The sequence below is a fragment of the Protomyctophum parallelum genome, assembly GCF_964188405.1.
Source record: "Protomyctophum parallelum genome assembly, chromosome: 10".
Lineage (NCBI taxonomy): Eukaryota > Metazoa > Chordata > Actinopteri > Myctophiformes > Myctophidae > Protomyctophum > Protomyctophum parallelum.
Window position 1 is genome coordinate 7,125,703 of NC_139704.1, and position 144,179 is coordinate 7,269,881.

At 43.1% G+C, this 144,179-nt stretch overlaps 1 protein-coding gene across 1 annotated transcript; it reads right to left on the reverse strand.

Moving 5' to 3' along the window:
- Positions 1–4,918: 4,918 nt before the first annotated feature.
- Positions 4,919–100,970, reverse strand: cfap46 (cilia and flagella associated protein 46; the record flags this gene model as incomplete). The annotated part of the gene is made up of 57 exons (XM_083774304.1): positions 4,919–4,923; positions 8,087–8,223; positions 9,305–9,383; positions 12,205–12,317; positions 13,178–13,268; positions 14,238–14,267; positions 15,253–15,313; positions 15,639–15,718; positions 19,936–20,109; positions 20,486–20,574; positions 21,504–21,610; positions 22,651–22,760; positions 24,618–24,694; positions 26,377–26,474; positions 27,101–27,286; positions 28,422–28,610; positions 28,799–28,906; positions 34,743–34,931; positions 40,592–40,789; positions 44,092–44,242; positions 45,532–45,717; positions 46,209–46,315; positions 47,185–47,394; positions 48,182–48,334; positions 52,630–52,690; positions 52,779–52,877; positions 53,620–53,768; positions 55,524–55,706; positions 56,040–56,177; positions 56,678–56,892; positions 57,903–58,059; positions 59,376–59,562; positions 60,012–60,147; positions 60,496–60,568; positions 61,948–62,113; positions 62,878–63,009; positions 63,932–64,092; positions 66,601–66,714; positions 68,287–68,436; positions 72,796–73,003; positions 74,408–74,620; positions 77,155–77,261; positions 77,930–78,084; positions 80,232–80,356; positions 82,907–83,036; positions 84,198–84,315; positions 85,738–85,978; positions 86,526–86,716; positions 87,134–87,232; positions 90,132–90,234; positions 91,163–91,291; positions 93,314–93,415; positions 94,095–94,259; positions 96,246–96,310; positions 97,671–97,805; positions 100,638–100,774; positions 100,922–100,970. 57 exons carry the CDS (start codon positions 100,968–100,970, stop codon positions 4,919–4,921), a joined length of 7,521 nt encoding a protein of 2,506 aa, XP_083630430.1.
- Positions 100,971–144,179: the final 43,209 nt, after the last annotated feature.

The window sequence follows — 144,179 nt, forward strand, 5'->3', positions numbered from 1 at the left end:
TGGCAAAGCCTGAGTAAACATCCATGAAGCAATAATAGCAACAGACAGTAGTCATGATGGGAGTGCAAAGATTCAAGACTGAATTTAGCACATCCCTTTTGTCATTCATAAACTTCTATAGTGCACAGGCGTATATGTTATGGCACGCCTGTTACAGGTATATGCCCAGTTTTGAGATTTGGTGCCTTGTGTTTTCTGTGTACGTTTGTTGACTTATTTTCTGATAAATCTTTACTCCTTCAGAGTCCTTCTATTAAGATGTTCTGTAGCTCTATACTCCATTCTTGTCAACAAACCTCAACCTAGGGAGGTGGTTCTCAACCCTCTCTGGATTCAGAGCGCAGTTGTGTTCACAGCTCACCCATCTGATCACTTACAGATGGTAAATAATAATAATTAAAACAATTAATTCATTACAATAACGAGGGCATGTATTTAAGATTATAGCGATGGTACTTTCCAAGAATGAAGTTTGACCTACCCCAATTCCTTAGCTTTAAATTAGACACTACGTCAGGGAGAATAATATACCACAATTTGATATATGACCAGAGTAACGCTTTCAATATGTTCATGCATCATCAAGCACGGGTTTCTGAACTAGGAATGGAGACGAGTGATGAAGTCTGGAAGGAGGGTTTGCATGTTCCATCAATGCCAGGTACCAACTAAGACAGTATAAAGTTATGTACAGAATGCACTATTCCAACACAAATTACATGGAATCTATCCTACAGTACATCATCTTTGATGTGTGATAGATGAAAAACTATAAGAGGGTACTTCTGTTTGGTGGGGCTCTGTCCCATTTTACATGATTTCTGGACAAAGATATTTTAATGGTGTTCCAGAGCAGTGGTCAAACTGGGGGTCCTTGAAATTATACTGGTTGAGAATCACTGCTAGAGCCGTAAAAATCTTCTCTTATGAGGGTCCCTGGCATATCTTTTCAAATGGGGGTCCGCGGGCTAAGTAGTGTCAATTTGGGGGTCCTTGACATGAAAAAGTTTGGGAACCACTGTTCTAGAGTCTATAAAAAAAAATATATATAATTATTGACCCTCAAATTGCTTTATTTGGATGTTCGGAGAATACCATAATATGAAGAACAACAACAAATGCTTGGAATGGTTAACTTATTGCAGCCAAGACAACCATTCTACTGGACTGGATGTCACCCTCTCGCACTTGTTTTAAGAAATGGCTTAGAATAATCGACTTGTCACATCAAGTAAAAAGTGGGTGAAATTAGTTCCCATCATGAAAAAAGATAAGAGGGTATAAGGGGGGGGGGGGGGTGACAACGGGGGCAAGGAGATAAAGTACAAATAAGATGACATGCCCAAAATTGCAGAACTTTCCAGAATCAAAATCGGACAATTGGATAAAGCCAAGGTCAACACTCTTATTTCATTTTGTTGTCATGTTAGAGTCCACGGTTTTAAACGAGGGAATATTCAATATCTAAATGTATCACTGAATAAGAAAATAGATACTGTGAGCAGGCATAAAATAAACAGGTTTTGGTGTTTCCTTTATGTTTTTGAAATACTGTATAGTATATGCTTTCAAAGTATATATATATATAGGTTTTATCCACACATGGCAATGTCATCTTGTCTGGCTCACAGACTATAGGAGTTGCCAGTGCAGCATCAAAGAACCCAATCCCTGACATCTTTCCATCAACAAACACGGCCCAATTATATTAATTGGGAGCACCTGGCCGTGCCGGAGGCACCACGTAGGAATCTAACAGCCTCTACAGGGGTGCATGGAGTGCCTACCTACCCCTAGTCCCCTACGGCTATGCCACGGCACCCATATGCCCAGACTTTTTGTTTGGCAAATAATTTACTTTGTTGTGTTGAGTCTCCATAATCTATCTATAAATGTGCCACGCAGTGACGTAGAGTCTGTGGGGGCCGGAATTGGACCGCGTTGCCTGTCCCTTGTACACATGCAGATCAGGCATTGAAATGCTAATCTGGGTGCTTCTTTTCACCTGCCAGGTATGGGTATGCATGCATACAGTACTGTACTTCGATTTAGGCTACTTGTTCACAATATAAACCACTACCAGTAAGAACACCCTGGCTGGCAACAGCGATGCCAGCCTGCCGTTGAAACCTTCCGCCATCCCAGCGACAGAACACAGCACTGCTGTAGCCCTATGATCCAAGGTTCAATTTATGTAACTTAGATAGCATTTTATTTAGACATAGCACTAGATAGTATACATGCATAGTTTCATTATATAGATATTCCATTTATGTTCTTAGTTTACATATGATTCATGACAACTAGTTTTTATGTATGTATCGACATATTTTTGTTCTGGCTTAATGCAAGGACTAGTGTCTGCTAAATGCCTAAATTATAATCCACATAACTCAAGAACCATTATCCCACCGACTTCAAATTTGACACGCACGTTCCACACCACCACAGGGAGTGCAGTGTCTGGTGTAGAGTCCATCGGACCCACAGTTGTCCAGAACCATCACAAAAGCCTCTGCCCCGGCTCTGGACCTGATCACCTCTCCCAGTTCATTGCCTCCACCAGGCCGAAGGCATGGGGACAGAGTATGTTTTGCTGTCCGTCCGTCCGTTATCAGCTAATCTCTGGCACTCACACAATTGCATGCATCGAAGCCTTAAATTCACACCTCAACACAGTTTACAAAGGCTGCAGAGTGAATTAGCATAGGAATGAGCCTAGACACATGTCAATTGTTCATTGTGTGACCTGTAGTGTATAAGTGAGGTGCGCGCGTGACGTCTTTGAAGTAGCGTCCCACCAGAGATAGATTCACCAATGCAACACTAGATAATCCACTCATGCACACACACATTTCCTGATTCCTGATTTGTTTAGTTATTTTGGATTATTTAATAAATACTAATTTAATAAACTAGTAGCGTCCCGACGTCTAGTCGCCTCCCTAGTCAGCACACACGTCTCTCTCTCTCTCTCTCTCTCTCGCTCGCGCACGCACACAGACGCACGCGCACATTGAGAGAAAATGTAAAGATAGATACTGATTACTTTGTAAATCGCGTCTTCCCTGTTTGCTATGTTCCTTGGCACCTCTAGGCCAGGGTTACAACAATCACATAATATACATGGGAAATGCATTTCCATACCTTCCATTGTTATTTTGAGCAACGTGCCTGTTGTGACCAAAATCTTAAAGGGAAACTTCACCCTTTTTGCAAAAAAAATATATGTTAATGAAGATTTAGAACATTTTCCTGGCCGTCTTTGTGTAATATGTGGTTTTAGATATTTTAGATTTCAGCAGTGAGCCCAGTGTCTCTGATGTCATGGACACTGGGCTCACTTACTTCCTGGACTACATCAAGGAAGCTCTGAGAAGGAAGTGAAGTGGTCACGTGACTGGGCTGCGCCATGACACTTTCATGGACACTTTCATGGGAGCCAAACTACCCGGAAGTTTGGCAGAATGCATTGGAGTCAATGAGAGCTCAGTGACCAGCTCATGAACAAACATTATTTATGAACAATTGAGACCTTTTGTAAAGTAATCACTTCTGGAAAATAACAGAAGACATGTAACACATTATTGTCTGCTGTGTTGTTATTCAATGTGTACACTGTAATTTTTATAGAGGTATGGTATCTCTATAAAAATAGAGATAGAAAAATAGATAAAGTACAAAGTACATTTCTGAACGCACCAAGTATCGCGAGACTTCCCACCGTTTCCTGTCTGGCAGCCAAATATCGCGATACTTCGGAGCCAGAAACGATACCTGCTGCTGTTTAGATCCTCAGATAAAATTATATACTGTGCACTCTATGCACATCGAAAAGTAAGTGATTAGAAAACAACCTGTGATATGTCTTCTGTTATTTTCCAGAAGTGATTACTTTACAAAAGGTCTCAATTGTTCATGAATAATGTTTGTTATGAGCTGGTCCAGCCGGCTCCATTCACTGCCATGTATTCATTGCACTTCCTGTGTGAGTTTGGCTCCCATGAAAGTGTCATGGCGCAGCCCAGTCACGTGACCACTTCACTTCCTTCTCAGAGCTTCCTTGGACTACATGTTGTCTTAAGACAGCCCTCCCCCATCCACAAGGAGGAGCAGTGCACCAAGGCATTATGGGAATAGTAGTCCAGGGAGGAAGTGAGCCCAGTGTCCATGACATCAGAGTTCAGAGACACTGGGCTCACTGCTAAAATCTAAAATATCTAAAACCACATATTACACACATTTGTAATTTATCCTGATTTATAATGTTGTTTGATGTATTTTATTTTTTTACTGTATTTTGTGTATTGTAACCTCGGCTACATTGACAATGAGGGCTTGCCCTCAACTGTATTTCCCAGTATAAATAAAGGTGATGATGATGATGATAAAGACCCCCAGGAAAGTGTTCTAAATCTTCTAAACGTCATTAACATATATTTTTGAAGTGTCCATGTCCCTTTAACCAACGACAACTAAATATTTTACGTTTTGAGTAAAGGCTAAATGTCATCAAAGGGCGGTCCGTTGCTCAAATGCACAATAATGGACCTTGATAGACCACTGCTGTTGGAAGTGCATGAGGTTTCCCTCAATGGGCTCCAAGATGAAAGGCTTGAAATGAATTACTAACAGTCAGACTAACCCAATCTGTGGCATACAGTAACAAGGCCTTCTTCCATGACACAGCAAGCCCTAGTTCTACACAATTAGACTACGGTAAGCACGGTATGCTGCAAATCAATTTAACCCGGGCAATCAAATGAATCATATTGTAACTAAGTTAGGAAGACCATAAAGAATGCAGTTGAATGGCGACAGTGAAATTGCAACTTTGTGGATCTCATTACTCCTGGAGTCAGACTGGGACGCATCATCTGCGGAGGAAAGGACAGGGGGGAGAAACATGGTAAGACTCTTACACTGTAGGAGAGAAAGGCATGACACAGCAAGAGAAAAAGAGAAATTGAGATGAAACTGACATTAGAGATAGACAAAAGGCAATGAGGATAAAGATAGATGAGGAGAGATGTCGGAGTGATAGAAAATTTGTAAAATACACAGAAATACGAGAACGATGAGTGTACAGTCATCCAGTGAGTGCCTGCACAAAACATAGTTACCGTATACAATAATAGGAGACGTCACCGAGAGGAAGCATTTAAACGATGGTATTGGTATTACAGCTTCGAGCAGCACTATATGTGAACGAACATGCGCTATGCTCCATACATTAACGCTATGCTCCATACCTGAACGCTATGTTCCATATGTGAACACGCACTATGCTATGAACGGCCCAGCGCGTTCACGTATGGCCCAATACAATCCCAGAATGCACTTTGTTGGATATATAACTCTGTGGTACAAAAACACCATGGGCTCCATTTTCGTCACCGCTAAACCCCTTATCCCTAAATTTCTTTGCCTTTTTTTTTTAATCGTTCAACTAGCCAATCTACATTGATACGTTGTGAGCTTGTAGACTGGCCATGTTAACTATTCAAAAATGTTTCGCAAAATATTAAAAAAAAGGCAAAGAAGTTTAGGGATAAGGGGTTTAGCGGTGACGAAAATGGAGCCCCATATTCCTAATACACGCAATTCATAATACAGTAAGGGGTTTACCGTTTAATGCTGTGTGCTTGTGATCTCTGTCCGCGACATCCACATCTACTTTCCTCAAGGCATGAACACTTTGTCCAGAGGTCATTCCTGCTAGGAGAAGTCCTGCAACGCAACGTGTGTCAGTCACTGTAGTGTGTACACTGTACAGTATAGCTAACACTCTTCCAGTGACTGGCATAATCATATCTTAACCCATTCAGGACGGGAACCCCTTTTTCGGTGTTTTTTAAGCATTACGTTATATACTTTAGCTGTTGAAAAATAGCAGATCTACAAGCTCATAGCGTTGCACAGAGTACCACGCTACGAGCTTGTAGATCTGCCATTTTAGAAAAATCGTGAAAATGTGGCGCAAATCTTTGAATATATATATTCTTTCAGAGGAAACGTTTTTGGAACAACATTCTGAATATTCTTTTCTCGCCTGATATCATTGAGGATGCGCTAGGACGTGTACACACGTCCTATGCATCCGTCGATTGGATTCCCTATGACATGTGGACACGTCTGATGGATGGAACCTGTTAAGGTGAAACACATCTTGATGACATCATGAGTTTCACCATGTTAATGATTTAAAAAAATAACCATTTTACAGCCATTCATTTGCACAGAAAATGTATAATAATAATAATACAATAAAATAATTTGGGGACCCAAATTATTTTTGTGACTCACAGGTTGAGAACCCCTGCTGTAGTATACTGTAGTTTTGGCTCAGACACAGATGATGATTCCAGCGGACTGTCTGCAGACCAGTCATATGTACTGAAAGCACCCCTATTGCATATCTCTCCACCAAAAGGGTGAACAAAATATCAAACGCACACAGGCATCAATGATAAAAGCTCGGGAGGAGACATTCTCAAGTCTCTCTAAATTATATTCTTTGCAAGCGAGCAGCCAAAATGTCACAGCAAAGCCTTTGTGTAACTTTGCATTGAGAGACCCCAGGTAAGATAAACGCATCATTTACTGTCCATATTCCTCTATAAATGGCCCGTTTTCACTGTTTCTATTAACTCTTTATACTTTTGTATAGTATGTGCAATTTCAATTGTTAACTAGCTGCAGATTAGGCAAAATGTTTAGTGCTCTTTTCATGCACAAGGCAGGCAGCAGGTGGAATCAATCTATTAACGAGCAATTCTCTGACGTTCTGATTATGCCACAATGCCACAATATGGGAAAGATCGGTATCGGTATGTCTCAAAATCGGAATCGGATCGGGAGCAAAAAACGTGATCGGAACATGCTCGAGCCGTCCCCGCATGTCTGACTAATGCTCCGTCGGAATTAGGAGTGGATCTCCTGTGTACCAAGCCCTCGACCATGTTGAGTGGCAATTGTCCCGCCCCATTTGTTAGTAGTACAGTATATACCTTGATTAGTGCATGGCGTGTATATCTATTCTACGTCTGAGCATAGACATGGTAACGCCCCACCTGCCTCTGATTGGCCTACCGACACTACAGAATACAGCTGGTTTCACCAGACTGTCCTCCGTCTGAGGTCGGAAATAATACAAGAGAATGACAGCTTGGCACGTGCGACAGTAACTTTTATGTTTTGTAGAAGAGGCAAACTAATATATTATTTATGCGGTTTATTTGCACGGCCATCTGCATGGCCATCTGCATACTTCTACGGCCTGGCTTCGGGGTTCGCTCGTTAGGATTGGCACTCAAATCTTAATTAGCACTAGCACGTAGGAGCGGTCTTTCTGACCGATTTTGAGATTTTGGGCTTGAACCATTCGTTTTTTTTTTTTTTTTTTTTACCCGGAAATATATCTCTGCGAGAATGCGATATGCATAATAAGAGTACTATGTTCATGTTGTGTATACATGTTACATGTTTAGATGTGTCAGGGGGGCACACAACCGGTGCACCAGTGCACATACATCGTCAAAAAATGGCTGAGACAGTTATGTAGAGAAATCTAACAGGCATTCAAAAGGAACTCAAATGTGATGTTAACGTCCTATAAGTAGACTTAGAAATAAAACTAGTGTTGACTAATCAATCATTACACGTGGCTCTTGTTTTGAAGAGGAAGTTAGTGCACAGGAAGTCAGTTTCAGTTGTAAACAAGCTACTATGACACTTTCCCCAAAGTTACGTCCTCCTCTCATAGTGGTAGTCGCTAAACCACGCGACCATAATTATTTACAATATGAAAACCATGCATCTTTAACAACACTGGGATTACTTATGGAACCTGCAGCAGTAGGTGAGTAATTACTTTTATCTATGTTGGATGTTTGTTTTGTTTTGGTTGAGCTGCAAACGTCCTACTGCTGCTTAACGACTAGCCTACACGAATACACTGTCTGTGAGCAATGCATCTTTATCTTGTGTGTGGGAAGCATAACCCCAAAACAGGGCTAGGGTACAGCCAGTGTATGTGTGTGTGTGTGTGTGTGTGTGTGCGTGCGTGCGTGCAACAGCCACTCACTGTCCAAGACTGAATCCATATGGTGTGCGTTCATCTGAACACTACTGTGCCACTGGTTGAGGACGATACAGCGAACTCCTGCCAGGCTCAGAAGGATTGCCGTCTCCAAGGGTCTGTCCAGAGCAAGAAGACCAGCACTGGAGACAAACGGATATAGAGAGAGATGGTTCAATGAGCTCTGCACAGCAGCCATATTGGAAAGAAATTAACTCTTGCTTGCTTCAATGATAATGATTAAGACTCTGTTCCATTCTGGTCAAACAGAGTCAGCAGGGAATCAGAATCTACTGCGGCGGATAACCAAACCAATTGTGCATTTTATGATGATTTTATGAAAGCATGAAACTTTCAGCATATCATCTACACGGATGGATGGAACCAGAAAATGGCCACCACTGCTATACCCTATAGCACCTTTGAATATACTGTAACGATATTGGATATGAAAACCAAACAAACTCATCAATCAAGTCTTTCTGTAATTTTGTCTTCCCTAACTTTAATTAAAACAAAAAAACAATACAATAATGTTAAAATAACGACAACTATCTCTTCTGTGGTTCTTGTCATTATTTACTCTTCGCTGCCACAAGCTCCTGTGCAGCTTTCTTGGCTTTGACCATCTCCACCAATTCCTTATACCTCTTCATACAGTCATTTTTGTAGCTGTGTGAAGAGCTGCATCTTTATTTTATTGCGCTAGCACTGTAGAAAGTGGCATGCTTTAGTCGTAAAATGCACAATACCTTCCATATATGAGCTTAACCTCTCTCCTAGATGTTTTTAATGTTATAACCTTTATATCATAAAAGTTGACATGATTCACCATTTCTGTAGACTATTGGGGTTTATGTTGTCATTCATTAGAACAAAACTTCCATTTAACAAACATAATACATTATTATAGTGGAAAATAATGGAGCAAAACGTGTAAAAAATGCAATTCTGAGGTCAATGACCCCTCAAGGTCACCAGAGGTCAGTCAGAAAGTGTTTCCACGTCTGAAATCAAACCTTGGGGTGTGTAGATGATATCCTGAAAGTTTCATGCTTTAGTCATAAAATGCACAATACCTTCCATATGAGCTTAACCGCCACACTAATCATCTTTATTGTCACATCACAGTTTTAAAAGTAAAAAGGTGTGTGCAATTAGTTTTTGTGCATAGTTCCCATCGTGGGGTGGGTGCAAGATTCACTGAGCAAAGTATTGTGTTACCTCTTATTTATGTGGATGTTTGACTGGATACTAGTAGCACTGTTCTGCATCAGGTCAAAGAGCAGAGCCATACGGCACTCTGGGGAGACAAAGGTAACTCTTACTACAATATAATGACACTGGTTCTCAACCTTTTCAGGCCGTGACCCCCCCCCCGCCCCCAAAAACAATAATCATAATTTATACTGGGGACCGGATCCCCCTCCCACCACCACCCTGACAAGCACTTGGAATTGTAGGATCTCGGTTGCATTTTCACACTTTTCCCCTCTTTCTTACATTATTTAACAATTTGGCCAATGTTTGACCAGTTTTTATAGTATAGTTTGTTGATTGCTGTCGGTAATGGTCTCTCTTTTATTATTTTTTTAGGTATTAAAAATGTCTTAAACGTGCTTCAATTGTCACTTTATTTTGACCCCCCAACGTCATGTGCCCCCCCCCCCCCCCCCACGACGCACAGGGGTTGGTTGAGAGAACCACTGCCATGGCTGCAGTGTAAAAATAATAATATATAAAACATCAAATGCAGTAAAAAATAAACTAAATCAATCAGAAATCAATTTATCAATCGATGAAATTGCATATAGAATAATTACATTAATTTTTAGAACAGAGGTAAAGTATTATGACCGCACCACAGTACTAGCCACACACACACACACACACACACACACACACACACACACGAGAAATGAACACTGGTGACAAAAACAAAGCTTAACAGTGACCTAAAACAACCTAGACAAGTGAACCAAGACAAAATAACAAGAATGCATAATAATATTGAGTTAAATAAGATGCGAGGAAATACACTTCCATTGTCTGCAATAATGATGCTGCTCCTGCCGCGGGCCCGTACAACAAGGAAGTGTGGAGCTGTGTTGAGGCAACAGCTGGACTTCAGGTCATGGTGTCAGTCGCACTATAGTTAGCATCCCTAATGCCAGGCTAGCAGGTGTCAGTCTCACTATAGTTAGCAGCCCTAATGCCAGGCTAGCAGGTGGCGCATGTGTGTGGCCTAAGGGTGGATCCCAGCGGGATGGATCTCTGTCAATCACATCAAATTAAAGCCAGGCCCTGTGGTACATTTGTTTGCCTATGACTGACGGGAATAAATAAATATTATAAGGAAATAAATAAATTATCCAACACCTGTGTTGTGTGAGACATTTGTGAAAGGTGTGAAGGCCCAAAAGGAAGTTTTGGGACGGGCAATGTATTTAGGTAACACTGGGGGAGTAAACAATACAGTCTGCACAGCGATCAAGGGTGCACAGTGTCATTGTCCTAAACTTCTTGAGTTGACATAACCCAATATACTGTTAATAAGTAAGTAGAGACAAGATCATTCCAGGTCAATAAGTCATTATGTCTGCAGTCACAAGATGAGGCAGAATAAAACGGCTGCCCGTTGATCGCTATTTTGACGCGTCTCCTGTGGTGCAGATTCAACCAGATAGATTTAACCAGATCTATCTGGTGCCTGCAGCCTATCTCGTATAGCAGTCGCATCTCTTATAGCTGGACGGCACACATTGCTCCACTGCAAGAGTTCTAGCCCTCCTTCTCCCACCACGTCTTGGTTAAAAGACCCGTCATCATTTCTTCACTTAAGAGAGAAATTTTTATTTGCAGTTAAGAGATTTTCTTAACCTGAGACTAGTGATGCACCGAATATTCGGCCGCAGAAATTATTCGGCAGAAAATGGCTAAATAATGGAATAGGGCTCTGGGCAGGTGTTATAGGCATAATGCAGGGCTCTGGGCAGGTGTTATAGGCATAATGCAGGGCTCTGGGCTGGTGTTATAGGAATAATGCAGGGCTCTGGGCAGGTGTTATAGGCATAATGCAGGGCTCTGGGCTGGTGTTATAGGCATAATGCAGGGCTCTGGGCTGGTGTTATAGGCATAATGCAGGGCTCTGGGCAGGTGTTATAGGCATAATGCAGGGCTCTGGGCTGGTGTTATAGGCATAATGCAGGGCTCTGGGCAGGTGTTATAGGAATAATGCAGGGCTCTGGGCTGGTGTTATAGGAATAATGCAGGGCTCTGGGCTGGTGTTATAGGCATAATGCAGGGCTCTGGGCAGGTGTTATAGGCATAATGCAGGGCTCTGGGCTGGTGTTATAGGCATAATGCAGGGCTCTGGGCTGGTGTTATAGGAATAATGCAGGGCTCTGGGCAGGTGTTATAGGCATAATGCAGGGCTCTGGGCAGGTGTTATAGGCATAATGCAGGGCTCTGGGCTGGTGTTATAGGCATAATGCAGGGCTCTGGGCTGGTGTTATAGGCATAATGCAGGGCTCTGGGCTGGTGTTATAGGCATACTGCAGGGCTCTGGGCTGGTGTTATAGGCATAATGCAGGGCTCTGGGCAGGTGTTATAGGCATAATGCAGGGCTCTGGGCTGGTGTTATAGGCATAATGCAGGGCTCTGGGCTGGTGTTATAGGCATAATGCAGGGCTCCACATGTGTTATGTCAAATTCCCTCTATAACAACAGGACTTCTTAATGCATTTCAAAAGGAAAAACATGGTAAAGTTCATCGGGGGAAAAAAAATCTCATTTGACGTTCTCCTAGTAATTTCTCCTTGGAGCTGTGAAAATGTTACAGCAGACGCTGTAATAAGATCTCATTGATTTAACAAATCACACACACACACACACACACACACACACACACACACACACACACACACACACACACACACACACACACACACACACCTAATTCCAAGCTGGGTTTAAAATGACCCAAGGAAATAAATATATAGATGATTCAATTCAGTCAATATTCCAGCATATTAAGCCAATGGGAAAAATACATTATTGTATAAATGCAACGCTATAGTTCTATATTTACTGTGTTAGCAAAAATTAACAATCAGATACTCTACCGGAAAGGTTTAGTGCTGCCAGCTTGCCGGGCGGGATGATGGCCGTGAAGCGCTCCCTTCCCAAGTAAACGAAGGCGCAGCATTTGCACAGCAGCTGTTCGACCTCAGAGGGGCTGGATAGACATGGAGCGGGGTTAGCGGAGGGGAACACGGACACAGTTTGTGAGTGTTTTTCAACCCTTTTCATATCAAGGCACATTATTTATTCGTATGGGCATTTGAGCCACGGGACCACCATTTGATGACATTTAGCCTCTCTGACCCAAAGCTAAAGAATATTTGATGCCGTAGAACTACTTCGTTACAAGTAAAAGTCTGGTAATCAAAAATGTAAGAAAAATAACTAAAGTATTCGTATCAAAATGTACTAAAAGTAGAAAGTACTAGGTATGCAGGATGTCAACTTTTCAAATGTATACAAAATATTCGATAATAGTAGATCTAGAGAGAGAGAGAGAGCACGCTGAAGTGGTTAATGTAAGTAACTAGTAGTAGTAAGTAAAGTTGTCAAAAAATTGCAGTGGAGAAAAAGCACAACATTTGCCTATGGGATGTAGCGAAATAGAAGTAAAAGTATTGGAAATTGGAAATACGAGTTGGAAATACCTCAAAATTGTACTTAAGTACCGTACATAATTAAATGCACAGAGTTACTTTCCACCACTGGTATTGTCCCAGTAATCTGCATCATGTGACATGAACACGGACCGCAACACTCAAAACGACGCGTATATATATCTTCGCCATGTCGTGTGACGTTTATCATAGTCTGCGGTGAGTCACAGGGGGCCGCCCGCAGCAGCTTAGTGAAACGTGCTGTGCAGCAGTCAGCAGCGCGCTGTGCCGCAGTCAGCAGTGCGCTGTGCCGCAGTCAGCAGCGTGCTCCCATGTGGAACCGCTATGTTGACAGTGATCTATGGATTATGTGAGGCTTTGTAAAGTGCCGCTGAACGGCTTGACCTTTGACCTGTACCTGGGTGTTTGTTTGGTGCCCTCCCACCCGGCCAAATGTTGACCGAGGTTGTCCAGGGTCATCTGCATCCTCTGCGTCAGACTGGTCCCATCTGAGACACACACGCACACAGTTCATTCTCTAACCCCAAAATAGAATTGGCAAAACTGTCTGTGCATTCCTAAACTGTCTGTCCTTGCGGACCCCCGATCCATATACCCGCCACACGAGGAACACACACACACACACACACACACACACACACACACACACACACACACACACACACACACACACACACACACACACACACACACACACACACACACACACACACACACACACACACACACACACACACACACACACACCCTTCTTGACATCCTAAAATACAAAAAACTAAATCTGAATTGCAAGTGGATTTATAATGAGGCAGAGAAGTTGGAGGTTGGCGACACGAAGGCCACTCCAGCGGTGTGGAGGACACCGGAGAGACAGAACATGTGGCCTGACCCCGTCCCGTATGCGTCAGCAACAGTTTGGGGCCAGCGCTGCGGGACATTAATCACTGCACACCGTTCTCCTTGCAGAGTGTCAGGAAGAACCCCCCCCCCCCCCCGACCCTGCCCGAGGGACAATTCAATATTTTGGGGCCGAACCGGTCTTCGGTTTCCAGATGGACCCGTGCTGCCCTCTAGTCCATTTGGCTACCGACCCTCCATCATTTAGCTGGGGACCACATCACCATCAAGGACCACTGGTGGTCCCCGTACCACTGGTTGGAAACCACTGCATTAGATAATTGACACTGGGTGAAACAAATGGGTTGCACAATCGTGGGATTTTTTTTTTTAGAAAAAGCACACATAATTGTAGAGGAGTAAAAAATACAATATTTGCCTCCGAGATGTGCTGTAGTAGAAAATCTGAATCTATAGCCACCGTTTAAAAATAAATAATGGTTGAACTGATCCTGATAGAAAACAAAGACTAATCTTCACATGCAGCATTCACATAACATCTGGAAGTGATTCATGTCCACAGATCCGCTCGCATCGGACGGTCACATCCATCCACTTACCAAGAGTGTCTTCGTAAAGATCCACAATATCTTGGGTAGTCCATCAAGAATAACTTCATGCGAAAAAGTTCACCATACAGTACATAATAGCATTGGACGTTTGAAATTGCATTGGTAATCAATACTATTGGGGGGGGGGGGGGGGGGGGGGGGGGTTTAACTGAGCCATGTTACAGTGGTGAAATATTGAGCACTTGAAGGACAATATACTGTACAGAACCACATAACTATGACAAATCAATACTGAGCTTGTTTCAACGACCACTTCACCAATTTTCAACCTATCTTCATATAATTGGTCCTCACTAATGTTCATGATAAAATACCACAATCTTTTCCTACTCGGTCTGTGTCTCATAGGAGGGCTGTGGGCAGTTTACAAACCCGTCCACCAGTGACATATCGATGGGGAATCCATGCTAATAAAAACGGCAGGCTTTCTATTCCTGGAGAGTTGCATTGTTCTCACGATAATACAATCTAAATATATATGAAAAAAATCTTGTTTAAAAAAAAAAATCTGATTACCGATGATGTCACTGGTGGACGGGTTTCTGAAATGCCCACAACCCTCCTATGAGACACAGACAGAGTAGAACAAATTTGTGGTATGATATCATGAACCATTAGTGAGGACCAATTGGTTCTCACTAATGTTAAGATACCGGCAGGTTGAAAAGTGGTGAAGTGGTCCTTTAACCTTGGATCATTTAACCATGCATCATACAATTGGTCTATGTTTGTTAAGACATGTCGGTCAGAAACCAACTCCAAAATGTAGAGTTTTCAGGACATGAAAACATCCAGCTCAAGTGTAGTTAGCTCATTAATACTTTTCATTGGTTCAATATTTTGTTAACCAGAACACAAACGTAAAGGGTGTTCAATAGTACTAAAAAATGAAATAAAAATAAAACTTGGCTTAGCTGGTTCCTGAGTTCTAAAGGGCAGCAATACAGGAGCAATATGCAACCGAGGTCAAATATATATTTTCACATAAAGACAAAAAAGATACATTTGAAGTGACGTGCGTCTACGGGGACAGCATTCGCAGGCAAGACACGGTTCACTGGCACCTGCATGGAGGAAATGATATCCACTAAGTCATTTCAGTTTAGACTTACTTTCTCTTACGATTGCAAATGCCAGCAGCAGTCGACAATGAGAAGGTTTTGAACCGAGTCAGGGAGGAGGGGGAAGGAGAGCAACAGTGTGAGACATGATAAATGCTCGACAGACCTGGCTGAAATAGGATCTTTACAAAAACACATTATGTAATTGATTGAAAAGCCACACTTAAAAGAGCGGCAGAGGCAAATAATTGGCAGTGCTGACTGCTGGTAAGAGTAAAACTGCCGTACGGCTGTATCTGGCAGGCCCAGATTAATTGACTGAACTCACCACTTTGATGGTTCTGCTTTGATCTCCTTTCCCCTTGGTTGCCTTGCCACCTTTGGTCTCCTTCTTGTTGTCGCTTTCAACTGTCATAAACATGATGCAGAATTAATACGCGAGCGCTCGTCTGAGGGGATAAATTAAGCAGCATTTTGACTGGTCGTCAATACTTTTTTTTCTCTTTCTTATTCGAACTCCTTAACCTCCACAAACTTCACTTCCAAGGATATTTGCATGGCCCATAATATTTTTATGTAATTGGCTAGTTGTTTGAGCTGCCGGTAGAATATACCCTATGTTGCACTGAACATTAAAAAAAAAATAATAGTGGACTACAGTAACTGACTGTATGAGTGATACTTTGGTTCTAAAAGTTTAAAATGAAAACTAATCTGAACCCTAACATACCCCAAATTTATCAGACATGGACTTTGCTAGAAGCGTGACTTGCTAAAAGTGCAGGCTGCCACATTCTTGTAATTTTACACACAGACAAATAAATAAATATATCAATGGCATGCTTTATTAATACTTTATTATTTATTACTATATATGTTTTTTATTAGCGCCGGCACTCTAAACATTTTGAGCTGAGGCCGATTCTAAAAACGCCTTCTAAAATCCTTCTGAAAAACGTATTTCAGAAGGAATATGTATTCAAAAAAATTACAAGAAACTTGTGCGCTAGACTGTGCAACAGTGACACTTGGTGGTGAGAAAAGGTACTTCCGTGCTTAGACATACATACAGTGACAGAGACACACATTGCTGCGTGTAGGAGTGGTTAGCACCACTCAAAAACACAAAAGGAGGTTCCCGTCGTAATCGTTGATGCCATCCTAATGACTGTTTTTAAAGCAGATCTACAAGCTCACATGGCTTAGTTTTCATTTTGTTTTCATGTCGTTTTTGTCAGTGAAAAAAGGTAGTCGACAAACTTCGTCATAGTATTAGTCGACGGGAAAAAAAACTGCCACACACAATGGCCCACTGATTTTAGTGACCCGATGACCTTTCCTCTAGTTCCTCCATTAGGCCACAATATCCACTGAAACTATACACACAATAGATATCTAAAAAGAAATGTAGTGGGCAGATTGCCATGAAACTAGCCCAGCGGGTTCATGCTCCCTGGAAGATGAATCTGGCACCTTCTACACTAGCCACTACCCGGCCAAATTAAGATAGACCAATTCCAGCTAGGATGAAACATTTTGGTGACACTACAGCATTTTCCTCCATCATCATCCTTTGGAAAATTGGATGTAAGGAGCAGCACTTATTCTCAGGGCTCCATCTTAAAACCTTTGCAGCTTGCTTGCTGCATGACCAAAATCAGACCTGTCTGAACTGAGTGGTGCTTTACTGTACTGTACTGCAGGGATTCTCAACCTTTTTGGCCGGGGACCCCCGGAAATGCTTTGGCCATGTCTCGCGACCATCGCCCCACCCCCCCTCCCCACCGCCAATCTAACCTGACTGCAAAAATAACCTTAATAATAGAGAAAATATATCATAAATGAATACTGAAACCAGATAGAATCACTAAGGAAAGTGTATGCATGTACTGTATGTGTACTATCTAATCGCTTCATTTCCGTTTTCCATTTTCAATTGCAAATAAATAAATAATAAAATGTGAAAATAATTTGGGGACCCCCCCCAAAATAATTTGGCGACCCCCCGAGGGGTCGTGACCCACTGGGTGGATGCTGTACTGTACTGTACAAGCTCTCCTCCTTGGCCTGTGTGTGTGCGCGCGCGCGCGTGCACACATTGCCGTCTATAGGAGTGGCTAGCACAACTCAAAAAGTCCAATTCTAAACTAACATACTTACTTGGTAAAATTATCGTGTAGTGAGAACAGACACACTAAATAAGCGTTTCCCACCCAAAGGCAGCCTTTTTTTTTAATAGTAATCTTTAATTTATCCTGTGTATGCATCATGCAGAGTACCATGTAGATTGTAGAATAACAAATAGCCCTTTCAAAAGGGGTTTCAGACAATATATATCTTCCTGACATAATGGTAAACTAGAGATGTCAAAAGTATGGTAATGCTGCTTGTAGGTGAGAGACGAATATCTCCCTTTTTGTCCCCACATTTATCCATGTGTCTGATTCGTTTTTTGGATACGTTTCATGTTTTGATGTGTGAAAAAAAGTTTACTTTCTCTTTGTGCATCTGTAAGGAACAACACATACAAACCCACAGACACACACTAACTATAATATCCTTTGAACACTGACCAGGGTTATGCACACGTTTACATTTTTAAAAGGGTAGGACTGTTTGCAACATCAAATACACTCCAGGGCAACATTAGCGACTTCCTCCTGGGGGATCCCGAGACATTCCAAGGCCAGTGAGTCGATGGCTTTTGACACCGTGAACCACTCCATACTGGTTAAAGGTACGCTAAAATCTATTGGATTTGATAGCACATCAGTGAGCTGGATGCAATCCTACCTGGAGGGGAGAGAACAGATGGTAGAGGTGAACGGAACACTGTCCCCCCTCCCAGTGAGTTGTGGTGTTCCACAAGGAAGCATAGCATACTAGGGCCTTTACTGTTCCTAATAATAAGTGTGCTTTACATTGCTAGCTTACATTGCTATCGTTTTAATTTATAGGATATATAATCCAAAAAGCGTTCATATTTTGCGGGAGAGTCTAAAGACAGAGTCCCTATGACGTTTCCAGACGTCCTACGGACGGAATGTGTTAAAAGGTCTTTAAATAAATACTTTTTGAAATGTCTATGGGGAAAACACATTGAGAATTATTTCCTGGGCCTGGCGTCGTCATGAAAGGGGGCGGGAATGCAACGCTCTATATGGCTGAGGCTGCAGATAGACATGTGTTGACATCAGTATGGCTGTTTAAGCAAAATAAAATAAAAAGTTTAAAACATAATAGTTGCCACAGTAAGCACAAAGAGGGGAGGAAAATGACTGAGTGGATAACATTTTACACAATATTAAAACCGGGAAAGCATCTGTGTCACTTCAGATGTTTTGCGTTGGCTATGCAGAAATAGCTCGCAGCACGGCACAAACACAAGCATGTGTCTTAATGCGTTACAGAGGTAATGAGCCATTGGTATTCCCAATATTTTTAGAGAATAATAATAATCATGTTAAAACATGTTTGCTTAATATGTGGGACACACGCGGAGGCGAAGGAAGCAGCAGCTCACTGACGGTTGGGCTTAGACCTTCCTGTAACAACATCTCATCATGCTTAGACCTTCCTGTAACAACATCTCATCATGCTTAGACCTTCCTGTAACAACATCTCATCATGCTTAGACCTTCCTGTAACAACATCTCATCATGGCCACCCGACAAGCCAGTTGCCATTCTCAGTTGTACTTTTCCAATTAACGATTGAGGAATATAGCCGCACAGTCACTCAGGCCTTTTGTTTTCACCGCTATCTAGTATGGACACAGCGTGTGAACGCTGCTGCTCTGTTGTGTGAGTACTTGTGTTCATGGATGGTGTACAAAGTTGATGGCCCTGCGCAGCAGAATCCCGAGTGTTAACTGAACCCTGAAAGTGTTCTTTCGGTGTTGAATTAAGTAATATTACATGAGAGGGGGTGGTTTAACGTCATTAATGCACGCCTGCGATGCTGCAGGAACGAGCCTGCAGGGCGAGTTCCGAAAGCAACGCAGAAGATCATAGTTTCTCATTTTGAGGAGAAAAAATACTATTAAGCATGTGCGCGTCCGTGTCAGATCTGGATGAAGGTGTTTTTACCATGTGAGTACAACCACCCCCCAAGCGCGTGCACGCACACACACACACACACACACACACACACACACACACACACACACACACACACACTTAACGCTGGCTTAATGCTTATTAATCAAATCTCGTAATCTCGTGATCGGCACCGTTGGATACAATAGCTATTCTGAAGATTATCTTGTAATGGCACAGAAAAAGTTAAGGCACGCAGAATAGAGACAGAGAGAGAGAGAGAGAGACAGACATACATAATGAGAGAGAGAGAGAGACAGAGACAGAGAGACAGAACGAGAGAGAGACAGACAGTTATGTTTCTGTCTGTTAAATTATTTTCATTGTTACTGTATTGCTTGTTCATTATTGTTGGGATGTTTGTTGTTGTCTCTGCATGTGCAGAGAGTTGTCTCTGTGTGCGCAATGACTTTTGTTTTGTTGTATGTATGCTTTGGCAATGTAGAACATATTTATCATGCCAATAAAGCCTTTTGAAATTGAAATTGAGAGAGAGAGAGAGAGAGAGAGAGAGAGAGAGAGAAGCACCTTTCTCTGTCTCGTCCCTGTGCAGGCGGTTGTGAAGGAACTGCAGGGAGAAGTCTCTGGTCACGGAGCTCAGGCCCTCCTCCCGCAGGATGGACAGAGCCTCTAGTGGCAGCTGCAACAGCCTGCGGTCTGCAAGCACCACCATAGTCTCCCCCGACTCCATGGGAGAGCTCACTGCGAGCACACACACACACACACACACACACACACACACACACACACACACACACACACACACACACACACACACACACACACACACACACACACACACACACACACACACACACACACACACACACACACACACACACACACACACACACACACACACACACACACACACACACACACACACACACACGCACACACAGTCTGAAAGTCAACTTGTGGCACATTGTTGATTTTGACAAAAGTATTGGCATCAATATCTATCTATCTATCTATCTCCCTCAAGGACCCCAATTTGGGAAACACTGCTCTAATGCACCGCCTCGGGAGGGGAGGGATCACATACTGACTATCGGCTCTGGTCGAAGAGAGGACGCACCTGACAGACCTTTATCAGATCCCACCTTCTCGTCCTTTTCTCTGGGTTTGGGGGGCTCGTGGTGGTCGGATACTGATGGAGCGCGGTGCCTGAGAGAGAGAGAGAGAGAGAGAGAGGGAGATAAGGACAGAAGGGTAGTGGAGGAATCGAAGGGCGAACCAGGAGAGAGTGAGATTCCCGCTGCTTTCCCCGCTGTTGGTACGTAAGCAATGTGTTTTGAGACGAACACACACACACACACACACACACAGGACCCGACGCACTAAGGCTATGAGGCAGGCAGACAGACACACGTCACACGGCAATGCTGCCAGTAATGTGGTGATGATATGTTGAAACACGCACTGTATATCCTAGCACTTTTTCTGAATGTAGCCTTTCTTATTTGATTTGATTTGATTCTATACCTGCACTAGATGCTCCCAGACCTCTGTTTATGCTATGGTGTCTCATGTCTGTTGTTGTCCTGTATCGTTTGTATTGTTTGCATGTTTTAAACCACTACTCTTGCTGTAAACCTAATTGCCCTTCTGGGACATTAATAAAGACCTTGAACCTTGAACCTTGTCACAGTCCACACGTCACTTTGTTTGGTCAGCGATTTATTGAAGGGCATTCGTACGTGTGATCAAGCACAAACAAGAATGTGCATGTGCGTGTACAGTACATGTCGCAGGCGCGCATGCGCGAACACACACACACACACACACACAACGTAAATTTTCCCTTCATTGTCAAACATGAAATGCCATTAACAATAAAGAGAATGTAATGTTTGTTTTGTCACCGTTTGATCACCATTACATCACATAATCAACACGAGTTAGACTTTAATATATTAGCGCCCCTCACTTCACACAGGTGTGATTATTTATTTGAAGAATTCTCCATCTTAAATAAGGTTCAAACTAAGTATCACATGTTTACACAGCTGCACCCCTGCAGTCAGGAAAGCAACATCATCCACATCTCTGTTGGAGACTAAATGGGGAGATTTGCTGAATTATATGCAGCTCACCTGAAGCAAGAGAAGTCCAACTGGGAGAGAATTGGATACAGATAGTCCTCCATACCGCGCACAATGTCTCTGAAGGCAGTTTCAAGTGTTTCATCTGCCGTGGTTTTCTGAACATGCACAAGTTGGAAATAGACAACATTTGTTAGTCAGGCTCAGAAAATTGATTGATTGATTGAATTTTGTATTAAAGGACCACTTCACCACTTTTCAACCTATCTTCATATACTACTGTAGGTCCTCACCAATAATCATGATAAAATGGCACCATTGTTTTCCTACTCTGTCTGTTTTCATTAGGAGGGCTGTGGGCAGTTCAGAAACCCGTCCACCAGTGACATCATCGATTCAAGCCAATAGAAACTGCAGGTTTTCTAGTCCTGAAAAGTTGTGAAAATGGAAGCCATCGTTCTCATGATAATTCAAATCAAAACAAAAAGTTTAAAAATAAATGGGGCATTTAGCAGACACTCTTTTACAGGGGCCAGTTTCGAATTGCAGCCGCCCATAAGTGCTCTTTGAGAGTGGTTTTGAATACCTTAGAGTGCTATGTGCTATGTCTACATACTAATTTATAAATCTAATAAAATGCTACATTATAAATCTAAATTACACAAATTTAGCCTTTGAATACACTTGTAAGGTCGTCGAAGGCTAGTGCAAGTTATATGGCAGGTGCTACAGGCGTAACGGGCCTAGATGGAATCTGAAGAGGTGGGTTTTCAGACTATACGGCTGTTGGTAGGGCGTTCCACATTTTAGTGGCATGTGAGATGTGAGCCTTGTGTGTGCAGAGGATAATAACCCATTCTGACCGGGCACCCATTTTGGTGTCAGCATCATGTTATGCTTTAGCTATTGAAAAATAGCAGATCTACAAGCTCATATCGCGCCACCGAGTGGCGCGATACGAGCTTGTAGGTCTGCTATTTTTTTTAAATCGAAGACACTTTTAGAATCTGATCTCAGGTCAGAATGGGTTAATAATGAAACTGTCAGCATGTAATAGACATTTTTAGAATCTGATCTCAGGTCAGAATGGGATAATGCCATCAGAGGTCTCTGGCCAGGACCCACAGTCGGGGGGGTCTGCCGTTCCTCCCGGGAGGCTCCGGGCTCCTCGCCCTCTCCGCCGTGCCACTGGGCATACCTTGAGGTTTCTCGTCGTCTCCAGGCCAAAGGTCACGGTGCGATCCCGGAGCATCAGCAGAACCCTGGGGCAGACGGAGACCTTGGCCACCCTGGAGCACCTCAGTGAGCCTGCGTCGATACGGAGTTCACAAACACAGACATGCATAATGGCAGACGGCATACAGTACAGGGCCTTGTAATTGGTCCCCCTGAGCAGCTACTGTATACCGTCTCCTCCGGCCTTGTTCTCCGGTCTCTCCATAATCTCACTTGTGTCTCCCTCCGTCTCTTAAGTTGCTCTTTTGTTTTCTCCATCCCTATCTCTTGGGCCGCATTGGAAAGTAGATTTTTGCATGGCGGGCTTGTCCCAAGAAAGGTCATTTTGAGAGCTATTATGCTAATGATTTCGCTTTCAGGGTAGAATCGGGCTGGTAAAAACGAGTGTTCCCACATCTGGGCAGTTGCAAAGAGGTCAGAGGGAAAAATCCGGGTTGCCTTGCTATTCTTCACTTCACTTTCTCTCTCCCTGCCTTCATTAAATCTTGAACTTTCCATCTGTCTCATGGATAAATGTTACACAGGAATACAAATGACGATTTTTCATTCCATGTAAATACCCTGGTACTCAAAACAATGCTGTATGTCAAATGTTCGCCTGCAGCTAGGGAAACAAATAAACTGTCTATTTTCTTTTTACTTAGACGATCCCACGATTTTGCAACCCATTTCTTCACCCAGTGTCAATTATCTAATGTAATCCTGGGCGCTACACATCCTCTGACAACCTGGGAGGGCAGCGGACTGACCTCATACTTTGTTCTATGCATGAGGAGTCCAGGCTGCTTCTTTTCCCCTGGCAGTTGAGTTTCCCCGGCCAGACGTAGCACGTGGAAGGAATACGTTATTCTGACCAGTTCCTTTCCCTTCGATCAGGCGCCCCGACTGGCCAGGGGGACAGCACTATAGACTGTGCCACCATGCCCCTAAAATATATACCACGTGGTATATATTGTGACTGCATTGTCTCTGTATCAAACAATTTAGAAGAATAACACTTTGGAATGGCGGGGCTTCAGATATTTGGTTTAAGAACCCACCAGTGACAGTGGCCAAAGCATTTCCGGGGTCCCCAGCAAAAAAGGTTGAGACCCCCTGCTCTAATATACTGTAGCCTAACAGACTACTCGCCTACTTCGCTTGCTATCCTGAATCAAAGGAGGTTGCCAAATACCAATGCATGTTAGTGTGTCATTCATTCCACAAGCAAGATGCGTTACATACTTATAAAACACACACAAATAAATTGCATTAAACAGTGCTGTAGGGCGGGTCTTGCCGCACCCTCTGCGATGTTTAGATATAGGCGTCATGAAAGCCTAAATAAATTCACTGACATTGCCTAGTCTCAGAAAGGTTACAGTACACAAAAGAGGCTAAGCGCCTGTGCGATCCGTTAATGTAATTGTTTAGGCATGCATACAAGCCCAATGCATTTGTTTGATGAAATCATCGATCACGAGATTAATAGAGAATGTATTGACTTGTAATCTCCATACATCTAAAATGCCTTCTGAATGTTGTGCTATTGGAGAGCTCTGTGACAGCTGTCCATAAGAGTCTCCAAATAGTGCATGCATGCTTTGTAATTTTATAATATACATATTTCATTATTTCATTTGATGCATTACCATGTTTTTGTTCTTGCTTACTGTAATTCGCTCTGGATCAAGATTGTCTGCTAAATGCCTGAAATTGTAAATTGTTCTTAGGCATATGTAAAATTACTAATAACTGAAAATAGCCTATCTACAAGCTCACAAAACGTGTTGTGAGATTGTAGGTAGGCTATTTTCGGTGGGCAACCTGCTTCACAGAAGACAACATGCATGGGCTTCCATGGAATGCGAATGACTGAAATCGGTCGTGGGCGACTGAGAACTTTAATGCATGTACTATTGGTGAACATGAAAAAAAAAACAGACTCACTTGTAGCTTGCACAGGCCTCCCTTTAGGAGCGTCGGTCGACTTGGACTTTTCATAGAAGGCTCCGTAAAGCTCAGACCTGAAACACACACAACAAACACACGCACATATATTGTGAGAGATTTCACACATTTATAGAAGGTCTATTCACATTTATTGATAGAAATGAGGCCTGACACTTTAAACACCAGCACTGATTATGCACATTGACCAATATTATTCTAATTATTATTAGTTGACTAGGGTTCATTCCATTCACTCTGATCTTGCATTCTGTAAGCCGCTATGGATAGGAGTGTCTGCTAAATGCTTAAATTGTAAATTGTGTAAAGATGATTTCCTTCTGTATTCCATCCATAACAACCGATTACTTATAACAGTAATGTCCACTATACCATACATACTGTAGGCCACATGCGGCCCCCACCTTCATTTAATGCGTCCCACAGGTTAACATCTTAATACTAATAATAGTATTGATTTCAGCTGTTACAATTCCAAACATGCAAACATGACCTGCGTCTATGTTAGTAGCTTAATGACTAGTATAAAAATGTTTTTTTCATGTCCAATTTATTTGTATTTAAGTCCATAAAGTTAATATACGTATAACGAAATGCATTTGAAATGAAATAAAAATTATACTTTTGAGGATGAAAATTTCAGGATTTCAATTCAAATATAGCAAAAACAGCAGATATACAAGCTCAAAACGCATCGCAGGGCGATGCGTTTTGAACTTGTAGATCTGCTATTTTTGCCACGACCTATATGCAATGTGGCCCCTCTGGAGTGAGTGTGGAAATGTAGTGGCTCATGGTCAAAGTTGCCCACCACCTGGCCTGTACTACGACACACATTACCCCTCTAGCGGCCTGTCTGCCACACTGCAGGCCATTCTGCTCCAGATAATGTCTGCGACCTAAACCTAATGTGACATGTGACCTGCGGTCATACACAGTGAGAGGGTGGAAGGAGGAGGCAGATGGGGCCACACATCAAAGAGAGCGAGAGAGTAGAGTGAGAGCCAACAGTAAGAAAGCAAGGTTATTGAAGTTTGTCATTTTGTATTTTTTGAGTGGTGCAACCACTCCAAGGAACAGCAATGTCCGTGTTCACCTATGTGTTGTTCACCTATGTATGTGACGTTAATGAGCACCAGTATATGACTATGAATACCAGTAGGGGCGCTGTTGTGCCAGAAACAGAGAGAGAGAGCGAGAGGTGGGGGAGGGAGTTGCACCACTCAGTTCACACAGGTGTGATTTTTTATTACATAGCGGATGTATAAAAAAATACAGCCACTCTACAAGCTCACGAGTCGTGCTGTGTTACGCTGTGAGCATGTAGATAAATCATAACAGACTAAAAACTAACTTGTAAACACAACACAGTTTCTAACTGTCTATTCTTTTTTACTACTAAATATCATAAGATTTTAGTCGAGTAAATCTACAGTTGATTTAGTCTACTAAAATGTATTTTGGCGGGCCTCGATGCCGTTGTAATGATCGGATATTTTCAGCATGCAATCAAGTGTAAAATGACTTGTGTCTTTTACTTATAGTGGATCTCTTGTCCACTAGTTCCCTTCCTAACATTTTAGTCTAGTTTTTATTTGTTGACAAAATTGTCTATACATTTAGTCTATATCATAGCTTAGTTCATTTAGTTTCCCTTTTAGTTTCCGTCAGTGAAAAAAAAAGGTAGTCGACATTTTTTGTCATAGTATTAGTGGATGAAATCAACAATGGACTGTACCCATCCTCGGTGTGCTGAAGGAGCAGAATCCGCAGGTTGGATGGCAGCTCTCCAAGGATACTCAGGTGGTTGGGATTAATAGTGATATGGCCATAAGCCTGCACAACAGAAAGTCAATACGGAATATGAAGGATATGCCTGTGAGTGTATAAGCACATGTTATTGCAAGCAAGTTAATTTAATCTTGGTCTATGTAGTTCTGTATAGTGTGAAAAGGGGAGAAAAATGGCATTGAATAAATGTGACCTTGCAAGCTTCAAACAGAAGCCTGGGTAACAAGGTATATATTGTATATACAGTATATCACGCTGATGAAGGTCAGACACGGGGAAGGTCTGATTTACGTGTGAACAAGAAGTCTGTCCACAATTTAATTACATATATATTTTTAACCATTCAGAGACACACTTACACAAGACACGAGTATCACCTTGTCTTGAACCAAGACTCTAAAAGTCATTTTCTATTATAGCCTTTTGACACCAGAATCTACTTACTGCACTAATGACACTCAACAAAAGACCACAAAAGGACCAATTCCAGAGGTTACTTTCTAGTGAACTTTGTACAGCCGGTAGCTATACATCATGTGCAGAGAGAGGTGGTAGTGGTGTGCGGGTTTGCGGGCGTGCGTGCACCTTGGTCAGGCTGAGGGCCTCCTCCACTCCCTCCCGCATGGGGTGTGTGTGTGTGTGTGTGTGTGTGTATGTGTGCGTGCGTGCACCTTGCTCAGGCTGCTCAGGGCCTCCTCCACTCCCTCCAGCATGTTGCTGCAGGGACTCTCCTCCTCCTCCTCCTGACAGCGCCTCCTCCTGCGCAGGCTGATCAGAGCAGAGAGCCGGGAGGCGCCGGTGTCTGCGCTGCAGGCACCGCTCAGGACCTCGGCTGCCACCGCGGCACTGCGGCAGCTCTGGAGGTTAACGGGGGAGACCAGAGAGAGAGAGAGGATGAATGGAGGACATTCTTTTTAGGGGTGGGGGGGTGGGGGGCGGTTTTCATGTCAGGGGAATTAGGTGATGATATCTCAAAAGAATAATATTATGACGTGAGCCACGGGGCGGCTGGCAATTTGTAGATGTACGAGAGGGAGCGGTGGGCGTGCACACATGCACGCACGCTCTGCATGACTGCAATACAGGAAGAAAGAGTTTGCAATCTGTAAAGCTAAAATATTTATCCCTGCTATCGCACATTATCAATATAAGCTATTCCTCACTCATGTAATGACCTAATTTCCCCATCAGGAATAAAGCGTATAGCTATATTACGTCATCTTTAACCGATTTAGACCTGAGGACGATTCTACAAATGCCTTCTAAATCAAGACAGTTTTCTGAAAAACCCATGTTTCTATGTCAGTGGTGCTCAACCTATTTCATGTCAAGGACCCCCAGAATTATCTGTATTTGGCCACGGACCCCCATCTGAAAATATGTTGTTCCGGGAACCCCCCTCCCAGAGGCAAAGATTTGAGTTAAAAACGTCCGCTCTGAAAGAATATAATATTCAAACATTTGCACCACATTTTCAAGATTTTCTCAAAAATAGCAGACCTCCAAGCTCGTAGCGTGGCACTCGGTGCCGCGCTATGAGCTTGTAGATCTGAAAGTATAACAATGCTAGCCTGGTTAATAAACCAGACCGAATCAGCCGTTGGCAAAAAAAAAATTGCCTGCCGGCGGATTACGGTCTGGAGAGGCTCAATTGTACGCCCATTTCCTACACCAGAGAAATGGGGCGGCCAATCGGGACACGGTATGCAATATGGGCGGGCTTTGGTACAGTGACTTTCAATGCTTGAGACCTTTGACTGACAGTAGCTCTGACCAATTGCGTCAAAGAGAAAATGTTTCAACCCGCCCCCCTGGAAATGAAATCCAAGCTGAGCCTCCCCAGACTAATATCCCGCGGTCCGTGCGATATTAGTCTGGTTTATTAACCAGGCTATAACAATGCTTAAAACACCAAAAGGGGGTTCCCTCCCCAAAATGGGTTTTAAACAGAAACGGGCAGAGACGACTCCAGACTCGGGGGACTAGTCGTACCTGCAGCAGGGCTAGGTATTGGCCGGCCACCACAGGGCTAAGCTGGCCATGACACTCCAGCATGTCTCGGGAAGCATCAGCCAGGGTGGACAACGAGGGCGGCTTTTGCTGGAGACACAGATTGACGGCCTGGGCCAGCGTCTCACTGGCTTGGGCCAACAACTGCTGGGCTTCGTATCGGCGCCTCCTCTGTGCAATAAAAGGGAAATTTAAACGCACGCACGCACAAACACACAGTAACTGTGTGTACCATATATGAGACCCACAGTATGCCAGTACTTCAAGGGTGACCCTTTGTGGCGGGAGATACGGTATGAAGTGAGCCTCTTTATGAAGACATTTAATTAGGCCCCAGTCAGTTTATATTTATATGGTACCTGCAGCTCTGCATCCTTGTCCTCTGCGCTGCTCGACTCCGTGCCTTTCTGTCTGCCTGAGTCCTCTCTCTCCGAGGGAGCGGCTCTAGCTTCGGACCAGGCTTTCTCCTGCAAAAATGTTCAGGTCCAACATCACAGAATCATGATTAGTTTTGCAATCCCCATCATGATCACAGGCTGTAGAGACCTCCTTGCTTTTACATTCAATAAACTATAGTCATCTCTCTAATCACTAGCACCCACCAACCATTATCGTCTTTCCTTCCAGGTTGCATCCATCCGTGTGTATATTGTATAGCCCATCATGGCCAGACTAATATCACTAGTCTGGGACTTTGGTATGGAGGATTCATTTCCAAGGGGAGGTTACAAACAGATTCCTACACCACAACTAAATAGTCTCACTCTGGGGTGAGCGAAATGTAATTAAAACTGAAGAGTGCCAGACCAATCTCCCCAGGGATGTTTATTTTTTTAACCCTGTGGCAGGGTGTCGTGTCGTGTCTGTCCCAGTCAGAGTGTTATGTTGTGTTGTTTCATACCTGGTTGTGTCTGTCCCAGAGTGTTATGTTGTTTTATACCTGGCTGTGTCATAGGCGGAGCTTGAACTTGACGCCTGGGGGTGCGACTGCTTGGCCAACGACACCCGCGCGCACGCTTTGCTTTCGCGGTTTATTTTGACCTTTATTTTATTATTTTAGCGTTTTTACAATGCCCTAACTGTGGAGATATGCATAGGAACCTATGTGTGCAGGTACGGGGGACACGTTAGGGGACGCACCCAGGTTCAGGTGTTACATTAATAAGAGTTGTCAATAAAGCCACACATAAGGATACACGCCAGTCTCGTCTAGATTATTATACAGAGTTGATACAGCCTGTTACATGGTGTCAGAAGTCTCGAGTCCCGTCACGATGAATGTCGGAGGCAGATAAGAAGAACGTTTGTGGAGAGAAGAAACAGACGTTTGTAGCCTACACTAGTAAGGACCCAGTCAGTTGCTAAGCTAACTACTAGCAGTTAGAAACTGTAGTAGAGAGAGCTACCGAGTTGGGTAGAGACTCAGTGCTATTGAAAACAGCATCGCGTGTGATCCCGCTGGCTTCGCTGGATTAAAGAAGTTTATTTTATTTTTTTTGAAGAAAAAAAAAAGTTTCAAAAAAAAAATCAAGAAAAAAACGGCCCAGAAAGAAGATGATGGATTCCCTGTTCTCCATAAGTCCACCAGAAAACTTTGATTTCTCAGACTTTCCAAGCTGGCCCAATTGGATCCGGAGGTTTGAAAGGTTCAGAGTTGCTGCTGGACTGGACCAAAAAGGTGAAAACTATCAAGTCAATTCATTAGTTTATACCATGGGTGATAAAGCTGATGACATTCTGGCCACACTGAGCTTAAGTGATGGAGACAGACAGAAATACAGTGCTGTGAAAGAGGCTTTTGATAAATATTTCGTTGGCAAACACAATGTGATCTATGAACGATGCAGATTTAACAAAAGAAGCCAAGAGCCAGGTGAATCGGCTGAATCGTTCATTTCTGCAGTTTATAAACTAGCAGAACACTGCCAATATGGTGCAATGCAGGAAGAGTTGATCAGAGACAGGTTGGTGGTCGGCATAAGACACCAGGGCCTGTCAGAGAGTCTGCAGCTGGACAGTGAGTTAACTCTGGCAAAAGCTGTCCTAAAAATAAGACAACATGAAGAAATTAAAAAGCAACAGCCCATTGTGCGTGACACAAATAGCACAGACCATAGAGAAGCTAATGTGGACATGATGAAGTTCAAGAAAAAGTATCAGAGACAAACACAGACAGGGAGAGGTGCCCAAAGCAAGGGTCAAACAGACTATGAAAAAGGGCAGAAGAACTGTGGACGATGTGGCAAAGCGCCGCCGCATTCCCTAAACAACTGTGCTGCAAGGGAAGCAGAGTGCAGGAAATGCCACAAGAAAGGCCACTATGCGGCTCTCTGTAAAACAAAGTCAAGCAGAGTGGATGAACTCCAGGAACAGGAAGTAGAGACTGTTTTCTTGGGACAAGTGTCTGCGGGAGGTCAGTCAAAAACATGGCAGAAGACGCTGATGTTAAATGACCAACAAACCATCTTTAAGCTGGACACAGGAGCGGACGTGACAGCCATTCCGGCTAGAGTCTACTCAAAGAAGCGGCATGGCCCACTCATCACTGCGACAAAGAGACTGCGGGGACCAGGCGACAACGCTTTACGAGTAAGTGGACAATTCAATGGCATAATAAAGTACAAAGACCAGACCACTGAACAGCCAGTGTTTGTCATACGAAAATTAGCCACCCCACTACTTGGTTTGCCAGCAATAGAAGCACTGAAGTTGGCCTACACAGTTGACAGTGTTCAAGGGGAGACAATTGACATTAAAAGGCTGTACCCCAAAGTTTTCACAGGCCTGGGATGCCTGCAGGGCATGTACAAAATTAAGCTGACAGAGGATGCCAAGCCCTATGCATTGTCACTGCCACGCCGGGTGCCTATACCTTTAATTGACAAGGTCAAGGAGGAAATCCAGAGAATGGAGACTCTGGGAGTGATCGCGCCCATTGATGAGCCCACAGAGTGGTGCGCAGGGATTGTTGTGGCGCCAAAGCCCAACGGAAAAATCAGGATCTGCGTGGATCTGACCCACCTGAATCAATATGTCTGCCGTGAAAGGCTCATTCTGCCGGCAGTCGATGAAACCCTCGCCAAGCTGTCAGGAGCGAATGTGTTTACAAAACTCGACGCCACAGCTGGTTTCTGGCAGGTACCACTGCACCCAGAATCAGTCCCCCTGACAACGTTCATCACGCCGTTAGGGAGGTACTGTTTTCACAGGTTGCCTTTTGGGATTTCGTCAGCACCTGAGCACTTTCAGAAGAGGCTCACACAGATGCTGGCAGGACTGGAAGGAACAGTGTGTCATGCAGATGACATCCTCGTCTTTGGATCGTCGCGTGAACAACATGACCACAGGCTGAGCAAAGTGTTGGAGAGACTACAGAAGGAAGGGCTGACACTCAATGATGAAAAATGCCAGTTTGCTGTGGACCGTGTCAAGTTCCTAGGTCACATTGTCAGTGCCCAGGGCCTAGAAGCAGACCCAAGTAAAATTAAGGCGATCACAGACATGCCCACACCCACAGACATTGCAGGTGTAAGGAGATATCTGGGCATGGTGAATTATGTAGGGAAGTTCTCGCCTCGTATTGCTGAGCTCTCACAGCCCATAAGAGAGCTGCTCAAAGCTGAAAACGACTGGGCGTGGGGGAGCATGCAGCAGAAGGCATTCGAGGAGCTGCGCCGGGAGTTGAGCTCAGCCACTGTCTTGGCACAATACTGCCCGAAAAGAGTGACAAAAGTTGCAGCGGACGCTTCCTCATTTGGACTCGGAGGCGTTCTGTCTCAGAAGCAACCGTCAGGCGAATGGCGTCCAGTCGCCTTCATCTCACGTAGCATGCTGGAGGCGGAGCGTCGTTACGCACAAATCGAAAAAGAGGCGTTGGCGCTGACCTGGGCGTGTGAGCGCTTTCAGTCCTATCTCATAGGGATGGACTTTTTGATACAGACAGACCACAAGCCCCTAATTTCCCTGCTGGGGAGCAGAGCCCTTGATGACTTGCCCCCTAGAATCCTGAGATTCAGACTGCGACTGCTTCGCTTCACATACACGATTGAACATGTACCGGGGAAGAACCTGATTACAGCAGACGCGCTGTCCAGGGCCCCAATCCGAGCGCCGCCGACGGCTGAAGAAACGCAGCTGGAGAAGGATGTGGGTGCTTACGTCAACCAAGTGGTGGAGCACCTACCTGCGTCAGAAGGGAGGCTGGCGCAGATCAGAGTCGCACAAGATGCAGACAGTATCTGCAAAAGACTAAAGGACCTGGTGCAAACTGGATGGCCTCCAAACAGGAGGGCTCTCGCACCAGAACTTAAGCAGTATTGGCAGTATCGCCAGGACCTGCTGATTGCAGATGGACTGCTGATGAAAGGCGAACGACTTGTCATCCCTGACTCTATGCAATAGGAGATGCTGAACAAAGTTCACGAAGGTCACCAGGGAATCACAAAGTGTATCGCCAGGGCACAACAGTCCGTTTGGTGGCCAGGTCTGTCAAAGCGGATTAAGCAGAAAGTAGAAAACTGTGTGATATGTGCAAAGGAGGCACACAACTTCCCAGACCCACTGCTGACGACACCGTTGCCAGACAGGCCATGGCAGCGTGTTGGAGCGGATCTGTTCCAGTGGAACACAGCTATGTACCTGGTGGTGGTTGACTACTTCTCACGCTTCATAGAAGTAGCTCACCTCACTTCTACTACCTCAGCTCATGTAAAGGAGAAGTTGAAGTCTATCTTCTCACGTCATGGGGTCCCAGTGGTTCTGGTCACAGATAATGGTCCCCAGTTTGCTGCAGCAGAGTTTGCGGACTTTGCAAGAGAGTACGACTTCAAACATGTGACCAGCAGCCCCCGTTATCCTCAAGGGAATTCGGAGGCTGAAAGGGCTGTGGGAACAGTCAAATCTCTCCTGAAGAAGGGAGAGGATCCATACAAGGCCCTCATGGCTTACAGAGCCACACCTTTGGCACAAGGAGCATCTCCTGCACAACTGCTGATGGGTCGAAATATCAGAACGCCACTGCCCGTCAGTCAGGAGAAGTTGGAGCCGAAGTGGCCTGACCTACAGGCTTTCAAAGAGAAGGATCAGGAAATGAAGGAGAAACAAGCATCCTAGTTCAACAAACGACACCGCACACAGCAGAGACAAGAGCTCAGACCAGGACAAAGAGTCTGGGTAAAGAACACTGAGCAGCCTGGAATCATCACAGGTCCAGCCCAGACACCAAGGTCCTACAACATCGAGTTGCCCTCAGGAAGTCTTCGCAGAAACCGATCCCACATCAGGGTCATTCCAGAGACTACTACTCCTACAGTTACTAGATCAGGGCGCATGATTAAAAGACCAGTCAGAATGGATTTATAATAACTTGTCTTAGATTAGAGCTGTTGATAAACAGGGCAGAATAATCCCTGCACAGCTTCGGGGACTCAGGCAGTCTACCCTGATCCTCTAGATAGGAAAAGTGAATGTATGTTCATTATTATATTTGCATTGGTTAAGAGAAAAGATACACTACAAGTAATTCATTTAAAAGGTTATAATGTGTGTTATGCTTAGTAATTCTTTAATAGTAGATTTCATACTGTACACGCTTGAGTTGAAGTAAAAGAAAATAATTGTAATTACAGTAAAAGAAATTAACAGTTTGTTTAAAAAGAAATGTTGGTAATCGACTAAAAGAGGGAGATGTGGAGATATGCATAGGAACCTATGTGTGCAGGTACGGGGGACACGTTAGGGGACGCACCCAGGTTCAGGTGTTACATTAATAAGAGTTGTCAATAAAGCCACACATAAGGATACACGCCAGTCTCGTCTAGATTATTATACAGAGTTGATACAGCCTGTTACACTAACCCCTAAAAATGAGTTATTTAGGTAGTACAGCAGCTCACACACATACACACATGCACTACAGCCATACAGCGAGTCATCATATCATGATAAGAGAGATGATTACAAACTACAGTCAGAAGCCAGGGGGTGCAGTGCACCCCCTGAACCCCCTCAAGCTCCGCCCATGGGCTGTGTCTGTCCCAGAGTGTTATGTTGTTTCATACCTGGCTGTGTCTGTCCCATAGTGTTATGTTGTGTTTCCTACCTGGTTGTGTCTGTCCCAGAGTGTTATGTTGTGTCTCATACCTGGCTGTGTCTGTCCCAGAGTGTTATGTTGTGTTTCCTACCTGGTTTTGTCTGTCCCAGAGTGTTGTGTTGTGTCTCATACCTGGCTGTGTCTGTCCCAGAGTGTTGTGTTGTTTCCTACCTGGCTGTGTCTGTCCCAGAGTGTTGTGTTGTGTCTCATACCTGGCTGTGTCTGTCCCAGAGTGCAGAGGGGAGGATGGGGTCCTTCAGGGCAGCCTGCAGTCTCTGGCACTTCCCCTTCAGGGCCAGGCAACGCGCTCTGGTCTCCACACTGTCCGGGGATGGAAAGCAAGTCGCAGCCAGCTGGCCCATGGTCACCTGCCCCAAAGTCTTGCCTACACACGCCCATTCCTGGACAAGGACACGTGGGTCAAATGAGGATAATGGATTGAAAACTACAGAGATATCCTACATGTGCCACTGTTTGAGAAACAGACTAGGTTTTCTTTCGAAGGGAAAGCTGCAGCATTCCACATGCAAGCAAGCACGTGGACACACCAATATTGGGAAAAAGCTAAACTATAAACATCTCCGAATTCAAAGGAACACAGATTGATGTTAAGCTCTTGACTAAAGAGAATCTTATTTCAGAATCAGAAGCAAGTTCCCCCTAATGTCAAAACAACATCAACAGATTATGTCGAATTGTATAAGTAGCTGCATTATTAAAGACCTGTAGAGATACAGAAACATGGAATGAGTACTCCAATTTAGTTGTTGCCCTGCCATCTGCACGTTGCAAATGCACCACTGTGAGACCACTGTGAGAGGGATATCTCAGTTAGGGTCACAGATGAAGTATTTGAATGCATACAACATTATTTTAACTAATATGAATGGCTTTCTTACCTTTATTTGTAGTTGGACCAAAGAGGTCCAGGTGTCCTTATTGGCCATTTCCCCTACCATAAGCCCTAAATGAATTGAATAGGAATTGAATAGGGCTATAGGGCTTATTTCCATCGCTCAAAATCATTATATTTTTGTATATATCCTCTCTTCATAATGTAAATAATATCCCAAGCGCCACACTTTACTACTTATTTCGATGGAAATAAGTGAATTAGCACCCCATAGCCCCATTCAATTCATTGAGGGCTTATGGTAGGGGAAATAGCCAATAAGGAGTTTTTGCACAAAAAAACACCTGGACGTCTTTGGTGGGGCTGTAACAACTACAAAGAATGCCTTCTAGCATGGAATTCTCCTTTAACACAATATATGCCCAAGATGTCCTAGGAACTACCTCATCGTCTGTGGACGTCTCTTTTGACATTTCAAAATGTCAGAATGTGGGTCTACAAGTGGGCACCCCATGTGGCTATTTTGAAAGAATGAAAGGGCACATATTGTGTTAATACAATATAATTAGCATATCTCCATGTGCTCTCACTACTCTTCCATTGAGACATTCCGAACCAGGTGTCTGATATATGACACCCAGCAACGCTTTGAAATGTCAAAGTTATTTGAAGTAGAGTGAACCCGTAGTAGCGTAGAGTTCTCATTTTCTGTCAGAACCCGATCCGAGCCTCGGATTTTCCGTGATTGTTTCCATTATTATAAAAATAACAATTATTTTGTTTGTGTAATGTTGTGTATTTATTTATTATGAAGAGGGTTGTGCTGCTGAATCTTGGCGATTCATTTTTACTATTTTTTATTTATTTTTTATGTGAGGAGTGAAGTGCAGTTTGTGTGAGAGAGAGAGTGCCTGCACTTGCACACAGACAGGCGTGTGAGAGAGAGAGTGCCTGCCTGCACAGACAGACAGGCGTGCGTGCATGCTGCCGGACGATGGCCTGGGGCCCTGGGCTGGCAGGCTGAATCATAAGCCCTCTGAAGTTTACAATGCATCACGATCCAACACCTTCGGTTCCTAACAGGGCCATAAATCAGACGGCAGGGTATGCAATGGCCGTGTCAGCCTATAGGTAAACAACAGTCTAAAAAACAAAAGAGTGAAGAAGTACGATAAAGAAGATGGATGTGATCAAAAAGAAAATCGAAACAGGTGAATCCAGTGCGATTGGAAAACCTTCAAATTGGTCTTGGACGCAGAAAGTAACCCGCAGAGTATGTACAGTGTGCTAAATGCAAGGCAGTACTATCATATGATGGCAAGAGAACCGGGACATCGACATTGGGTCGTCATGTTGACAAGGTTTTCCCAGGGGCACCAGCGCCAGGGGCAGCAGTCATCATTGCAGTCATTTGTCGTTAAGAGTGCTGAAACTGTCACTCTGTGAGTCAAGCAGCCAGCAGGCAGTGACAAACTAATTTAACAAAATGTGTTACATTCTGCGCAAAGGACATCAGGCCGTTTTTGATTGTGGAAGGCATTGTCGAATTGGCCCAAGAGTTCATCAACGTCGGGGCTACCCATGGAAAAGTGCCTTGCAAGCTCCGTTATCCCCTCAAGGCCATGGCTGAGGAGAAAAGAGGGGCCTTAATAGCACAATTAAATTAAACCACGTAAAAAAAGTAAAAAATGACGAAATGTGGACTGATGATTTCAGAAAACTACACTACATGGCCATTACATGTCATTATGTGGCGGAAGATTTTAGTTTATAGTCGGGAAGAATCTGGCCACAATGATGTTTCCACTGGAGGACAAGAAAACGGTGGAAAACATCAGGAGAGAGATCGTTAAGATCCTGTTGACGAGATTTGGGTTTGATCCGCTATCGCTGTCCGAGATCGTTTGGGTCACTGACCAGGGCTCGGACATTGTCAAGGCCCTAGAGCCCTACGTCAGACTAGACTGCCAGGTTCATGTTCTGAATACAGTACTCAGGCATGGGCTGGACGTTGATGACGCACTGAAACAGCATGTCTCCGACATAGCGGAAACAATAACTGCAGCGAAAGCCCTTGTGAGGCAAGCTTTGTTTACCCCTGGCCTACACAATACATAACACTTTGCTGGATATGATTATGATACTATCATTACTATTATGATAATATAATTATACTTTGTCATGTCGGTTATAATTATGTGTAACCTATACATCTATAAAAGCATACTGTATATAGTTTGCGTAATGTCCAATTGTCCATGCTCTGGTTTTAATACTTATTATTTTATTATGGACACGAGGTTCAGTTCTGTATATATGTCACTGCGTTCTATCCAGGACATACAGAGTTGCACGAGAAGATGGAGGCTCGTGGAGAGGCTGAGAGAGTGGATAAGGTTGCCCCCGACATGCTGGCCTTTCTTTTGAACTTCCTCGAGCCCTTTCGGGACGCACAGTGCAAGCTGGAGGGGGACAAATACGCCACTCTGTGGTCAACAAAGCTGAAGGCTCATTGTCGGCCAAACCCAGTCGACACGGAACAGCAGGCTTTTGTGCGTCAGCGCCATGTGGAGTGGATGGACAAGAAAATAAAACTGCATCATCTCCACAAGGCTGCAACCTTTCTGTGGCCCAACTACAACCAGCTGCGCATGCTGGACAGGAATGAAAGGGACAATGTGCATGAGTTTGTGAAGTTGCTTTTGGCAGGTTTGCCAGCAGCAGCGGTGTTTGTTGAGGGGCAGGAGTAGGAGGGGGATGCCGCGGGCATTGCGAGTGGTGATGATGATGACACAGCGCCAGCGGCTGCTGCGCCCGCTCCTAAGCGTGCACGTTGTGCATTTGATGCTATATTAGGCAGAGGCCAACTATGAGCGACGAGAAGGATGTGGTCTGCAAGACAGATTCTGTGTGCACCAGCCAGCAGCAGCGAGTGTTCAGTGCAGCAGGCCGCACTATCGAGGAGAGGCGAACACGACTTGCTCCTGAAACGGTCGACGCACTTCTTTATCCATGCACAATAGGCCTATAGGCTTTATAACGACGGTCAAATAAAGATCGGTTTGCTGTGTGTTGTGTGCTTTTCTTGTGTTACATTTTTTTAATCTACATCGTATATATTCCTTTTGTGTTTTTTGCACAAGAAACTCGGTTTCTGCCTAGTCCTTTTATTTATTGCAATTGCAATCACTGTTTCACTTTATTGCTGCCGTTTTAAACAGCCATAAGTGTTATTTAATTTCTTATTCCGTTTAGTTATTGCACTACGAGTTTAAACTTTTTTTTTTCTTGCTGCAGTTTTTTGAGCAAACAGAAACTCTGTTTGTGATTTTCTTTTCTTCAGTTTTTGTGCGTGTTGTTGGTGAATACAGTGTGATTGGAAAACCTTCTAATTGGTCTTGGTAAGGTAAGAAGGTAACCCGCAGAGTATGTACAGTGTGCTAAATGCAAGGCAGTACTATCATATGATAGCAAGAGGACCGGGACATCGACATTGGGTCGTCTTCCCAGGGTCACCAGCGCCAGGGGCAGCTGTCATCATTGCAGTCATTTGTCGTTAAGAGTGCTGAAACTGTCCCTCTGCGAGTCAAGCAGCCAGCAGGCAGTGACAAACAAAATGCGTTACATTCTGCGCAAAGGACATCAGGCCATTTTTTATTGTGGAAGGCCCAAGAGTCGAATTGGCCCAAGAGCTCATCAACGTCGGGGCTACCTACGGAAAAGTGCCTGAAAGCTCCGTTATCCCCTGCCCCAACACCATTCAAAAGCACAGCAAGAGAAAAGGGGGGGATAAGGGGGGCCTTAATAGCACAAGAACAAGAACCACGTAAAAAAAAGTCAAAAATGACAACAGAAATGTGGACTGATGATGTCAGAAAACTACACTACATGGCCATTACATGCCATTATGTGGCAGAAGTTTTTAGTTTAGTCGGGAAGAATCTGGCCACAATGATGTTTCACTGGAGGACAAGAAAACGGGGGAAAACATCAGGAGAGAGATCGATATCGTTTGGGTCACTGACCAGGGCTCGAACATCGTCAAGGCCCTAGAGCCCTACGTCAGACTAGACTGCCAGGATCATGTTCTGAATACAGTACTCAGGCATGGGCTGGACGTTGATGACGCACTGAAACATGCCTCCGACATAGCGGAAACAATAACTGCAGCGAAAGCCCTTGTGAGGCAAGCTTTGTTTACCCCTGGCCTACACAATACATAACACTTTGCTGGATATGATTATGATACTATAATTAGGCTATTATACTTTTTGTCATGTCGGTTATTATTATGTGTAACCTATACATTTATAAAAGCATACGGTATATAGTTTGCGTAATTGTCCATGCTCTGATTTTAATTTTTAATACTTATTTTATTATGGACACGAGGTTCAGTTCTGTATATATGTCACTGCGTTCTATCCAGGACATATATACAGAGTTGCACGAGAAGATGGAGGCTCGTGGAGAGGCTGAGAGAGTCGATAAGGTTGCCCCCGACATGCTGGCCTTTCTTTTGGACTTCCTCAAGCCCTTTCGGGACGCACAGCGCAAGCTGGAGGGGGACAAATACCCCACTCTGTGGTCAACAAAGCTGAAGGCTCATTGTCGGACGAACCCAGTCGACACGGAACAGCAGGCTTCACCTTTCTGTGGCCCAACTACAACCAGCTGTGCATGCTGGACAGGAATGAAAGGGACAATGTGCATGAGTTTGTGAAGTTGCGTTTGGCAGGTTTGCCAGCAGCAGCGGTGGTTGTTGAGGGGGAGGAGTAGGAGGGGGATGCCGCGGGCATTGCGAGTGGTGATGATGATGACACAGCGCCAGCGGCTGCTGCGCCCGCTCCTAAGCGTGCACGTTGTGCATTTGATGTGTGGGAGAATGTTTTCGCAGAGGAAGAGGAAGATGATGAGGTGGAGAGCTATATTAGGCAGAGGCCAACTATGAGCGACGAGAAGGATGTGCTCTGTGCTGGGCTGGTGGAACTCTAACAGCAAAACGTATCCCAAACTCTGGCAAGACAGATTCTGCGTTTTACAATTCTATCAATCGAACAGCTGCGTTTTACTATTCTATCCAAAAAACATGTCCTCACGCTGTCGTTTAAAAACTCCCTCCGGTCCTCACTGTGTTGCAAGTACACACACACACACACACACACACAAAATCTATCGCGGTTAAAATTTCCAGTCAACCGTCTTAACCTGTTCTATGGAGTCGGGGTCAGGTGTGGACCGGGTAAAGTCCTCCAGTGCCATCTCGACAGAGGACTTCCGTTTCCGCGCCAGGGCGTGGCTGGTCTGCTCGGCACACAGCAGCTCCAGCATGGCGAGGCACAGCTCTGCCAGGGACAGACGCAGTCGCTGCAGCTTCCGCCTGGCTGCTAGGGTGAGACCAGGACTCTGGCACACAAACAGAAAACAGTGTAAGGAGCCTGGCTGCCAGGGTGAGACCAGGACTCTGGCACACAAACAGAAAACAGTGTAAGGAGCCTGGCTGCCAGCGTGAGGCCAGGACTCTGGCACACAAACAGAAAACAGTGTAAGGAGCCTGGCTGCCAGTGTGAGACCAGGACTCTGGCACACAAACAGAACACAGTGTAAGATCAATAACATAAAACACATTAAACATGAATACAGCATTCAAATATATCTGTCCCCCTTGAAAATGAGATGCTACATCTTAATGGGCTATCCCTTCAATCAAGCACAGCTCAGACCTGTCTTCACTCAAGCAAGAGTGAAGAGCGGCACAGAGTGTAGATCTGCTATTTTTGAAAAATCTTGAAAAAGTGGCGCAAATCTTTTCCCCTGAACCAACATATTTTCAGATGGGGGTCAGCGACCAAATACAGATAATTCTGGGGGTCCTTGACATGTAAAAGGTCGAGCACCACTGACATAAAAACATGGATTCAGAAGACATTTTTTTAGAATCTGTCTCAAGTTTAAATGGGTTAAACCCTATACTCTTGTATATATATGCTTGTTCTGCTCTGTTTGGCCCTCAAAATCAGACCATTTAAAACAAGCTCACATGGTATCGTGTTGCAATGCGTTGTGAGCTTTGCACATTTCTTATTGCTTTGTCTTATGAACTATAAAAATCTAGACAATCAATACATGATGCTTCCTTACGGAAAGATGCATCCTGCACTCTGAGTTACTAAAAAGATAAATTAACACTGAGGTTTTGATTGTGCGCAACAAGATTCCACATGGATTCACAGCTGGTAGTTTTTCAATCAACTGTGAATTGCTCATGATTAGATTAATGTTACAATCCAAAATGGCCACTAGCACTAGGCGATTTCTGGCACAACAGTTCTTGCATCTACTGTGCAACTTGGTCAATGAGGAAGGATAATCTGGTCATCTCACCCATCTGTTGCTGGCAAGCTAATGCTTCATGGACATTATTAAACCATGGCTTCACGCCTGGGGCTGTCCAAAATATACATGCATGGCACACACACAAACACATACTTATGCACGCAGCCGCAGCCACACACACACACACACACACACACACACACACACACACACACACACACACACACACACGCACACGCACACACGCGGGTTGTCTGCTTCAGCAGTCTTTTTCTTCTGTGTCAAAGTGTGCCTGCCTCCCAACTGTTCTCCAAGGTGCTGCCTCATAGCGCCCACTGCTCCTCACTGTACTTACAGTACAGTGAAAAATACAGACCAAATTACTATTATGTCTCAGGGCCACGCCAACACTGTAGACTTACGAACCAAGGGTGGAAACAGTGGAGACCTGATTCCCAGATGCCCTCAGTATCCACTCAGAAATGGCTGCTCATGTATTGACATGTTCTGAGTCTGACATGTCCTCCAGAAGAAATAAAGCATACTTTAAATTCAACGTAAGTACCGGTATTCGATAATAGGACTTAACTATTATGCTGGCCGCTTTGCATTGAGGGGCTGAGGCATACCGTAAGTTCAAGGCTGTCAATTCTGACAGGCAGCTAGCTATATACATGGTCTTTTCTTTTTTCACTGACAAATCTCCTTTCCCTTTAAATAGGATCACAACATGTTGCCATCTGCATGCCCTTTAAGAAGCAAATGTGATTTCCTCTCTAATGAAAAGAAGAGTGTATGAGGAATGGAATGGTTGCTGTTGATTTCCCCACTTGTAACACTTTTTGGAACCGGTAATTGTCGATCAACCCCTTATAGAAAATGTCACTGGAGCAGTGCATATCGGTTGAAATGACAGAATGGGTATAAAATTGGCCTTTTTTGTGAGCTACCAGAGTGCCCTTGAGCTGTCTATGTTCAATATGTGAATGAATATTTCTGTGTCTTCTATGCATGCAGCATAACATTTGTAACAACATAATTATTATGAAAGCACATTAAAATTACATATCCACAACAGTGCAAAGTATGTGCAGTTCTGAATGGAAAGTATAAGTGGGCCTAGGTAGAGTGTGCGTGTATCCCACAAAAATAAGGCTATAGTCCTTCTCAGTTACCCCCCCCCCCCAATTAAAATCTGACCTGAATCACTTCATTGACGCGCACATAGGCGCACGCACGCACACACACACACACACACACAGGCGCGCGCACACACACACACACACACACACACAGGCGCGCGCACACACACACACACACACACAGGCGCGCGCACACACACACACACACACACACGCACACGCACAGGCACAGGCGCACACACACACACACACACACACACACACACACACACACACACACACACTATTACAGCCAATCTACAAACTGCATTGAGCTTGAATTTTTTTTATTTTTTTTATAATTTTTATCCCACGATTTTGCAACCCATTTTTTCACCCAGTGTCAATTATCTTCATCATCATCATCATCATACTATAATTCAGTCAATGTCTGTGTGTCTGTCTGTCACTGTGACTGCCGTAGCTCCTCACTGCCTGCACCAATCACTCCCACTTTTCACACAGGCATTGACCATAATAATATGGAGGGCGTAACGAAGCCCTTTTTTCGATTTGACACATTAATGATTAATAATGAATTTATTAGTGAATTAAAAAAGCGAACGGGGTACTGCGCCCGTCTCACAACAGGTAAGGGCTAGTGACTAGTCTAATGTAATCCTGGGCGCTACACTTCCTCTGCCAACCTGGGGGGGGGCAGCGGACTGACCTCATGCTTCCTTCTATGCATAAGGAGTCCAAGCTACTTCTTTTCACCTGACAGGGGGGAATTTCCCCGGCTGGATGTAGCGCGTGGAAGGAACACGGTATTCCAACCAGTTCCTTTCCCCTCCATCAGGCGCCCCGGTTGGCCAGGGGGAGGTAGTTTAGAGACCAGGATTACTGCATGTTTTTGTGAGGGTATCTACCCTAGGGGACACGAGGAGAACATGCAAACTCCACACAGAAAGGCCCTTTCGCCAACCCCGCCTCGTGTATGGGCACTGATGGAGGAGGGAACACGCCCCCAGCGTCCCCAGCGGGAATCGAACCCAGGACCTTCTAGCTGTGAGGCGACAGCACTACCAACTGTGCCACCGTGCCCCCATTGAGCTTGAATTCTTGCCACTCAATTACATTTAAACGGGCCACTCAACGTCATAACACTCAACACTGGCATACGATACGAAGTATAAAATGAAGTCCCCATGGTTGCCAGGTCTTGGGAGGAGCATGTGTTTTGGTGTTTACCTCTGGCCGTGAACTAGCAGGAGCAGGTAGAAGATTCTGGCCGTTAAGCACCACGTGTTCCTGTTCGGAGACAGCAAGCTGCATTTGGTAGAAGGCATCCAACAGGTGGCGCCGTTTCCTCTCCGTGTTGGCACTGTGCTTGGCCAGGATTCTGAGGAGCAACACATGAAGGGTCAAAGTGAATGAGAAGAGCAAGTATGAATTTAGACCAGAGGACGATTCTACAAAATGTCTTCTAAATTCTGACAGTTTTCTGAAAAACCTCATGTTTCTGTGTCAGTGGTTTTCAAACATTTTCATGCCAAAAATATGTGAAATTGGCCACCGACCCCCATCTGAAAATATATTGTTTCAGGGACCCCCCCAGAAGCAAAGATTTGAGCTAAAAATGCTATTTTGCTATTATTTTTCAATAGCTGAAGTAGAATATAACGCTTAAAACACCAAAAGGTGTTCCTGCCCAAAATGGGTTAAGTGAGTGATGAGATGCCATGTCCATAAGTGTTAATTTAACTGAAAGGGTGAGCTACATGGCAGGCAGTCTGCATGAGTGAAACCTTGGTACAGACTCAAATGTTTCAGTAGAGGTGCTCCGATCAGGTTTTTTTGTGCGTTACCGATCTTGTGCGTAAGGGGAAAATTTGAATATATCCAAAATTATTATTACGTGAAAACGCACTCCTGTGTGTGTGGGGAGGAAGGGGAGAATGTTTGGGCCTGTCACAAAGATGTAAAACAATACCCGATTGACTTTTATACCACTTAAATGGTATAAAAGATTGGTTTCTCCAAATAGGGTAAATTGCAGATCACTGATCGAATCATTTGAAATGAAAATCGGCGGTCGATCGATTGGAGCGCCTCTAATTTTTGCTGTTGGTTTGAGCTTGTAAAATATGAAATGGGGTGGCTGAATAAGGATGGTGTCATCCATGTTGTCAGCCTGATAGCTAATTTCATACACCTGACTCTCACAAAATAATAACTAATAACCCTAGATTGGAAAACGTTTGTAAATGCTCCCTGAACCTGGTTAGAATTGAGTGCATTACATTTTACAATTTAGGTCTTTAACAGAGTCCGTTATCTACAGCAGTGGTTCCCAATGTTTCAGGTCGAGAACCAAAAGAGAGATTAGACTTTTGCCCGGGACCCAAACAAGTGAAAATAGCAGATCTACACAACATGCAGATCCGCTATTTTCACCACTTCTTACTTTTTTATATATATTTCTTTAATTCATGGTATTTCTTGGATTTGTTTGTTTGAACATGCATAGGAGATCTTTGTTCTAACATGGAATCTCAACCATTTGAAAAAGCGACAGCCCTAGTCTTGCAAAGTGATTCAGAGCACAACGTTAGCTTGACAAATCACGCCGGGGTCCATTTGGTTACATTTGAATACCCGAGGATTCTACAGTGTGTACAACTTACTGACCTCAGTGCATGTGCATGCTCTTGATGTGCCTCCGCTGCCTGCTCTCTGTAGCCCAGTTTAATAAAGCCGCTGGCACACTGGGTGAGAGTGTCACATGTTGACATGAGCCTCTGAACCGTCTGGGTAGAGAGGGCCTCGCCTGCTTCAGCAAGACCACCTGCTGCACGCAACTGTTCCACAGCACCTCTGGAAGACACATAGCACAGCGCTGACATCTAGTGGCCTGGCTTAGTCATTGCCATAACCCATCGTCTATGATAGATAGAAACCAAATGGACCCTTATGGGTCTTAACACACAGTGTGCAAATGGAACCAGTCAACATTCATTTTACTATATAAATTGGAGTTCAAGAGATAGAAATAAATGCCATTTAATGGGGGCCCGTAGACTAATGCATGTCAAACTGGGGTCGTTGAAATTAAAATGATTGAGAATCACTGCTAGAGCCATACAATTCTTCTGTTATGGGGGTCCCTGGTCTACACATGCAGACAGATAATTGGTCATGCACCTTATGTGGTCGTGCATGGCACTTCAGGTTAAACATAATATCTGCACTTTACAACATAAACGTAGTGGAGATCAAACTTTAACTTCTTAATACGTGAGTGAGTGAGTAAGAGTGTGTGTGTGAGAGAGAGAGAGAGAGAGAAGGGACATTGAACCGTACTCTACCTAGTTTCTAGCGACACGATTAGGAATCCGATAGCTGCAGCTCGGTTCGGCCGCAGCTCCACTACTGAATTCAGAGTCGTGCAGCCCTGTTTTATGATCCCATCGATCTGAAAGGGAAACGACAATGAAGACAATGAACGGTAGCATTAAACGCATAGCAAACACAGTACATTGAGTCTTGTATGCGGTTGCAGACAGTGTTGAAAAATGTTCGGCGACTACCTTTTTTCCCTTGACGAAAATGTAATGGAAACTAAATGAAAACTAAGCTATGATGACTAAAACTAAGACTAAATATATTGACAATTTCGTCAACAAATAAAAACTAGACTAAAATGGTAGGAAGGGACTAGTGGACAAGAGATCCAGTATAAGTCATTTTACACTTGGATGCATGCTGAAAACAGCAGATAGAGAGCTTATAGATCTGCCAAAATATATTTTAGTAGACTAAATCAACTGTAGATTTAGTCTAAAAGCTATAAGCTAGACAAACGCTAAAACATTCCAGGTGACTAAAATGTGACTATAAACTAAATTAAAACTATTCAAGAGGGTATCAGGTACGGTCGCCCCTAAACCATCTCGACCCTCAATTTTTGTGCCAACCTCACGCCGACCACTCAGTCCGACTCTTCTTTAATTCTTTATTTTGTTTTACTGAGAATAAGGTTAGAAATAAGTTTAGGGTTAGGCATAGTTTGACTGGGGTTAAGTTTAGGTACAGGGTTAGACTTAGGCATAGTTTTACTGAGGTTAAGCCGTTTAAGCATAATTCACTTTTCAGGTTACTTTAGGAATACCAGGCTGCGCAGTTCCACCGGCTGTACGCCTGGGGCGAGTTGGTAAAGGGGCGAGTTGTTTGGTATTCTTCAAGAGACTAAAACCAAAAGTATTGCTGTCAAAATCAAACACTGAGATGAACAGTAGCATTAAACGCATAGCATAACACAGTAAACCTGATGGTCACACAGACCTTGCTGTGTGCACCCTCCTCCTGGACTCTCTGGCTGCCCACGTTGGCTTGGACCGTGGTGAGAGTGAGGCCGTACCAGAAGTCCTCGTCCCCGCCGAGCTCCTGGGCCTTCTCCAGCAGCGCCAGGGCCTGAGCGTGGTTCTGCTCCGCACACGCCAGCTGGGCCAGGCTGAGCAGGGTCCTCGCCACAGCCACCTGATCCCCCAGCTCCTGAATGGATGGATGGATGGCGGGGATTAACTCACTGACCGCCATCTAGTGGTGGCTTAGAGTGGCGCAGGCCCCGCCATGCATTACTCTCACTGATTAAGGCTCTTAAATTGAAAGCAGTTTTGGGCCGGAAACCGCTGAGTCAGGAAGTAAAAATCCGCTATTTAACAACACGATTGTTATTTAATCCACCCAAAACTTCTGAAAATATGTTGTTCCAGGGAAGCAAAGATTTTGGGTTAAAAACATCCGCTGTGAAATAATGTATTCAAATATTTGCACCACATTTTCATTATCTTTCAAAAATAGCAGATCTACAAGCTTGTAGCACGGCACTCGGTGCCGGAAGAATAATAACTTCCCAATAAAAGCCTTGACTTGATGTGGCATAGTGTGACGCATTGTGAGCTTGTAGATGTGCTATTTTCAAAAGATTTGTATACATTTCAAAACTTGAAATGGGACATTCTGCATAAATCAGTACTTTTACTGTTTAAAGTACAATTTGATGCCTGTACTTTTGTACTTTTACTCAAGTACATTTTGAATTCCAGACTTTTACTTACAGAGTATTGATACTTTTAACCTGTGTGAAGTGAGGGACGCTGTTATCATCATCACACATCATCTCATACTGGCCAATCACAATCCTCACCTTTGTCATCAATGCACAAAATGCTCAAAACTAGTCATAGGAAACGGTAGCAAAACAATGTTTCAAAAGCTGGACATAGGATGTGAGTATACCCCCCCCCCCCCCCCCCCCCCTCCTGCTGATCCTACTCACCGTAGCCACCAGACGGGCCTCGGCCAGTAGCTGCCTGGCATGCTGATAGAGCCCCATGCTGAGACACACCTCAGCCTTGCCCAGCCAGATGTCATGAGCACACACCTCAGCATTCTGACGGCCAGAGGGCCCACCGAGGTGGTCCACCTCCTGCTGTGAAAACCATAGGGTTGTGGAAAACTCATTTTTGCAGATCAAATAAAACACCACCACCAACAGCCACTGCTGTGAAAACACCATGAATTGATCAAATTCGATTTGATTCAAATCTACATTCTAGATACAAGGATAGTGTGGCAGTGGCTAAGCTTGTAACAATGCAATGCATCAAAACAAATAATTCACAATCTAAACAAAAACTCAATACGACACTGCTGTGCAAACACCATGAAGTGAGCTTTCGGTGCATGTGTGGCAGACAGTGGTGTGTGGTTTGCTGTCAACTGTAAGCAGACAGCCAGTGGTTGCAGGCAGCAACCTGTAATCCTAACCCGTCAATTTGAACCAGTTCAACCTCTTGAACCAAAGCATCCTTACTCTGGGCATGTCATATACAGTACGGTAGGTGAACATTTGGTAAAAACAGCTGATCTACCTGTACAAGCTCACTACATGTTGCTTTGTGTTGTGAGCTTGTAGATCAGCTATATTTGGTGCAAGATTTAGGGCTATATCTCGCTTACCCCTAAACTTATTTGCCATATTTTACTATTTTGAAAAAAAGCCGATCTACGAGCTCACAACCTGTCGAAGTATATCAGCTAGTTGAACTATTTTAAAATATTTTTCAAAATAGTAAAAAATGGCAAATAAATGTAGGGCTGGGGTGGCTCAAGATAGTGCCCTTAGTGTACATTTAGGGGAAAAGGAGGGGGCTAAGGAATTAGTCCTGGGGGACTCTGTTCAAACAGGTTTAAAGGGACACTTCACCCTTTTTGCAAAAAAATATATGTTAATGACGTTTAGAAGCTTTAGATCACTTTCCTGGGGGTATTTATGTGTGTAATATGTGGTTTTAGATATTTTAGATTGTAGCAGTGAGCCTGTTTGCTCTGATGTCATGGACACTGGTCTCACTACCTTCCTGGAATACAATTCCCATAATTCTTTGGTGCACTGCTCCTCCTTGTGGATAGGGGGAGAGCTGTCTTACTGAGACAACATGTAGTCCAGGAAGGAAGTGAGCCCAGTGTCCATGACATCAGAGCAAACAGGCTCACTGCTACAATCTAAAATATCTAAAACCACATATTACACACATAAAGATCTCCAGGAAAGTGTTCTAAAGCTTCTAAACGTCATTAACATATATTTTTTTGCAAAAAGGGTGAAGTGTCCCTTTAAGTGGTTAAGATGTGTTCTTGAACTGTCAAGACTACTTCAATAGCGTAAAAGACACACACAGGCACAACACCAGAGGGAACTGCAAAGATCTCACTCAACCCAGATTCGGCACAAAAACCATGGACAAATGAATTACAATTTTAGACAGCAAACACTACATGACATAAAGCACAGGATAGCTATTTGTTAATGGGATTTGAACATAAAATCAAGGTAGCGCAAAGGATATATTGATGTTTAAAGAAAAAAACTATTATAATTAACGATCCTCATCATCAGACGGACAACGTCGGACATAGGAGTGGCTGCACGCACCACTCAAAAAGAAGTTAGGTCATAAAACCCTACAGCCATTATTGGTGGATGCTTGCCAATCACACTCATCACTATAATAAAACCAAGATTAAGTCTCCTTAATTTCTAGGGTCATACATTTCTCGTCTAGTCTTGGCTTAATGAAGCAATATTAAAACTAATTTACGATCTTTGGCAGAGGGGATTTGGGGTTCTGTTACAGTTAAAGGGACCCCTGAAATATATATCGGTGAAAGTGGGATGGATCAAATCACTCTGACTCAGACTGTGTATGCCGGTCTCCTTTGTTTGTATTAGTTTTTTTTTTCTTTTTCTCAGGTTTAATCAAGGACAGTGAAAACTATTAAAACTCGTTGAGCCGGTCACCAAGGTACCAGAATGATGCCTCTTACTCTCTGTTACTGGGCAAGCTAGACATGACGTTGCAACGTGATACCACTACAGTAGCTAGGGGGGATACAGTATGAACAGTAACAACTTCAGTGATTAATTTAACTCAGAGATTGTACATTATCATTATGGTGATACACCGAGTGTAAATTGATAAATGAACACTGAGGATTTTACTGTGTGTTGCCAGGATAGCAACGTGCTATGCTGCTGCCGAGGGGCTGATGTTGAATGGCTGCTGCAGTGCAGAGCCGTTATCAACAGCTGTTCTGTCCAGACCCAGGTCCTTACAGGACAGGGTCTTTCACTGAGTCGAGCAAAAAAAGTGCTTTGAATTTGTTCCATTATGTTCCATTACGTTTGATGTGTCTCGTTAATCACATGCAGGATAGGGGACATGTGGTAGCGCGGAAAGCAATTACTACCGTAAAGGACCGTACCAGTGGTCTGGCATGTCTGTCCCACTGACAATGATTCACTGTTACCATTTAATTGCCATATATAACTGCTTACCCTTTTCCAAAGCATACTGCCATTTAATTTATTGTTTTGATCAATTGCAAGATTTTGCCTTTTTCTTTTTAAATTCAAACTTTCATTTGATTCCACCATTAATGAGTCTTGAACTAAATATATATTTTCTCCAGGACTTGCAAAGTCTCTGCCAGTAATGAAGTGAATGGAAACCAAGCTTTGGGAAATTCTTGGCAGTAATGCAAATTACTGTTTACTGTGACTCAATGGTATGGTCATACTGTATATTACATTTTCTCTGAAGCTGACTGAGGGGGTGGCTGGCATCTCCCTTAGAGATGGGGTGAGAAGTTCAGTCATGAGCAGTGTTGTTCAAGTTACTTTAAAAAAGTAAAGAGTTATAGTTATAGTTACTTATCTAAAAAAGTAACTAGTTACTTTACTAGTTATTCAATTATGAAAGTAACAATTTTCAAGTTACTTTACTTTACTTTAAAAAATAATAATATAAAAAACTATTTAAAAGAAGGTTTTGTGTTCTGTCGCACAGTAAGAGAAAAGACAACTCCCTCCTAACATTATGAAATGTAGTGGAACAATAAAACATGCTCAGAAATGTTGACAGGCATTGTAGCCTCAAATTGATGTGTCCATATATCTGCAGTGGTAGAGAGATATTCTAATTCATCAAATATATTTTTGAGCTCATCTTCCATTTTAGAATATTCACTGTTCAGTTATTTGGAAAATGTATTTCTGCACATTGGCCCTGCTTTCACTGGTATTTTGATGACCAGAGCTCTGAAAGGAACAGACTCCACCGTTGAGAGGGGAAGCATTTCCTCAACAACATAGGCTACCTAGCAATCATTTTGTCAAGTTGACTCTTGGTGACATGCTACTGTGTCTGTTGTCTTTGTCCATGTAAGGCAACCTCATGGACTGATTTAAGATGCTTTCTTAGATTTGCATTGCTCTTCTTGGCTGTGGACAATGCTTTCTGTCCGCCACATAATTTGCATTTTCACCTCGTGTTTTTGTCGTCCTTTACCCGCAAGTACTCAAAATAATGCTTGTATTTCCAAAAGCATCCGATCTCGCTGTTATCCGCATTTGCCATTGTAGCGTGTGGTAATAATGTTCGTTCAACCGGCGTTTTCTGTGTATGCGTTACCAGGATTTGTGTGTCTGTGTTTACCACAGCCCAGAGCCTTAGAAATAGTAAGACCGCCCTACTCTGTCAGACTGTCTCTGATTGGCTTACCCTGAAATCTGGCCCTACGTTAGCCAATCAATGACCTCTTCTGTGATGTGCTTTGTTCATGTTAGAGTGAAAAGCCATGTGGGCTCAGAGGCTAGTATGAGAGCACAACCTGTCAACAGAGTGCAACACAGAGAGCGCTCTCTCAGCAGTCAGCACAGAGACGACAGGGAGACTTTTCACTTGGATCACATAAGTTGACATAATAACAACGCCATAACGCGGGTGACGCGCGCACAATAACTATAACGCCGTGGGGAAATGTAAAGCGTTAGGTTACAATTTACCGGTACTGTAAAAAGTAGTTTTGTTAGGTAACGTAACGTGATGTAAAGGCTTTAGTTACAACACTGGTCATGAGTAGAGACGCTGCTTCTTCACCTGGAAAGGAGACAGCTTAAGTGGTTGGGGCATCTGGTTAGGATGCCTCTCAAGCGTCTCCCTAGGGAGGTCTTCAATGCACGTCCCACTGGGAGGAGACCCCCGGGCAGACCAAGGCACAGTTGGAGGGATTACTTCGACTCACTGGCCTTGGAACGCATCGGGAACCAAGAAGGAAGTTACTAATGTTGCTCTGGAGAGGGAATTCTGGAGCTCTCTGGTGGAGCTGTTGCCCCTGCGACCTGACTACAGATAAGCGGTAGAAGATGGATGGATGACTAACCTCATTGACAGCAGTGTCCACGCCCCTCCTCGCTCGCTGAAGAGCCATGGATTTGCGGCACCTGGAATCATGGATATCATGTAATTACATTGCTCATGAAAGCAGCACAAAGTGTAAAAAATGAGTCCCTATTCCCTTCACAGACAAACCTCATTTGCTCTTGTTCTCGGATGCTGCTCAGATTCACAAGCTTTCCATGGTACGGTGAAGAGGTCTCTAGACCCAACTGACAACAGATTCTTACAATTCTGAACAGGGGAGGAAACCAGAACACACAAAAGTAAGTACGGTTATGATTTAGTCACACTCACAGTAAATTATATCTAGGATTGCCATGGCATGAAGTGCATGCAGTCAAATTCAATGGATGCTTTAGTTTAGAATAGCACACAGCCACTTGGCTGGCTATATAGGGTTTTTCTTTCTTCCTATAGCAACCCTCTGATTCCCATGTAGGTACGACAGTGTATCGCTCTCTGTGTTGTGATTGGGTAAAGAAATGCCACCGCTGATTAGATTGTTTTTGATGATGTCTGGCTACGTTAAACTAGCCCATTGAGACCAGATTCTACAAGCATGACATTCTACAAAAAACAATGTTTCTATATCAGTGGTTTTCAAAACATTTCATGTCAAGGATCTCAAACATTATATGAAACTGGCCACCGACCCGCATCTGAAAATATGTTTAAAATACTTTTACTTCTACTCCACTACAATTATTTGAAAACTTTAGTTACTAGTTACTTTGGAGAATTACATTTTTCGATTTTCAATAAGATTTTGTACACATTTTGACACTTGTGAAATGGGACATTCTGCACAATGTGTACTTTTAGTACTTTAAGTACATTTTGATGCCGATACTTTTGTACTTTAACTCAAGTACATATTCAATCCCGTACTTTTACTTGTAACGAAGTAGTTCTAAATTGCAGTATTGGTACTTTTACTTGAGTAAAACAATTGAGTACTTTTGCCTGTTCTTACCTGAGCCGGTAGAGGTCAGAGAGACTCCACCTGTCTAAAAGGTCATGGGCGATGACCTCAGCGAGGTGCAATATGGGCAGAGTCAGGTGGCCGAGGGAGAGCGAGTGCAGCTCCCTGGCCAGCAGATCAAGGTAGAACAGGCACTGAGTCTGGTGGAGATGTGGAAAGAAACATGTTACTAATTTTTGTTGAAGATGTGCTGTGTTGCAAATACCCTGAATACCCTGTATCCTGCATCCTTAGATGCACAACAAATACCCTGTATCCTGCATCCTTAGATGCACAACATTGAGAAAGGGACGCAATCATGTCACCCTCTGGGTGTCCTGGGACGCACTACTGTACTCGTACTGTACTGCTAACAGAATCCATGTTAAAAAGTATGACGTCTGTGAGTCTGTCAGAGGAATACACAGAACTCCCCGGGGAATGGACCATAACAGTACAAAGTATATTATTGTATACTTTGCACTGTTTTTCGCATAATACTTGCAAATATTATACTTGCATAATAATGCAAATATTAAAGTTGTTCAGATACATTTTCTACAACCATATGCTGCAATTTGTAAAAATGACAAGAATAAGTGGGACTCATAAGAAGTCCCTAGGACCACCCCTGGGTCCCGGGACCCAGGGGTGTCAATTGGCTGCAGCCTAAATCAAGACGGCAACTACACTGTATTTCTTCACTTATAAATGCATTTATTTTAGGTGCCCTGCTTACCGGTACTTAAAACAGTACCTGACTCAGTCTACCTCATCCTATCCACTAAGACATCTACAATACCCTTACTTTAAAATCCCCAAAATCTCCAATGTGGTTGGGCGGAAGTCTTTCTGCTACAAAGCCCCATTCGATTGGAACAACCTCCCTCTATATCTTAGATCCATCTCATCATATAGTAGCTTCAGGACCTCCTTACATTCACATCTAGACTCAACTTGTCTATGCTTCTAACCTGACTGTAACCTTTTATGACCCTGAAATATTTGCACTGTGACCTTATCTACACTGTGTATTATGTGGTGGTCGGTGGTGTAGGTGGAAGATGGTGAGCAAGTTATTTGTGTATATATGTATGTATTTGTATATCTGTTAGTATCTGTGTACTGCATGTTTTGTGTATTTGTGTACAGTATGCTTTTCTGTATTTTGTTTTTTATGGGTCCCTCTTGAAAATGAGATGCTGCATCTCAAGGAGCTGTCCCTTCAATAAAAATCTGAAATCTGACCCATTACACTGAAAACCTATTTACATCACTGGAAGTGCTATAAATCATTATCGTTACATTCCAAAGAACTTCTTCAGTATCAATTTGTTAATTGGTGTCAAGTGGTTCTCAGAGTGGTGTCCGGGGACCCCAGGAGTACTCTGGTTCTAGGGTTTCCCCAGCAAAACAATTCATAGTTGGGAACCAAATGGACCCTTACAGGTCCGTAACTCTGAGAGTGTACACATGTATACACTGAGTTAGATGTCCGTGGCCTGGGGGTCCTTGAAATGAACAGTTGAAATGTGAAAAATACATGACAAAATAATTGCAACTCACTGATGTTTTAGTCATTTAACAGAATAATGTGTAATTTCTGCAACAGCCTCTTCCGTCGGTGTGATTCAATGCACCCAGATCAATAAAAGTCCACCTTCCCTTTTGGTTTAAAACACACACACACACACAATGAACGTCAACACCAGGGTCTGTGTTGCCAGCTGGCGAGCTTTCAACCCTGGGATGGTCGCCAAGCTGCCTGGATAATTGGGCCAAACACAACACCTTGCCACAGGGAATGACTGCGATAACAGCAAGGGTAACGAGGGTAATGGTGTGTGTGTGTGTGTGTGTGTGTGTGTGTGTGTGTGTGTGTGTGTGTGTGTGTGTGTGTGCGCGCGCGCGCTTGCCTTATCGGTGATACTGTGTGTGTTGATACAGTTGGGGCTGCGGTTGGATCTGAAGCTCTGCCGGGCCACATCAGGGCAGGCGTAGCGGGCCCACTCCTGTGGGCCGCTAGGGAGCGCCTCCTCATGGAACTGCCGTTTGGGTTTCTCATCGGTGGCGGCGGTGGTGGTGGTGGGGGGAGGAGGCTGGCCAAGTGTATGATAGCAGGAAATAACATCTGTGTATTAGTATTGACTTTTGCAGTAAAACTGTATTATACAAGGTCCATTTCTTGGGCAAATCACTTCTTAACAGCCAGCTGTAACATTGTGGAGGTACATGAAGAGTTAATTTTGACACAGATACGAGATGAATCAACGTCTGGAAAAGGGAAATCTAAAAAGCACTACCATTCATTTATGTGAACAACAAGAAACATTTCATGTTAAAAAATGACATTTAACTAAATGAAAACGGCAGGATGAAATATATGGTTTGTTATTGATCGTGTATTGGAAACAGTGATTCCACATCCTTACCGGCTGAATGTCTTTATCTTTCTTGCCCTTGCCTCTGTCTGTGCTCTTGTCTTTCTTGGAGGCAGAGGACGGGGGCTTCTGAGCTGGCAAATTATTTGCCGTCTCGTTGAGCGCCTCATGCACCACTGCCATAGACCCCTGTGCAGAGACACGAGAGCTCACAGCCTTTTCTTTTCTTTTCTTAATGTACTGAATGCATTAAAAAAAAGAAAATCGTCCCACGATTTTGTAACCCATTCTTCACCCCTGTGTCAATTATCTAATGTGATCCTGGGCTCTACACACCCTCCGGCAACCTGGGGAGAGCAACGGACTTGAACTCATGCTTCCTTCATGCATGAGTGTCCAAGTCGCTCCTTTAAACCTGACAGGGGGGAGTTTCCATGGTTGGAAGGAACACGTTATAACAACCATTTCCTTTCCCCTCCATCAGGCACCCCGGCTGGCCAGGGGGAGGCGGTTTAGAGACCAGGATTACTGCATGTTTGTTGTGAGGGTACCTACTACCTACCCTAGAGGACAGAGGGAGAACATGCAAACTCCACACAGAAAGGCCCTTTCGCCAACCCCGCCTCGGGCATGGGCACAAATGTTTTCTTAAGAAGTGGCGATTGTGTTTCGGGTGGTGCCACTCTTACCTTCCATATCCGCAGGACAAAGCTATAGGCTCGGAGCAGGTGAAGCTGGTACTGGGGTGAGGTCCTGTCCTCCATGACAGCGAGCAAGGTGTATGCTCTCACCAGGCTGTCCAGACGCCTCACCTCCTTCAGTCTGAACAACACGGAGCCTGTCTGCATTCCCACCGGCCACTCGCTCTTCACTGAGGTCACATCTCTATCGTTAGACTGGGCCTCTACAGTACACACAATGATGCATTTAATGTTAAATGCCACCGTTCATTCGTTTACTCGCTGGTGTGACGTTTTTCAATCTTATTGCAATGTTACATTTGTACAAGTCGTGAAAATGTTGGTGCAAATCTTTGTATATATATTCTTTCACAGCAAACGTTTTTTTAACTCATATCTTTGCTTCATATATATATATATATTTGAGATGGGGGTCAGCGGCCAAATACATATCATTCTGTGGGTCCACCGACATAGAAACATAGTTTTTTTCATAAAACGTTCATGATTTTAGAAGACAATTTAGTAGAATCTGGCCTCAGTCCTAAATGGGTTAAAGGTTTAAGTTGTACACAGTAGGCATCTTAAAACGGATGCAAAGATGCAACCCGCAGCAGTGCTTTTCAGAAGCCTGTGGTGTTTGTTGTTCTGTATGGCTGTTTTCAGTCATCCTTTGGGAGTTGACTTTCCATTGAGCAGCATTTTACCGGGTTTAGAATTTCACAGAGTGTAGAAATTCCATCCGAGAAAAGAATACATAATAGCCGACACTACAGAGATGTGACCCTTAGCTCAAATCACATCATTCCGTTTCCCCTCTCCTTCAGGCTATGAGAATGGTGAAAATGTTATTTCTGTAGCACACAGACATTTTGTAGCACACTACAAATCACTGCAATTCAGAGGACTTAAAATCATATTTTTATTTAATGCCACTTTCTCTCCTGTCCTGCAACAAATATATGACTGGACTGCACGTTTTGAGGGGCGCCAGCCGCTCCTATGTTCAGCTTGTAGTGTGTGTAAACACAAACTTTGTCCTAACACAAACATTAAATTCCATTGACAATGAATGGAACATTTTGAGTGTTTGTGTAAACCCAAACATTGCGTAAACACAAACATTGAAGATGTCAGGACGCAAATTCTCATTGTCCGGAATGGGATGATGTATGATGATAAGAAAGCCCCTCACTTCACACGGATGTGATTTTTTTTGTATTTAGCAACTAACCATTTTCTCCCTCTGCCTGTGCTGTGTCCATGTGTAGAAGGATGTCTATGGCCCACTGGACCTGGTTCTGGGTATCGGCTATAGGGAAGTTTTGGCTGTAAAGCCACTCTCCAAACTCCTGCAGAAAGTCCACCTTCTGCCACTGACCCTCAACACTCTGAAAAAAATAGGACATTATAATAGAACATTATCTATTGCAGTTCAACATAAAACACAAAATACATGTAATGACATGTTGGCTCCACAAGATGGCGATGTAGACTTCTTAACATCCACTTCCAAAATGCCCATATAATACCAGAGGACACAGGATGAGGACAGGATGCATGCTTGATCTACAGCAGGGGGTTTTCAACCAGTGGTCCCCAGCTAAACTTAAATAATGGAGAATTGGTAGCCAAATGGACCATAATACTGCAGTGTATAGCTTAAGAGTGTAAAATTAAACCATGTTTCATGCTACACATGTTACAAGAGTTAAATTATCGTTAAACATTAGATAATGTAGAAGAATTATTTTTGATTCAAAGTTCGGTCGTTTGCCTGTTATCTCTCCTAAGTCCTAAAGGTACCAACATCAATACAGCATGGAATCGTGGTAAATGGTGCATTTATATAGCGCCTTTATCGAAGGCGCTTTACTTAACTTGTGCATTACATTCACCCATTCACACACCGATGACAGAGGAAACCATGCAAGGCACCAACCTGCACATCGGGAGCAATTAGGGGTTCAGACTCAGAGTCTTGCTCAAGGACACTAACTCTGGGGAAGCCTGCGGGTTCGAAGTCGAACTGGCAACCACCCCCCCGATCGTGGACATCTTCTTCAATGAAAACAAACTATTCTAAGAACAGTCTTGGGTCTGAGAGGCTAAATGTCATCAAATGGTGGTCCGTGACTCAAATGCAGGATAAATAATGGTCCTTGACATGAAAATGGTTGAAAACCACTGATCTACAGCATCTCGTCACCATAGTGACTGTAGTGATGACGAATACTATAGCAGACTAATGAGGCATAGCAGTGGCCGTGGTTTTCTGGTTTCACTAGTTCCACTAGTTTCCAAAAAATATATTTATATCAATTATTTTAAGCCAGGATCCTGGTGATTCATCACTTTTGGTTATGTGAAGAAAAAAATAATAATTGTATGATATACTAATCATTTAATAAATACCCTTTGTTTAGCGGTTTTCGTTTTTCATCATCAAAGGTCATGATTCACCACGATCTTGGATGGCTTGATTCTAATTGATACAAATATTTTTGTGAATCTCTATGGTAGTTCTTGAGCTTAGTTTTCCATTCCAAGGACCCCCATATAGCTGTAGCCTCTGCCTGTTGCGCAAGGGGTATATAGCACTGGCGGAAATAGGGCCCTTTATGATGACTTAATAATGAATTGAAAACTTCATTCCCCCCTCACTATTTTTTATGATTTATTTATTGTATTACTGTCGCTCTCATACCACCAGAGATGTGATGGCGTTCTGATAGCAGGTCAGCTGTTGGCTCGGGTCCCGGGCACACAGAGCCACCCGGCGCCACATGTCAGAGCAGTAGACCTCTCCTCCTCCGTCCCTGAACCTCTGCATGTCCGTCGACACGCTCTGGCCGAGCCTGGCGCGCGTCAACACGCGGTGTTTATCCAGTAGCCTGGAGGATACACACAGCCATGTGGTGGGCCGCCACGGCGTGATATAATCAATGTCATGATGATATATCCCATCTTTACACGCCATGAAGAGCGAGTAAATATTGATTATGTATTTAAAAAACTGAGCGTGCAATGAAATACAAATAATATTCATTTGACATTCACTCCTATACCCCACAAGGCAAAGAGATGATTTTGAGTTACCATTTTGTCGTACTTCAAAACATCAATCGTTCATCAAATTGAGAGGCCCTCATTTGTGGAACTCTCTAGATGCATCACTTAAGTCCTCATTATCCTTGCCAATATTCAAGAAATATCTAAAGCAATATCTTATTTCTTCCTCGCTTTAGTATATTTTCATACTTAGTGCTCCCTGTCCTTTGTCCCCCTGGGGACCAGCTAGGGACTTTCTGATCCCCAGATGTTGTGTTGTTTTTGTACTTACAGACGGTGCCTCGTTCGAGGCATGTCTCTGATTGCTTTGTCCAGCAACTGCAATGCACTTTTCCAGTCTGATCTATCAACGTGGATGTAGAACAGGAGGCGGTAAATTGCGACTCGAACGGCCAAATCACTTTCACCTGTACACACACGCGCGCACACACACACAGACACAAAGGCATACACACACACGCACAGGTGCAAACAGTGGAAATAAAGCCCACAGAATGAGTTTAAAACTCAACACACACAGTGCTCAGGGTTCACCAGCCAGTTCACTGCGCAGACTAAGACGCACAAAGCAATATACAACATGCATAAAGCTCAAAGCTTCATTCTGTTATCATGCGGGTCTGCGGGAGGAATAACGCTCTGTGCCCGCTAACTAGCGGCGGTATGGAAGAACACATTTATGAAGCCGTTAGCAAGGGCACAGATACTAAAAAAGCCATACATGCACTGCATTTGAAGTTCCTTTACAAACTCACTCGATGCTTCAGGCTGAGGGTTCCCAGGAGCCGCCGTAGGGAGGGTTGTCATGGAATTCACTTTCCCCTGCTTCTATAGGAGAGAAAGAAGAAGAAAAGCATCAACACGTCAGTGCCCTTAACCCATTCTGACCTGAGATCAGATTCATACGAGGTTTCCGCCGGACACACACTGGTCTGATGAACCCATTCTGACCTGAGATCAGATTCTAAAAATGTCAGTCGCTCTTCGATTTTTCAAAAATAGCAGACCTACAAGCTCGTATCGCGCCACTCGGTGGCGCGATATGAGCTTGTAGCTTTGTGCTGAAACGCTACCCGTGGCAATTAAATAAAGTTACCTGAAGGACATTTTCTGAAAGTGCTGGCAATAATTCCCCCCAAACTGAAAATATAAATTCTAGACTGTGAACTCACTTTACACTTCATGTGTGAAAATAGACGGATCTACACAAGCTGTACAGGTTGTAACGTGGGGCAAATTGTAGATCTGCTGAATGACTGAATGACATAAATGACAATGATAATCGTATGTTAACACTGATTATGCTAATGACGTGTATACACGTCTTTCCTAATCAATCTGTGAGGGGTCTTGGACGTGTCTACACAAGTCTTTTTTTCAAACGAGATCGCTGTAATTGCCGTTCACTTCCTTGTTTACGGCCCGACTAAAGTGTCCCTTTAATCTAAATATACGGCACTCTCCATGGTTTTGACCAAAACGCAGACGTTCTGTACGCATTTCTGACTCACGTGTGACGTGATAATGGAAGATTATGCCTCACGGTTTTTGGGGGGTAATGGAAGGCGGGGGCTTTTCAGAGTAAAATCTGCCTCATCTGCTGGGCACTCTAGTGCCTTTATTGAGGAAGATTCCCCGCCAAAAGAAGTCTGCGACTAAACCTTGAGGTATTTATGGAAAAAATTATGATAGTCCTTTGCGCCTCCTGTGGTTTTCCAGAATTTCCACCCTCCAAATATGAGGAAAATGGCTGGTGTGTGAATATAGCCAATAGGGTGCCCAACAAGAATCTTCAGGGTTCAGTGTCCATCGTCCATTCATTGTGGGTAGTTAGCATTTCCATAGTTCAGAAGCACATACTGTATATCAGAGAGAGATTTCTGGTAGATAACTTGTGAACAGTGCAATATTCTAACTTTTTTTATTGGTCATTTTTTGAGTTATGTGTGTGGTGGCTGGGCGCACATATTAACTCTATATATGATGATTTCGGGTGTGCCAGTACAGTACAGTACAGTAGAGGGTACAGTAGAGGGACCCCCACAAGGTCATTTCTCAACTGTTTCTGACGCGGGGCGGCACACCAAAACCAGCCCGCGTTCCTGGGGGTCTGAAACGCCCCCCCCCCCCCCCACACACACACACACAGAGTTGCACCACTCACTTCACACGGGTGTGATTTTTTTATATTTTATTGTATACATTACAGTGTCTTTGTTGTTGCCCAGTTTGGTCAAGGCACTCAGGATCTTCTCCAGGGGCTCCTGGAGCCGGCGTCTATCAGCCGGGGTGTGTGTCAGAGGCAGGCAGGCGTTCCAGTAGTGTCTGGCTGCAGCCGTGCACAGGGCCATGTCCTCGGCTTTCTCTGCGTAGCTGAGAGAGAGAGGAGCACAGATGCTTGTAATGATTAGAAAGCCTGGTCTATATGGTCTGGTCTGGGCTGTGTGCAGTGTTGCGCACTGAAAATAGGCCGATCTACGAGTCATGTTGTGACGCGTTGCGTGACTGTGAGCTTGTAGATAATGAATTGCATATTTGCAGGTTGTTGCATTCAGAATGAGACAGATCGCCTCAAATCAGATTTGAAACCACCTCTGAATGAGGCTCAAATTACATTGGAAAAAAATAGTTAGGGTTAGAATCATTACATAATTGACAAGAAGTCTACATGATTAGACAATGTAGAATAATTGTTATTTTGATCAACGTTTGCCTGTTATCTCTCCTAATGGTACAATACAGCATGGAATTGTGGACACCATATTGAATTCATTCATTCATGTCATATGAAAGCTTTTTTCCAGTTTTGGAGAAATGGCTTATAGAGTAATGTCTTGCAGAAAACAGCGAGTTGAGAAAACAGGCTTGAAAGGTTCACTTCTGTGGTCTCTAACATTACAGTGACCTAGCTACATGTTTAAGCATTTAATTCATATTTACATGTAAAGAGTCTGCTTGTGCTATCAACTCATTTTGGAAAAAAAAATACGTTTTTCTCCTCTGGTGAAAAGCTGGAATTTGCGCGATGGCAAAAATCTGGTCACAAATGGTGGTCAGTGGCTCAAATGCAGAATACATAATGGGCCTTGATATGAAAAGGGTTGAAAACCACAGATGTATACAGTAGTGAGCAGCACCTGACACTGGAGAGGAGCACCGTCAGAGCATCAGTGTAACTGCGTGGATCACCATTAGACTCCTGGACCAAGCTCAAAGCCCTCAGACAGGCCACACTGCTCAGCATCTGGTTCACTGCAGACAGGCCGTAGCTGCATGGAACAGCAGTTCACATGGAATGAAGCAACAAATACAATCTCAAGACTGAAAATGTAATGATGATGATTTAGGTATTCATTCCAAACCTATTATTGCCATAACATTTCGGAGACATTCGTGTGCATGGACAATGCTTCTTGTGTTCTCTTGTGTTTGATCACTTCAAATACTCTTTCACCTTAAAATAACTAATGAACGAAAATAGCAGATCTAACAAGCTCACAACACAACACACTGCGATGCGTTGCGAGTTCCAAAATGTCTTCTAAATCTTGTCAACAAGGCCTGCAGTAGGCTATGCACTGGACAAATGTGCATGACATTTAACGAGGTCCAACGGGAGTTTCCATGTTGCACGGCATGACTACAGTCATTAGTATTACTGCCATCACCTGGGTGGGTCAGTCGTGTAACTTTCCCGACGTTAATGTTCAACAACAGAGCCATGCCAGGCACTGGGTCAGATACACTTACAGGGCACAGGGCGGTGGGTCAGATACACTTACAGGGCACAGGGCGGTGGGTCAGATACACTTACAGGGCACAGGGCGGTGGGTCAGATACACTTACAGGGCACAGGGCGGTGGGTCAGATACACTTACAGGGCACAGGGCGGTGGGTCAGATACACTTAAAGGGCACAGGGCGGTGGGTCAGATACACTTACAGGGCACAGGGCGGTGGGTCAGATACACTTACAGGGCACAGGGCGGTGGGTCAGATACACTTACAGGGCACAGGGCAGTGGGTCAGATACACTTACAGGGCACAGGGCAGTGGGTCAGATACACTTACAGGGCACAGGGCGGTGGGTCAGATACACTTACAGGGCACAGGGCGGTGGCTCAGATACACTTACAGGGCACAGGGTGGTGGCTCAGATACACTTACAGGGCGGTGGGTTAGATACACTTACAGGGCACAGGGCGCGGCGGCCTCCAGCCGCAAGGCGCTCTGGGTGCAGAGCAGGACCAGGCCGTGTTCCTCGGCACGGTGGCACAGGGCAGCCAGCTGGGCCCACACCTGCAGCTCCACCACCGCATCGCTCCACAGGCAGTCGGACGTCATGCGCACCAGCTTTAAAAAAATAAGGGAAACGTGTCACACGATGGGACAGACAGGTAGACAGGAAACGGGGAGAGAGATGGGTGGGAAGACACAGCAAAGTTCGTCGGGATTGGGACTCGAACCCGCGACACACTGTCATGCTTGACTACCAGCCAAGGTGCCTGGACCGCTAAGACGGCCCAAGCCAGTAGTGTTGGCCAGTAGTTTAGTTAGTCTTTGACTGAATGAATCTTCATTTAGTTTTAGTCATCTGAAATGTTTGTTTTAGTCGAATTGTAGTCGACTAAATATCACAAGATTTTAGTCAACTAAATCTACAGTTGATTTTGTCGACTAAAATGTATTTTGGCAGGCCTTGATGGTGTCGTAATGGCTTTTTTTTACACATGGTTGCATAGTGAAAATAGCCGATCTAAGATTGGCTATTTTCACTATGCAACCAAGCATAAAATACCTTGTCTTTTAGTTGTACTGGATCTCTTCTCCCACTAAGTCCCTCTCTAATATTTTATGGAGGGAGAGTTTCCCTCAGTGCAAATAGGTAGTCGATGAACATTTCCGTCATAGATTTAGTCAACAAAATCAACACTAGACGAGAGGGGGACGAGAGGGGGCAGAAGGAAATGTACTGTGGAGGCATGAAGGAGCAGGAACACGGAATGAGTCAGGAGGGGAGGGAATTTGGGATCTCATCAGAGAGTGGGAGGGAAAATAATTTAAGCCAAGGGAGTGAGGGAGAGAGAGAAGGCGGGTGAGATGTGCAGGGTTGAGATGAAGGAAGGGAGGGAGGCGAGGAAGCAGAGGAGGAGATGGGAGAGTACAAGAAGAGCAATGGAAAACAGGTACAGTATATGGCCCTTTCTGAAACCAGTCCCTTGACTTGAAGTGCTCTCGGGAGGTTCCCTCGTCAGGAAGTGCCCCTCCAGCTGAATCAAGTTCCCTTGATTAGGGTGCTGGGTATAAAACACTGTTTGGAAATACACTCGCCCTCCTTGTGCAGAAACAGGAAACAGACACCATTCGTTGCCATGGTGGTTTAGGTTACCATCATGCAATTGTGTTACCTGTTATTTTGTTTGTACAGTTATATTGCATTGCATCGTGTATGTTTGTGTGACATGTGGATTTCATTAATATGGAAAAAGGAAATACAGCGTGACTGTCAAAAATGTCATGTCATATACATCCATGGTGTTTATAAATCATTGTGTTAAAAGTTGTTTTGTTTGTGTGGCTTCATTTAGTTTTTTCACGGTGGGGTAAATAAAGAGCCCTTGTGAACATCAGTTGGAGCGTTGTCTATTCTGCATCAGATGAAGATTGTTTAGGAGTTTATTTATCATTTATTTGTGGTGGTACTTACATTTGTAGGTTGCGGTTTACATGTGGACAGAGAGCAGGGCTGCACAAGGCAATCGAGTCTAGATCGGCACAGACTCGCTCTTGAGGGCTTTATAAGCCACTTCCACTCAAGGCTGCTTGGTTTTGGACAACACTTAATATGGCGCAGCCTCGCGTGAACGCGCATATCGAGGGCAAGTGTGTAGGGCGAGTGGCGAGGAGATGGTTTCAGAAAGGGGGTATGAGTCCCGAGCAAGGCAGCGAGAAAGGGTGCAAGGAGAAATAACAAAGGGGAGAGGGGGAGGCGGGGCAGTGGCGTGCACAGACATTTAGAGGGGCAGGTGCTCAAGCGAAAAAAAGGGGCACCTTGTGCAGCGTGTGGAACCAGCCGGTTGCCTTAATAGCGTGAGATTCATAGATTCTCTGGCCTAAATAATATATTAGAAGCTTTTTATCAAGAATTGATCAATGTCACCATGGACTCCTCCCTCCACCAAAAATTGGAGGAGAAAAAGGGGGACAGAATTGGGGCAAGAAGAGTGACGGAAAACGAGAGGAGAAGAGTGTGGGAGTTGAGGCGAAAGCAAAGGGGGTTGGGGAGATTGGAGCGGGAGACAAAAAAAAAACAAAGGAAAGGAGGGGACAGAAAGACGGAGCGAGGGAGTTGGGATGAAATGTTTCTTTAACGCGAAGGCAGCCACAAATTAAAAATAGAACAATGTACTGTACTAGTACAAGTCAAGTCACACAAAAGCCATCAGCAGCCGTATACCGATGCATAGTGATGAGGGCACGCTTGCAAGACTTATGAACACAGTCTCAGACAAGAGGGGATGCGAGCGCTGCATGCCCGCGCCGGGCATCTGTTGCGTGCAATCTGGACATGTAAAAAAAATAATAGTGGGAATGTACGCTAGGGCTTTAAGCAACCAGTCGACTAGTAAATCCACTAGTCGACCTTGCTGGTACTAGTTGACTAGTTGATAAGAAAAAATGATTTTTGGTTTTTGTAGGCCTCAAGATCAGCTGCAAGCCTACAATGCTAGTTTATGGTCATCAATGTACACAGTTTTTAAATGTACAAATAGGTCGTTACATAAAAGGTAGTTGAACAAGTAGTCGACTAGTAAAAATCACTAGAAGTGAAAGCCCAGATGTACACGTAGAGTTACATACTGTGGCGAGGCTGGGTACAGAGAACTCCATCTGCCTGGGATTGCTGCTGTTGTACCGGAGCATCTCCACTCCCACCAGCACGCGCGTCATGGCCGATACAGACTCATTTACACACTGCAGGGGAGACACACACACACACACACACACACACACACACACACACACACACACACACACACACACACACACACACACACACACACACACACACACACACACACACACACACACACACACACACACACACACACACACACACACACACACACACACACACACAACTGATGGATATACAATAGTTATGTATAATTATACAGCCACGTACAGTATTTTACTACATGCTCATAAATTATGCATCCGCGTACCCACATTCTGAAACTCACTGTATGCTATTCAGCATGTGTTCCAAATGCATACGAGATGCTGTCGTCGATAATGCATGACTTCCCGTTGTGCGGAAAATGAGCCGATGAATGATTTATTGATTGCAATTACAGATAATTACCATTTATATTAACACTGCATTGCTTAATTTGCGCGTGTGGAAGTGACCCCGTTTCACAGCGATTCATTCAGATTCTGTGAGTGTATACAAATGTAACCAAATGGACCCGTAATTACCGATGGATACACAGATGGATTTGACTGTATACTTAGTCAATCAACAGTGAACGTATTCTGCTGAAGAATCAAACAGTCCATTTAACACAATTTTATGTGTATACACGTCTTTTATATCAAAACCATGGGGTGCTAAGGACGTGTATAGGCATCTTTTGGTCTTTTTTTATTGATATATAAAAAAATATATATATTCTTTTGGGTTGGCCTCTCCTGCAATGTACTAGAATGGCTCCTAATCTAGGGAACTCTCCATGGTTTTGACGAAAAGGACAATGTTCTGTCTTCATTCCTGACTTCAGCATGCCTCTCGTTTGGAATATTAACGCTTCTAGAGAGACTTTAGCGTGACCAGCGCGAGGTAAGAATGGAAGATTATGCCTCCCATTTTTTGGGGGGGGAAGGGAAGGTGGAGCTTTTCAGGGTAAAATCTGCCATATCTGACACATTTACATACGTCCATAATAACACCAGTAAGCCCAGAAATGGCTCGGTACAGCAGAGGAATTAGAGGATATATATACAGTAATTAACAGCTTAACATTAAGAATTAACTAATTAGTCACATGTTAATTGAATGGAAAAATTGCCATGCCATCAATGCATGCTGCTTCATGGTAGTCAAAAAACCCAGGATTACAGTGGATGGATTGGCATTTCAGGCAATCACAACAAAACATTAAAAAAATATACAATACAGATGTTCACAAGCTTACAATACGTTGTGGTGCCGACGCTTGTGAGCTTGTAGATAGTTTATATATATATATATATATATATATTTATTCTTTTTGGGCGGGAACCCATGTTGGTGTTTTAAAGCATTATGTTATACATGTGCCTCAAATCTTTGAGCATATATTATTGCAGAGTGAACATTTTAACTCAAATCTTTGCTTCTGGGGCGGTCCCTGGAGGACAATTACATAGTTTCTGGGGGTCCTTGACATGAAATATTGAGCACCACTGATACAGAAACATAGGCATTTCAGACAACTGCCAGGATTTAGAACACTTCTTTTCAGGCCTAAATGGGTTAAATTAGCGCATCAGTGAGTATAATACCTCGTCATCGACGTCCATCTTTGGACCGATCTGCTGGTGCAGGTGTGTCTTGATCTGCACCCATGTTGCCACGACTCGTTTCCTCACTGTGATGGGGACACGCTCCGCTGGGACGTTGCAGTTGGACAGGCGAAGGGCGTAGTCACACAGCTATAGAAAGACATGATATGACTGTGCAGTAAGTGACAACATTATAGAATGCTAAAATTTCCATTTTAGTCATAATCTCTCTCAGTCACCCGGAATGTTTTAGTGTTAGTCTGGTTTTAGTCGACTAAATGTCATAAGGTTTTAGTTGACTAAAACTACAGTTGATTTAGTCGACTGAAATGTATTTTGGCGGGCCTTGATGCCGTCGTAATGACTGATTTTACACTTGCTGGAAATAGCAATGCAGTGCGACGCGTTGTGAGCTTGTAGATCGGCTATTTTCAGCATGCAACCAAGTGTAGAATGACTTATACTGGATGTCTTGTCCACTAGTCCCTTCCTAACGTTTTAGTCTAATTTGTATTTGTTGACAAAACTGTCAGAATATTTAGTCTTAGTTTTAGTCAACGAAAACAACACTGTCTACTACTGCATGTTCCTCTATAGCTATAGCAAAGCATAGCTCAGGGCATCAACAACACGGGTGAAACTCCCATGGGGGGCCTCTCTCTCGCTGAAAGTGTTTGCATTAACGACACTGTCTGCGAGGCACCTTAGATAAGAGCGTTCATAAAGTGGTGTTATGTTACAGTATATTATGTATCTGCAAGACTCTCTCTTCAAGTGAACACACTAGTCTTTGGCTACGCTGTATAGACCAAGTCATCTTCACGCAAGACAACGAGTCTTCTGTGACGTAAAGCCTGCAGTGTACAGTACTGTACGTGAAAATAGGAGTTCATGGTGCATTTATATAGCGTTTTTATCCAAAGTGCTTTACATAGATTGTGCATTACATTCATCCATTCACACACCGATGACGGAGGAAACCATGCAAGGCACCAACCTGCACATGAGGAGCAATTAGGGGTTCAGTGTCTTGCTCAAGGACACTTCAACACCAACTCTGGGGGAGCCGGGTTCGAACTGGGAACGGGTTCGAACGGTTATTCCATCCTGCAGTTTACCGGCTACACTACCACGGATCCACTGCCACCCCCAATCACATATTATCCATATTATAACATATCCATTATTATCCTACTATTATCACATAATATCCAATCACAGCAAGCCCTGTAATATAAAGATGTGCCGTTTGAGATGTTGTCCTGATTCAATTCAGTAGAGTGTCAGTGCATTGTCAGAAACAGAACAATTCAGTAGATTGTCAGTGCATTGTCAGAAACAGAACAGTTCAGTAGATTGTCAGTGCATTGTCAGAAACAGAACAATTCAGTAGATTGTCAGTAGAGCGTCAGTGCATTGTCAGAAACAGAACAATTCAGTAGATTGTCAGTGCAGTCAGAAACAGAACGATTCAGTAGATTGTCAGTGCATTTTCAGAAACAGAAACAATTCAGTAGATTGTCAGTGCATTGTCAGAAACAGAACAGTTCAGTAGATTGTCAGTGCAGTCAGAAACAGAACATTGTCAGTGAAAGGTGGGGGGGGCATTTGCCACGGTGTTATGTTCCTTCTATTCAGATTCCCTGAATAGATAAGAGTTTGTTCCCCTGCTGGACACTTATTTTCAGTAGCAGTAGCATCAGGAGAGCGTGACGATAGAGATGGAATGGCACATCTGTGCAGTTATCAGTCCCAAAACTCCCCTTTTTTATGCATCCCTCCGTTGCCCCTGGCTGCTACTCCCCGCCGTTTGAACCTTCCACCATCCAGCAGGAGAGTTAGACTCTACATCGATGCATGATCATTATAGGATCGACTGCTCACCTGCTGTGTTGCCTCCGAAGGAGGAGGGATAACCTCCTATAATAATAATCTACTGTATCTACTGTTTCCTTTCCAGTTTTCCCAATAAGGAAAGTGAGAGTGAAACGGTTTGAAAGGGTATTTTTAACTCATCTTCAAAAAAGGACGATGTTTTAGTTGATAATTCACTGATAATAAGGCGCTGTATGAACTTATGGGAATTGGCAGGTCCTTTGAATGTACCGGTAATAAGAGAAGAAAAGTAGCATTTTAACTGCAGCAGCAAGAACAGAGGAATAAGAGTCCATTGGTACAATGAGGCCATGTAATAATGGGGCCGTGTGTGAATTGTGTATGTGTGTGTGTACTTGCAGGGCTGGGGGTGGGGGTGTGTGTGTGTGTGTGTGTGTGTGTGTGTGTGTGTGTGTGTGTGTGTGTGTGTGTGTGTGTGTGTGTGTGTGTATTTGTGTAACTTTGCATAAATAGTTCAGGTGCAGCAATTTCCTCTGTGTGGACAAATACATTACATCATCTTCAAATAAACTATTTAATTTTTCACCAAAGACGGAGTGCCTTGGATTATTTTCTTTTCAAGTCTGCAATTCACATTTTGATAAGCAGTACTACTTGGAGGAAGGATACCTTTATAGTTCAGGTGCAGCAATTTCCTCTGTGTGGACATAAATAAATTGTTAAAATGTGTGTGTGTGTGTGTGTGTGTGTGTGTGTGTGTGTGTGTGTGTGTGTGTGTGTGTGTGTGTGTGTGTGTGTGTGTGTGTGTGTGTGTGTGTGTGTGTGTGTGTGTGTGTGTGTGTGTGTGTGTGTGTGTGTGTGTGTGTGTGTGATATATGTGTATAGGTTCAAGGTTGTACTTTATCGTTACATCTTGTGTACAGGTACATAAGAGTCAAACTTATTTTAGTTTGGCTTCCTTCAGACAACACAGCAGCATTCAGTAGCTAGTGTAGCATTCATAACAAAAACACAGCAAGCACAGCGAACAAATAGATAGAATACAGAGTGCAAGAAAGAGCAAACAAAGAGTAAAACAAATAGTAAAATATTTATATGTGCATGTTTTCCCTGTAGTAGCAAAGTAGCAGATTGATTGCAGAAGATGGAGGAAAGACTTTGATGCAAAAAAAATAAAGAGATTCAAAGAGATTCGTCTTACTTTCACAGTCCATTCAGTGTAGCTCCACGCACGAGAGAGCAGGTCAATGTACTGTACATCAATCTCCCCATCGTCGTAACACGACCCCAGTCTTTGATATTTAATAAATAGCCCGCGTTCCGCCTGCATGAGCAAACTGTCTCAGTCAGCATTTGAGTCTATCTGCTCCAGTCAGCAGTTAAGTGTTTTTATTTGTGCGGGAGGAAACAAACGAACCTCTCGGCGTGCAGAAAGATTGAAACACGCCGATCGGGCGGTCTGACGAATCAAATAAACTTCAAACCAGCCACGCCAGCTCAACACTTACAGCGTAAACCGTTGCATACCTACTCTGTCTTCAAAGTTCATGCATCAGTGTATTGCATTCTGACAGAGAATAAATAAAAAGGCACAAAACACACTGCTATAGAGTGTTACAATCCCAAACCCGACGAGCGGCCCGGAAGAGTATTTCTCATTATTGTTTTCCCATAGACGTTTCAGAAAGTATTTATTTTAAGACCTGTAAGCCTCGGACAAAACCAACTCGGATGGTGACAACGAAACACAATTTTTGGACGAAGAAAAAAATTAGAAATAAGAAAGAAATCACACCTGTGTGAAGTGACCCAACGTAAATGTTGGCGGCGCGGGCGGTATTAAAATGCCTGCGGGCGGGCACGGGCGGTCAAAAAGAAAACAGCGGCCCCCGCGAATCCCGCATCGTCCCGCAATCAACCAGATACAGAGCTTATATAACCTACAGTTTAGCAAAATATAAATGTCTGATGAGAACGTATAATTTCCATGCGCTGGACAAGCACCGTGGAATCAGTCTCACTCTCTCCAACAGGCATCATCAGCCACGCTCCCAAAGCGGCCGCACCTGTCAATCATTAGTAGGCTAATCACTCTGAGAAGTACATGCGTGGTGGTTGCACACCGGCCGCGTTTTTCGGAAAACCGATGGGGAAACGCCACTTAAAAATCCGAATTTGCGCCCGGTGTGTGGAGAGCTTTACCGTGTGGGGGTCCCTCTACTGTACTGTAGCCTACTGTACTGTCACTGTACTGTACTGGCACACCCGAAATCATCATATACAGTATATACAGTTAATATGTGAGTGTGTGTTTGATTGTGCAGTTGGTGAAAAACAACCATGCTATTTTCGTGCTCATACCCAGGCACCCACCCACCCAGCTGCACTCCGTAAGGGCAGGGTACAACACTTTTGTTGTTTTTAGTATTTGTTCGGCCCAAAAAAAGGTTTTTGTCATGTCATATGTCACCATCTAAGTTGGCTTTGTCCGAGGCTTACAGGTCTTTAAATAAATACTTTTTGAAACGTCTATGGGAGAAAAATAAAAGAATGGGAAATTCTCTTCCGGGCGACTTGTCGTCATGGAAGGGGGCAGGACTGGGACGCTCTACTATATGCTCAGATATGTAGTATGTAATATGTATGTAGACACACACACCCACACACCCCTACCTCCAAAGCCTTCCGGATGTCCTGGAGGGCAGCTGGGTCTAGGGGGACGCCACCATGGAGGCTACTGGCCCTCTCCATCAACTTGCCGGCTCCTTTCTTTGCCTTGTCCTCGGCCGGAGCTGCCCTGCGGCGGTCCTCTGGTTCACACAGGGGTTGGATGAAGCCCTGAGCCACCGCGTCGCACAGCAGCACACACAGAACGCGATCCCTGCCAGACACAGAAGGAGCGTTCTGCTAAATGTTGGACAATTCCCTTTGTGACATTATCTAGGAAAAATGTTATAAATCACACCCATGTGAACTGAGCGGTGCAGGCTGCTCTAAACAGACAGACAGACAGACATACACACAATGGCCAGGGCTGCTCAACAACACAGTAATACCGCTGCTGCTGGTATTACAGCTGCTTGTACTTAACAGACATACATACAGTACAGACATACACATGCGGCTAGTCATTGGAGTGGTTGGGCACTGCTCAAAAAATAAGAAACAAAAATGCACTTGATGTGGTGCTTTAATCCCTAAATTATTTCAGATAAAATAACTATAACAAAAAAAACATCGCGTGGATGCACCTGGGACGTATCCTCAGTGATGTATCCTGAGGTCAACAGGGTTTCGGGTCTCTCAACATCACACCCCTCACTCAGGCGACCCAGCCGGGAGTGATCAAGTCCCGACTTACGTCCCAGTAGCTACCCTCAATCAGTCACACTAGGGAAAAACCAGGGGCACACAATCCGTTGGAACTACTCCAGAACTACTCTGCCAGGGCTGGGAGGTACACTTCTGGCACATGGAGGGACTAGGCTCTGGGGGTTGTCTCACCAGGTCCACTCCTGCTCTCACCAAGAGTAGAGCGAGGACCTGTGCGTTGCACCAGAGTCCCAGCACCAGACAGTTCATTCAGTTCATTTACTCTCCATGAAATTGGAGATTAAATGTGTCCGCATAATTTCTTGGACACTGCAGAAGGGGGAATATCAATGAATCTCGATAAATCCACATAATTACCCCCACTGCGCCGTAGGTAGGTCAGTTTAGTCAGTATTCATGAACATTTAATTCTGTCTCGCACGGCCTTGGAGTTTAACACGCTTCTTATTCTGTGATATCAGAGGCACAGCTCCTCAGACAACGAAATGGAGATTTAAATAAAGATCTTAAAAGGTAACTGACAGGCTAGCATGTACTGTACAGCAGGGTGACTTTTACTACACTTCGGAACTTTTAGAAGCGAGGCTTATTTGGATGTGAAAGGTTTTTTTCTTTTTAAACCTCCAATTAGTCCAGCTAGGCTTTTAACCACTTTAACCATAATTTTAAACTTTAGCCGTTGAAAAATCGTGAAGATTTGGCTCAAATCTTTGAATATATATTCTTTCACAGTGAACGTTTTTAACTCAAATCTTTACTTCTGTGGGGGGGGGAACAAAATATGTTTTTAAGATGGTGGTCGGCGGCCGAATACAGATCATTCTGGGGGGGTTTGAGCACCACTGATATAGAAACATAGGTTCTTCAGAAAACTGTCAGGATTTAGAAGACATTTTGTAGAATCTGGTTCTCAGGTCTCAACAAGGAGCAATGCTCTGTGATTCAGACCCACCCATAGAACTCTGTTTGCCTCAACATCTCCACGAGCCTCTGGAGCGTCGGCATGAGGTGGAGGTACTCTCCAGACAGCAGAAGGTGCTTGTTGTAATTCCACAGGTACACGGCCGCGTTGGCCACCACCCAACGCTCTTTGATCTCCGATCCCAGCTCTGCTGCCCGCAGGAAGCTGGATGTGGCATGAGCGGACAGACCTTGGATCCAGTCTCTGAAGATGGTGGGAAAAAGAGCGCATGCATGTTCGTGCCTCGCTTGGACAAAAACAATTGCCGACCTACAAGGTCACAGCACATCGTAGCACAATGAGTTGTGAGCTTGTAGGTCGGTTTTTTTCCAGGACAAAGACATTTGGTGTAGAATGTAGATGGAAAAAAAAGGAAGAAAGGAGGTGACCAAGTCAAGACCCCTGGGGGACTCCAGTGTACAAAGTATATAGGATTTAAGTAGTTACAGGGAAGACACAGTTTGTGTTGGAGAGCGAGAGAAAGCAAGGCACAGTGAATTTAGCCATTATGCTTAGCACTGCTTGACATTATACTGTATGCATTTATTCCCCGTTTTAAAATGTAAAAGATGGACTGGATTGATAGCATTTGGAAGCGAGAGAAAGGAAAGGCAGACATTTTAACATAATACAACATGTCCTGGAGTGCTTATCGAATTTAGAAAGAAAGTTATAGTAGAAAGGGGATTGGAGTTTGTACATCCTATATGGATTTAAAGATTTGACGTGTTTGACGTTTTGAAGTGTTGAATGTTGTAACACTGTGCATTTGGGAGGTTTTGTGAATTTAGCTTCTTTTGCTTAGCACTGCTTGACATTATACTGTATGCATTTATTCCTTGTTTTAAATGTCAAATATAGACTCGACTGATAGCATTTGGAAGCGAGAGAAAGAACGGCAGAAAACTTTACATCTAACAACATGTCCTGGAGTGCGTATCGAATTTAGAAAGAATGTTATCATAGTGGGATCAGAGATGATGCCACTTTTCCAAAGTTGCCAAGCGCTTCACGGATAATACATTAAACAGAAATAGATACAGTAACACATATACTGTGTCTTATATAAATAATGATAATACAAATTAATTGGAGGATTCCGTTAGGAAAGAATAAAGTGGAGAAATATGATGAGAACAAGTTCATGAGTTCAAACATAACTTTCAACATTATTCAACATACTGCAAGAGCCAACACGCTTAACAAGTTTAACAGCGCAAAGTTCATTGACTGGAGTACCAGGGACAGGTCATCAGTACAGACAGGCTATATACAGGCAGGGGAGGATTATCCAAAAGGCCTGTTGGGCCCAGGCCCAGGGGCCCCTGAGCTAGGGGGGGCCGCATATTTTATTAATGGATCATTGCTGACCATGCACTATCTGGTCAATTCAAAACTGTTAACATTTTCTTCCCATGACTGGTTGGTTTGACAGCCCTGATAGCATCACAGTCCTCCCCCAAATCCCAAAGGCTTCTGAGGAACACTTCCTAACCAGGGAGTGCATTGACGAGGCCTATAATAATGTTGATCGCAATCTGACTTTTTAAACAAGAAGTGCAAAAGGGTATGACGTATCACTCACTTTCTATACTCATGAGACCTATATGATGAAAACGCTATCATGAAGTATTGGCATGTCATTTCGACCCACCACTTCAAAAATCTGCGGTCACAGAGTAATAGTCTGGCCAAGGCCAGTATACAGACCATCCCCAAGCAGACCCTTAGCAAATCTGACAGATGGCAATTATCCAGATGGCATCTGTGCCCAGTGTAGAATAACACCCATAAATCTTTTGACGCCCAACGTTCTAGGTCTAATAAATGCAATTCTTTGAGGGGAATCATTATGCAACAGACAGAAAGTAATAATATCAGTATATTGTTATGACATTTATGACTTTGACAAGTAATTATTTTGGGAACGTTTTGGATGTACAAATCCTAGTTTGTGTATCCAAAACGTTCCCAAAATAATAATAATGTAAAGATTTGACATGAGTGTTGAATGTTGTGCACACTGTGCATTTGGGAGGTTGTGTGAATTTGGCTCTTTTGCTTAGAACTACGTGGACATTATAATGAATGCATTTATTCCCGTTTGAAAATGTAAAATATAGACTCGAATCTCGATTGATAGCATTTGGAAAATATGCTTACTTGTACATATTATGCAGATGGCATGCGTGGGTGTGCATGCAGCGCACATGCAGATTTGATGTCATGTGCTCGCTTCCAGCAATTAGAGTGGCTGCTGATGTTAGAGCTATACTACAGCCAACAGAGATGTGTACAAGGAAAAAATAATGAGATACTATATTAGAAAATAAGCTGTGTGTGTTATTGCCAGATTAGCTCTACTAAAACTAAAGAAAAAAAACATTGTGAGACAATGCACTGCAAAAGTCAATTATACTGGAGATAATTAAGTAATTTCTTGAAAATACTGCATTTAATCAAGCGTGAATGTCATTTTGAGTTATTTTAAGTTATTACATGAAATGAACACATAAATTAAACAGGAATTTGGATTATTTTAATTATCCCGGAGGGTATTTTTTTCCTAAAGATAGAATTGCTTGGGTTTACCATGGCTTCTAGGACACTGTGCAACAATGAAAGTGTGTGTGTGTGTGTGTGTGTGTGTGTGTGTGTGTGTGTGTGTGTGTGTGTGTGTGTGTGTGTGTGTGCAGATTAGTGTACGTATATGAATGGGTGGGTGTTGCCACCTGTACACTGCCCAGTGTGTATCTTCGGCAGACACATGAGCCCCTCTCCCCCCCGGGGGGACGGCAGGGCTGTTGAACTGCTGCCCCTCTGCTCGTAGCTTCTGGATGGTGGCCTGATGAACAACAACAACAACAACAAAAGGCCTCCATTTCTCCTCTCATTGACATGACCTGCACCGTTCATAACCCCAACATGTTAAAAACAAATGTACACATTGACCCACACACCGTCTGGCATATTGAGAACGGAGAATGCTCACAGCAGCAGACATGCATTATAGGATTGGAAATATACTGTAGTTTAGTTTCGGCTGGTTGCACTGTTGTACCCACATTTCATCAAACCAGTTAATTTGTTTACATCCACAGTGACATTAAACATGACAGCACTGAAAATTAGGGATGCACCGATCACATTTCTTTTTGCTCCCGATCAGATCCTGATTACCGGTACTGTATTTTTATTTTGAGTATCTGCCAATACCGTTTTTTTCCCGATGCGATATTTATATTGTTATAGAACACTTATGCCATATCACAATAGTACAATATCCAAAAGACAATATGCAGTCGAATATCATGATATGGATATAATATTGATACTAAGAATGTCCCGATAACGTTTTTTTTTGCTCCAGATCCGAATCCGATCTTTTGAAAATGATGTAGATCGGTCACGATTTCTGATCAAGTGATCAGATCGGGACAACTAGTACATTATTCATATGATGACCGGGGGTGTTGTTGTTTGTAGGACACCGGTTAGAAGTGATGCGATTACCTCGGCATTGATGAAGCACACTTCAGCCAGGAGGCAGAGTAAGTCCCTTTCTGAGCTTTGGGTGGGTTTGTGACCATGTTGACCACCTTCCTCGTGGGTCGGTTTATGACCATGACCACCTTCCTCATGGATCTCTTGCGTCAAGTATTTACCTGCTGGATTGAAATGAGATTGGATTTAGACTAGTCTGGGCTGTGAGAAATGTCCGTCACCTTCTCCTTACTCTTTACTTGGGACACTGATATGCAGGCTATATTATATTTATATACTGTATGTGGCGTGGACCATTATAACCAGGCCAGAAGGCAGTGTGTACATATTGTTGATTTGTTTATTTGTCCGTCCAGCATATGGAGAACAGTATAGTACGGTATCTACTAAGTCACTATCCCTCTGCAGCCAAATCGGCTTTACACTCAAATCCCAAACTTTGACTTTGAACAGCATGTATTTAGTTTATAAATAATCAACTGGGAACATTGTGATAAGTATCCCCCTAATCATATCAAACTAAATTGGAAGAATCATTTAAGTTGAAGTGGAAACATAATTGCACTACCCCCCTAACCATATCAAACTAAATTAGAAAAATCATAAGTTGAAGTGGAAACATAATTGCACTACTCTACTATATATATTGCCAATTAAACATTGCTTAAAATCTAAAATGTAACAGCAGCTTATGAGAAGCCTGCACAAAATAATTTCACACATTGTTATACCTGGTGTAAACTTGTGATGTGAGAATAAATAAGTTGATGGAAATAGAAGAACCAAAAATACCTCAAACTAATGGTGTTTGCAAATGTTCACTTCCTCGCTGTCTTAATTATCCCCGTGTGATGAACAAAACAAGACAGAAAGATGTAACATCAGGCAATAATATGTAAATGAACTGCGGAACACGTCCTGCTTCAAGCCACGCAACAGCCATACACAATTTCACAATGGAAACGGATGCTGAAAATGCATCAATTTACTTGGAGGGGGGAAACAGACATCTGTCTGTTTCCATCTCAATCAAGTTTATGGGAATTCAACTTCAAGGACTATAACAGCATTTTTCAGGCATCTCTACATTTATTTATTTTATGAAGTCCATAGAAAAAAGAAAATACCAGCTCTAGGCCTCCATCTTCTCGGTATCGCTGCAGAAACTTTCCAGCCCGAATAATTATCACTACAATACACAGAATGCTAACATTCTTTCTCACAAACGTTCTTTCTTTTCGTTGGCAAAGGGAGACGCTTGTCTTGGAGATATAGACTGCAGAAGGAGGTTGAGAACAGACCATGAGTTGGTCGGGTTGTTCTGTGACCTACACAACAACGGACTCCAGGGAAAACGGCAAAGTCCCGTCGCACTGCCAGATAGACTGCTCCACAGACATTTTCCCCACTAACCACTAGTATTTTATTGTTGGTGGTGCTGAAAAGTGCAATTGTGTGGAAAGCAGCAACAATGCACTAGATTTATTTGCAGTTGAGACATTTTCTTAGAACAAATTATCCCACAGTATGAACAACAACCCAGTCATCCAGTTCTAGACAGTTTCTTCAACATTGAGCCCTTTGAAAAAGGGCTCAAGTCTCTCAATTCCATGACACCTTGCAGGCCGTGACTAACCTATATTGTATCTTCACGCTTGTTTGGGAGTATGTGGATAAAATAAAAAATGTGTTTGTTACTGCCTGACTGTCACTCTGGGGCGGAGTAGGCGGCTGGGAATAGGCCAATATAACAGCACAAACCACCCCTAAATGCCCCCAAAACGGCCTCACCCTCAGAGGTGTTAATCCAGCCCTGGCTGTTTGTTTAGATCATGGTTTACATTCACCATCGCTAGTCCCTACATTTGTATCCGTAAGACGAGCGGGGCGAGGGATCGCATGCTCATTCTAGGAACTCCAAATTCGTGTTGTGATGTCATGTCACATACGTTTGGTGGATTCATCGTTTTGCCCGTTTACATGGACAGCGTTTTCAAAGATTTCCACTCTGGAAGGAGTTTTAACTTTGTTGCATTTTCAACCCACGAAAACACTGTCTAAAACGGGCCCCTGCAAACTTATTTTGCCGTTTTCTATGGAAACCATTCTCGTGTAAAAGGGGTCCTAATACAGTTGCAACTCTGCCTGTTGTTCTTCTGTCATCACATCTATTGGCATCAGAATAAATTAACTAGGCTGCTGCAGCTTACTACAATTACAGCAATATAGAGAATATTATTATAGACATGCTACCCATTGACGGCTTTAAATCTAAATGTGGTTTGTATCACTCCTCCAATGAACCTCTTACTCTCAAGTTTAGAAGCGTTCCACCTCCTGTCGTCATAAAGCAAGCAGAATCGACACGCGGCTCGGCAAACATCCCAAACTTCTTGTTTTCTGGCCGTCTTCGCCAGTGCTGCCCACAGCTTCAACCTGGAAAAACAAGGGGGGGGGGGAAACTAATGTATAGGGTCAGGGTCAAGGTCAAGAGCATGAAAGCATGCTATAATGCAAGTTTGTTTACTGGGAGTACATCAATAATGCAGAGGTCTCCTTTGGGAATCTCCCCATCTTGATGGGAATGCTCTCTTTCACTGCCACAGGGGCAATGCTTTTTGATGTGCGCTCGCTCAGTTTAGATGTACAGTAATGATATGGGAGGAACCAGGGGGATTTGAGAGGAGGGAGGAGAAGTGGGGGAACACTGCAAAGATCCTGAGTGTTAATGCAATTCTTGAGTGTACAATAATAAAAGTGCGTTGCCTTTTGGACACTCTCGAGACTGGAATTAACACTCAGGATTTTACTGTGAAGAGATGGAAACAAGACTCATACACACTTTTCATCTTCAGAAGGGCCCCTATGGACAGAGCATTCATTACAATCTTGTGTTCGGTAAATCTATAGCTAATAACTTTGGCGGGGGAACAGGATGGAAGCAATTTTCTAACAGACCTCCATGGAAAACTTTAAAGTGAATAAACAATTATCGAGAAAGGTTGACATATCAGCTGGCTTAACAGAATGCTTTTACACTGACAGACGTTAAGGATTGAAAAAAGGGCCGGCACAATACAAAATATACACTGTCTGTGACAGACGCACAGGATACACCACGAGACCACACATCTCTCACACACGTTTGACTTGCAATCTTTGTGCACTGTGCAGACATCATTTTTAAGGCTTACACCATCACAGTGGTAGTCACTGCTCATTTTCAACCATTTTCAGTTGTCATTTTCACGGCCAGCGCCGCATTGTTATAAGTAGCGAATGTACACATCATTTTAAAGAATAAGAAATACTTTGAAAACAAGTTCAGATCAATTTCAGGAGGAGAGAGACTGCAATGTATTTCATTTGTTTTTGGGTGTATGTTAGCCTCGTTAACCAGGCTTTTATTTCCGTTCGTATTAGGCTCAAAAATGAAAAAGCCTGGCGAAACCCATTGGAAGATTTTACATAGGAAGCCCACTTCCTTGTATTCCGCCAACCAATGACCAAATTTGGTGGCGTCAGTGTTCTCCGCTGTTTTCTACCGGGAGGACGGGGGTCGGGGGCAGGCGCTCAGATTTAGACCTCGGCACCCGCCCCTTTAGACCAGAATGCACACAGGCTGGGCTAGTCCAGAGCCATAGAGTAAGACAGAGTTACGACATTGAGGGGGCAGAAAACAGCCCGGTCACGTGGTTCATGTACTCGCACGAGCCCATAGACGCCAATGCATTCCGTAAACTTCCGGAGTCCCTATTCGCCAATAGAAGTCTATGTAGAAGAGCGAACTGAGTTGTCGTAACTTAGCATTAGCCAAACCCTCCCGACCCGCGGGGTATATGGGTCTACTCAGTAGTAGCCATGGAAACACACACACACACACACACACACACACACACACACACACACACACACACACACACACACACACACACACACACACACACACACACACACACACACACACACACACACACACACACACACACACACACACACACACACACACACACACACACACACACACAAATGAATTAGTCTCATGTCCTGCGGCTGTGTCTAGTTTCTCAGTAGCACTCACACGTCACTATCCAGCACTTTATTCTGAGATGCCCCGTCCATTGTCGCATAGTTCTGAAGGGCCAGATGCAAAGATACAGTCTACTATTCATTGTCAATGGAAGCAAGCCACATTAACTCTATTTTTCCCAGGTACGTATATACGTACGTTGCCGCTAGGTGGCGTCATATACCAAGTCTGTATATATACGTACCCCAACATAGACTCCGTCTATATAATGGTTGATGCCTACGGAAGCCTTTAACATTGGTCCGGTTCCCATAGCAACGCCCCACCGTTTCAACTATGGGATTGGAAATATATTCACAGTGCAGAGCAGTGGAAGAGAGGATTTTCAAACCGCCATAACTCTGGATCTAAGATCGCTGTCCTTGGTGGATTTTCTGCCATCCACATTTCGGATTTAATTTGTGCCTTTTTACCGCGACGCTGGTGCCATGTAAACGCTTCTGACGAGAGGTAAGGAGTGTGTGAGTGTTCCAATGCTGCGGTAGTTTGCGTAGCAACAGTATGTGGGGGGCGGGGGGCGGGCAAACACTGTCGTCTTAAAATGAGCATGTATGCTGGCCCCTGGAGCTGGGGTTTATGCTAACAGATAGCGGTAGAGATAGAGTTAAGAGTCCGACGTTTGTAGCTGCTGCAAAAGCTACAAATTGAAGCCGAGTTGAGTTCAACTTCCAGATGCAAAGCTACAAAGCTACAACCGTAGCTGCAATGACACACGTCACTATACGGAGGCACGCGTGATGACTTCACGACCGTGTGAAAAACAGTTTTGACTTTCTGACAATGCGACAAATTATGCTGTGATCTTTGCATCTTTTGCATCTGCCCGTGTGCAAACGCAACATATGTTATTTAGCCAGAAGTTACAGCACAAACGACCACACACACACACAGCTGACCTTTCCTTGTGGTTGGTGTCATCTCCCAGCCTGGTCAGGTGCCCCTCCAACCTCCGTACAGAACCAGAGTGGTGCTGAGCCTTAGCAGAGAGCTGAGCCACAGGACTAGACCCAGGGCTGCATGAAGGGACTAGACCACACACACACACACACACACACACACACACACACAAAAGGTTAAATTGCTCATCTAACGCCAGGCCTCCACTGAGTGTGTTGTGCCGCATTCCGACGGCATTAGAAAATTTACTGTGGGCAAATTGGTGACGCCGCCCAGACGCCGTCCAAATGCAACCGTCGGCAGTGGAACATTGATCATAATCATAACATAACATTCCCTGCATCGACGCTGACGGACGGACGCCCCATGGGTGCAGACAGTGGAGCCCCGGCATTACACACAGGCCAACAGTCTAGTAATTGTGCTGCACAACACCCTAACTATGTAGGTATAATACGTTTTCTCTGAAAGCAGACAAAGCGTAACCAATGAGCTGTGATCGTAAAAAAGGCCAATTCCGCAAATCTCTCCACCTCCATTTAAATAGGGTATGAAAAACATATTGAGAGCAGTGTAAAATACAATTACCAGTGGATATGTATTTCACCGTTTCACACAGGGGCAGTGGAAGGAGGGGTGTTACCAAATGATTGATAAAGGGACGCTTGAAGTTCAGAACACAAGCGTGCGCTTGAGGTGTTCAAAGAAGCTTTCACTGGGGGTGGGGGGGGCAAAATGTTTGACCCAGCACTTGAGGAAGCAGCAGACACTCTGACTGGCTGTCAGTGGAAAGCCTTTCTCTGGGTCATTAGGATCGCTGAACGCTCATTTGATCCTGAGCACCACAAGGAGCCTGCAGAGGTCCAGATCAAAGCGCTTCCTGGAACCCATCCCCCTCTCCGCAGACTGGCTTCACGCTTCAAAGACCGTACGGCACAGGGTCGATGAAGACAGGGGGGGCTTTGCAATTTACATAGATTGTGCATTACATTCAACCATTCACACACTGATGCCGGAGGAAACTATGCAAGGCACCAACCTGCACATCAGGAGAAATTAGGGGTTCAGAGTCTTGCTCAAGGACACTTTGACACCAACTCTGGGGGGGCCCGGGATGGAACTGGAACCTTGCAGTTCCCATCCGTTCACTCGACCCCAAAATATAAGGCTTGGAAAAGGGCTTGAGATTTTCGACTAGCTGCACCGGGTATGAAGAGTCTACTTGTGATTTACAAAACATCTATGGAAACGCGATGTTGTGTTTTGTGTGAAATGTTCAGAGGTCAGTACTTTTGGAGGAATTGTCTGCATCCAGCACCATCTGGAAAGAGTCTGGGGCCAGCAGGAGACCAATTTCAACCAGCAAGGGACGGCTATCGGTCTTGTCTTGAGGCTGCCTGTTCTTGGTCTGAAAGAGAGAGGAAGAGAGAGAGAGAGAGAGAGAATGAGAGATAGAGGAGGATGTTTTTTCTTCAATGCTCCTCATTTTCTTTTGTATAATCTCTCCTCAGTCAGCAGACGTGCTTTCTTCGGTGTCTCACAGCATGCCACCCCAAAACTATTAAATGTGGCTTTGAAACCCTATAATGTGCGAGTGGGGGTGCATATTTAGTTTAGACTAGTCATTGGTTAGACATGGGTTAAGGTTAGGTTTAGGTGTGCTGAGGTTAGGGTGAGGGTTTGAGATAGGTTGTAGTTGTAATGACTGGTCTAACCAAATGACTAGTCTAAACAAAGTACTGTCTAAACCAAGTACTGCACCTGTACGTGCGAGTGAGACACTTCCACCTTATTTAATCTAAAACAGTACAGTACAATGTCATATCCTTTGGAGTACATAGATTTAATATATAAAAACACCTGTGATATACATACCCGGATAGCAATAATATTTCAGGTTATATCTGGTACTGTATATGCGATACATAATTTGTTTCATCATATGCACTGCAGTATACACGTCCAAAACTGTTCACATTGCCCTTATGCCTGATGTATACTTGGTTGCTCATCATGTCTTGCACTTAAAATAGATAGATATGGATATATACTTTATTCCCGAAGGAAATTTGTTTTGGCCAACAGCTCTAGTGCAATACATACTTACAGAATAAAAAAGCAGCATGATGAACATAAAAAACTACATTACATCTGTAGAAATAGAATGCAGTAAAAACGACAATAGCTTTAAGTTAAAAAGGCCTAAGGCCTAGGTAAGAATACAACACACCTAAAACAAAAAAGATACATTAACTGACAAACCGCCTCGTCTCCCCCCACGGCCCCATCGATTCATTATCCTACTATAAATGCGCCACGTCTCTGCCTGCATGCGTGTGTGTGTGTGTATGTACGGTTGTAATGCACGTAACTCGAGAACCGTTTGCCCCACGGACTTAAAATTCGACACACGCGGTCCACACCCAGCAGGGACACAGACAGTTAAAACAGGTGCTATGACAAGTTGACAACGGGTATTACTACTAGGTTCCCAAGTTGCATTGTTCTCAAGTAGGCCGAAGGGCACGTACAGGTCTAGTACAGTCTAATGGCCCTTGGGATAAAGGAGTTCCTAAGTCTCTGTAGATCTATATAACAGATCTACAAGCTCACAGAATCATCTTTATTCACACCATAGTATAAGCACGGTGGCCATTTTGCACTTGTTGTTGCTGCCTTGTGATTGACCGATTAAAGTAAAGGTATCTGGTGAGTATTTAAATTTTTTCATTTGTGAGCAATGCGTCAAATTCCTCGCATCTGAACATGCATACCTACAACACTTGCTGTACACAGCCAATAAAACGATTGCGATTATGTGACAGGGAACCTGTTGCAGGAGCATGGTGGCCTTGTCCTCCGGCCTGGCGGTGGCGGCGGTGGCCTGGCAGAGGCTCCTCCCCATGCTGAGCTGCAGGAGGCGGACCGAGGCGGAGAGACGTTCTCGCCACGTCCCGTCGTCCAACAGCAAGGCTTTGTGGAGGTGCGTCCACGCCGCGTCCAACCGTCCGTCATCCTCCTCAATCACCGCCAGCTCAGAGTGAACCTGACAGCGCGTGTCCAGCAACATACTGCGGAAAGCGCGCACACACACACACACACAAACATAAACACACACAGTTAAAACTGGAAAAAACTAAAGGAGAATTCAGAGGAATACATTTAAATAATCCAATACAATCAACATAATAAAAACTGTACATGATCGCTCCTCACTTAGTCAAGTGCACTATACCTACCCCCCCCCCCCCCACACACACACACACTCTCACACACACACCTCTTTACCCCCTTCCTTTTTCCCCCATCCCGTACATCTTTTTTTCCGATTAGAATTTGGTTATTTTTCATAATAATAATAATAACTTTATTTATATAGCACCTTTTAAGACACGTGTTACAAAGTGCAATGATTATGAATTGAATACCCAGGACGTGAATGGAAACAAGAGCGCAAGGACCTTTTTCGGTGATATCCTTTTGGACCGAGTGTACTCAATCAAACTTGAAAAAAAAACACTCATTATCCCATACAAAACTCCCTTTCCACGGGTACTAGGAGCACAAGTGCACGCACATTGGCACCGAGCCACAACCATCAGTGATCATCATCGTCACCTGTGCGTGTTCTCCAGCACCTGGGCCACCCTGAGCAGCTCCGCCTTGACGTTCCTCCGTAGGTTGGGCTGCAGGAGGGGCAGACAGGCCCTCCACTGGGAGGCACACACCGCCTGCATGGAGCCGGGCTCTCCCTCTCTCTCCGTGCTCTGTAGGCACTGGTCCAGTTTGCGGATCACCTTCAAGCGCTCCTTTCCAACAAACAATGACAAATACGGACAGACAGGCTATATCTCTCCAGTAGCAATGGGTTTGGTAACGCTTGAGGGATACAGCATACATGACCAAGGAGAGCGTTCAATGGTATCGATTTAATACAATTGTGTATGCGTGTGTGTGTGTGTGTGTGCTTGCGAGTGTGTGCCCAAAGCATTCTTCAATCTAGTGTACAAATTAACAAGTTCTGCAAGAGATTTACCATAGTAATCAATCAAGTATGATAGGTGTTTTCACTTTGTACCAATTAGATAGCCCGATAGCTCGGCTGTTGTCTTAAGCGCACTCTACATTTTAATCAGATGAGATAATGAGAGTTCACGGCACTCATTAACATGCTTTGGAGACAAACACATTTCATATGGGGTTGAGTGGAGGACATGATGGAGTACCTCCACGCAGGCTCTGGAGTAGTCATTCATCTTCCCCTCGTTACTCAGAAGACACAGTTCACACTGGACACACTCCGTCATTATGCGCTGGCCAGCCGTCTGTAAAAGACAAGTTCTCGTTTAGGATTTGGGTCCATGACATTATCAGTGTACTTTACAGCATGGGGTAGGCAACCTTTATAGGCTGGCACAGGGGCCAACATTGGCACAGGGGAGAGTGATCACTGGCACACTGGCATAAGTATGAGAGAGAGGATTCATTTTTTTAACAGTTCTACTGCGTAACCAGCGTTCCCTGCTATTTAATCCATGTGTCGGTGCTGTGTAATACACTAAACCCGCTATTTGTTTAATGTGTTTAATTAACCGTTTTTTAATAATAAAAAAAAGAGCGGATTTGTCGCGGACCTGGTGACGAGGCTGTCCCATTATGATGACGAAACCGGAAATCAAGCCATGCTCTGGGTTGCTAGGGCTTCTGGGAAAATGAGTTCAATGCAAGTGAACGGCTGGTTTGTTTGGACTACAACATGCTGTGCAGGCTGTTTTCGTTTCGCATCGTAATGGCGGCATGTAATGGGACTATTTTCCACTGGATTTTCGTCGATCAAAGCTGCAAATACTTTGGCGTATGCTCCAAAGGTAATAGATCAATCCTGGCAGCCTAGATAGGATGGATAGATTTATCTAAGGCCCCGAAAAAGAAGTTTAATCGGTTCACTCACATCTATATGCAAATGACATGCTGCACATGATTCTACATTTCATTCAAAGTTCAAACTGATAACTCTGACTGGGGGAGAGTCTGGGAGATAGGCGAGTCTAATGATCATCAATGAAAATCTCTCTAAAGAAGAAGAAGGTTGTTATGTATTGCCTTTGGACAATCTAAATCAGTTGGAAATATTTAATGTTGATTATTATAACTAAAGCTAGCAAAATAAACTAGAATAAAAAAAACAGTACAGTAGTACAGTAGTGCATCCCGTGCATGTAGAGGTCGTTGTTTTATTGCGTCCCTTAACTATTAACTGCGTTTTGGGATGCAAAATGCACCCCATTTAATTTTGTGAAGAATCGTGCAGCACTTGTTGGCGGTCCAATTCATTTGACATTTTAGGTTTAAGCTTGGTTGTTGTCCGTTTAGAGCCACAGTAGCCACAGCTAGTTGGTTCAAGTTTTAGAAAGTAAAAGATGTGTTACTTTTTTTTCATTTGCTGCCTTCTTTCATTTTAGGGATTGTAGCTGTTTTTGACAGGGGGTGGGGGCATTCGAGCATGGGGCTAAATGTATTTTTTCTCCAGATTTTTTTTGGTATTATTTACTATAGTCCTATCGAATACCGGATGACTCGCCCCGGTGCTTGCCCGTTTTTCCTCCCGGAATTGTCACCAGTGAGGGGGGATAACTTTGTAATATGCTATTGGCTGTTTGTATTCTTTTTGGAAAAATATAAAAAGATACTCCTGTAGAAAGGCTATATTATTTTACTTATATTGACCCTATAAACAATTTAGTATTATTTAGTATATGTGAGGTTTTGCACACTCAAATGGTACCTCGTCAGATAATCCCCACATATCCTACAACAACTTCTGTGAACAGACTTCAATGTAGTAGCTTTTCATAAATTATATTTGTACTTAGGCTGTCTGCTGTCATGAAAGTTTATAGTTAGAGAAATTCAAAGTCCAGCCGTCTGCTGTCCAGCCTCTCCCACCCCTCACTGGGGAAAATTTTGGGAGGAAAACAGAAACGTGGCGAGTCATCTTGTTACCGTCCTAACGCCATAATATTTTGTAAAAAAAAATACATATTTCCATACTCGAATGCCCCATGAGGCAGCGGTGGCCGAACGGTTTGCGGAGCGGTCTTGATATCGGAAGGTCGCTAGTTCGTATCCCCGGACCGGCACGTTAAAATGACCACCGCTGAAGTGCCCTTGGACAAGGCATTGAACCTCTACCATGAAATGTTCTATGAGCAGGGCCTGGCTGTAAACAGGTTATTGAGCTTAGTCCAGTTACCCTGGGTAAACATAGTACCTTTCCTTTCCTTTTCCCCCACCCCCTGTCAAAAACAGCTAAAATCTTTAAAACTAAAGAAAGCAGCAAATGAAAAAAATAAATAACTAATCTTTTACTTTCTCTAATAACCTAAAACATGAACCTTGGTTGAAAAAAACTAAAGTTGTCATTTAAGCCATTTTGGGCAGGAACCCCTTTTGGTGTTTCAAGCATTATGTTATACTTTAGCTATTGAAAAATAGCAGATCTACAAGCTCATAGCTACAAGCTTGATGATCTGCTATTTTTGAAAAATCTTGAAAATGTGGCGCAAATCTTTGAATATATAATTATTCTTTCAGAGCGAACATTTTTAACTCAAATCTTTGCTTCTGGGGGGTCCCTGGAACAACATATTTTCAGATGGGGGACGGTGGGCAAATGCATATATTTTTGGGGGTCCTTGACATGAAAATGTTTGAGAACGAATGACATAGAAACATGTTTTTTTCAGAAAACTGTCAGGATTTAGAAGATATTTGTATATGGTCTAAATGGGTTAAGTTCAAATGTACAACGGTGTCTCGCAGCAATACAATGTCGATCTACAGTAGAAGCGCACAAAGCACATCATCAAGACACGCTCGTAAATGTTCTATTTTCCCCCCGCACGACACCGGTGTAGGCCTACTGTACGTCAAAGTGTAGATTGGTTACGATCCATCAGCAGACAAGAAGCCCCTGTGAATGTGCTCATTTCAACCAAATCTATTTTAAATGGCTGAGATTAATGAAGAAAAAGTGTCAAGCTCTCTCACGGGAACACACACTCGGCTGGTTTATCACATCCCATGTCGTGTTGTGTTCTCCCCCCACAGAGCGTGGGCGTCAAATTGTGTAGTAATTTGCATACATTCATCATATGTGACGGTGCACAGCTTTAAATACATGCTAACACAGTAGGAGGTCCAGCGTGATTATAGGTCACTCACGGCGTCTCCTGATGCAGACCTCAGCTCTTTCAGGCAGTCAGAGGCAGTCTCTGGATGCTTCAGCTGCAAGGACAGCAGGGACAACTCTAACAGCAAGGCCACTCTGCAAAACCCAAGATATAAAAATGGGGGTTTATGCAATTCACATCACTGTGCCATACAGGCACACAGTAATCCCGTGGGATAGCCATATGGGGATTTATTATAGTGGGAGAGTTGAGGGTTGCGATGGTGGAGATCAGACTGGGAGGGAGGAATCGTGGCTTTCCCTAGGGGAGAGGACATGTGATGGGTAAGCAGGGGGCTGTGCACCTCATTGTTGATTTTGATAAAAATTGTTATTTTAGTTTTATTCATAGGGCACTTCACCCGCCCCTATTGCATATGCATATGCCCCGAGGCACATAGCCCAGCGCAGTGGTATATTAGTATCGCAAGTTACGCGAGGCTACTATTTTTGCTAAACCAATTATCCCTAAACTTATTTTCCTTTTTTTTACCATTTTGAAAAACATTTTTGAATAGTTCATCTAGCCGATCTACATCGACAATTTGTGAGTTTGTAGATTGGCTATTTAACCCATCTTGTGCGGGAACCCCTTTTGATGTTTTAAACATGATGTTATAATTTAGCTATTGAAAAATAGCATATCTACAAACTCATAGCGCGCTACTCGCTATTTTTTTTAAATCGTTCAAATGTGCCTCAAATCTTTCCGAAAATTGTTTTTTCTACGTCAGGCCTGAATGGTTTAACTATTCAAACATGTTTTTCAAAATAGTATAAAAGGGCAAAGAAGTTCAGGGATAAGGCGTTTAGCATGGACGAAAGCAGAGCCCATGGGCTCCATTTTCGTGCGATCTTTCTAAATGCACTGTTTGGGGAAGTGGCAGTGGGGAAGGGGTGTTCCCCCACTATAGTCATCATAGCTTAGTTTTCAATTACTTTGTCAGTGAAAAAAAAGATAGTCGATGAACATTCTTCGTCATAGAGTTGGTAAGTCGAAGAAAATCTGAAACTGATTATGCACCTGTCTACTGGAGGGACGGGGGCGCTCTGCGGTGATGTGCATTCCACCAGGAGATCAAATGTTTCTTTGAGCTCGGCTCCAGCATCCTCCTCCTTCTTCAGCTTATCCACGTTGCTTTCATCTGTGTTGCTGTTGACATCAGGAGAAACGCCAAACGTGTTTATGCATGAATTCGCTCACGCGCACACACGCACACACATGCACGCACGCACACACACGAAAGCATTAATCACTGAATAAACCCCAGGCAGGCGTAATTCTGATGATGATGATGTTGATGGCGGGGTCGATGTGAGTCAAGCTATGCCTATTGCCTAATGCCTATATATACAGCTTGAGCTTGTGAGCCATAAGGCGTTCTGACACGTCCGGTACACTCTCGCAGAGAGGGTTGTCCACCTTATTTAACCTATTTAGACCTGAGAACGATTCTACGAAAATGTCTAAATCATGACAGTTTTCTGAAAAACCTCATGTTTCTATGTCAGTGGTTCTCAAACATTTTCACATCAAGGACCCCCAACGATATATGTAATTGGCCGGCGACCCCCATCTGAAAATATGTTGTTCCAGCTCACGTTTGATATCATTGAAGATGCGCTAGGACGTGTACACACGTCCTATGAATCCGTCGGTTGGGTTGCTTATGACGTGTGCTGTGGGCACGTCGGATGGACTGAACCTGTTAACGGCCCAGGCAGTATGACCGCCCCAATGACCCGGGTCCAGTACTCCCAGTGGGTCCGAGTTGGCTTTAGAGAGCAAAAGCTTTTAGGAGCAGGAAAGACAATAAATCCTATATGTTAATCCTATATCACCTCATTATGGCATGGCAAGCTGTGAATACATTTTCATGGGTTATGGCCTGGAAACTTCAGAAAGCCTTTGTGTTAACCTTCATGCTCATTATGGAGCAGGCGAGCAGCGTTTGTTTGCAACCGTGTTAACTCAATTGGTATCCGGATTAGGGAGGGATGCACTAAAACAAAGAGCACACGTAACACATTCAGAAAATAATCTGGCGACCCCAGAGTAACAATTATCAAACCAAACCAAGTAGTGATGTCCCGATACACTTTTTTCGTTTGTTTTTTCTGTGTTAGCCGATACCGAATACCGATACCAGAGAATAATGTTTATAATAAAAAATAAAAATAAATCTTATTTTGAAGTCCACCGACCTGGAATAGTGTTTATAGTGTTGTGTTTATAGCAGACTCCTCACTCAAACGTGCACTTGCAGTTTGGGCAACTCGAAAGCAAACTCCACATGCCCCAACATTTTATTTACCTGCCATAGTGTCAAACAACCCATTATCCCTGTGTTGGAATCGGTGGTTAGACTGGCATATTCACCGATACCGATATGACCAAAAAGGGCGCATGCAGATACTTTTCCGATACAGATACAGTATCGGGACATCTCTAAAAGCAAGACCCTCTCACCAACTGCTTTTAAAAGAAAGTTTGTCACTTACTCTTTAAGTTGCTGTATTTTGTAAATAATGGTACATTCCTGGGTCATTTCATGGCAGTCCGTTTCAAAGAGTTTGTGTTGTACCTATAAGAGAGAGAAGAGTGATGTTGTAAGTGGTTCACCCCACAAAAATCTGAGTTCTACAGAACCAGAGCCATAGAAGAAGAGAGTGGCGACACGCTTTGATCTCGCAGCAAAGCGGGGTGATGCTATGGGCTATAGATCCCAACATTGGAACTATCCCTTAGATAGCATTTCTGTAGACTTAGATAGCATCTGATACAGACTTATAGCGTGTTATGTAGACGGCACTATAATTGCATTGTATATAGTCATAGCACGCCATAGTACATATGTATAGCATAGTAGTATATATATATAGTTTATATGTATAGTCTCATAATATAGATATTCCACTGTTACTTTCTTAGCTTACGCATGTTTTATGATAAATGCTTTTGTGATGTATTCCCATGCTTTTGTTCTTGATTATTGTAAATCGCTCTGGATTAAGAGCGTCTGCTAAATGCCTAAATTGTAAATTGTAAATTGTAATCCCATTGAGATAGAATGAGCGTCACTCTGAATAGTGAATAGGTTTGGATACAGATGAAGGAGATGATTCAACTTGATGAAAAAAGATGTTTACCACCAGGATGAATAGTTTTGGATACAGATGAAGGAGATGATTCAACTTGATGAAATCTTGGGTAACTTTGGCAAAGCTGCATGCGTCCGTCGTGTTCCCAGAGTCCACGAGGCACTCGACCAGGAGTCTGCAAAGAGAGGGAAGAGACGGAGAAGAGCAGAAAGTCATCTGACTGAGACGAACGGCATCTTGCAGAACTATACAGCTGTAATTTTCAGAATCTATCGATGAAATCTCTTCATTCAGACTGGGACAGTAGTCAAATATCCTACAGTGCTGCTTCCACAGCATATCAATATGCCCAGTAAAATACACAGCTAATGTATCTATTTGTAACATTTCAGAATGTACAACAACCATGTACAACATTGGTACACAATATGGTAATGGTAAATGGTGCATTTATATTCACACAGACGGCAGAGGAAACTACGAAAGGCACCAACCTGCTCATCAGGAGCAATTAGGGCTTCAGCGCATTGCTCAAGGACACTAACTCAGGGGGAACCTTCTGGTTCCTATAAGCGGCCACTGCCGCCTCATTGTTGAATGAACACTAAGGATTGCACTGTAACGCCGTGGCTCCACCGGGCGCGTCGTGTCACGCGTGCGTCAAAAAACTAACCGGGGCAATTTTAATGCAGTCACGCAACGCGGGCAGTGGAGCCACCCTTCATTGATTAAAAAGGCAACATTCCCTGACGGAGACAGAGACGCGACGCTGACGCGCCCGGTGGAGCCCCGGTGTAACTGTGCACTGGACACTGATGCGAGGTTATTTGTAAGTGAGTGAAAAGGACACTTGCATCATGAGCCGAGCCCTCCAGCCGAGGTCTTGCTCTGCTACCTCCTCCAGGGCTCTGACCACCTGCAGGAGGGACGGCACCAGGTGCGTGCGTAGACCGGGACGCAGTAGAGGCCGCGCTGCCTGGAAGTACAGCACCGAGGCGTTGAAGACCAGAAAATGATATCTGGTAAAAAAAAAAAAAAAAAAAAAAAGAAGTAATGGAACAAGAGTCAAGACTGGGATCCCTGTAAAAAAGAAAATGTGCTATCCGTAGGAAGCACTACAATGTGTGCAGGTAAGAAGGTACCTGTGTACATATTAACTATGATACAACAATCTCTCTTTAAGTATTCTATTTGTTATTTCCTGGTCTGTTTCCGTTTCACGATGTTATGCATTTAGTAGAGTGCGCTGTGACTTAACTGGTCTGGAAAGCAAGCAACTAGATAACTGAGCAGTGAAAGGAGCTGATAATGGCTGCATACTATGTAGATGAGAAGTCCAATGTATTGGTACATCTCAATTAACCCAACTATGTAGATGAGATATCCAATGTCTTGGTACATCTCAATTAACCCAACCAATTTTGTCAACTTTGGTAGGAAACCTGTCTGAATTGCAAATGAGCATTGCAAATCTATTAACCAAAGGAGATCAATTCGCTACATTTCCAGATGAGAAATAAAATATTTATAGAATCTATATATTCTGGCCAGTTTGAGAGAAAGAAAGAAAAGGAGGAAAAAAAGGGGGGGGGTTGGGTGAGGGAGAGTCTGTTTGCATATCGCTAATGTATTCACCAGAGAGTGTGCTGTACATTAGTCTGGACTACATGTGATAGATATGTATTCCCTTTGCTGTTAGCCTAATTGGGAACATTCCCTCAGCATCTCTTGACATATTATGAGTTCATTAAGTGTAAGGATTCAGAGCCTTTGTCTCAAGACAAAGAAGATTATGTTTGATAGTTCATAGTCATTACATCTTTGTTTTCCCAATTTCACCACATGAGAATGTTGCCAACGTAATCTCCAAAGCCTGGAATAGAGGTCAAGAAAAGAAGCGTTTAATTAGTACCGGTATATGTTGACATTTCAATAATACATAGCAAGCTTCTGTCAGTGATGTTGTTCCTCCCTACTGAATGATAGATAGTCTGAAGGATTTCGTTGTTTAGAAAAACGGGCACTCAAAAGTTAAAAAGAGAAACCTATGTGATTTTACTGTTGTTGGACAATGAAATTACTGGCTTCTTTTTAACATGCGGGCCGGGCATACAATTCATTAATTTATATAATATACATAAAAGCATGGTATTGTTAAAGTACGCATTTTATGAAAATTGATCAGCGGTCATGAGGTGGTTGGTTGGTGGTGAGAGAAAGTGTGAAACTCCACTCTCAGCAAATCAGTCTACAATGTAGTCTTTGCAGCGGTGTCATGCTCGCAGAGCGCAGGGACGGAACGGAACAGTGCATGTGCGTGCTGCGTGCACGCTAGAATGCATCCCCCTAGATTCAAGAGAAGACCTAATCAACCTCACGTCACTAGACTTTCCAAGACTAGATTTTTTTAGATTTTCACACTGTGTCAAGTACCATGCCGAATAATAGTTCTATACTATGCATAACGACAGGTTTAACTGTTTATAGCCTACCTGAGCGCACATAGCCTATACGGTAAGCATGCACACTTCACACTTGGTGCTGTGTGGTGTTGTGTACACAAGAAGAATGCCTTCTCCTCCAGAACAGATTCATTCGTCAAAGCAAACTTTTTAGTTTTGCTAGTGTGCAGTAAAGATGTAAGTCTTCTTTTGTGTTTGTGTCTAAAACTCTCATACACTATTTAACAATAAGCTTAGGCTATATCAGCTGTTCTGTGTGCATGCATGCGTGTGCACATGGCGTCATTAAAACGCTGTGGTACCAGTAAAAAAAACACCATGACACCACTGAGTCTTTGGGTATTATCACTGAACTCAATGAACATGACATCCTTCTCCTCCTTCCAACCCCTCTCATTTTTACAATTCCTTTTACTTAGTGGTATGTTAAAATATTACTGCTACTCCTGACAGACAACTGTGAAAGACATAGATATATTATTCAACTTCCCTGCCCTTTTGAGAGGAAAGGAATGCCAAGATAACTTCTGCCGAATTGCATACCTTGGCTTGTCCTTTGACATCTCAATCGCCTTTAGGAAACACAGTGCAGCCTTTTTAAAGTCCTCCTGAGATGGGGAAAGGAAAGAGAAAATACTACATCAAACAATACCGTCTACCATTCAATCTGTGCTGTCATTTAATAATTGAATGAAGATAACCCTCTAACATGAGAGAAAAATGGAAGGGAATGATATATGTTTATCACATGAGTACATAGTACTGTAGGAGTAGCAAAAAGTGTGTCGTTTTGAAGAAAATAAAGAAAATCTAGCAAAGTGGAAATGGGCATAGCCTACTGTATATGTGGAGTCACGGCATGATGAACCAAGGAATCCAGGGAGGAGATTGATTGTATAAGGGTTATACAATCAATCTTTATAACCAACCAATGGTTGTATAGGCCAAAAGAAAAGGTGGCCTGACACCACCATACGGCCAAATTGAAGAAAATTGGTCTACTGGGACTATGCATGCAACGGTTGACCCCAATCGTTACAGCTGTGTCTGAGATCATAATCATAATCTGCCTTTATTGTCCCAGAGGGACAGTTTCACAGTCTGTTCTACAAAAAAACAACAACAAAAATACAAACTAGAAAAGTTTGCTCCTAACTCAAAGCCCTCATTTAGACAATGTTGGAACTACATGGGCTTGCCCACTTCCAACCCATGCAAGTTAGCCCATATGCAGACCACGTGGGACCTACATTGGCATACCCACTTCCAACCCATGCCAGTTAGCCCACATGTAGACCATGTTGGAACTACTATGGGCTTGCCCACTTCCAACCCATGCCCAGCTAGCCCACGTGTAGACCACGTGGGATCCTCATAATTTGCCCAGTTCAAGCCCATTCCCACTTGGTAGTACTAGGTACCCATGTAGCCCACATTGAAACCTGGCTGGGCAGGTGGCGCTATAACAGGCCAATTTGAAGAAAGTGGTCCAGCGGTGCTTGTAGCATGTCGTACAAAACTGTAGGCACAAGATTTGTACAATTGACTATGCTTACCATAACTTTGCGTCACTAGGCTTTCCACCTCGGAGGAAAGCTGAGGTCTGTGTTAATAAATGGCTGTGATCCGGTCGGGAGCGGATGATATCTTATGTCTTGTTGTAGTCACTGGCACTGGGGTGCAGATGTCTATCCGACATACCAAAAGTCTGACATGCGCAAATCACCGGTTGCTCCCGACATGCGCTGCGTCCTTGACATGGTTAATGTTAGGGTAGGGTTTCGGACTAATGACTGTCGGACTCTTGGTATGTCGGAACACATGCAGGGAATTATTTTGGGTAGTTCTTATTCTGGTTGTGGTTCCAGCCTGATGACTACAAACCAGTGACTAGAAGTCTACAACATGACCTAAGATATCCGGGCGGATCATGAACCCGAAAAGGAATGCTTCCCAGGCTATGCTTACCACACTCCCAATGGTCGACTGGGACATCGTCAGCTGGCCCTCACAGAGGTAGGCTCGAGACAAGAATTGATTAGCCGGTGGTTGACCTTCAAAGTACATCTTCAGACACGCCGTGCTTATCTCACCGCATCCCAGCTGAAAACACAAGCACCACAAACAAATAGTCAAATAATGTAGATAATCCAACCCTGTCCCTCATATCAGCATGTCTCTAATCAGAGGCAATCTATACAGTATTTGTATGTACTGTATATATATATATATATATATATATATATATTATATATATATTATATATCAACTGTATTCTAACGCTGACCAATGGAAGTGACAGTGATATCTGACGGAACAAATGATCCAAGTTGATGATGTCGCAAGTTGATGATGTCATACGCCCATTATGGTCTAGCCCTATGGAATGTATGGAATGCATGTGCTAATAAAAACAACTTAACCCATTCTGACCTGAGATCAGATTCATACGAGGTTTCCGCCGGACACACACTGGTCTGATGAACCCATTCTGACCTGAGATCAGATTCTAAAAATGTCAGTCGCTCTTCGATTTCTCAAAAATAGCAGACCTACAAGCTCGTATCGCGCCTATTGAGTGAAAGGTTCTTTATTTATGAGAGAAATAAAATATTTAAGGTGTTTTTATTTTTTATTTTAGTTATAGAGGGCAAGTATAATGTTTTAAGGCATATTTGTCTTATTAGTCAGAATGACGCCCCTGCTTGTAATACATTATTGAGAGGTTTGGAAGTGCTTTAATGCATGTCTGAGTTGCTTCCATTTTCCTTGCTAGCTTTTTCCCATGAAAACAAATTTGACCAAAAAGTATTTGCATATTTTAATAGCTTATATGCTGGGCTAAGTAAAAGGTTGAAAAATGTGCCTTCTATCTTTGTTTCACTTCATGTTCATATCAGTGCAACTAATATACAGTACCATTGGCCCAGGCTAATTATGAAGCTTATAGTAGTCAATACTGCCCAATATGCCAATCCTTCTGCCCTAGGGTAGTTAAGACCATTAGCGAATACTATAGGCTTTGTCCCTTAATGTAGGCAAAGCCAAAGAAATTAATGATCATCGATTTCAGTAAGTGTAATGTCAGCAATTCTCCAGTACCAAGGTACAGCTGTTGAGACTGTTAAAGTAAATGAACGTAAAACGAAGGCTTTTACGTTTTCTTATGTTACTGTATGCCGTTTGGTTTGTTATAATAACCCATGTAGCTCAGCTTAGCACAAGCTTTTCACACCATTGGAATGCACTGATTTTTTTTAATGCATACACATGGCAATAAACCAAGTCTAGTCTACATAGCACTGTCCCATATTATAGCCAGCCTAAATATCATGCCAATAGAAATCTGTTTACACAATTAAAACCTGTACTGGAAAAATAACACCCAAGAAAACCAAGAAATACAGTTCAAATTCAGTTCAAGAATATTACACGATGTGTGCTAACGAGGTCACGTAATTCTATCACTGTCAGGCACTGCCTAGATCTCCGATCCAATTAGCAGAATCACTAGATTCTGTGTATCTAAGCAAGTCAGACAGACTTATTCATTTGCATTCCTTCTGGTCAAAGTGCTGTGTACTACAGTAGCAAGTTTCACTACACTTCAAGGGAGGGTTGGCCTTGATCCTTTTGTTGCTGAAGTCAGATGTCTCATGTCAGAAGGCTGTTTGAAACATCATGTCTTAGTACGTACCACAGCCAGCCAATGCAGCCCCAGGAATGATGCACATTAAGAGCAACAGTCAATCTCCCTGCCCAGTGCCTACACAACAAAACATGCAGTTCCAGGTCATGGTATGTGTCACCACTCCAAAAGGGGCATTTATTTCTGGGTAGAGCATTTTTATTCAGTGCCAAGTCAGTGGTTCTCAGAGTGGGGTCTGGGGACCCCCACAGGTCCTTGAGGGACCAGCTAAATGATAGTAGGACCTTTATGAGACTGTAACTTTATGGGAAACAAAAGGACCCATTTGGTTCCATTTGTACAAATAACATTGACTTTACAATATAAATTGGGGTCCCAGAGATAGAAATGCCATGGGGGCCCGTAGCCTAATGCAGGTCAAACTGGGGGTTCTTTAAAATCCTCTCTCGTGGGGGTGTCCATGGCATAGCAGGCATACCTTTTCAAATAGGGGTCCGTGAGCTAATAATTGTCAATTTAGGGGGTCCTTGACATGAAAAAGTTTGGGAACCAGTGATCTATCCAACCAATGACTTTCAGACTATGCAATGTTTGTTGTAGTGTTGGCATTCTATACTTCAGTTCTGTATTAGTCTAATGATAGATAGCCTACCTGTTGTAGGCTATCTTACACAATATGCATAATGCCTATTTATGTTTTGATGTACAACTTGCAGTTGAATTGTGAATATTTATTGCATGCTATAGTTTGGAACCTCGATCACGTTAATTGTCACGTAGCCCAGTGGTTCCCAAACATTTTTACGTCAAGGACCCCCAAATTGACAATATTTGAAGAGAAAAATGCCAGGGACTCCCATAAGAGAAGATTTTTAACGGCTCTAGCAGTGATTCTCAATCATTTTAATTTCAAAGACCCCTCCAGTTTGACATGCATTAGTCTATGGACCCCCGGCCGTTTAATGGTATTTCTATCTCTGGGACCCCCAATTTATATTGTTAAATCAATGTTAATTTAACTCAAATACAAATGGAACCTAACGGGTCTGTTTGGTTCCATTTTGTACACTCTCAGAGTTACAGACCCTGACCCATAAGGGTCCATTTGGTTCCTAACTATCATTTATCTGGGGACCCCCTGGAACTCCCTCAGGTACCCCTGGTACGTAGCCTACCCTCCGCAACGAGGCTACCATAATTTGACCAAAGAAAGTACCACACAACAACACAAGTCTTGTTCTAAATTAAATATGAAGAGCCCTGCACACAAATGTCCTCGTTCTGACCTGCAGAGCCTCCTCTGCACACAGAACGTACAGCTCTGGGGAGAAGCACGCCGTTTGTTTGGTTGTCGCTCCATCTCCTATCCTCCCAACAGCTGCGTCTCTGATGAGACGGTAGGCTGCTCGAACACCTCCAGGGTCTAAAATAAAGTTAAAAAACAAGTGAATAACAAAAAGTCACATAAGGAAAGGGTATATACTTTCAGAAGACAGTGGTGGCCAGTGCTATGCCTAATTAAAGACCAAAGTTACACAAACACATGCTGCCATGCATATTAAAATAATACCGTTGTGTTCTTTTGCCTTGTTCAGGTGCTGGCGAATAATAAGATCCATGTCGGGTTACTGGTAGTACGGGGGATTCACAGGTGGCTTTGTGATGGCTTGTTAACTCAACGACTTTTGACAGCACAGCACCATGATACTGCAATTTATTTATACTGTACTAGCAAACAACGTCTTTACAAAAACATGCTGTAGGCTGCGTAAATAAATTATAGTTCCTCGTCGTCAGAACCATGCATTTTCACGACACAAGTTGCGTTTGGTAGTTTGGTTTGGGCTATCGTATCTAAGCAACTGAACGGAGAGGAGTCAACGACGGTAAGCGCAAAGGTACAATTAATGTGCGTCGGCAACTGCAGACAGACGGGGCATAAATACACACACACCATCTCACATCTGATAACTTTTTAAATCCGTAATGTTTTATTTTTCTTTCACTCAATGGTGCACATGCAACCTCGCACCATGGCAAGTCAAAGTCTTCATTGTATAAAGCACATACAAATGATACAATTAAAAACAGCAGCGGTCCTCCTGGTCCCAAAGTGAGAGTGAGTGAATCATAGCCGATATGACCCATATTTAGCCTAAGATTCAGATGTATTTGATCTACGACAGTCCTGAGGGGGGTCACCAGCGAACAGGTACAAATGGTAAATATAAGGTGCTGCTTAATCCGGTACCCCAAATGTTAGAGAGGCACACGGGGTGCTTGTGCAATGTATAGTCTGTAGTTTTCAATAAAGAAGCGTTTTAATCCTGTTTGTGGCCCAACGCCATTTCCCCCTCCTCGTTTGCTTTGCTACATAGACATGAGCGATAACAGCGATTCCGGCTTTCACCGGAAGCTCCCCTCAGGCCCTCACTACCGCCATCTGTGGCCATTAATTGGGAACTTCCAAAATAATCGGGATTCGGCCACAAACGCGATTTAAACACAAAACCACGGACTGATACATTGCACAAGCCCCCCGTAGACCTCTCTAACATTTGGGGCATCAGGGTCAGCACCTTATATTTTGCATGTGTACGTTCGGAGCCATATAGTAAGTTATCAGCTGGTGTCCCCTAAACCATATTATGTCAAATAAATAAATAAATAAATCACTGTAAACTAAAATAATCACAATACAAATAACAATAATGTTAATACAATTACGAATAGGCTATATAATTAAAATATACAATATTTACCATAGCCTATTTGAAACACATTATTATTATTATTATTATTATTATTATTATATTTCAGGCCACCACAGAGATTCCAGTTAATTTACAGTTTGATTAATCAGTGCATTCCTAACCCTTAGTTAGTTTAGCAGACCTACTAATAATGATATAATTTTCATCAATTCACTCAACCTGATATGCTAATTAATATGCTTGAATTTAATAAATGTCTTTGATTTCACATCAAAGGTTTTCACGAATATCTTGGAGGTCTGTCAATATAACTTTACTTTCTCACTTGTGTTTTGAGATATTTAGTGGATTGTGAACCATAATTATGTGGCTTGCTTGTAAGCTATACCTTTGTGGACTATGAACCCATGGCAATGTGCTGACGCTCTTCACACTTTAATCTCATGCACAATGCATTGATATTAGTTTGCAGAGTTTTGCAAAGGTATTAATTTAGATTGCCTATATAGAGTCCCGTGGTAGGATTCGTGGGAGTTCTGGTTCAGGTGAATATTAGGTATAGTTCTGGCATTTGTTGGGGGGAACTGCAGGGGCCATTCATTAAAAATAAATTAATCCACAGAACTAGCGTTATTTGTATTGTTGACAGTGTGTCTGTGTGCATCACAGAATGTGATGATTTGATTGGCTGAGCACGGAATGTGATGATGTATGATGATGTATACGGTATGATCATAAGAGCGCCCCTCATTTCACACAAGTGTGATCTTTTTTCTATTTCTGAAAATAACAAAAACTATAGGGAGCTAGCACTGATATAAAATTCACCCACGTTTCTTTTACCACCTGTGAATAACAATTTTGTGAATGTGAATGTTGTTCAGTATGTGTCTGCTCACAGTGAAGATAATGTAACTGAGCACCCACTCTGGGACCCATATGCAAAAAAGGGAAAGAAACAGGTTTCTTTCTTCTTTTTTCTCCTCCTTTGCTAAATCTGTCTTGAGAGATTACCGAGCACCTTACACGTTTGTTGAGAGGAAACTATTAATGTACCAAACAGCAAGCACTAAGGTCTCTAGAGAAATTAAATGCTATCTCAAGGAGAGGAAGTGCTGCCTTCACTAAGGGAGATATGGAAAAAATGCTCAGAGGCCTCATCAGGAATAACTAGAAAAGTGTGCTCCTCAGAGCACAGGTCTCCGCCAGGCCGGTTGCCTGCCCAGGAAGGGCCCTAGACACTTTGGTCATAGCCACTTGGATTGGGATCTGAATCACACACACACACACACACGCGCGAGCGCACACACGCACACAGAGGACGGACGGACGGACAGGGGTGACAACCATGGGCGGAGCTTGAGGGGGTTCAGGGTTTTTTTCTTTTTTTTAAAACTTAACTTCTGGCTTCTGACTGTAGTTTGTAATCATCTCTCTTATCATGATATGATGACTCGCTGTATGGCTGTAGTGCATGTGTGTATGTGTGTGAGCTGCTGTACTACCTAAATAACTCATTTTTAGGGGTTAGTGCATTGTAAAAACGCTAAAATAATAAAATAAAGGTCAAAATAATCGTTGGCCAAGCAGTCACACCCCCAGGCGTCAAGTTCAAGCTCCGCCTATGGTGACAACATAGTCTCGGCCATGCCTTCAGCCTGGTACAGACAATTATAGGGTAAGGATGGAGATGCAAGAGCTTAATGTTAAGATGGACAGCCCTCCGCAGGTGATTTGAACAATTTATACAGTTATTTTGACATGATGAGACACCATCACTGACAGTCAGTGATGGACGTCTCATCATGTCATGTTTATATAGCTATAACTGAAAATGAGGTTAGCACCAGAGTACGATGGCTTGAGGGGAGGGTAGCCTGCAGTTTCTAACTTAAATCTGTTCTCACCAGACTTTTCCAGCACCTTCTTAATGAGCACCATGGCCAACACGTCAGGTGCTATAGTGTGTCCTGTCGCCAATATTATTCTTCATCTACACAAATGATGCAGTATACCGGTAGATCAGCCAACGCAGGGAAGCTGGAAGTACCCTCACTAAAAACGCCGGGACAACGCTCCACACGTCCCAAACTCTTCTCCCTTCTGGCTCCAAAACTGTGGAATGCACTTCCCATTGCAGTCAGAACTGCAGCATCACTCCCAATCTTCCGCCGTAGTCTGAAAACCCACCTTTTCAGACTCCATCATGGCCCATAGCACTTACCCTACCCCCTTAGATAGCATTTCTGTAGACTTAGATAGCATCTGATACAGACTTATAGCATGTTATGTAGACAGCACTATAATTGCATTGTATATAGTCATAGCACGCCATAGTACATATGTATAGCATAGTAGTATATATAGTTTATATGTATAGTCTCATAATATAGATATTCCACTGTTACTTTCTTAGCTTACGCATGTTTTATGATAAATGCTTTTTTGTGATGTATTCCCATGCTTTTTGTTCTTGCTTAATGTAAGTCGCTCTGGATTAAGAGCGTCTGCTAAATGCCTAAATTGTAAATTGTACATGATTCAACCTGTTCCCTGCATACAGACATACATACTGAATATTTAAGTCTCTTCTTAAGACTCATCTCTTTTCTATGGCTCTTTATCATTCCTGATTTCTTTATTTTTGTCATTTGAACCGTTTCATTTCTTGTTATGTGGGTGCACATCCATACTTGTTTGATGTTTTTGTATTTTGTATGCAGAACTGTTTCTAGATTCTATTGTGTAAAGCACTTTGGTCAATCTCGATTGTTTTAAATGTGCTATATAAATAAAGCTTGATTTGATTTGATGTCATTGGTCCGACCTCCTGTTAGTCAGACCATTACTAACACTATCCCAAACCCTAACCTAACCCTAACCTCACAGGAAGCCACGGATGATTTTTTAACCCGAAGCACGGATTAGTTGTAACCTGCCAGGAATGTCGGGAGCCACGGGTGACTTTTAACCCGCAGCACGGGTGAGTCTTAACCAGCCATGCAGGTCTGGCTAACGGGATGTCTGACTTATGGTCAGTCCCCGAATACATGGCCTTGGTTGCTCCAACGCAGGAGAGCTGTCATATTTTCACCTTTAAGATCTGATAGTCTGGACGGCGCTAGCCCCTCCAATGCATGGCTTTCTGGAATCACGTCATAGGCCAGCAAGTCTACAGACTTTTGTAAACAATCATAAACATGCAAACGCACACATAAAGGTATATCTAAATCTACATTCGACTGACATCAGTCAATCAATGTAGCTTTGTATGTTATGACAGTTGACAGTGGTTCTCAACCTGCGTGGGTCGAGACCACCAAGGGGGTCCCCAGTCCCCGCATGATTTTTGGGACACTTTAAAGGTATATTCAGTGATTTCACTCAAAAAAACTGGTTTCGTTTTTGGCTGGGACCTAAGCCTTTCATCCAATCAGGATAGAGAGCCAAAAACTAAACCTAAGGTTTTTTGACCCCCAGGGGTTAACTGGGGAGAGGGAGGAACTCCTTATATGGTCAGCACACTCTATAGTAGAGAGGATTATCACAACAAAACAAAAAAATAAGTGATATTTGAATTAAGTGAAATCACTGAATATACCTTTAACTGTTTAAGTGCCAGGGACGTAATCCCGTAACCCTGACGTCTTTGCAATGGGTGCCAAGACGCAAAGACGTAATTTCAAATTTTACAATTTTTTTGTTTTACTTTTGTTTTTAAACGTCCTGTCTTTTTTTATAATGGGAGAATTGGCACTCAGAGCCTAAACTGGTGACCACCAGGTGGCGCTGAAGGAGACATTTTTAGGACTAGGAGAATTAATAAAAAACTGCATCAAATGTAATCAACAAACTATACTATTAAAAACTGGCCAAACATATGTGACAACAATGAATCTTATCAACTACTAAGAGGGATAACCCGAAAGGCTGCCGTACGTTGTGCTTCACGAACGAAGATGAATCCGAAAGATTTAGCTTTTTTTATTTATTTAGAAGACTTAGAAGTTTTAATGAGAGTGTTTGTTGAAAAAGAAAGTGTGGTAATGAGGGGTGAGACTAGATACTTGGACTGAAACTAATCCTTTTAGAAGCCTAGTTTACAGGGGGTGGAGAGTGTTCAGCATGGAGAACGGTGTGAGATATTCTAAGCAGCCTCACTGGCCAAACTTCTGGTTCATTAAATTAAATGACTGGATAAAACAAATAGGAACAGACTTAGTTTCACAAATTGATTATCCACAGCATTTCTTCCATTCCAGTAAACAATGACTGGTACTATTAGCACTAGGTCACATGGCGTGAATTCCGTTTGTGTCCGAGCATAGGCATGCATGGCTGAGGCATGGTAACGCCCTGTGATTGGTCTACTGACACTGTCCGTCTTGACTGTCCTCCGAGATGCAGGTTACTCCGTGGTGAGATTGAGAAGTAAATAATAGGCTACAAGAGAATGACAGCTTGACACACCTTGTAACTAACTTGTACGTTTTATTTTGGTAGAAGAGGCAAACTTATTGTTTATGTCGTTTGCTTTGATACTGTTGATTATTGTGTATTAATCTAATCATAGTAAACTAATACTATTACACTAAAAAGGATCAAGATCCACACCCAAATCATATTATGGCGTGCATGTTCAATCAATTATTCCATCAAAGCAAACGGCATAAACAATATTAGTTTGCCTCTTCTACAAAAATAAAACGTACAAGTTAGCGTTCTCTTGTATCATACCATACTACTATACATACTATCCCACCACCCTCACATCAGACTATCCAGGCATCCAGCATATTCACCTCGGAGGACAGTGTCGGTAGGCCAATCACAGGCAGGCGGGGCGTTACCATGCCTATGCTCGGACACAAACAGAATTCACGCGGCCACATGGAGCCTTGTGATAAGCAGAACTCTATTTTCAAGTGAACCCTTGAGCTTTGTGTTAATTTTGTGATTATTTTATGAACATTAATTAATAACATTAAATTAACATTATTAATATAGAATATTATTTGTAATTGTAATAATTGAATAATTGTTTGGAATTGTTTGGAATTTGAACTGGAGGAGTGGGAGAGAACAATGAATCTCAGGTAGTTTACTGAGTTGTTGCGACAGTAGATCGCAGCTTACTATGAAAACCTGCAAAACCTGTCTGTCAGTCCGTCACGCCTCATCATGACACGCTCCATTATATGGCCAAAACAATATATGGAGCTGACCACTTCTGACATTCCATTATGTTGAACTGACCTCATCAAAACCTGTACACTCAAGACACACTCAATATATGAGTGAATATATAACACAGGCAGACTCTTCACATACTAGAGCATGTCTGAAATAAATGTCAGAGCTGAAATCGTAAATAATACATTTTATATGTATTCGTAAATAACGAATACTGTACATCAGAATAAGTCACATATGGACACTTGGCCAGTATACAGAAGATCATTCCATATGTTGATCTGACCTCCCATGCCAAAGCGCCAGCACTCGCCCAGCAGTCTTCCATCACCCAGGCCTGGGTGCCTAGAGGTACTAGGCAGAGATGGGCAGTATTTGAAATACTGTACATACAATTTGAAATACTTTTATAGTATTTAAAACACATTGTAAATGTATTTTCAAATACAGAAAATACACATTTTCTGTATTTTCAAATACAGAAAATACGTATTTCAAATGCATGCCCATATCTGGTACTAAGTACTATTAGAGGTACTATTCCATGCACAATTCACCTCTCACCCATAATGGATAGGAAATGAATTTAATAAGTTACCGTATATTAGTTTGCATCCCTGCTGAGGTAACTTTCAATATGCCTTGGATAACTCAACAAGACCTCAACAAGGTTAAATCAATTATTGATCAACTCTTACAAATTGTCATAAATTATTAATACATGCAGCACAACAACTTGTGGTTGCATATGTGAAGCCTATACCACATCAGGCAGATGTTGCTGTGTGCGTGTGCGTGTGCGTGTGTGTGTGTGTGTGTGTGTGTGTGTGTGCAGAAAAAGTTTTTATATGAATACTGGTAGACCCTATTTGATGGTTGAGGATTAGCTTTAAAATGCGGTGGGCGTATAGCTTTGGCTTGTCATTGCAAAATCTGAAAGAGTTGCATTCCTTTGCATGTGGACACTTGCATTCTGTTTGGAATTGCACCCCATAGGCAAATTTACAATATTGCACTTAGTGCAATGCACTATATAATAATATCGACTAGTAATCAAACATATCAAACCATGGACAGTATGGCAGTATGGCAATAATGTTCAATTCTTATGGTATCATCCTTGAAAATGTGAGCTATGTTATGTGACATTACTTTGGTTGTAAAACTGCAGCTGCATGGGTGCAAGCATGTTGAATGTGTGATGAACTGTACTGTGTGTAGTATCATGGTCACATATATTTTAATGTGATCATTAATATTGATCAACTGTACTACATATAGGCTGATATAGATACAAACTCCCATCTGCCAGTTTCCATTAAACACTATCACAGCAGAAGACACATGCACGCACGCGTGCACACGCACGCACGCACGCACACGCACGCACGCACACACACACACACACACACGCACTTTATAAAGATCAAACTCCAAAATAAATTCCAAATAGACACGGGTGTGCCGTCAGCGAGATTGCACTTCAGCTGGTTCGGACTATAAGGCTGCCGTTCAGTTGGTTATAATTACTACCTGAACAACCAACCACAGCCTTGTCATGTGAAAGCAACACCTCCACTTCCATTGATTGTCCAGTGGGTCATGGGGCTAATTGCAGGCACTTGGAGGAGCATCCTTTTCAATGCCTTAACAGTAATAAATAATTGTCCTTGCACTTAAACTCTGAAATCGTTTGAGACCACCACAGCAAGATAGCCAGTAGCCACATATTTTCTTTTTTACTGTAATGGCTTTTTGTAAATCTGTGTACATTTCACATAATAATTGACAATTATTCTGAGGTACATACTACAGTAGGTGCAATTATTTGTGTGAATCATATTGTTGGCATATTTGCAAGCATTTGCTTTGCCTATATTAATGAAAAGTACCCCACCTCCTCATCTGTCATTGAGGGGGGCTATAGCCCCTCCTATATGCACAGCTGTGTGTTTGATTTGATTGGCTGATCATCTCATAGCGATGATTTGATTGGCTGAGCAAAGTACACATTGAGGATAAAAAAGTGAGGGCATAAAATTGAAACGCAAATTGTGATTGGCTGGAATGAGAAGATGTATCATAATGTATTATGATAAGAGCGCCCTTCACTTCACATTTCTTTACATTCTGCCTCAAATGAGCTCAGCTCAGCACCCAGGCTTCTTTTGTTGTCTCCACCAGGCCGAAGGCATGTGGGGAGAGTATGTTTTGCACTCCGTCCGTCCGCGTGTCCGTCCGTCCGTGTGTCCGTCCGTGTGTCCGTGTGTCCGTGTGTCCGTGAACAGCTAATCTCGGCCACCGTTAACCCGGTCGATGCCATATTTTGCACACACACTCCCTGGATGCCAACCATGAACCTCTGCCCCAAACTTTCCAGAACGGCCTGTTATAGCGCCACCAGGAGGCCGCTTTGTGCAAAACAAGTTTTTGCACAGTACACCTACAGATTTTGTCCAAACATCACGCAAATTGGTACACAGTCTCTCTAGAGCCATTCAACGAAACGGGTCTTTCACATTTATCAGACTCCATCCTGATTGGTTAAGATTGGCTTCCAAAGTTCACAGGAGTGCTCAGTTTCAAACAAAATGCTGCAAATCATGAACACATTGCGTGATTTCCGTGAAATTGTGCACCCACATTCCCACTAGGCCGAGGACGAAATGCCACATGAACAATTTCAACTCAGCCTCAAGGTGGCGCTATAACTGGCCGAAAAGTGTTTTTACCTCTAACTGCACGGATCTGTGGATAACCTGGTGGAGACCTGTGCCCGGAAGGGCACTTTTTCTAGTTTTCTCTTTTATTTTTTGGGGGGTAATAATAAGAGTACTATAGACTAGGCATGTAACGATATATCGTATAACGATATATATATATCGATATTAATCCCGACTATATGATTTATTTTCTTCTTTTTTAGTGAAATATGGTGTGTGTGTGTGATATGAAATGTGAGCTTTAATCATGTTCCATCATATCAAGTGCTTTTGGAGAGATATGAGAAATGAGTCACTTTTAGTAGTAGAGCACTATAGAGGGGAGCTGTGTGGGTCTGCGACTGTGCCCAGGTGATGGTCGTTAATGCTCATTAATCCAAGGAAGGCAATTATGTTTATGCACTGTCAAAAGTAATGTTACTTCTTTTGCAATATAGTAAAATAAAAAAATGTGGAAAAAGCTCAGGGAGGAAGATAAATCATATAAAAATTAAAAAAACATATCGTGAAAAATCGTATCGTGAACCTCGTGATACGAATGGTATCGTGAGTTGAGTGAATCGTCACATGCCTACTATAGACGAATAACAGTTTAAGTCCAAATTGTATTCTGACCCCTCCACAAAAAGGCCTCGTTGTCCTGACCCCTTATCCATCATTTATACATTATGGATAATTAGTGTGAATAGAGTTGAGCATGTTAATTCTTTGCTAAATTCTGGAATCTCCGGATAGACTGCATGCACATAATGCTTTAGTATTTGAGTTAAGCTTTGAAATGAGCCTTTTGTATGCTGCTGTCAGAGTTAGACCGCTGACGTAGGACCTCTCTTATCTCTACGAGCATGTGTTCAGATGGTTGATGAGGGTATACACTCACTTGCTCGTGGTCTTACTGTAGATGACAGACGCACGCCAGTGATTTGTTTAAACGTCGTTCAGTGTGGGAATAGGATTTGATGGCACCCAGCTGGCTGACTGTGTGCTCAGCACTAACCACCAACCGTTGCCAATCCTTCTCGGCATGCATTTAGAGAATTGGTTTCCTTCCATGGAGATATTAAAGGCATTTTGATACTGCTTGAATAGTCAAAGCTTTTACATTCAAGCTTATTCAAGCTTTGCTCATTGTGCATGTTATTTAAGGTATAAGTTGAGTGCATTCATCCCATACTGTATACTGTATATATATGTATACACACACAGTATATACTGTATACTGAGAACCACTGCTGCATATATAGCAGTGGTTCTCAACCAGTGGTCCAGGGACCACAAGTGGGCCTTGAGGAGGTCCCATGTGGTCCCCAGCTAAATGATGGAGAGTTGCTAACCAAATGGACCCTTATAGATCTTTAACTCTTGAGAGCGTAAAATTAAACCAAATGGACCCGTACTATTTTTCAATAGCTAAAGTATAACATAATGATTAAAACACCAAAAGGGGTTCCCTTAGGTCAACCTTAATGCATGTTCGCCAACCTTAATGCATGTTCGCCAACCTTAATGCATGTTCGCCAACCTTAATGCATGTTCGCCAACCTTAATGCATGTTCGTCAACCTTAATGCATGTTCGTCAACCTTAATGCATGTTCGCCAACCTTAATGCATGTTCACCAACCTTAATGCATGTTCGCCAACCTTAATGCATGTTCGTCAACCTTAATGCATGTTCGTCAACCTTAATGCATGTTCGCCAACCTTAATGCATGTTCACCAACCTTAATGCATGTTCGCCAACCTTAATGCATGTTCGTCAACCTTAATGCATGTTCACCAACCTCAATGCATGTTCGTCAACCTTAATGCATGTTCGTCAACCTCAATGCATGTTCGTCAACCTTAATGCATGTTCACCAACCTCAATGCATGTTCGTCAACCTTAATGCATGTTCACCAACCTCAATGCATGTTCGTCAACCTTAATGCATGTTCGTCAACCTCAATGCATGTTCGTCAACCTTAATGCATGTTCACCAACCTCAATGCATGTTCGTCAACCTTAATGCATGTTCACCAACCTCAATGCATGTTCGTCAACCTTAATGCATGTTCACCAACCTTAATGCATGTTCACCAACCTCAATGCATGTTCGTCAACCTTAATGCATGTTCACCAACCTTAATGCATGTTCGCCAACCTTAATGCATGTTCGTCAACCTTAATGCATGTTCACCAACCTTAATGCATGTTCACCAACCTTAATGCATGTTCGCCAACCTTAATGCATGTTCACCAACCTTAATGCATGTTCACCAACCTTAATGCATGTTCACCAACCTTAATGCATGTTCGCCAACCTTAATGCATGTTCGCCAACCTTAATGCATGTTCACCAACCTTAATGCATGTTCACCAACCTTAATGCATGTTCGCCAACCTTAATGCATGTTCGCCAACCTTAATGCATGTTCGCCAACCTTAATGCATGGTGGAACTATAACGGGAGGTGGAACCAACGGGCAGCCCCCCTTGGCCTGGGAGTCACAACTACAATTGGCATTTTAGAGGATTTTCTCTGGCATCCCTATTTTGGGCATGTCATTATTGGAGATTATTCTCAAAAATAGCCAATCTAAAAACTGCAATGTGACAAGCTATAGCCTATGGCTATTTTAGAGAAAAGGAAACAAAAACATTATTATGGCTTAAAGTGGCTGATCATTTTCAACATTAAACTATATCTCAGAGCTGTTTGTGTGGAAATATGAAAAAAGTCCAACCTTTCTTTGTTGCCTAGAACCGGATAATAGATGTTTGGGATCAGTGATCAGTGATCACCCTCTAGGCAGCCTCACTAGAGTGGGAAACGGTCACGGTAATTGACTTGTTTGAGCCTTTCAGCCAATTCAATTCTGTTACAATTAAGTGCTATGTGTCTTCTGAAACAGAATATATAACCATTTGCCATAAACCAATTACTTGCGATTAATTTCTCAGCTCAGAGATTTGGAAAGCAAAACTCCTCTCTTTGACATACTGTAGATGCCCGTATACTTGGAGTCTCGGACATGCATGCCTTCAGCCTGGCGGAGACAATAAGGGCATCTTTGTCACAGAGGATTTGAAGGTGCACTTAAAAGTAAAACTAGTGGTTTATAATAGTATAAATGGCTATATATTCCATTTCACAAGACATATACAGTAGCATAAATATAACTGAATTGGCTGAAAAGTCTTCATTTTAATATTCAAGTCACGCCGTTTCAGTTGGAAATTTAATAGATTCCCCGTTCTAGTCTATGAGGCTGCCTAGAGGGAGGGCCAACGCCCGTACATCACTGATCACATGACCTCAATAATCAATTCTCCGGTTCTAGGCAACACAGAAGAGGGTGGAGGAATTTCCCACAACGGCTCTAGGGTACAGTAATGATCATAGTTTAATGTTGAAAATGAGCAGCAGTCTCCTTTAAGTGGTTAACTAGGGACTGTGTCAAGGCAGCTCAGTTGGTAGAGCACTCGCCTCTAGACCGCAAGGTCATTGGTTTGATCACCAGGAACCGCCAACTCAGTGTATGGGGCTTGATGTTGTGCGTATGTTGTATGTACTGGGAACTGATGGTAGGTGTTGCGCTCCTCAGCATTCCATAGGTGTTGCGCCCTCAGCATTCCATCTCCCAGAGGTCTAGCACATTGAAATAGGGATAGACTCCCGCGCCCTGGCTGATACACGACAACAAGTCTCTGACTTACTTAACTATAGACTCCAACTGATTGGTCGGAACACCTATTGTGGGGAGGGGAACTAGAGAACATATGCGAATCCGTGAAGGAATTCATCGGCAATGACTAAATTGAGGAGAAAAAAAGAAAGAAAGTTAAGGGTCTGGTGTCATCAAAATCAATCAAGGTTTCTTATATGTGTGGTGTACTGTAAACTGCATGAATGTGTACAGCAAATGTAATTCCAATCCGACCATTACTTTGAGATATATATAAAGTATACAGTTATATCTTGTGCCACCCCTTATCCCTAAACTTGTTTGCCAGTTTTTACTATTTTGAAAAACCCTTTAAAATAGTTCAAATAGCCGATCTACAAGCTCACAACGTGTCGATGTAGATCTAGTTGAACATTTCATTTTCTTTTCCAAAATAGTAAAAAATGGCCAAAGAATTTAGGGATAAGGAGTAAGGGCCCATATAATCTGAAAATAATAATAATAATAAACTTGGACAACGTCCTTTCCTTTCCTTTCTTGCTGTGAACCACCCCAAGATACTTTTACCTGTATATATCTATGGTGTTTAATATTCACTGTAATTGATCAATGACCTGTGATTAAAAAAGCTAATGTATCTAAATGGAGGCTGAGGACCCATATGAGCACTTATTAATCAGCAGCACAGTCGACTGCATGAAAGATAAATGAGTCCATCTTCCATGGATGCATTTCATTCCATTTAGATCTGCGGATAAACCGTTTTGATTGATTGGCTCGTTAAGCTGTTCGTACCTCTCCTGTGCCTCCCCACTGTCCTGCACACATCCACACTGTCAGTAGTGATTATAGCCACACTCGCACCGTGCTGACAGGCATCATAAGACACTTATATTCAGAGATGGTATCTGCGTAGTCGTGCTTTCCCAACCCCTCACTTTACCTTTCCCTGAACCTCAAAGATATTGAATAAGCCGACCTGCACATAAGCTGTATTTTATATTCACAACTTTAAATGCCTTTTGAGAGACCTGCCTCCGTGCCTCATGGAAACCACCAAAGATGACGTCAATGACGTCATAGACGTACTTAAGCGTCTATGATACATTTCCCCTGTGGTAAATAGCAATCACACATGACACGCGCTGTCGCTGGCTGTCCCACTTCTCTTTGAGGGAGGACTCCCCGTCCCCCTCAATCTCTGCATGTCTCTTGAATCCTGCTCTCTAATGTTTTGGTTTCATGTTCTGAAGGCAACATCAGATCAGAGATACTGTGTAGTATAGGTATAGTGGGGGAGCGTGAAGTGCTGCTTTGGAAGGTTTATGAAGGAAATAGCTATGTTGAAACCACACACCAGCTGCGAAAGATCTGGGACGGCAATACAGAATGAGTAACGATCTCCCCTCGCTTAACAACTACCGCTAGGTTACCCCTATGGAGAGCAAGGCAAGCAGATAACAACCAACCGCTTTATTAGATATACTCTGAGACGGAGTTGCTAGAAGCAGCTCCGCTGGGGGGGATAGGGAGGGCATGCAGGCTGGCCTTGATGATGTAGGGGCCAGCAGGGGACCAGCCAGAGAACTCAAAGCACGTTTGATCCCTGGTGCCATCAGGATGGTATTCTAGCTGAGCCCGCATGCCCAAGTGCCCTTGAGCTACAGTATAGGCACTGGAGTACAGAGATCCTCCAGGGGCTCTGCTCCGCTGCTTCCATCGCACTCTGACCTCTCCAATGTAATGCGTATCAACATATGTGTATACTGTAGGGGAACTATGTTTTTGTGTGTGATTCTAGGAGGGGGATACAAAGAGACGTCCAGCCGAGCGTCAAGTTCCACTTTGTAGTTATTCTGAGCGACACACACTGGACCCTGCGGTACCATTTCCTCATGAAAGAAATTATTACATGGCGCGCTTGCTTGCGGCCACAGAGTACAGTTGGAAACAGCGAACCTTGCTATTTTATTGTGTGTACAAGCCAACGAAACGCTAACTTACTTTCTTCCTAATCTCTCAAGACAGATTCTGCTTCACCGCTGCATTAAACATGCACTGTTTTTGTTAAAGGAATGAACATAGAAGCACAGATGTGTGTAAATAAGTTACAGTTAGTCAGGCAGCCAGAAACCTTTACCCCTGTGCCACTGGGACTCCCCGAATGTGTCCTGAAGACAAATTAGCCATTGGGCCAGTGGGGCCGTGACCCAGGGGCCCTTGGCTCTCAGGGGCCCTTCGGGGAAATTGGACTGCGCAGTACTAGGTTTGACGCCCTGAAAAGGGCTCCTGGGGCCCTTCATTGGCCATTTATTTAGTTAAATTTAGGTAAAAAACATGATAAAAACACAGAAAAACACAAATGTTGCGCGCACGCACGCTATGGGGGCCCTGCAAAAATTACCGGCCCAGGAGCCATCGTGGGGGTTAATCCGTCTCACTGAGAAACATGGCATTAGTAGAAAAGTCTATGTTTGCTCTGAAAACATGTACTAGGTAAATACTTTGTGGGCCTCCTGCTGTTACTGGCTCCCACATAACCCCAGTCTGGAACATAAAACACTAGAAGAGTCTGCATGACTCTAGGATTCTAGGAATTTAGCTAGGTAACAAAAAAAACAAGAATTCATACATTATGAATTAATAACCAGCAGCTTCCGTATCTATGTGTGTTTAATCTAAGGGGGTCCCCGCGGAGGTCGATGCGGTGGTCCGCGGCAATGTTCCCTCTAATTTGTTTTCGGTAAACAAATTAGAGGGCAGACATGCGCAGACATCAGCAACTGCTGAGCAAACATACCTTGTTGACACCAACTAGCCAAACATGAGATAATGCGAAGTGAGCGCCCCACACTTCACACAGGTGTGATTTTTATTTATTTTTGTTGCCAAATGGATTTTGGGAGTGAATAGTTACATACATAAGGCTACGCAATACAAGTTTTTTTTTAAATATATATATCAAGGTGGTAGGCTGGCAATTTTAGGAATATTCAGGTAGTCTATGGTGGTTTTCAACCTTTTCAGGCTGTGACCGCCCAAAGTAATCATATTTGAACTGGGGACCCCGCACCCAGACAAGCAACAGAATGGTTCCACAGATAAATGTTGTGAAATAGCAGATGTACAAGGTCATTGTGCACTTGTAGATTGGCTATTTGCACAATTGTTGCCTCCGTCTTATATAATAATAGTTTATTATTATTATTTATTTTAATAATATTCATTATTATGACAATTAAAAAGCAAAAATAAAGAAATAATATTTTCCCATTCAGACACAGACGTACAGGCCTATGTCTGCATCGAATTGTCTAAGGAAAATAAATACCTCATGTCACTCACTGCTACACAGTTGTTTCAGTTCTGTATAGGGATTCGAAATGTTACACTTTCTGTTGTGGTGTAGTTTGTTAAACGTTAGGACGTTGGGAAGCTTAACGATGTTTAATGGACTGCAGGCGCTAGAGTGAGAGACAACGCGTCGTCAACTCTGTATGGCCAGCTGTGCGTATGGGTCGAGTGGATGTTTTTAGAAGACTGCAGGTAGGAGGAAAGACGTAGAAGTGTTTGTGAGGTTCTTGTCGAGCCATGCAGGTTGTGGAGGCGGAGCAGAAGAGGGCTGCCGCACCATATGGATCCACAGTAATATATTTAAACCTTCTGCAGCCATCGCTGAGCTCATTGCACCATGGCTACCGGTCACAACCTTCATCCTTTCCTAGCTTGCTTCCTCTCTGGTGAATTCTCCTCAGTCCTTCACACCCTCGCGCCTCTTTGCTCTTTCAGGCAGACTGCGAGTTCAGTCTGCTGTAAGATTTAATGTACACATAAAAAAAACAGTAGCAGGGTATACCAATATGCCACAGTCTGAAACTTGAGTTCACACTACTTAACCCATTTAGACTTGAGCTCGATTCTACAAAATGTCTTCTAAATCATGACAGTTTTCCGAAAACCCTATGTTTCTATGTCAGTTGTGCTCAAACTATTTCATGTCAAGGACCCCAAAGATTATATGTATTTGGTCGCCGACCCACCATCTGAAAATATGTTGTTCCATGGACCCCCAGAAGCAAAGATTTGAGTTAAAAATGTTCGCTCTGAAATAATATATATATTACAAATTTGCACCACATTCACAATTTTTCTAAAATAGCAGATCTACAAGCTCGTAGCTTGTAGGCCCTGAGCTTGTAGATCTGCTATTTTTCAATAGCTAAAGTATAACATGATGCTTGAAACACCAAAAGGGGTTCCCGTTCAGAATGGTTTAACTGAGGGAGAGAGCAGAAGCCGGAGGGATGATGTCAGCAACCCACGATGGAGACAACACTCAAAGTTCACATCACGGTCACATCAACAAGAGGGCAGCTCTCCCTTCTGTTGCCTTTGATGTTATGACAATCTGCCTCTGAACATGTTGACAATGTCATGTTGATATAGATATTTGTTGTGATGTGATGTTATTCATGTTTTTTTTTGTTAAGTTATTATGCAGGCATTTCTTTTCCAGTACATGATTTTGTAGGCACTCGAAAGTCTAAACCAATCTGTTTTGCCCAACAGATTGGTTGGCCCCAGGACACATGCCCCAACAAGGGATCCTGATGGTTCATTTAATACAGACTTCATTCAAAATGCTATGACGCAAAGACCAAAAAAAAGCTATTTTCACCAAAACTCAGAATAGAATAAGCAAAAGGATACACAACACACCGGTCCTTAAGGTGCCTGCCAGCGGGAAATATACTAAATTAAACAATTGTATAGCCGCACACTCATAGCTGCCAATGCCACATGTTTATTGAGCACACAGAGGAGAAACCAACGTTTCGGACAGATATACTGCCTTCTTCAGGGTAACCCCAGAATAGAACCACATGACCTTTTAGCGTTCATGTGGTTAACTGAAAATGTCAACACCCATACACACCTGATCACTGTGAATTCCTGTTCATTACTGTACGTGTACATGTACTGTAGTTTACAGTATGTACAGTGATTCTGACCCTGGTGCTCGTACACATACAGCAAAGGAAGGAGGCAAACGAGAGGGGGTGGGGAGGCAGTGATGTGATGGAGATGTTTTACCATGTCCTAGTCGACGCATGCCCTTCAGGTTAGTTCCAGCTTTTTTCACGGTTCATCTCCCTTTCCTTTCACCAGACTGAGTGGCACAGATTGGGGCATTCCCCCTCCCCATTCGTAATCCCTCTTGAGGGAAAGACTTTATGTAAGGGCACAGATGGGCCGCCGCGCTCCTGAAAATGTGTCTCCCTAGAGCCAAGATGCCAAAGTCGACGTTAATTAGGCCCTTGCATATCTCGGTCAATCTCTATCTCTCATTTTCCCTATATGGCTCTCAGTTTTCATGGCTTTTCTGTCTGTCTGACTCTGAATAGCTAAATGCAGAATATTGATCTCAGTTTTATGCTGGGATATTAACAATTCTTTGGGATCTTTTCCAGCGAGGGAAGCTCAAGTTCCAAAAATACTCCACGAACTGGATTGATCTTGAATTCAACCTTTTTCTTTTTCCCTCAAAGCCTTTAATGCTGAAAACAGTTTACACTCAAAAGTTTACTTGTACTTCAGTCATAAAAGTTACAGAGGTCCAAAAGTGTTGTTCTTAATACAAATGGCTCAATAAATAGGGTATTATAAATAGGGTAAGATATTAAAGCAGAGCGGTGTATAACTTATGGCTCGTACACACTGCACGATATTTGCTCCGATTATGCTGTCGGGGACCATTTTTGGCGCTCTGCGACAAAACTCCTGATCTGACGCAAGATTGGGCTTTGATCGCTGAGGTTTTGCTCGCTGTGTGTGAAAGGCTCTGTGAGAAGATATAAGGCCGATAAAAGTGCTAGTCCGTCCGTCCGTCCGTCGTCGGCTGTATCGATAGATGATCAGATGATAATAAGATATAACCTTTATTCCTTTGTTAAATACCTGTCCTGTGTCATACAATGGTAGCTATATTAGCCCAATGTTTCTGTTAAATAGTCTATAAAACCAACTCATTTCACAATAATGTTGATAAAACCGCATCGGAGCAAACTGTCAACATGGTGACCTCATAGATAAGTGAAGGTCCGGGCGCCCACAGGAATTTAGGGGATGGTAAACAAGAGAGGAACTGCAAAGGCCAGTCTCTACCAAAGGATCAAAGGCCTGTTACCTCGCAGCCTCCTGCCCGTCTTCGTGAGAGACCAGGGTCTCACCCAGTACATGATGTAATGTTCCCCAAGCAGCGAAGGGAACGAAACAACAATAGCGGCCCCCGACAGGCGGGTTTCAATCCAAATCAGAGGAATCGTAAATCCCGTCCCACAACGAAATGGGCTATGGGGCGTTTTCAACAACAACTCTGGAGAAGGATGTGCAGCAGGTCAGAGGACAAGATTCCAGGAAGATACGGCCGAGGTTACAAATCCAGATCAGGAAGATGGCGGTTTATTGATGTCATTAGTGTGATGAGATCATTGGTGTTGTTCGCCAAACTGTTTTTGTTTAAATCTATTGCAAACGTTGTATGGTCAAGTTTGTATGCTTACTACAAGAAGATATTGTATACCCTAAAAGGGAAAGAAACAGCAGACTTGCATGTTGTCCTCCATATTAGGAGATAGTAAACTGTCTGCCTGACCTATTGTGACCTCCCCTGGTTCCCCAAAGTCTCTATGAGAGATTTACACCACCATCCCTAGTTTCACCCCATGTCAGCTGATGTGGCAGACACTGAGTACATTTTATTGTGTTTTTTGTGTGTATATAATAAGATTCAGAGGGGAATAGGACTATTTCTCAGAATTGGAGTAACTCATTTGGGTAATTCAACAATAAAGTCTAGATCTGATTACACTTGAAGTACGCAGTAAAATAAATATTCTTCAGAATTTACAATTAATTTTGGTACTCACGGACAGTTACTCAATTACTGTTCGCTTCTGAAACTGATAATATGATTAGTAACCGGTTTGTTTATAATGGTTTACAACTTTTGAAAAACAAATTGAAAAAGGGATGATTGTTTTCGCCTCCCTATTAACTAAGTAAAAGTTTGATTCCAGGTTGCTCATGTTTTCATGTGACAACATGTTGTGTAAGCCTAAACATGTTAAATGAAATTAAGTTTTAATATAAAATATGGATGATGTTATTTTAGCCTGCCTAGATCCTTGTAAACAGTATTGTGGTTTCATTAGTTTTAATGCTAAAATGTAATGTTTGTAGGAGGTGTGTAGGAGGTGTGTGACAGGGTAAAAGGTCCTTAGAGCTCCTTAGTTGATAAGTAAAGCCCCATAAATAATTAGGAGTTGGCATAAGAATGTGTGTCTGTTTTCCCCTCACTAAGCCATAGTGAGTTATTTGGCGCCATAAATCAAAGCATGGTAAAAAAAAAAAGAGACAAAAGTTACCTCCCCCTCAGTAACATACAGTATAAAACCCCTCAGAGTAGAGGGTTGGGGTTCCAGTCTTCAGACCGGAGGGGAGAGGAGAGGTACCAGACCGCTGAGGATGCTAAGCCTTTCAAAGAAAGTAGATAGCCCAGTTTAGAAACGTAGTAGTTATTACTTCTATCTACCGTATATCTCCAGTTTTCCTAAACAACCTCTTTTTTCCTGTCTTCTTTTCCTTCTTTTTTTGATTATATCATTTTTGTATGCAACTACAAAACTAAACTAAGTTTAGAATAAATCTTCACACTTCATGGAAAATCAAAGCCCTGGTCTTGTATCCGTCTATTTTGGTGAGTAACCCGTTTAATTAATTTATAGATTTGAATGCAGAACGTAAGCACATTCTGAATTATGTTTCCAGGGTATAATCATACACTTTTGGGTGAGCGATATGTCAGTTGCCTCGATTGCCATGCACGGTCAGGACAAAGAGAAGACATCTACTAAAGTCTGCTTTTCCTCTCAACTCATGTCACATGCGAGGCGTTTGTGACCTCTGGCGAGCCGCTGAGGGTGTCCTTACAGAGGCCGCTCTATCCTTTAAGCGAGATGCTGGAGGTATAGTGCGGTGCTCTCTTCGTCGGCAGTTCAATAGATACCCAGGCCTTACAGGCGAGTCGCTGTAGGGTCCTGGGGTCTGACTGACTGACTGACTTCACTGACCAGCCGCTACGCCACTCACTGGATCCTCCAGTGACGTGGTGGGAACAGTTAAGGAACAAACAGTACAGAGATTTCAATCTCACAACCGTTCGGGTGCACTACACAAGGCAGAAGGAGTGGAAGGACAACTTGAACCCTGTATATATGAGGTCCGATATTCCTGAATGGCTCAACCTGTCAACATGGTGGTGGGGGCAGCTCCGCTCTCTATCCTATGCAAGCCGTATAGAGGTGCTCTCTGACCCAGCAGTACAGTACTTTTCCCAGGCCTTACATGCGAGCCACAGTATTGCCCTGCAGGGATCTGACTTCACCATAAAATATACCTGGAACTTCCACTGTAATGGTGGAGGGGGTCCCCGACAATTCAACTCAACTCAAGTTCACCGTACTATATAACAGACAGAAGGACTAGTGACCGACCGAACTTGAACCTGCAAAAGGGGGACAGATTTTTCTGGTACACTCAGCCTGTCAACACAAACATTTGGACTGATCGTGCTCTATCTATCTGTGTGTGTGTGTGTGTGTGTGTGTGTGTGTGTGTGTGTGTGTGTGTGTGTGTGTGTGTGTGTGTGTGTGTGTGTGTGTGTGTGTGTGTGTGTGTGTGTGTGTATGTGTATGTGTGTGTGTGTGTGTGTGTGTGTGTGTGTGTGTGTGTGTGTGTGTGTGTGTGTGTGTGTGTGTGTGAGAGAGAGAGAGACAGAGAGACAGAGTTATTTCATGAAAATCAAGATTTAACGTAGGCTACACGCTATCACAAACATTTCGCCCAGTGTAGCCTGGCTATCCTGTGTGTGTGTGGCGTGCACGCAGAGAGAGAGAGAGAGAGAGAGAGAGAGAGAGAGAGAGGGGGGCGTCCTGTGTCGGTCTCGCGCTTGTATATCACGGCAAATTAATTGGAACTAGATAAAGTGCCAATCGGCACAGGTCTCCACCAGGATTCTTCCTCAGCCTAGTGGGAATATGCGTGCACAGTTTCATCGCAATCGGACGCTGCGTTGAGGAGTTGTGGCCATTTGCTACTCCTGAAAACTGTAGGAGCCAATCGTGGCCAATCAGGATGGAATATGAGAAATCAAACAAACCTGTGTTGATCACATGACTATGGAGATCATGTGTACCGATTTGCGTGAAATGTGGATAAAATCTGAAGGAGTAATAATAGAAAATGTGTTTTACATATGTGGGCCTCCTGGTGGCGCTATAAAGAGCAGATGTGAAAAATTCCAGACAAAGGTTTTTCCTTGGCCTCTAGGGAGTTGGCATACAAAGTGATCCACAGATTCGTGCAGTTAGAGGTAAAAACACTTTTCGGCCAGTTATAGCGCCACCTTGAGGCTGAGTTGAAATTGTTCATGTGGCATTTCGTCCTCGGCCTAGTGGGAATGTGGGTGCACAATTTCAAGGAAATCACGCGATGTGTTCATGATTTGCAGCATTTTGTTTGAAACTGAGCACTCCTGTGAACTTTGGAAGCCAATCTTAACCAATCAGGATGGAGTCTGAGAAATCTGAAAGACCGGTTTCGTTGAATGGCTGTAGAGAGACTGTGTACCAATTTGCGTGATGTTTGGACAAAATCTGTAGGTGTACTGTGCAAAAAGTTGTTTTGCACAAAGCGGCCTCCTGGTGGCGCTATAACAGGCCGTTCAACTAACAGTAACTTCGCTTAACCAAAACCTAAGCGGTAACAAAGGGAAACGACAACTTAAGCCTAACAATCCTTCCCGAAGGGCGCTAAACATAAAACAAAAGGATAAGCAAAGGTTTAACCAACAGAATAATAGCGAACAGCTAGAGCTAAATAAGCTATGTCATCTCGTTGAAAGCCAGGCAAAGTCTGTCCTTTATAGTAGACGTACTGAGGCCTCAGAGTGTCACATGATGACCGGCTCAGCCAATGAGGGTGATCAGGACCTCACGCAGCTTCTACCGGTTCTTGCGAGAGATGGCGAGCGAGAAGGGACATCTTCCGTCTGCAACTAAACAAGACTGCTGGTAGTCCTGACATATAAGCTTAGCTCCATAACTGTAAAGAAGGGCTACTGGTCCCTTATAATAGTTTGTTAGTATGGAAATAGAGATAAGTACACATATATTTCACCAACCACAACAATAAACAACAATACCAGAAATAATAATAATAAACGGCTCGCCGTTACAAAGAGATAAACATGTCCACATATAATACGCAAGTTCACACATCTGTCGAGGGGAGGACATTGTGCGCATGCGCATATGCGTTTCTTGTTTTGTGCTTTACAGTCGAATTGCAGTAGAATATTCTCTACCCTCCATTTGTGTGTGTGTGTGTGTGTGTGTGTGTGTGTGTGTGTGTGTGTGTGTGTGTGTGTGTGTGTGTGTGTGTGTGTGTGTGTGTGTGTGTTCGGAGTAACAACGTGAATGACTGAATGTCTGAAAGCAAAAGCTTGATTGTCTAAATATTTTAGAGGGAAATGTAAGTAAGTTAAGTAAGTAAGTATATTTTATTCATAAAGCACCTTAGAAAGTGCATAACAGCAATATAAAAACAATCAAGTTAAAAACAAGGCACACAGGAGCAAATAGAGAAATAGAAGCAAAAAACATTGACAACATTGAAGAAGGTCAGATGAAAAATTCACGAGACAAAACGTAACCTAAATAATGTGTTTCTTAACAAGATCTTAAAACCGTCAACAGCAGACTCAGCGTCCGTTCGTTGTTGCAATCCAGAGAACTCTCACTGTCTCCCACCCTCTTATTCCATCCTCCCATGTGGAATCTGGAAGCAATAATTCTTCATATTTCAAATGTGTGCTGACTGTGCTCATCCTGCATGTTGTCATCTGGGGTGTCGATCTGAGAGCTTGTCTCACTTCAAGTTCTCAGCCGGGACCCCTGGGGTGTCGATGGTTTGTTTATACTCCTGGGTGACACAGTTTTAGTCAACTAAATGTCATAAGATTTAATAGTCGACAAGGTCTACAGTTGATTTAGTCAACACTGCGACGTGTTGTGAGCTTGTAGATCGGCTATTTTAAGTAAAATGTCAAATGACTTATACTGGATCTCTTGTCCACTAGTCCCTTCCTAACATTTTAGTTTTTATTTGTTGACAACATTGTCAGTATATTTATTATTTAGTCTTAGTTTTTAGTCATCATAGCTTAGTTTTCCTCAGTGTCGACGGACATTTTTTGTCATAGTTTTAGTCGACAAAAATAACACTGCTGGGGATTTTATTTACTGATTTTATACCGGGATTTACTACTGTGCTCTCTCTTCTGTTTCTCTCTCTGTCTCCATCTCCCACTGCCCCACGCTCTCTATTAACGATTAACACGCACGCACACGCACACACACACGCACACACACACACACACACACACACACACACACACACACACACACACACACACACACACACACACACACACACACACACACACACACACACACACACACACACACACACACACACACACACACACACACACACACACACACACACACACACACACACACACACACACACACACACACACAGTCATAATTAATTCCATTTGTAACTCGAGAGTGTATACATGTGATCATGGACCCGGCATCTGTATTCTGTACACTATCAGAGTAAAAATGAACATGCTTACCGCTTATTAATCCACCACACACTCCTTTTACTGAACTATATGTACAGTTGAGTACATGCATGCATTGCACACACAGTACATGTCATGCATGGAAATACAGTATACTTTTGCCCATCATGTATATCCCATGTATACAGTGTTTTAGTTATTGTTTGGGCATATGTGTCTCCCCGTCTCTCTCTCTCCCTCTTTCCTGTCCGTCTTCACTGTAACTATCAATAAAGGCATAAAATCGAAAAAAATAAAGATACATGAGGTTTGATGTAACAGATTCAATACAAAACCCAAGTGCTGTAATCAGTTGCCATCTGTGATGTTATACTGTGAAATCAAATTATATGATGATGTACCAATTATCTCTGTAACAGACACACGAAACTATACCCGGGAACTATAGGCTTCCCCGAAGAGATAATTAGCCTTTGGGTCGATTATGGTCAAAGTATAAGGTCACAGTCAAGAATAAGGGCAAAATGACTCATATTTATGGTGGAAATGGCATACTGGCATCTTGACATTTTTGGAGGTATATGCGAGGTATATGCGTACTCTATCTTAACACAAGTCAAGTTCAAAATCAAGAGCAGATGGGTGGATTGTCTTGAACCTTGGAGCGAATGATCAATTGGCTGCCCCAAAGAAATGGGTCAAAGATCAGATCAGATGAGAGATGTAGAAGAAACAGATGGGGGAGGGTTTGCACCCCGAGGTGCATTCATTTATTGACTCTGTTTTAATGTCAAATCAATGATTAGATGGCATTACAATCGGGGCGGCGGTTCAAGGTTCAAGGTTGTTTATTAGTGTAGTCCCAGAAGCGCAAAAGGTTTTACAGCAGGTCATAGGGCTTGAAACACATACATACATCAATCAAACCAAACTTATTGGCTCAGGGGTAGAGTAGCCAGAGTAGAACGGCCCCGATGGGAGCTCCCGGGCTCCCCCAGAGCTATGGTGGAAGTGTCCTTGAGCAAGACTCTGAACCCCCCAATTTGCTCCCGATGTGCAGGTTGGTGCCTTGCATGGTTTCCTCCGCCATCGGTGTATGAATTAATGTGTGTGTGTGTGTGTGTGTGTGTGTGTGTGTGTGTGTGTGTGTGTGTGTGTGTGTGTGTGTGTGTGTGAATGCCTGGATTGAATGACTGAATAACGCACAATCTATGGAAAGCGCTTTGGATAAAAGCGTTATAAATGCACCATTTACAAGCAAAAGTGTCTCGCATGAAGACTTTGCTCTGGTCCAGAGCATTCATCGCATGAGATCTCTCCAACGCTCTGACACTCAAATCTGGTGGAGAAGATGTTTGCACTTTTGCAGTGGCCGCATGCAGAGGCAGCGTTGGTGGATCCAGTATGCTGACAGAACTACTGCGCCCATCGGGGACAGTGTGATTAAGCCTGAGTTTTGCCTGAGGTTTGCTGGCCTCCTTATCTTCCTAATTCCTCGCCTCGCTCCATGTCCCCTCTGGTGGCACTTACAATGGTTCCGCATAGCAAATGACCCACAGTGCACAGACCATCTGCGTTCTGTTGTGGGCATCAACTTCTGCACATGCACATGCACTCGCACACGCACAGGCACATGCACGCGCACACTCACATGTGCTGGGGCTTCGTACACACATAAAGAACAACTGTCCATCACACACAACTGTTTGGTCAAACCACGTGACTTCCATTGGAAAAGCATTGAGGCGGCCATGAAACACGGACAGCACAGAGCATGTTCGTCTGATATGTGTGTATACGAAGCCTCACAGAGCAATCCGTTGCCTTAACCTTTAATCACCAGGATTGTGTCTCAGAAAGGGAGTTGGACACAAACGTAAAAATGAAAAGGGAACAATAAATTGAGCAGGAGAAAGTGGAGCGTTGTGGTCATTTGTCAGGAGTGTCACCTGGAGTGGATGGCCCTATAATGAGGAGAGCTCTGAGGATGCCTTTGTACAGCGGGCTGTTAAGAAAAGTTATTTCATTATAGAGCCGCTTCGGCCCTGTTTGGAATCGTAACTCACTTCCACATACTGTGTGTGCGTGCGCGTGCATGCGTGGTTGTGATAATTAATCATGATAACTTGGTCTTTCAATATTTGTCAGTGTATAATTGCATATGGTTGAAAAATGAACTGTGGTATAATCTGCATTCAACACCCCAGTATCAGGAGGCGTTATACGGCCGGGGGCAGCGACCAGGGCCAGATTAAAAACCGGGGATCTTCTGTTTCCCAAGATAAGCATTTGGTATAGTGTACACTAGTATACGTACTAATTCGTGATTTATTCTATTATTATTCTACTACTTAGAATAAATCAGGCTTGATATTGAAAGACCAAGTTATCATGATTAATTATCACAACCACGCATGCACGCGCACGCACACACAGTATGTGGAAGTGACACTATATATGCTGTAGCATTTTAGAGGCCATTCATAAAACTGGCATACGGTGCTGGTAATTGGTAATTCTGTCACCTGAATTGTTTTCACGAACCTCCGACACACGACAGGCATGAATTAATTCCCATCTGGTTGCGTTTGTTGTCCCCTCAGAGACATGTTTCGTATAGGCTACTTCCTATCCTCCTCAGGCAAGCTTTCTTCAAAGCGGTCCATTGTGCAGCAGTGATGTTGATTTCCTCGACTAAAACTAAGACGAAAAATGTTCGTCGACTACCTTTTTTCACGGACGGAAACTAAATGGAAATTAAATGAAAACTAAGCTATGATGACTAAAACTAAGACTAAATATACTGACAATGTTGTCAACAAATAAAAACTAGACTAAAATGGGACTAGTAGGCCCAGGCCGTAGCGTAACGGTCTGGGCACCGGACTGGTGATCCAGTCGCGGTGTGCCGCGGGTTCGACTCCCGGACCCGACACGGCCTTTAGCGCATGTCATCCCCCCATCTCTCTCCCGTTTCCTGTCAGCCTACTTTCTATCCCTTAAAAAATCAATAAAGGCGTAAGCCGCAAAAAAATATCTTAAAAAAAAAAAAAAAAAAAATGGGACTAGTGGACAAGAGTTCCAGTATACCCACATGTCTGGCTTTGCATATATGCCATACATAATGCCTTATATATAGCTCATATGTCTGGGTTTGGATATATGTCATACATATTGCCTTGCTCATATATGTCTGGCTTTGCATATATGTCATACATGATCCCATATATAGCTCATATATGTCTGGCTTTGCATATATATGCCATACATAATGCCTTATATATAGCTCATATGTCTGACCTTTTGCATAATGTCATACATAATGCTTTATATCTCATATGTCTGACTTTTTGCATAGATGCTATGCTAGTTTGCTACACATACAGTACATGTGCATACAGTATGCTATACAAGGAGCGGCCGTAGAATACGCACATCGACAGGCTGGGTGCTGGGCTAAAGAAACTTCAGTAGATATTCGATGGAGCCCGCACATCACAGGTACAAGAAAGACGTTCTTTATTGAGAAAATTCTGATAGAATTCTCAATAAAGAACGACTTTCTTGTACATAAGAGGCATATCTTTTCGAATGGGGGTCCGCGGGCTAATTAGTGTCGATGTGGCGGTCCCTGACATGAAAAAGGTTGAGAACCAGTGCTCTCACAAAGACATGAGAGGCCATGTTGATAAGATAAGCCCCCGTGTGTTGATAAGCCTCCATGTACTGTAAGAAAAAGGGGATGTTAAAGGTCTTCTCCTTTTACTGTAGCGTACAGTGTGGAAACAGACAAACAGCTGCTCAGTCCCGCGGCACAGTTTGTTCTGAGATTAAACTGCTGCTTCTTGCGCTTGACAGGGCTTTGTAGTAGCCCCCGTTAAACACACACACACGTGCGTGCGTGCGCACGTGCACACGCACACACACACACACACACGTGCGTGCGCACACGCACACGCACACGCACACACACACACACACACACACACACACACACACACACACACACACACACACACACACACACACACACACACACACACACACACACACTTTTATGTACACAGACCTGCTAAGCTGACACTTAGACAAGACACCCCGTCATGTTGACAGGGCTTTGTAGCGGCCCCTGTGCGTGTGTGCACGCAGGCACACGCACACACCAGCAAAGATGATGTATTGGACACCAGACGTATTGGTTCTCTCCCTCAATTGGTGATATTTAAATGATGAGTACAATCCCAGTGAGGGAGAGAGAGTCAGTCAGTCAGTCAGTCAGTCAGTCAGTCAGTCAGTCAGACAGACAGACAGACAGACAACATAATTTGGCATTATTTGAAATAAGCAATGCTATGCTGTTTTACAATGTCTGCACTCTTAGTCCATTGCCCTGAAGTAATCTTCTACAGCTGCAAATATACTTTCACAGCATGCATATCTGATATGATATGATGACCATGCAATAAGGTGTTTCCAAAACAGTTTTGAGTTCAGTATTACATTCCTTTAAATGTCTAAGCTGTTTGCTTCTTCCTGTTCCATTTTATGCCAAACCTGTCTTTCATTTCTTTGATGTATAACTCTGAAAGCTTCTGTATGAATTGTGTATGTGTGTGTGTGTGTGTGTGCGTGCGTGCGTGCGTGCATGCGTGCGTGCGACCGTGCGTGCGTGCGTGATATTCCTTGATACTACTTCGAAAGGAATTATGCTGGCATTAATAATTGCATTGTGCATCGGTATCCGGAGCATATAGCAGGATTTTCATGCTATTTTTAGGTGGGCTTAAGAAGCACAATACTGTGCATAATATATACAGGGTCATATTAAGGTCAATTTAAATTCAGATGGGCAAAAGGACAGCTGAACTTGTAGAGAGATATTTATTTTTTTACTCTTTTTGGTCCATTTTAACAATTGGATGGCACAAAACTTTCTACAGCTCAACGCAGACAAAACTGAAATCCTCATCATTGGCCCAGAGGCTAATTCCCACACTATTCTACAGTCCCTTGGCCCACTGGCAGCAAATGTGAAATCGACAACCAAAAACCTGGGTGTACTGGTAGTTCCATGTCAAAAAAGTTACCCAGGCATGTTTTTATCACTTACACAACATTTCTAAAATAAAGTCTATTCTCACTCCCACTGACCTAGAAAGAAGTCATGTACGCATTTGCTTCTTCCCGCCTTGATTATTGCAACGGCCGCTCTAAGCAGCTCCTCATTATAACAAACTTCAACTTGTACAGAACACAGCAGGCAGAATTCTCACCAACACCAACCGTCAAACTGTGTTAGCCACACTCCATTTTAGATTTTAACTACTTTTAACTACTTTAAAGCCCTACATGGACTGGATCTTCTGCCCCCCAAGGTCAATGTGAGATCCCTGCGGTCCTCTGACAAAGGCCTCCTAATAGTTCCTGGGACTAAGCGAAAGACAAAGGGTGCTTTTGCAGTAGTTGCACCTACTTTATGGAACGCCATACCTTTCACTTTAAAAAACGTTGAGTCTGTCAATATTTTTAACAGTTTCGGAAACATTTTCCCGATGTTATTTGACCTTCTTGATTATGTTGTTCTTATTGCTTGTGGTACTTTATTTGTCCTTGTATCATTACACTGTCCTGTTTTAATTTGATCGATTTTATTGTGTTCATCGTACAGCACTTTGTAACCTTGTTAAGAAAAGTGCTTTATAAATAAAATGTACTTACTTACTTACATTATGGCTGACAAACCTTTACGGGTTGTCTGTCTGACGCACATCTTTAGTGTAGGCTACAGTACATTCCTGCACCTTAGCGGACACTTTTCTAAGTGGATTCTCTCCATTTTATAAGATATATATATAAAATATGATATAAATAGACAAAACATTAGAAGTATTCCATTCTGTGCTTTGGTGCATCAAGGCTGAAAAGGCTGAGTGTGTCTTCCCTCAAGTGACTTGTGGATTTTCATCCCTTACTCTGTGTAATAAATATATAAGTATATAAATGAAAAAAATAAATTCTATTTTCTTTATATTTACTTCCTATTGGCCTTATCTTTAAGAAACATGGCATTTCGTATCACCTTTATGCGGATGATTCGCAAATATACATGCCCCTTAAAAAGGACAATAACGGCTCCCTGAAACCTCTGCTTGACTGTCTAAGTGACATCAAGGCATGGATGGCTCTTAATTTTCTAAGTGTCAACGAAAGTAAAACGGAGGTTATAGTGTTTGGACCTAGCGGTCCTGGTATCGTTCCCAACGACCTAGGTTCCCTGCAGCCATATGTGAAACCTGTGGTCTCAAACCTTGGCGTCAAACTAGACAATGCCCTTAAACTTGACAAACAGGTCAATGCGGTAGTTAGCTCTAGTTTCTATCATCTGAGGCTGCTGGCCAAAATTAAGTCGGTGCTATCTTTTAGTGATTTTGAGCGAGTTATACATGCCTTCATATCTACGCGGTTGGACTACTGTAATGCCTTGTACGCTGGTTTAAACCAAGCCTCCCTTGCTCGACTCCAGCTAGTACAAAACTCAGCCGCTCGTCTACTCACAGGTACTCGCAGACGTGAGCATATCACACCTGTCTTGGCCTCCCTTCATTGGCTCCCTGTCCGCTTCAGAGTGGATTTTAAAATTATTTTATTTGTCTTTAAATCTATAAATGGTCTGGCTCCTCTTTATCTGTCTGACCTTATTGAGGTTTATACTCCTGCTAGATCACTGCGGTCTGAGGGCCAGCTAAACCTCAGGGTCACAAAGAAGACCCGCTTAAAGTCCAGAGGCGACCGAGCCTTTTCTGTTGTAGCCCCTAAACTATGGAACGCACTCCCCTCCCACGTCAAATTGGCCCCCTCCATCGAGACCTTTAAATCCCGCCTGAAGACCCACCTCTTTACCTTGGCTTTTAACCCCGCTTGAGTTCCTTTGGTCCTTGTATATGTTTCGTCTCACTGTGATGCTGTTGTTTTTCTGTTGTTTTCTGTAATGTGTCTCAGTTGTTGTCACTGTTTGTACTTTGTTTTCTCGCTGTTGTTTTTCTGTGTGGTAGCTTTAGTGCACTTGTTTTTATTTTATTCTCCTGTACAGCACTTTGTAAACTCTGAGTTTTAAAACGTGCTATATAAATAAAGTGGATTGGATAAAGTATAACCTGACTCCGCCAGCTGGTGAGAGGAGGGAACTTGTGAACTCAATACTGCCGCAATCTGGCGGAGTCAGGTTAAGAAATGTATATCAGTCTTTTAACTTCAAAGGGCTCTAATAGCCAGCAGCACAATACTGGTGAAAAATACAATGAATAATGGAACATATATATAGGCAGTTTATCCACTGGACCAGCAGGTAAAATCTAATCAAAATGTCACTTGAGTGGTTTATGGAGGATCACTTGTAATGACCAATACTCGTCCTGAGTGTTCTCTCAGACATGTCAGAAGGTCATGAATGTGAGTTAGTACCTTATGCAGTACCGTATGCGTATATATGCTATACGGCATTGTCAGTCTCACTACTTACTTATAATACAATGTATAGCCTATAGAATTGCATACTGCATGTAATCAAGTCTCCCTACACAAGATGTCTGCTTTTACATCTTGTAAGTTGTGCTATAAATCATTCTAATTTCATGAGAATTGGTTTTCTTTGGTGTTGCTGCAGCAAAATCTTATTTACTGATAAGAGAAGCCGCAAAGTTTACGGTTACAGAGGCGGAGGAAGATGTATTGAGTGCACTGTTCTGTAATTACATCCACAGCCACAAAGACAGCCACAACAAAGACTCCCTTTGTCTGTCATTATCAACGAGTTGGTTATTAATCATATTTTACAGACATGTAGACAATTGCATTCAAAGGAGGGTGTCCCTGCAACCCTTTCATTCTCAGACTATTCTGTATTCTCTCTCTCTCTCTCTCTCTCTCTCACACGCACGTGCCGTTTGCACACGCACACACAAGCAGACACACACATGCGTGCATTAACACAAACAAGCATGTCCACACACACACCCACACACACCCACATCCACACACACCCTCATTATGTCCATGCTCCATGAGACTTGAAATATTACAGGAATGCCAGGGACATTTTCTTTCAATCATTGTGTCTTATCATTGTGCTTATTTTAGATTACTTTGAACAATGTCATCAAACACAGTCATCACAGTGAGACTTAAGACTGCATGGAAAATAAATGTATGCTGATTGTCCTTCGGCGGTTGTTTTTACAGTACAGTAGCCAAGGCAAAATTGTGACATTGCTCATCGATGCAACTGTATACATAATGTGTCAGAACTGCATGGCTATTAGCCTGGTTAATAAACCAGACCGAATCAGCCGTTGGCAAAAACATTTTTGAGTGCCGGCGGATTACGGTCTGGAGAGGCTCAATTGTACGCCCATTTCCTACACCAGAGAAATGGGGCGGCCAATCGGGACACGGTATGCAATATGGGCGGGCTTTGGTACAGTGACTTTCAATGCTTGAGACCTTTGACTGACAGTAGCTCTGACCAATTGCGTCAAAGAGAAAATGTTTCAACCCACCCCCCTGGAAATGAAATCCAAGCTGAGCCTCCCCAGACTAATATCCCGCGGTCTGTGCGATATTTATTAGTCTGGTCTATTAACCAGGATACATGGCTATAGCACTGAAAATTCACAGTGAGATTTTGTTTGGATGCATGGTTATTCATGCATTTGTGTCTGTGTGTAATGGTGAGTAGATGTCCCCTCCGTGGGTGTGGGTGTGCATGTGCGTGCGTGCGTACTACTGTATATCAGTGGTTCTCAAGCTTCTTTGAGCACTGGACCACTAATTGTTGCTGTCCGGAAGAAACCACCTAACTAAAGTAAATAAAATATTGAACTAATGAAGTATTAAAATGTGCTTTGGCGAAAACCTCCTAACTCAATTGGTTTCTCAAACTATGTGTAAAACGAGCTAGCTCCACCTGTTAAGCCATCTTTTTCATTTTTAAAATTGAACTACATTAAGTCTGTGTGTTGGTAAAAACATTATGTAACCAATGAAAAGTATAGAAAAGCACTTCAACAAAAACCTAACTCCACTTGAGCTGGATGTTTTTCCATTTCTTGGAAAATGTACATTTTGGAGTATACTGTATGTGGTTTATTCCAGACAGCAGAGATATTATATACGGTACTGTAAAATGGTAAATGGTGCATTTATATAGCGCCTTTATCCAAGGCTCTTTGACTTTACATAGACTGTGCATTACATTCACACATTCACACTCCGATGCCGGAGGAAACCATGCAAGGCACATATAGGGAGCAATTAGGGGTTCAGAGTCTTGCTCAAGGACACTTCGACACTAACTCTGGGGAAGCCCGGGTTCGAACTGGGAACCTTGTGGTTCCCATCTGGCCACTCTACCCCTGAGCCACCGCCGCCCCACATACACTATGCCCTCTGTATGTACAGTATATGCACAGAAACATGATGCCATGGACCACTGGATGACAAACATTGTACTATATACCGTATGCACATGCTGCCTTTGTGTGTTTGTGATGATCGTATGCTGACAGAGTGAATGTGACGCATTTCCCCTTACGGTGACACTTGATATAAGAACTGCATGATGCCCTGAGGAGCGTGGAGCATGATGTCCTCGCCACAGAGACCAAAGCCTCAATTAGACTTCACCATACGATGGTGTCCGACACCACAAATAGAAGTATAGATTACATAAACGAGTACAGATCAGCCAAAACGAGGGACGTGCTGTGGAGCTTAAATTGTTTTACATGTATCACCTTCATCCTTTTATCATGACCATCCTGTCCCTCTTGTGACGGCGCGGGCCTCAGTGATATCATTGATATCATAATATCTCAGATCACATGACATCAACCTCAGTGAAACCTTGTGCTCATGCTGAAGCGAGCGTTTGTTGTGTTGGAGTCTCGGTTGGAGAGATGATGTACTTACAGTACGAGCTGACAATTTGGTGTCAACCTCAAATGAAGTGGAAGTCAAAAGAATTAGGTCACACCACTCAAAGGAATGTGTTCAAGGCACCGTAGAGGCAAAATATATACTATGCGATGCAAAAAGTAAAGTGATGTGTATGTGGTTATAAGAAGTGTTCACAAACAACATCCACAAAGTCATTCTTTGACGACTACTATAAATATACAGGAATCTGCTTTGATTTGCTGTTTGTGCTGGGACTGAAATGTTGTATCTGCTGGCATTGAAATGCTGTATCTGCTAGCACTAAAATGCATTGCATCTCATGTGCAGTACAGTGAAAGATTTGGACAATGTTTCCAATTTCCAATGTTTTGGTAAGGCGCCCTCAGGGTGACCTTGGAGCGACACACACACACACACACACACACACACACACACACACACACACACACACCACACCACACACCCACACACACACACACACACAGTGTATATGTGCTATAAAATGTATAGCTTTGATTTGATAAAGCCAACAGTGGCAAGAAGGCAAGGAATATATTAGCAAAAGTTCCTTGAACCTGTGGATTGACATTCAAAAGAATTACCGAGACAACCAAATTATTTATTTAGAGTGGAGTTGCTTTGCGACTCTAGGCAATCAAAATATTAATGTATTTACTTTTTCTTTTTTTTGGTTGTCTTAAAATATTCATCTTTACAGATAAGAAGTTTCTACTTCTTCTTCTTCCTGTTTGGCAGTTTCTTTACCTAAATAAACAATGGGATTTGTCAGCACAGATAGTTCCTTCACGCCATGATTCTCCTAAGTACCCCTCTCCTCCCCAACCCCCCGTTCTCAACAATAGTGTTCTCAGATGTAATTTTTGCTCTATTATTTCCTGTGGAGAGTGAGAGAGAGAGAGAGAGAGAGAGAGAGAGAGAGAGAGAGAGAGAGAGAGAGAGAGAGAGAGAGAGAGAGAGAGAGAGAGAGAGAGAGAGACGTGACATCTCTTGGGATTGTGGGGAAGAAATGCTGGTGGGGAAACACTCGCCAAATCTTCTCAAACAATGGTCCAGGTGGAGACGGTCTCCTGAAGGACCATCACTCAGCCATGCTGAATCGTCCCACAGTGCAATCTGCACCCAGCATGATGGCCATGATGTTTGGAGAGTCGATCAATATTACTCACATTAAAAATGTAAAAAAAAAAAAGAGTCGTATTCTCTGTCTGTGAAAATTGCATATGTCATACTCTTTGAATAAGATTTACTTAAAAAAGAAATATTACTCACATTAGAGTTATAATAGGGTCAAAGTTTGGGAGACGTTTGTTTATTATACATGATGCATCTCCCTATCCCATTCACAGAGGTCCCCGTTGACGTAAATACAGAGAATAATGTCTTGGGCATCACCATGGAAACACAGACCACAGATTCCGACAGCAGGCAAGATAATGATGCTCATATGCCAGCCAGGTACTGTGTGTTTGGCACCTGCTGCACATACAGTATACACACACACACACACACACACACACACACACACACACACACACACACACACACACACACACACACACACACACACACACACACACACACACACACACACACACACACACACACACACACACACACACACACACACACACACACACACACACACACACACTGAGAAACACATCAGTTGCAGCACTGCTGAATTGCCATGAGACCACATTGAGCTGATTTCCTCTAATAATGACCAACAACCACATTTGAATTCCTCAGTAATAGTCAGGATATCAGCAGCCTTCCTGGTCCCTGTGAACACTGAACAGTCTTATGGTAGCCTGGATCTGTTAATACTAAACAGTGATAGTGATACCGGTATACGGTATAGTATGATAACGTTATCGGTTTCATACTTATTTACTAGAGCTGTCAGCCGCCATGCTGAGAGCCAAGTGGTTAAATGGACAGGTATATCAATACGAAGCAAATGAAAACCATGCTATTTCAATGGTAGGAGAGAAAGGACTTTTGTCGAACCACGAAACGGCAACCAATAGGTGCGAAGAGGGGCACAACCACGGGTGGGACTTGAAAAAGGGTGAATTGGCACATTGATATCTTTGCAGAAAAGATATCTAATCTAAAATTGCAGGATGAGCCATATTGATTTTGGTGACCTCGTGACGCTGAAGCTTTTATCACCTTTTATCACAAGTATTGCTACTGTAAATATGCTCTTGGCAGTTTCACCCTGTGCAGCTTTATTTTCACATTTTGACAGTGACGACAACATCAAGGGACTATCATCAAAGTGTCAAAAGCCTGACTTCTCTCTCCAGAGCAACATTAGTGACTTCCTCCTGTGATCACGAGACGTTCCAAGGCTAGTGAGTCGATGCGTTTCCCCCAACTGCGCCCTGTTCTGCCCCAGGGGTCTCCTCCCAGTGGGACGTGCCTTGAGGACCTCCCTACGGAGACGCCCGAGAGGCATCCTAACCAGATGCCCGAACCACCTAAGCTGTCTCCTTTCCAGGGCGAAGAAGCAGCGACTCTACTCCGGTTGTGGATGCCAGTGTTTTAAAAGACAAAAAACACTGTGGAGCTGAGCCTGCGTGCAAATTTCTCTCTTTTTTAACATAATTTATAGTTCTAGTAAAACAATACATTAATCATCATTGTGGGTGTGGCATGTCCTTCACAAACATTATGATTATGAATTATGATTAAGAATTATGATTCTTAATTACAATAGTTCTGATCAGTCAGGCGTGGGTTTTAAATATTAATCACCATTTACATACTGTGCTGGCTAAAATGCACAAGAAGACTAATTCTATGTTACAATAATTCAGTGTGTACAATTGGGTACAAATAATTATGCTATTATTAATAAACATGCCATAATTAACCATTATTTTAAATCCCCTAGGGGTCTGTACTGTACTTGGTCCCCCCCCTAAATCTCTTCTCAGAAAACAGACCCAATTGGTGGTAATTGGTGCATTTATATAGCGCCTGTTTTACCTCGACTTGACCCGTCGGCTACCGGCCTACTTGCTACCTGCAACTTGGGAACCTAATAATACCCGTTGTCAACCATTTTAACTGTGTGTCTGTGTCCCACATGGAGATCTCTGTCTCTGCCTGTGTCTGAAGAGGGCAAACTGACTGACTGTGAAAAGTGGACTGGTTAAGTAGGCTAATCAATTGTCAGGTGTGGGGTTGCCATGGCAATCAATTGGCTGAGGCAGAGGCTGGGAATTGCACAGGTGAGGGGATTTAGGCTGATTAGGCCCACTGGCAGAGCCTGACCAGAGCCTTTTGTGGTGGTTCTGGTCTCTGGAGATGTGGGTCCGATCGACTCGAGGCCGGGCACTGCACTCCCTGCGGGGGTGTGGAACGCGTGTGTCGAATTTATAGTAGGATTGTGCATTACATTCACCCATTCACACACACACATTCATACAACGATGACAGAGGAAACCATGCAAGGGACCAACCTGCACATCGGGAGCAATTAGGGGTTCAGTCTTCAGTGTCTTCCTCAGGGACACGTTGCGGTTCCCATCTGGCCTCTCTACCCCTGAGCCCCAATAGTAGTGGCTTGGTCTACTGAGTGATGGAACCTTTGTCTCATTTGTCCCCGTTGGAGAAACGTTTTTCCTGGGACTATTTTTGAATTCAAATCTATATTCACACTCACTTTCCTTCTATTGAAAATGCTTCACAGTTCACACTCACTTCTCGTGAATATGGGTCCTCCTGACAGAAAAGGCACGTTGATGATTCATTGTGAGCTTTCAATCTCCCCCTCTATGTCAGCAATCAAAGCTGCATGAGAAAATAAGCTGGGGATACAAATCCCAGATGAGACCTGGGAAGAGATCTAGCCTTGACGAGATTAATGCTATATTAATTCCATATAGGCATTCTTTCATTCTGTTTCAGGTCATACACAGGCTTCACCGTTCAAAATCTAAAGTATCTCCAGACCTGTCCTCTCCTCACAATGCATGTGTATATAGTGGCTGTCTGATAGCAATCCCAAAAGAAATGGATCAGCCAGCGTGCAGGCTAAGCCTGGGAGATATAGAACCCTGTGTACTGTGCAAACTAAAAGGACGAAACCTCAAGTTTAGCTCAGAACATATTTTTGAGGGGTTCTAGCCCCTCCTATGCCCAGCTTTGTGGGTGATTTATTTTATCTGCATCATGTACATCACTATCTAAATAAGATCTTGCCTATTTACTTACCATCTTATTTATTTACTTATTTCATTTCCTCTAGTGACACACGGCAGGCAAATTTTACTATCCACTCAGATGTTTAATGATGGTAAAAAGAAAATATTTCACATTAAAGCTTTTGCCGTTGTTTGCAATATATTACCCTTCAGGGAATATTACTTTGAACATCAGTGGGCTCCCCCCATCAACAAACCATGAGAACAGACAAACCAAGTGTTGCAACTGCCCAACACTAATTTGTGTTGCAAAACAGGATGATTGGATGTTATACTTTTGGAAGGAGGGAAACTTTAGATTTTGTTTTTCTCTTAGTGTATCTGCAACAAATCCCCCAAATGTGAATGGAGAGTGAGTCACAGAGGAATAGAGGTAGCCTGTTGAAGAAATGAAATGGTGGAAATATTTATAACATTTGTGAGAAATGTTAATGAGGATAAATAGGTATGGATGGAATGTCCATTTTGTTTCAATGCATCCAGGGATCCAAGATCCTGTCTAGAGCATGGCTTACATGTCATAACCTCAAAGATGATATAAATTAATTGATGTTGTTCCACTTCCTGTGACTATTGCAACATGTGTTTTCATTTCATTTCGTTACTTTTAGGCTTTCCTCTTTTTAACTTTGAGTGCCCGGATCGTCTCTCAGGCCCTCTCAGGAGACACAGACCGAGTAGAAAAAAGGTGTGGCATTTTATCATGAACATTTTAGTGAGGACCAATTATATGAAGAAAGGTTGAGTGGTCCTTTAACCCATTCTGGGCGGGGACCCCTTTTGGTGTTTCAAGCATTATATACTAAAGTTATACTTTAGCTATTGAAAAATAGCAGATCTACAACCGAGTGCGGCGCTATGAGCTTGTAGGTCTGCTATTTTTGAAAAATCGTGAAAATGTAGTCTTTGAATATATTCTTTCACAGTGAACGTTTTTAACTCAAATCTTTGCTTCTGGTGGGTTCCTGGAACAATATATTTTCAGACAGGGTTCGGCGGCCAAATACAGATTTTGGGGGTCCTTGACATGAAAATGTTTGAGAACGACTGACACAGAAACATAGTTTTTTCAGAAAACTGTCAGGATTTAGAAGGCATTTGTAGAATCGCACACAAACACAGAATACCAAATCTCATCCGTCCGTGGACATGGTGTTAATTTGGTAATTAGTGCTGCATGGAACCGGCCAATGCAAAACCTTCTGATATGAGGCAGTATCCGTTTCTAGCATCTGCTTGCAAATAAAAGCAAGGAAGTTTACCTCAGATAACACAGTCCCCTCTAGCAGCGGCATCTGTCTAACGAGGATTTGGCAGATTGGCAGTCATATATGGACTCTGATATCACGAGCGAGCCAAGTTGCCATGTCTTGAAGCCATCAAAAGCTCTTAATTATCGTCGGTCACCAACGAAGAACAACAATTATCATCATTAAGCAAACTGAAAGTTACTTTTATTGTAACTCTTCACATTAAGGATGACAGCATTTGTCTGTATTCTCAAACTAATCAAAAGTCTCTTCCAGTTCTCTCCAACTTGTCTGCAACGTGTTAGAAATGCAGAAGCGATGGTTTTTACTTGGTATTAACAGAAACCACATTACGCCTGGAGAATTTACACAGTGAAATCCTTCAAAACTCTTGACAACACTGACACTATTTTACTGTCTATTTTCTTATCTAACAGTCAAAACCACATTACTTTAGTCGGGAGAATTTACACAGTAAAACCCTCAGCATTATCCATTCGCACTGTAAGTTCGTATTCGTAACTCTTGACAACACCGACAGGATTTCATACTTTCGGAAAATATGACTTAGGAACCTCTGATCCTCAGGCTGGTTAAAAAATAGTTTATGTATTCTGTTTTACTAACTGTCTGTAACAGTATGTGCTCCTACCTCACATTAACTCTGATAGACACAACTATGCAGTTAATGAGGGATATTATATTGTGGTCTATAGCTGGCTCCATGCTTCCTGGATAGACCAATGAGAGAACTTTGATGTAACTACACAGTCAAATGCAGTTACCTTTATGGGTCCATGCACTCTCACGGTTACATATCTGTGGAGTTTACTGGGTAGGTGGGTAGGACAGGTATACTGTAGCTCTGTTTATTGTACAGTGACAATACCAGCCACAATATGAGTTGAGCTGTCCGTGGTGCTGAATGACTCAAACATTCCATTATAAATGATGCCATGTCTGCTAATAAAGTCTGCGTAAATTTTGGAAAATAAAGAATCATTATCACTGTATAGATTCATAAAGCTGTAGTAAATTGTGACCCTACCCATGTTCTGTGGTCATAATATTATGTACCGATCAGTCTGCACAGAAGTGAACCCCTGCTATTTCCATATCTTGCCTTCTCTCTATTTTTACAAAAAATAAAAAGTGGAAATGTACGGAGAAGGCACTGCATTGTTTCACACTGATCAACACCAGACTCTACCTCAGAGTTTCACCCAGATGTGAAAAGCAAGCACACTATGCCTGTATGCACTTCTACCACCCCTGGCAGACTGGGCACACCCTGCTGCATCACACAGTACAGTACAGTACCATATTCCATAACAGGGCTACACACCTGAGCGTGTCAGCGGAGTCGCCACGTACGCCATTCACATTTGGAATGTTTGATGACTGCCAGAGCCTCATTATTAACCTACAAATACGAGGTCACAGGATCACAGCAATCCATAGAGGTGCCAAACGCCAGCTCTCATATGCGCCTGCAGGCAGGCAGTGGATTTATGTCTTTCTCCTATGCCTTGTATTAATCTCACAAATTGTGTGTGTGATCAAACACACCTGTGCCTTACATACCAGTTTATGCCAATACTACTGCAAAGGGGATATTCTTTTGTCATGGTACATTTTGCACATAATTTATCCTCCATTTAACCCATCCTAACTATTAGGAGCAGTGGGCAGCGCCCGGGGAACAGTTAGGGTTAAGTGTCTTGGTCAGGGACACTTTGATTCATAAACTGGGCCCTGAACTGAGGACCTTCTGATTTCCAGATGACGTCTTGACTCTCTACCAATTCAGCTATGGCCATTATTATCCTTTTTACATGTGTTGTTGTTTTTTTGTTCTGACTTAGTGACTTGTTTCATTGGTGTTTTTATGTTATGTCGTATGTTGCATATCTTTGAAAGAAACTTGGAGATGTCAACCTTACATTTTGTACTCATGCATCTCCAATAAATCTCATTTGACCAATACATAAATAAAATATCCACATTATCTGTCTGGTGGGGACATTCTCCCATGCATATGGAATATGTAACTGGCTGGAGAAGAGATACCGGTAGTCTCAAAATGATAGACAACAGGCTTAATCTGAGCTGAGCTGAGCTGGACGAGTTGAACCTTTTTCATTATAAATGATGTCTTATCTATAAACTCCACTGTAATTTTGTTATGTAATGCTTCAGAAAACTGCAGTAAAATAGATATAAGTCTCGAGGGCATTCGATATAATATTGTATGTGAGTTACACCCGGTTGAAGACAAGTGGCACTGCAAATCCTGCACTCCTGCACTCACATGATAAATGGAGGAAACCGATTTCTGAGGCTTTGCACAGAAATCCATCACCGTGATGGAAGAAGTCAAGGTCACCTTAACGGCTGAGTGAAACCCCTTCTTCTCCAACACGGATGGATTCCTCACACAACAAATAGTACTGGATTCAAAACGCTGCATAATACATGACCACAAAAAGCTTGGCCTCTGCTCATTATTTGTTGTTGTTTGACATGGGGATGAGATGCAGTACTTTGTGGTGGAGTGACGTTTCCTAGACTTTCTCTGTTCCCATACATGCACTTATCTGCTGCCACACTTGTAAAGATTCAGACTTCTTTGAAAGCTCCGAGGATGGATCGTCCTTCACGTGTCACATATGAAAAAGCAATGGTATGGTTGACCTCTTGGGAGCACAGTACAGGAAAGATCACTTTGCAGTTGAGGAAAAAGCTATATTCGAGGGTAACCTCATTTTAAACCTTATTTAAAATAAGGTTGCCATACATATGGCCTAACTTTAACCTAACTTAAGTGATGGAACTCAAAGAACATACAGTAGCACATACGTCATCATGCATAATTCATGGCTCCACATAATAACCCAGGGCAAAAAGGTCCTGGTGAAAGCCATTGCAGATGGATGGTGGATACTGTTGGAAATATCCAGATTGGATTCAAATGAGACGGGAAGAGATGAGAGCTATGATTCATCACAGCTTTGCCCGTATAGTTGGAGGACACTGTGGATGGGCTAGAGCTATAGACAACCCTTCAAGGTACTCTGCTCTTATACAGTATGCATTTAAGAATTGCAGGCCCTTGTTGGCCATTCAGGGTCAGCCAGAAGTAATAAGGTATTCAATGTGCAGCACAAGGACAACATGCAGCGCGTGGCAATGACTTTTTATGGACCAGGGATAAGGGAAAACTAATAGTCAGAATTAACATAATGGCTTTGCATTAGTATATTCATCATGGTATCTTCATGGTTGTGGAGGAAATATATTGACTAACATGTTCAAATGTGTTTTGCCAGCAGCCAGGGTAATGAAAAGGATTATGTTTTACTTATAGAGGTGGTTA